The following is a 144,179-nucleotide window of genomic DNA, read 5'->3' on the forward strand; positions in this document are numbered from 1 at the left end:
CCTTTCCTACCATTTTCTAAGTCCTTTGCTAGTTTTCCGATGTCTTCTAAAGCCCAGAAATGTTTTGTGAATTCCATTTGCCATCACTAATTGCAAGTCTCATCCTGCAGCAGGAAGGCCAGAGCCAGACACTGTAATGCTCTGCCTCCCACAGAGGAGATTTTAATACCCTCTCCTCGTGTTCAGAAATTCTAGATTGGAGATGGAGTTATGGATACATTACCATCTACAGAGGATTAGTTGCCTATATAATAGAACAAGTATGCATTATTCTAATCTTCCTAAAACTTCCATTTTGCATAATAAATATGAATGAATAAGGAACCCGCATTACTTTAGTTTATGCAGATGTTCTCTTTCTGTCTCTGGCTTTAGATGGTAGGTTGTCATTTGTATGGTTCATTCTGAAAATTGGGTAACTTCATTCTTATTTTCTACATGTTGGTGCCATATAAAGTGATGATTTATGGAGATTCAGAGGTAAATATTTATCAACATCTAAATAATTGGGGAAGGCTTCCTTTACAAAAGGTAGAATTATTAAGACCTGTTTAATCACAGAAGGGATATCCTGTAAAGCTAGCCCATAAATAAAAAGTGGATCAGAAGAAAGCAGAGAGAGGAGAGAATTTGGAAGGAGCACGTGGAGGGACACCTACTGCCTATCCCTGTAAGTCAGGGGCAATCTGGAAGGGAAACCTTGTTAAAGGAGGCAGTAGTGTTTAGATGTAATGAGCTACTGGAAACCTCACAGTGTTCTGGTGAAGCAAGTGGTGTGCAATCAAGTCCGCAGCCCAGTTGAAGTTGTGGCTTCAGGCAGCAAGTGAGCAGGCCTTTCTGTCTGCCTTTATCTCCAGTGGGAGCGACTTGTCCTCCTTGAAGTCAGCCTCCAGACATCTTTTCCTGTCGCTACACATCTGTGCATCACTGAGAATTTCTGCGGTTGCTGCTTCATGGAGATGTTTGTCAGTTTTTGGTTTTATTTGTTTTGTTTTGTTTTTTACCGAGGTTCACTTGCTCACTTTTCTCTTCTCTTAAAAAAAATATATTTAATCTAGGGGTGCCTGGGTGGCTCAGTGGGTTAAAGCCTCTGCCTTCGGCTCGGCTTGAAGGCATGATCCCAGGGTCCTGGGATTGAGCCCCACATCAGGCTCTCTGTTCAGCAGGGAGCCTGCTTCCCTTCCTCTCTCTCTGCCTGCCTCTCTGCCTATTTGTGATCTCTGTCTGCCAAATAAATAAATAAAATCTTTTAAAAATATATGTGTTTAATCTAGGGGCACCTGGGTGGCTAAGTGGGTGGGTTAAGCCTGTTTCTTCAGCTCAGGTTATGATCTCAGGGTCCTGGGATTGAGTCCTGCATCAGCAGGGAGCCCTCTTCCTCCTCCTCTCTCTCTCTGCCTCTCTGCCTACTTTTGATCTCTCTCTGTCAAATAAATAAGTAAGTAAATAAATCTTTTAAAATATATATATATAATTTCTTCCAGGAAGAGATTATGCTGAGTGAAAAAAGTCAAGCAGAGAGAGTCAATTATCATATGCTTTCACTTATTTGTGGAGCATTACAAATAGCATGGTGGACAAGGGGAGATGGAGAGAAGGGAGTTGAGGGAAACTGGAAGGGGAGGTGAACCATGACAGACTATGGACTCTGAAAAATAATCTGAGGGTTTTGAAGGGGTAGGGGGTGGGAGGTTGGGGGAACCAGGTGGTGGGTATTAGAGAGGGCATGGATTGCATGGAGCACTGGGTGTTGTGCAAAAACAACGAATACTGTTACACTGAAAAAAATATATATATATATATTTCATCTCTTATTACCATGTATTTCAAATGGTAGTGAGGGATGATGGTGTGGGACCCCATGAAGTGAATTTACACTGCCATCTTGACCACAATATAAGTGTCGTACACAGCTGTCCTGTGTCCCCTTTCGTTCTGAAATGGATTCTCTCTTCCCAGCTGTTATCAATAGAAGACAGGGGTCTTTGTTCTTGTAGGTGACTTGTCCAAGATCGCACAACTTTCGAGGTTTAACCTTTGGTCTGATTGTAGGACCCATTTTCTTTAACTCAGTGCCATGCAACCTACCATGTAGGACTCTCAATACTCTCCTGCTTTTGAAGCTGTACTCCACAGGCCACGTCTACCAGTGCATATCTATTTTTGTCTAGTTCACTCATTTATTGCACACATTTACTGGATGCCAGCTATGTGTTTCAGGCACCTTTCTAGGTGCTGGAGATATGGCAGTGGGCAAGTCAAACACAACCCCCTGCCCTCATTGAGCATGTTCCATTTCCTACTACTGGAAGCATCCACCAGGAACAATGGACTTATGCCAGAAGTCCAGCAATGATATGAGTTCCAGAAATTTCTGAATGGTTCTTTGTGGAAGTGATGATTTGGCGGCAGCCCTCAAGGTAGCTACCTGCACAGGCAAAAAAAAAAAAAAAAAAAAAAAAAGGAGGGCTGGTGTAGAAATGCCTGATGAATGGGCTTCAAGGTCAAATAACTGAGCCAGGTCTTTAAGGTCTTATTTAGCTCGGAGATTTTTCAAGAACTTTCCATGATACATAAGCATATTATAGAAAAAACCCTATTCAAAGCACACTGTAAATTTGGAGGATGATTGTCTTTGCATTATTTTTGTGATTAAATGACAGTTGATGATACAGGCACTGTTGTAAGTCACTTATCCCTGTGCAAACACTTTGTGGTAAATTCTTTTATCATCCTTATTTTTCAGAGGTAGAGACTGATGCAAAGGGAGAAGTTTGGTGGTTCTCCACTGGCCACAGCTAAGCAAGCAAAAAGCAAAAAGCAGAGCCTGCATTGGAACCGGGCACTGTGGCTCCAGACCCCAACTCTTCACCCTTGGGCTTCTTGCAGCACGCCTGATTTCTTGTCACTAAGAACTTGGTGCAGGAGTTTAACGGTACCTTTAACTTCTAGTTTTTCTTTATCAGAACTGAATCTGCATTGCAGTGCATCTCTGCATAAACATGTGTTTAATTTTGTCACCTTTAGTTTTGTTTTTAGGTAAGATCTGAAGGAGTCAATCTGTTTCTTCTGTGGCTTCAAGCACTTCAGACAAACTTTGCAGAAGAGCAGGTGATGATTTTTGCTTGCCTCGTGCCTGGTTTCCCAGCGATCATGTCATCCTTAGGGACCTGCATGGTGGAGACACTCATCAGTCCTAGCCCTGGTGTGGCGGATGGTGAGGAACATTTTAGCCAGCCTTACAGGTTGAAATGACTCTGGAAGTTCTCTTGAGGGATTCCTCAGCTTGTCATGATCCTGAATAGAACCCTTTATTTCGTAGATGGGTTTGGAGGAGGAATTATCCCCTGCTCTTGTTCACAGTAATATCTTACAGACATTAGAATAGAAAGAATCAGACCCTTTTTTTTATGCAATGAGGATGGGAGACATTTACTGAAGTGGTGGAAACAGGAATGGAAGGGAGGACTCAGATGTTGGAAACAACAGGAAGTGGAGACACATCATGTATCTGGAGTGTTTTCTTGGCTGTGAATGAAATTTAAATCTGCCATCCAAAACTACTGTTTATTGTCCTCAGCATGATTGTTTCACGAGTGGACATTCATCTGCTCACCCAGCCCTGTATTTTCATGCCGCATTCATGGAAAGACAGTAGCTGCTTCCTGGGAAAGTCATGGCAACCATCTGTGTCCCATGAGTTTTTAAGGAACTTGCCAGTTAGGGCCAATGATTGATTAATGCACATCACTTTATTGCCCAAAGACAGGTATTTGATCCTTAGCCTGACCGAAGCAGAATTTGGCAGAGAGAAGAATAGTTTAGAGGGAGAGGTGGCTTCATGGGAGTTTGTACCGTATTTCCAACCCCTTGATGCTCGCTGGCCTGGAGTGTAGCGTGAGCAGGTTCCAAAGGAGGGGCAGATGTATTTTAATGAAGGCCATTTTTTAAAAACCCTTTGAACGTTGGTGAAAGAACTCCTTTTTTTCCCCACTCTGGAGCAAAGATATATCCACAAGAATCACTCCACTCTTGCCGGCCATATCAGGGGAAAGGATCGCTGAGGACCAAACATGCTTTTTCCTTCAAGTCCTATTGAACTGTATGGTTATTCAGGTAAAAGCAAAATCTTGGATAATTCAGGAATGGTCTTTCTCTTGATAGGAAAGAGGAAACATTGCTTATTTTCTCCCAGCTCATCCATATTTTGTATGTTTGCTTGCTTGTTTGTTTGTTTGTTTGTTTTTTGAGTTGACTCTTTATGATATTTCACTAGAACTTGAATATGTGCTATATCACATCAGCAAAGACCTGGCATACATAATATTTTGTGTGAGAGTGTATGTCAAGCAAACATTTCAGTTCTCCCATCGGCTTTTATATTACCATATTCACACAGAACACTTCACTTCTAACACTGTGGCTGAGGCTGTGGATTTTTCCCTCACCAGGCAACTCTGCAACACCAGCTGGGTGTCCTGTAGTTTTACTCAGCTTTGACACTGTCTGCCTTGATATGGCATCTGATCCCACAGGTTAAGGGCTCAGTCCTGTGAGACTGTTCCATCACATTCAGGTGCCAGTCATAACTAGGAGGAGCCCAGGTTACCCACAACTTCTCTACAACTTGGCTACAAATCAGAGGTTCCTTCAACTCCTCCTCCGGTTCAACTGAGTGGCTCGCAGAACTCTGGGAAACATTTGTTTTCATTTGCAGTTTATGAAAGATATGATAAAGGATACAGATGAACAGTCAGATGCAGAGACACAAAGGGCACAGTCTGGGAGGGTCCCAAGCACAGGAATGTCTATTCCTGTGGAGCTGGGTTTTATCCCCCTCCTGGTACTTGGATATGTTGACTTACCTGGAAGTTTCCTGAAACCCCTGCTATGAGGATTTTTTTTAAAAGATTTTATTTATTTATCAAAGAGAGAGAGGGGGAGAGAGCGAGCACAGGCAGACAGAACGGCAGGCAGAGGCAGAGGGAGAAGCAGGCTCCCTGCTGAGCAAGGAGCCTGATGTGGGACTCGATCCCAGGACGCTGGGATCATGACCTGAGCCGAAGGCAGCTGCTTAACCAACTGAGCCACCCAGGCGTCCCTGCTATGAGGATTTTTATGGAGGCTTCCTTACATAGATGTGCTCTGCTTTTAGCCCCCTCCCCTCTCTGGGGGAATGTAGGGGTTGGGGTGGGGGTGCCGAAGATTCTAAATTCTAATCATGGTATGGTCTTCCTGGTGATGTGTCCCCACTGAGGAGCCATCTCGGAGCCCACCCAGAGTTGTGTTATCAGAACAAAATATTAAACTCAAAATGGATGGAAGACCTCAATGTAAGATAGGAATTCTTGCCAGTTTTCTTAAGGTGATTCTTTCTCTCTGCTATCCCTCAAGATTCTGTCCTTGCCTCCCTTCCTGACTGCACTGTCCTATTGGGCAATCTTGCCTATTGGGCAGGTGGAATGGACCAGTAGGGTCAAAATGCACAGCTTCTAGAAGGCAAAGGGATACTCCAGTCTGCTCTCAGGACTTTGGAGTCTTTGTGTTTTTGGTGCTGGTGAAAGGAAATGAGAGAGGAGAGCAGACAAGAAAGAATGCTAAGTCATTAGAGAGAACTGGTAGGATAAAATACAGGCATGATGAGTTGAATGAGTTTAAAAACATGATACCATTGGGTGATTTTTTTAATACTCAGTAAGAATATTTTTAACAAAGTGAACCATTTAGTTTTGAAATATTCATTCTTAGCATAATTTGAGTTTTAAGATAGGATTACATTACATGATTGTCAACATTATTTGTCACCATGACTTTTTTTAATTTCGGATAGGAATTTTAATAAGATAGCATTTTATTTCAGTAGACATTTAAGTTAAAATTTAAATGTATATATGTTCTTTCCCACATATTATCCAAAGGCTACAAATTAGAGTGGAAGAATAAGGAGAATCAAGATACTTGTTTTAAAGTTCTTTTTACACTGTTTTGAAAATCTTGTCTTCCTCATTTATTTCCATCATTTACCATGTTAGCAAAATCTACAAACTTGTACTTGGTAAGTACTGATTGGGCTGGGTATAGAGGATGTCCACAGGGAAGCTGCCATTCTCTTTCAAAGTGACCTTTGTTTATTTTTAAGCAAAATAGTCACTTTATTCTTATATTTAATGGTAACTTTATTGTAAGAGGTTTAAAGTTTCCTAATAAATGATTTTACCTATTTGTACAAACTATTTATTTGTACCTCAGGAAGACTGTGGCTCCTAAAATAATTCAACATGTGTCATGATTCTTCTTGGTATAATTATATTTAAAATTAAGTTTTAAAATTTTAATTTTTAATTGAAACTGTTTCTTGAAGGCAGTGTTTATTTTCTCATGCAAAGATGTTGAAATAAACATTCTCGTTGAAGTCTTCTCTTAACAGTGTTGAGGTACGGTGACCCCAGACCCCAGACCTTGCCCAGTGGTGAGGCAGACCATCCCAGGCCATGCAACTGCCCAGAGTAGCCCTTCCTTATATCCTGGATCTTTCATCCACTATGTGCTACTTACAGCTTCTTATGGAGGGGCCAATATTTGGGCAACTGTGCAACCTAAGGTCAGTAAGCTCCAGAAAGGAAGGAAACATGAGGGAATTTCTAGTTTCACTGCTCAGGGTTTTTTGGGTTTTTGTTTGTTTGTTTGTTTGTTTTCCCCTATGAAAAATGAAGGCTCACAGGACATAAGTATCCCTTTGATTGGTGCTGGGGTGGGGAAGCAAATTTTCTTCTCCCTATTATTGGAAAGCAGGCAAAATTAGTTAAAGTGAATAATCAGAAACAATTTGGGAGGGAAAGAGATCACAACAGGCATTAATCCATGTGGTGAATGTGGACTACTAATTCAGTTGTCTTTGGGTGTTTACTTACATACACACAAATGTGCATGCTTGGATCAGGGGAAAGCAGCAAAAACTTGATGCCTTTTGAAATATGTAGAAGTACTAACCTTTAGAGGTACCGGGCTGTGTATTTGGTAGCTATCTGTATATGGGTATTTTTTTCAGAACTTGATTCTGATTTGATAAATAGTCTATATTCACTGTGGAAAACATAGTATACTTTAATATATTGAATTAAAGTTCTTTATTGAGAACTTGTCTGCCTCATGCAAGTGCCTCCAGGTATATAAAAGGTGGGAGGTCGGGGTACCAGGTGGTGGGTAATATAGAGGGCATGGATTGCATGGAGCACTGGGTGTGGTACAAAAACAATGAATACTGTTATGCTGAAAATAAAAAAAAAAAAGAAAGTAAGAGAGCTGGACATACAGCAAGTAGTAGCTCAAGTCCAATACCATGTAACTTTTTGTATTGATTATGAAATTTAAAGGAGAAAGGGACTTTTTTTTATTATTCTATTTCTTTTCAGTGTTCCAGAATTCATTGTTTATGCACCACACCCAGTGCTTCATGCAATATGTGCCCTCCATAATACCCATCACCAGGCTCACCCAACCCGCTACCTGCCTCCCTTCTAAAGCCCTCAGTTTGCTTCTCAGAGTCCACAGTCTCTCATGGTTTGTCTCCCCCACCAATTTCCCTCAACTCACTTCTCCCCTCCATCTCCCAATGTCCTCTGTGTTATTCCTTATGCTCCAGAAGTAAGAAACCATATGATAATTGACTCTGCTTGACTTATTTCACTCAGCATAATCTCTTCCAGACCAGTTCATGTTGATACAAAAGTTGGAGGCATAATAATCCATATTGTATATGGACCACATCTTTATCCATTCATCCATTGAAGGGCATCTTGGTTATTTCCACACTTTAGTGACTTTGGCCATTGCTGCTATGAACATTGGTGTACAGATGGCCCTTCTTTTCACTACATCTGTATCTTCTTGGTATATACCGAGTGCAGTTGCAGGGTCATAGGGCAGCTCCATTTTAATTTTTTTGAGGAATTTCCACACTGTTTCCCAATGTGGCTGCACCAAGAAAGGGACTTGTTATTAATTCTGTGGAGCTGGTCAAGTCAAAATTCAAAGATGAATTTTTTCAGACATAAAGTAGTTTATACTGATTCTATTCTTCAGATTCATCTACAAGGAAAAGGCTATAAAACTAAAGTCTCATGGATTTGATTAGGGTAGTATTGGATGTTAAAGTACCTGAAATAATGAAGAATGTCTGTACATTCTTCTAGATTTGTTTCAGTCCTAAAATATTAAATTAGTTATAATGTATGTGAAAATATCCTTACTATTAGAATTGCTTATCCTTTCTCAAATTTTCTAGTGGCTTAGTACTTAGTACTTCCACCGCTGTATGCCATAGCTATAATAAGCAAGCAGTAACAGGAGTCACCATCCCACCTTTGTCAGGTCACAAGGCAGAATCAGAAACAAGTCTACCAAAAAATGTCATCCCTAATAATTTCTGGTACTTTAATTTTAAAGTTTTAGTTGATAGTCATCCAATCAATTATATAGCTGAGGTATATGTTTGTGAGAAATTGAACTGTTTAGGGTGGTGGCTTACACTCACTCCCCTAATCATGTATTCTGTTTCCTTCCAGACATCCCCCATTTGAGACCAGCGCCAGTGTATGTACATTACTACAACTCAAGACAATGAAAACATTTATAGTATAAAAATTCCATACATGGCAATTCACATTGTTTTTATTAAATGGATTATAAATTTCTTTTTGGAAAAAAGTATCTAGCTATAATCCAAAACACTCAAAATCGAGTTGCTGTACTGCCCCAAATCATACAGGTATGTCATTCCTCTTTTTCTTATATTTTACATAGGTAAAAATACACTAACACATACCAAAGTAATTGACTCATAGGGGTTTTGGTTCCTAAAGGATGCTGGTTCTAGGGATTATGTTTATGGGTGGGCTCTCTCTCTGTTGCTGAGGTGTCAGAGGGACTTCTGAGATAGCACTTGCCATGCCCTGCTGACATTGCCATGACAAGGTGATCTTGGGGGCCAGGGAGATGTTCTGAAAACATGATGTTGTGTGCAGTCTCCTGGACCCTCTCATTTTCCTTCCTTTGCTCAAGAGCCAGTGACATCAGAGTATAAGACCAGGGGCCTGTGTTGCCTTCACCCATCCCCAGCACCAGGCAGGCCCTCAATAATCATGTAGGTGGGCTGTGGGAAGGACCTATTTGACTGCCAAGTGCCTCTTGGCATCTCAGAGGGAGCAGTGGAAGAGATCTCAGAATTTTGAGGTGCCATGATGGAATGCCTGGAAGAAAAGGCAGACTCTCTTTAGAAGGCTTTCAGTGAAGACCTCTTTCTGTGTGGGGCCCATGGTATACCTTCCCTCTCTTGTGGTTTTTGGTCATAGAGAAATGGGCTTTCCCAGCAGGTTGAGTTTCTTAGAGACTTTGTGCTGTGTAAGGAAGGACAACTTGGGGAGGTTTGAGAGGGGCTGCTTCATGGCAGGGGCCTGCTTTTATGCACAAAGCATGGTCCCCTTAGAGTAGCTTCGCTGATGCCCCAGAGTTCCCAAAAGTGTGACTAGGCCTGAGCTGCAAGAGTTCACACACCTGAGTGGCAGGTAGCATCTTGGTGGAGGAGCACCAAACAGAGGTCCAGAGCACGTGTCCTCATTGATTAAGAACTGACTACAGAGCTAGACAAACTTATTGTCAAGAAGTCTGAGGGGGATACAGTTACAGTAAAGAGCAGCAAAATACTTACTGAAGATTTTGAAAGGGAGCTTTGGGGTGCGTGGATGGCTCAGTTGGTTAAATGTCTGCCAGAGATCAAACCCTGTGGTGGGGGGTGGGGAGTCCCTGCTAAGTGAGGAGTCTGCTTCTCCCTCTCCCTTTCCCTCTGCCACTCTCCCTGTCTGTCCTCACTTTTTCTCTGTCTCTCTGTGTCAAATAAATTTTATAAATCTTTTAAAACATAAAAATACAAGAAAGATTTGAAACTTAAATTCACTAGTTGTAACATGTAATAGGAACCATGTAAACAGTAATGATCACTGCTGAGAACAAAATTGATTTTTTAAAGATTTTATTTATTTGGCAGAGAGAGATCCCAAGTAGGCAGAAAGGCAAGCAGAGAGAGAAGGAAGCAGGCTCCCCACCAAGCAGTGAGCCCAATGCAGGACTCGATCCCAGGACCCTGAGATCATGACCTGAGCTGAAGGCAGTGGCTTAACCCACTGAGCCACCCAGGTGCCCCACAAAATTGATTTTCCAAAGGAATATCCAGAACACTGAGGAAAATTTCAAAGAGATGGAAATGAGAAACGAATAAGTAAGATCTGAGGTCAGGTCCAAATCTACCTTGCAAGTACCCTGAGGACAAAAGGAGAAAATAAAAGAAGTTATAACTGAACTAATGCAGCATTTACTTGAGCTGAAAAACAGTCATGCCTTCAGTTCATAAAGCCTTCAAGTCCCAGGGAGAATTAGCTGAACAGACTCAAACCAAAACAGATGTAAACCTATTTGACTTTCAGGGACTAAGAAAAAATTGTCAGAGTTCCAAACAGAAACCACCAGTTCCTTCTAGAAAATGAGACAGAGTATCATTGAATATTGACTTTAAGCTCTATCCCTCAGAGCTGAAAGAACTCTCTTTCTTAGAACTCTTGCTTCCTATCACATATGTAAGCAGATGTCAGATTGATTAACCTTGTAAATTGGTTTAAGTTCTAACTCTACAAACAAAATGATAAAAAATTTGGAGACAATCTAGGGGCATGTAAAAATTTGGGAAGTGGTAGACTACCTTAGGTAGAAATAAGACCCACAGACCATAGAAGAAATGACTTGCCACTTTATTTTAAAAATTTGAAAAAGATTTGTATATCAAAAAAGAGTAAAGCTGCATGTGGGCAACAGGCTGTGAAAAGCATCTGTAACATCAGCTGTTCAAGGAGTTCATGTCTCTGACGTGCCTACAAATTGAGAAGAAGACAAACAGTCCGATTGAAAAACAGACCAAATGAGAGGAAGGAGAAGTTCATGGAAGAGGAAACAGAAATGACCCTGGATTTCATAGTGAGCCAGGGAACACCATTAGTTCTGGACCATGTTGAGACACCTTTATTCACTCACCCTGTAGACAAAAACTAAAATTCATCAGGTAGACAAAAATTTGCATGAAATCATATATAAGAAACTCAGCCCCACTCTTTGATAAATTTTACAGTCTATTTTGTGTGATTGTTAAGTCAATTCAAAACAATCTGTTTAGAGACTCTGACTGTTCCCTACTTGGTTACAAATTTTCAGGGAACCATCACTGTATTTATTGAGAATAATTTCCTCATTCTTGAAAAATACATTTGAGTGATGAAAAATAGCAAGAATAATGGAATAGCCACAAATTCAAGGTTCTAGTTTTCCCCCCGCCCTTAGTGGGAAAGGAAACTTTTCACACATGTGAGTCATCTACTTTTATTATCTGGATTTCTTAGTTTCCGTAAAGTCTGACCTCCTGAATCAGTTTGGATGGTTGTCTCATCCTAACTCAAACTGTCTTAAAGATTAAAAAAAAAAAAAAAAAAAAACCTTCAATCTCATGAAGAAGCAGCTCATGGCAGTGCTTGCAGAGAATGTGTTTTATTCACTCTGTCTCCATGATTTTCTCCATTTTTCCCTACTGTGCCCTTTCCCTCTGGCCAGTTTGTCTTCCACCCCCTGCTGACTGTGTGATGGCTGCCCGCAGTGGGGGCACTGCTTTTCTTCACATTCAGAGACAACCCAGATATTTCTGTAAAGCCCTTCCCGTTTGTGTGTGTGGGACAACCTAGGTTACTGTCTCTCATAGAACAGTAACAAGGCACTGACTGTCGTGCAGCTGGCTGTGTGAATGGCCCAGGAGGAACATGACTGGCTTCCATGACAGACCCCTTCCCTGTAGTGTGGATGGGGCCAGCTTCCTGTGAGTCACCTGGGCTGCAGTGGAGGAGGCACACAGTGCACTGGGGTTCAGGGAGGGGGAGGGAGGAAGGATGCTGGCAGTCAACTCTCCAGATCCAGTACTACCACACCCAGAAGATAGCCCTACCTAGAAATGGTCCCTGCCATTGTACAGACTCAATATGTCTCAGTGAGTTCTTCTAGTAGTTTTTAGTGCCACTGTAGCAAATGACAAATTCTCAGTGGCTTGAAACAACACAAATTGATTACCTTGCAGTTCTGGAGGTCAGAAGTTCAAAAATCAGTCTCAGTGTGGTAAAATCGGGGTGTTAGCAGCCTGTGTTCCTTCTGGAGGCTCTAGAGGAGAATCCACTTTCTTGCCTTGTCCTGCTTCTAAAGCTGCCTGCATTCCCTGACTTGTGGCCCTTCATTGCACCACCTTTTATCCCTCTGTTTCCAACTTCACATTGCCTTCTGATTCTGATCCTCCTGTCTCCTTATGGATCCTCATGATTACATTGGGACCACCGAGGTAATCCAGGATAATCTCTCCCCCCTCACACCTTAATTTAATCATGCTTGCTAAATCCCATTTGCCAGGTAAGGTAAAGTACTCAGAGCTTCTTGGGCTCAGGATATGGTCATCTTTGGGGCAGTCGCTATTCAGCTGGTCAGTTGCCTCCTGTGCTCCCTTTTATGCCTCACACCTCATCTCACATGTGTCTGCTGTGTTCCTCTCTTGATCTGCATTGCAAATGAGAAATGCAGCAATTTAAACCATTGAATATTAGATTTTGGAGATAGTTGCAGGAATAAAAGCACATATAATTTTATTTGTGTCCCAAAAGTTTTTGTTTGGAATTTTAAATTTTATCTAATTGTCCCTAGGTAAATTAAATATGATTCAATCAGTTGATCTGAAAAATCTTTTCAAAGAGTATACCGCTGTTGTAAAGGCCCTTCAAAACAGTATTTTGAGTGCTGTTTCCAAATGAAGTTTACACTTTCACCCTTATCACTGTATTAAAGGTCATGTTGGAGGGTTTTGTGTGTGTGTGCTTTTTTCCAAAGTGAACTTGCTTCTCTATCTAAAACTAATACCTCTAACAGTATTTTTCACCAGGGAGGAGAGGAATTAGTGTATCTTCTAGACTAAGTTTTCTTTCCACGTGAAGAATCTGTTAGGACTAATATTCATGGGAGAAGGAAAAGACAGTAGCTCTTACACCCCATATACTATGTTGACAACAACAGTATAAGCCTGACCAAAGCTGTACATCTTGGTGCATCATTTCAGCTGAAACGTGTTCAGTGAAGTATGATTTATTCCTTAGTAATTCATTTTTGTGTGAGATAAAAGTACATCAACAGAAATTAGGGAAAGCAGAGAAGCAGAGTGGTAATTTTAAAATTTCATCATTGACTGTTTTTTTTACCAGTTCTATAAGCACATTAATTGATATTAAAACCCATAAAAGCTCATTTGGGAATGAAAAAGAAAGTTTGAGGTGGTATTGATTTTTTAATGATATTTGTATTTATTTGTATGATTACGCTTAGTTACACTTTGATTGAGTCCGAATGTGCCCTTCAACAATAATCCATGGGCTCTGGGTTTCCTGAAGTTGTATGTCATGGGGTGAACAGTTAGAAAAAGTGAATCCCACCAATTGACAACCCTATGGGGGTTTATATATTACACAAACACATTTGTTTGTTGACTGCCACTCCAGTACTTTCTGTGTCCTAGAGCTCCACCCACGTGGTGCAGGCTGCCCCCATCTGTGCTGGAGAATCATGACGGGGCATTCAGTGGCCTTAGGCATCCCCAGAGAGCTGCAGTTGCATCCTCTCATTTCCCACCTAGTTTGTGGGCATCCCCCTTTAGCTTGACCCTGACAGTGGACAGGTCTCAGTATGAGCTGTCTGTGGGAAGAAACAAGATGTTGGGGGGGCAGCGGAAGCTGTTGATGGGAAGTTTTAAGTGTCAGGTTGTATCTTGCAATTTTCTGAACCCTGGCAGTGCAGGCCTGGGCCAACGGGTATGTCTGTTTCACCAACCAAATCTTCCTCATGTGTCCAAGAAGTGAAACCATATTTGCATTTGCCACCAGAATCAACTAATACTAAATAATAGTTGAGAATTCCAGCTTGATTATAGTGAGTGGAAAATGGACCTCTCTCTGGTTAATTCTTACATATGATTTTACTGTTCATCTTCATAAAAGGGCTAAGAAATGAGGAAACGTGGATTATCAGTTTGTTTTCACTCTCCTCACTCACTGCAGTTATAATTTTCAAAATACCAAGATGTTTTTCAAAAGTAGTTGTTTTTTTGTTTTTTGTTTTTTTGTTTTGTTTTGAAATTTTGTTTTTGTGGAGGGCGTAGGGACTAAGACTAAGGAAAGCATTGTTCTATCAAGAGAAGTCGTTTTCAATTTATGGTATGATGGGAAATCCATCTCGTATGTCCTATTTGGATAACAGAGCTCACTCTTAATTTTTTTAAACTTCCTTTGATTTTTTAATTGAATTATAGCTGACCCACAATGTTGCATTCGTTTCAGATATAAAACAACAAGATTTGACAAGTCTGTATGTTATGCTGTGCTCGCCGTACTGTACCACCAACCATATTCCCTATGCTGTGCCTTTCATCCTGCAACTTATTAATTTTGTAACTGGAAGCCTGTTATCTCCCACTGTATTTCACGCATTTTGCCTGTCCACCCGCTGCCTCCTCTTTGGAAACGATCAATTTGTTCTCTGTAGTTATGGGTCTCTTTCTGTTTTTCTGTGTGTTCAGAGAACTTTTTAAGATAACTTGGTGCCTTTAAACATATTCCTTGATTTCCATTAGTTTGGATACGTATTTGCCATGTTACCCAATTAGTTATGTAATGACTTCAAAATTTGGGGGCTTAAAACAACCCTTTTGTCATATTACATATGTTTTGGGGGTCAGAAATTAGGGCAGGATCTCATGGGGCAATTTTTATGCTTAATACGGCATTAACTGAGGTCAGTGGGTGGTGGCCTTCAGCAGGCGGCTGCTTGGTCTAGAGGATTCAGGATGACTTTATGCACATGCCTGTCACTTTGATGGGTACAGTTGGGAGATGAGGCTCAGATGGCCCTCCACTTCCGTGCAGTCTTTGTAACAAGGTTGTTGGACTTATTTCCTGTCCACTCAGAGCTCCAATAGCAAATGTTCCAAGAGAGGGGTTCCTTTTGGACTTGGGCCTGAAACTGACACGTTTATTTCACTGTTTAACACAGTCACATAGCCCATGTGAATCAAAGGGAATGGGGAGTCATAGGATTTGTGATCATTTTTTAACGTGCTACATATGTTCATATGTGCATTTTTTCCCATTTCTCTGACCTGTGGGAAAATGGAAGTTATTGATCAAAGAGTCACAGGTTATCAAGCGGTATGAGAGACTTCAGACTTAATCCAACCTCCATACTTTATAGATTAAAGAATATATATGTAGGTGCACATGTACATCTCCATATCAGTTATTATATATACACTTGTATATCACTAAAAATGGTATCTGTGGATTAGCCAATTCTTCTATCTTCATAGGAATGAAAAGGACTCGTCATTCCCCGGCAAATCTGAAGAAAGAAGCCAGAGCAAGAGTAAGGGAGAAAGAGAGAGAGAGGAGCATCTGATGGGATAGGATTTCTTACAAAAGGACTCCTGAAGTGACCAGAGAAAACAGACCAACAGAAAAGGGCAGACTTTGACCAAGCGGTGCTCAACGACATGAATATCCACATGGAACAGAAGAGGTTTTAACGCTATTCCCTACTGATGTAGCCTACATACTAAAGAGGACATCAGGAGTTTTCTGGAAGATACCATAGAAAACTATTTTGAGGACCTGGGGGCGGTGGCAGAGATGAGTGGAACAGAACACCAAAAACAGGAAGCCCAAGAAAGCTTGGGTGCCGCTTCCAGATGGCGACGAGAGAAGAATTGGGCACAAACCAGTCAGCTGGAAAAGACTGGGAGCAGGGGACAACAGTCGAAAAGGTCGTCTGCCAAGAGCAACTCGACAGTCTCACTTTTATTGGATAGAAAACAATAGCCAATAGAAGGATTGAGGAAGGTCAAATGTTAATCCCATCTTGCTGACCACAAGAAGGAGGATAAAGTTTATAGTTAAACAAGCACATTGAAAGAACTCTTCTAACTAACAGCAGGCACTTCTGGGAAGAGAAAGGCTCTATGGCGGATAAGGGAGGCAGGCGGTTTTCATTCCACCCTGAGCTAACCTGTCGTTCCCGGGTGCTCGGCTTTCCTGAAGCAGGCGGCATTCCGCCCTGGGCCGGCCGGGCTTCCAGCCAGCGCAGCTTCTGTGAGGGGGCTGCATTCCACCATGAGCAAGCAAGATATCCCCCGCTGCCCAGCTTCTGTGAAGGGGCGGTGTTCCGCCCTGAGCAAGCTGGGCATCCCCAACTATAAGTGCTACCATTTTACTTAAAACTGTGAAATTTGATCAGATTTAAATTTCAATTTATGTTAAAACATTCTGTAAACTGTGTTAAACTTTGACATTTGTTCCCTCTGTTCAGTGAATAACACTATATCATATTCTGAAAAATACGCTAATTTTCATTTTGAAAAATATCCCTTTTTCCTCTTATGGTAATTATTAATATGAATTAATAGTAGAATTTGATATGGTTCCATATGCCCATAAATACTTTATTGTATATTATCAAATTTAATAATGAATATAATGTACTTCTTTGGACAATTTTTAAAGACCAGACTACTCTTAAAACAAAAGAATGGAGACGCACTTCTTTAGTTCACACAAATTTCATTTTATTATATATAACCTCAGATAAATTTCAACAAATCATAATTTATTAAAATTATGTCTACTTAAAAATCTCATAGAAGAGTAAAACCATCAAAAATAATAATAAACACACACAACACACACACATCACCCATGTATTGGCAAATTACAATTGCTGTAACAATACATTAGGCATTCCACTGTTAAGGGCTATCAAAATTTCCATCAGTGACAAAAAGATTTGTATCCAAATGGACTGATTTTCCAGAATCCAAGAAAAAGTCTCCTAGGGTTTATTTAAAGATAAATATTTGAACAAATACTTCTTAAATTTAGGAAATTCAGAACATACGATTAAAGAATATTTGCAGTGCAGACTATATTCAATCCTTCCTTCAAAATGTGCCTTTGAGTACATAATTCTGTTTTCTCTATCTAAATTGAGCTGTCCTCCAAGGAAGTTTTCTAAAATGTGTGTCTCTGTGTGATAAATGTTCTAAGACCTAACATGCTTCATTGTATTTTTACTGTGCTCTCAAATTTAATCAATAATTTGGCTTGATGTATAATATCTAGTTTCAAATTTCTTTTCCATCTATACAAACCCCCAGCTGTCTCCTTTATATGCTATTACTATTGAGAATTCTGCTGTCAGTATTATTCTTGTACATTTTAGGTGATCTGTTCTTCTCTTGGGCATCATTTATGCTCTTCTATGTTTTTGATATTCTTAAAACTCACCATAATGTATATGAGTGGTTTTGTGTGTGTGTGGATTTTGTTTTGTTTTGTTTCTGATTTCTCATGTTTGGCATCATTTTAAGTCTGGTAATTTTTATCTTTCTTTAATTCTCCAAAATTTATCTCAGTACTTATTTAAATATTTTCTTTATTTTTTTTTTCTTTTCTGCTGCATTTGGGCAGAAGTCATTAATTTGTTTGTTTGTTTGTTTTTCCCAACTCATTTATTCATTTTACAGCTATATTCATCTTAGTCTCCACTTATTGTATTCTTTATTTCAACAATTTTCACTTAGTTTATATTCACAATATAGTATCTTTTCTTTGTATATGTATATCATTATTTTATCATATACTTTTAAGCTATTTTTAAAAATATTTTACTTATTTATTTGACAGTGAGAGATCACAAGTAGGCAGAGAGGCGAGCAGAGAGAGAGGAAGGGAAGCAGGCTACCTGCTGAGCAGAAAGTCCGATGTGGGGCTTGATTCCAGGACCCTGAGATCACGACCTGAACCGAAGGCAGCGGCTTAACCCACTGAGCCACCCAGGCGCCCCATTCAAGCTATTTTTTAAAAGTACAGTCATTCCATTTTTTTTTAAAGATTTTCTTTATTTATTTATTTGACAGAGAGAGATCACAAGTAGATGGAGGGCAGGCAGAGAGAGAGAGAGAGAGAGAGAGAGGGAAGCTGACTCCCTGCTGAGCAGAGAGCCTGATGCAGGACTTGATCCCAGGACCCTGAGATCATGACCTGAGCTGAAGGCAGTGGCTTAATCCACTGCGCCACCTAGGCGCCCCTAAGCTATTTTTTTAATTCATGTTCCAATAACACTTGGATTGCCATATAAAGTTAACCACATCATCTTTTTTAGGTAAGTAATTGTACTTTTTATATGCATAGTTATTTTGGTCCATGAGTTCAGCTCCTCTTCGGATCATCAAATCTCTGTAAAGTCTGGGTATGCTAGGATTTTCTAAGCAACAATAAAATACATTGAAACCTGGTAGCTTAATTATAATAATGTTTTCTTTCTCAATCATTCACAATAGTATTACATTCTGAGTAGCTTCCTTCTATTTTGCAGCTATAGTGTTTGGAAAAACTTGAATTGTGATATCACTGTGATAATGTGAATTAGTCAGGGTTTTTCAGAGAATCGGGAAGAGAAAAAAAGGAAGATATTCTCCAGGGCCAACTCTAGAAGTGACTATTAAAACATCTGTCCAATTCAATTGAACAAAACTCAGAAATGCCATCTCCAGTGAAATACAAAGAAGATTATATATAGTTCTGGGCACACACATCTCATTTGACCCAATGATGTACATCAATGAAAGACTGAAGGCCAATCACCACTCCATGGGAGAATTTAAAAATAAATTTACTAATGAGGCCAAGAATTCAGAATCACAAATACTTCAAAACTAATAATAACTGCCTTCACTTGATGTTATTCTATAAGATAAATCCTACGATCAAGTTTCAATTTTAAATTCTTACAATTTTAAATTCTTAAATCCTTATGAAGAAGCATCATTTGGAGGGAGCAGTTTTCATAATTTATCATCCATCAGCCTTTTTTTTAAAGATTTTATTTATTTATTGGACACAGAGAGAGATAAAGAGAGAGAGAGAGAGATCACAAGTAAGCAGAGAGGCAGGGAAGCAGGCTTCCTTTTGAGCAGAGCCCGATGTGGGGCTGGATCCCAGGACCCAGAGACCATGACTTGAGATGAAGGCAGAGGCTTAACCCACCACCCACGTGATGAGAGAGCCACTCAGGTGCCCCTCATCCATCAGTCTTAATTGATTGGAGGAAAACTTGTGGAGGAATAATGCCTTAGGGAGCTAATCTCTCTAAAGAATTTTCAAGTCTTTACCCCTTCAAGGTTTTTGTACAGTTCTGATAGCCTCTAAACATCCAGCTGATTTCTACAGTGACAGGCCTGTTAAAACCTGTCTTCAAACCAGGAATAGAGCTTGAAACATACCAGTCAAGAGCAACTTTGAGTCTTTTAAGGAATTTATCATCATTTCTTTGTTTTTGGTTCATATCTGAAATAGTTCCATATTACACTTGCATAATTTCTCCAGAGCTGACTTTGAAGGAGGCATTCAGTTCCAGCTAGTTCCATATTTTGGCAAGAACTATAATTCTATATATATATATATATATTTAAAAAAAAACATATTTTAGGGCGCCTGGGTGGCTCAGTGGGTTAAAATCTCTGCCTTTGGCTCAGGTCATGATTCCAGGTTCCTGGGATTGAGTCCCACAGTGGGCTCTCTTCTCAGCAGGGAGCCTGCTTCCATTCCTCTCTCTCTGGCTGCCTCTCTGCCTTCCTGGGATCTCTGTCAAGTAAATAAATAAAATTTTTTAAAAAACATATTTTATACCAGTTATTCATGTTTATTAACTAAGATATCACAATACAAATAATACAAACAGTTGCTCTTTATTAATACCTTCAACCAAGATCAAAAAATATGTCATATTTTCTCCAAAAATGTTATATCATCTGATAGGTCAGATATATATAAAATTACATTTAAAGTTTTAAAAATATCATCAAATATTTTCATTTAAATGCAAATTTGAAAAAAAATCTACTTTTCCAAACACGACTTTTTATCCTATTTTTTTTGAATGTTGTCGACAACTGATAAAATGTTTAGCGAGACTATAAATGTTAGATCGAAAAAAATGATTAATACATGTAGGTTCAAATTATTATGTTCCATTAAAAATGATTTAGTCTTTGATGAACATCTGTTTGGTAATATGTTGTATCCAGATATAGTAAATTAATGATATATATAAAATTATAGGGAAATGACACCTTCCGTTCCATTATGAGTAGAGCTTTTAAAATGCTATTTGTCACAACCTGTCATCTTGTCATTATGTAGCATTATGTAGCATTTAAAAAATGTATACTCTTCACTTCAAAGTCTTTTAGAAATCTAAAATATGACTTTCTATGGTTTGTGTTTCCATATTCCTTTATTGCCAGTTTGAACAAATCCACATGCTTGGATTCAAAAGTAATAAATTCCTCTTATTTGGAAAAATGATGTTTATTTTTGTTCTCTCACCCTTCGCAGGTGGTTTCATTTTAGCACACTTCAGAGTTATAATTTCATGCTTATTAAAAACATTTAATATGATCTACATAGATGAATGAAACTTTTATTTTATTAAATTATTTGACAAAAAATCTGTTATTTTTAAAAATGTATTTCCTTTGAAGGGTTAATTTAGAACGTTCAGAGAGGATCTAGGAGTGTGGTATTATGCAGTTTTTAAGTAGGTATGAAATGGTTATTTATATGATTGTTTCTTTAAGGCTTATGTATATTGTCCATTATATGCTATAAAATATTTTGAAAGTAAATTTAAGGTATGTTTTACATAGTTTATATTTTGGAAAAAATTATTGAAATGACTTATGAAATTCAGCATACTCTCAACATTAATTTATTCTGAAATTTACCAATTGTCTATTGAACCTATTATATGGCAGATATTACTTCAGACTACACTGGTAAATGAAATACTTGGCTGTGTAGAACTTTTATTTTCATGGGTGAGACAATTAAAAGCTATAAACCTTAATAAAAATTGCATAGTGCATTCAAAATTGATGAGTATAATGGGGAAAAAGAAAAAATCGATCAGGGTGAGAAAAATCAAGGTTGCTAGGCAGGGGATGGGGAGTTAAAATTTTTAATAGGAAGATCAGGGTAGTTACAATGAAGCTGACAATTGAACAAAGGTATGGAAAGGTGATGAATTTGCCCAGAGCTATCAGCAATAAGGTCACTCCAGACAAAGGAATGGGCTATCTTGAAGGCCATAAGGTTGGATCATGCCTGGCATATCTGAGGAATAGCAAGGAGGCCACTGTGAGTGACTGAAGAGTAGCAGGGAAAGAGGTCAAAGAGGTTAAATGAGTGGCTAGATCATGTAAAAGCTTAGAAATCATTGTAAAACTCTGACTTTTATATTTGGAATCTTACTGTGTGATAGAATTTCTGCTAATAACTGAGAGTTCAAATGTCCATAAAATTTCAAGGATTCTTATTCTAGTAAGACAGAATAAAGAAAAAGAGTTCATATTTTCACATGTTGTAACAAATGCTCGGAGATCCAAGTGTAGGAAGCTATGGGAGCACAGAAGAAGGCACTAAAATCTCACCAATATATTTGGTGACTGTGACTATATATAAATTTGTATTTTCTAGATTTTTTTATAGTCATGGAATCACACAGTATATACTATTCATTGCCTGGCTTTTCTTTTCTCAGCATCATTATTTTGAGAATCTCCAACTGTAAATAGTTCATTTTGATGTTGAATAGTAATCTCTTTAATGAATAGATCATAATTTGTCTTTGCTCTATTGATGGACATTGATGAACATTTCCATTGTTTTCAATTCTTAAAAATAAAGCTGCTATGAAATTCATATACAAGTCCTTGTACGAACATAGGGTTTGTTTCTCTTGGTTAAATGCCTAGAAGTAAAATGGCTATTTGTGTAACTGCAACATATTTTGCATTTAAAAAAATTTTCAGACTATTTTCCAAAGTGGTTGTATCATGATATATGCCAACAACAGTTTAGATTTTTTGTTGCTTCTCAATCTAGCTCAGACGAAGTACAATTAGCCTTTATAATTTTAGCCATTCTAATAGATATGTAAGCATGTCTCATTATGATTTTAATTTGTATTTCTTTAATGCCTAAATGTTGAGAAATTTGTCATGTGCTTATAAGCCATCCATATCCTTTTGGTGACATGTCTCTTCCATTATTTCCTTCACATGTAAAATTGGATACTCTGTTTGGTTATTAGTGAGGTTTTTTATTTTTATTCATTTTTTAATAATCAGAGCAGATGTCCATTATCAGATATATAATTTGCAAATCCCTTCTCCATCTTTACGGTTTCTCAATGGAGCTTTGATAGCTGTGTCTTTCAAGAAATATGCTACTTCTTTCCTGGTACACGGAGGTATGACTAGAACATTATCAATGTTGACCTTTGCAAAGAAAATCATGGCTTAAAATATATGTAGTCCAGGCCTCTTCCTGAAGAGTTAGCTCTGATCAGAACGTCACTTTCCTCGAAGACTTTGCAAAGTTAAGGGAAAACCAGGTAGACAGAGCCCTAATCCCTTAACCTTGTGTTTCAGAACTCTAGGAGATGAGGACAAAGGCAGTACCATATATCCATGCCCTCACCTTTTTCCTCAAAAAGGCACTTTCTGTCCGTTAGTCATCACTGACCCGTTGGGAAAAGACACTGACAATGGACTTGCTCACCCACAGGATGACAAACCCCATGGAGAGCTGTTGGTACCCAAGATGCCTCACTGTTTCTTGAGATCTACAAATTGTAGTGGAAATAGAACACCTTGCTGTCTCTGGAGAATTGTTGGCCTAAAGGAAGGTATAATGAACATGATTTTTTTCCTATTTATCTAGAAAGGGGAAATGGGACATTAACCCACAAGACAACCTGAGTTCCTGATCAGGCTCAGAGGGCTCTTGTTCTATCCTTCCCGGGGCTTCCTACCTAAAGCCATAGGATACCAAGGTCACGGGAGAGGGACAGCTGCTTCAGTGAAGCCAGCATCTGTGATGTCACAACACTTTGAGGTCATAGCAACCAATCCTCATAAACCCATGCCTGATCACTACACTTGGTTGGAGTATTCATGGGTGTGCCAATAGGACCCCTAGCCATCCCAAACCGCTGGAGCCGCCTAGGTCTCTCACCAAGGCAATTTGTGAAGCGAGTCGGTATCACCATCTCCATGGCCCGATTCGTAGTGTTTGGTCCTGACTGTCAGCACCAGCCCTCTGGATTTCGGAGAAAGGCAAGAATCCACCATTCCATCTTAGCCAGGAAAGGTCAAGTAACAATCAGGCCTCAAGCAAACCTCAGGGGAGGGAATCTGAGCCCTGCACAAGGGTTAGGCCCTCCCACCCATTCACCAATCTTCTGAACAGGAGAAGGGCCACCCAAGGAAAGCTCAAAGGGAACACCCCCAATCATGACATAGACATGTCTGGAGTCTTCCACAGTGCAGACACAAGTGTTAGGGTTTTTAATCAAAGGAGCAAGACTGATACAAAGCGAAGGTCAAGCAAAGCTTAATTTCATTCCAAACATCGAGAATCATACTGACTGGTCAGGGCCTTCTCTTCCAAATTCGACCCCCTCCAGCATCACAAACTAACATGTATAGATGTAGTTTAGCTGGGCTATACACAGGTGGCCTTGAGATTGCAATACACAGAGAAAACTGCACAGTGGTGCTAGGTCTGCCAGACATAGAAAAAAACTGCTAGTAACACACGGATGGACAATTGAATCTCAATTTACCTAGTAGATATAAGCTCCCCACTGACTGGATATCTTCATCTGCCCTGACCTGCCCTTATATCTAGGCTTTGAGAGTAAATACCTTTGGAAGGGGCAGTATCAATCTAAATTTACTGCATGAGGTCAATCTATGTATACTGCATAAACACAAAATGATTCCCTCTGGCCACCCAGGCTCTTACATTCCTCCCTATTCTTTGGAGATTAGTCCAATCTTTGACTTTTCATCCAGTTCTACATTCTCTGGTTATAAAGGGTTTATTGAGCATGTAATTCTAACATTTTTATCGCTCTCATTTTCTTTTGTACATGACACTAGTGTACAGTCGGCTGTATATTTACACTAGTGTAAATGACACTAGTGCACAGTCGGCTGATGACTTACCCATTTACCGCTTCATAGAACCCTTTCCATTTTTTTTTCTAATTTCCTTTATCTAATTAACTACCTATACTTTACATAAACAGGTAAAAATAGGAGCAACAACAAACTCATAGTCTTTTCAGTCTTAGATTTAGTCCACAGTGAACGGGATCTTTGGCTGTGGCTTCCACCTTTTGGGGTCATCTTCATCCTTGGCTCGTTTGATGTGACATGCGTGAATCCAGGCCCTGATGCATTCTACTTTTACTGCTGTGGTGTGGTCAGGGTAACAGTAAAAGGTCCCATCCAGCGAGGCTCCAAGCTCCCCACTTGATAATGTCATATCCAAACCAAGTGATTGGGTTGGAAAGGAAGTGGTTCCACCTCCGTCTCCATACCAGTGTGGGCAGTCTGGATCCCTGCATTTTTTTTTTAATACAGACTGTAATGCCTGCAGTGACTGGAGTACAGACTGATCAGTCATTTCTGCTAGGGCAACCTTTTGTAGCTGAAAACAGAGCGGGAGCAGGGGTTCTCCCAAACATTTCAAATGGGGTCACCCTGTTTAAATAGTGTGTACATCTTGCCCTGAGTAGGGTGAAAGGAAGCAGATCCACCCATCCACTGCCTGTCTCCAGGGTTAGTTTTGTCAAGGTCTCTTTAAGAGTCCGGTTCATTCTCTCTACATGCCCAGAACTCTAGGTCTGATAGGCACAATGTAGTTTCCAATTTGTGCCCAGGGCCTTGGCCAATTCCTGTGAGACTGAACTCAAAATGCAAGGCCATTGTCTGACTCAACCGTGAGAGGCAGCCCAGACCTAGGAATAATTTTTCTTGTAGCTTTCTGGCTATCACTCCTGCCGTCTCATGTTTCTCGGAAAAAGCCTCAACCTGGCCTGAAATGGTATCTACAAAAACTAACATATACTTGTCCCCATATTTTCTGGGTTTTATTTCTGTAATATCTATTTTCCAATAAATTCCTGGTACCCTACCTCTTTCTCTTTTCCCTCTTCCAATTCTAGTTCCTCCCACATTAACTGCCTGGCACTGAGCACATCTATCAACTATATCCTGAACCATACACCATAATTTAGAAGCCTGGAAGTTCCTTGAGTTTGAGTGACCCCAGGTGAGTACCCTGATGTATCTGGTCTACTAATTTCTTACCTAGTCTTCGAAGAAGAATTAAATTTCCTCTTTTAGTCTTAGCCCAGTCTCCTTTATAATATAATTTAGCCATTTTTGTAAATACTTTAAATCTTCCTCTGAATACTCCAGTTTATCTGGTAGGGATAGATCCAGGTGTGTAACCAGCTCTTGCATTGTTTCTCAGGCTGCTTGCTTTAAATCTCGATCTGATAATTGGTTTCCTTTTGAAATCAGATCAGTCCCCTTTTGGTGTCACAAGACATGCATAACAGCCACCTCTTTTGGGTCCCAATATTTCTCTTCTGTTTTAATTCCTTTTCCTTCTGCTGTTAATAGGCTCCTTACTTTGTAAGTAGCTCCATGTATATGGAGAGTAGCAAAGACATACCTGTGGTCCGTATTGATGTTGGTGGTTTTACCTTTAGCCATCTGCAGTGCCTTAGTGATTTCAATCAGTTCTGCTTGTTGTGCCGAAGTTTCATGTGGCAGGGTGCTGCCCAGAATTCCTGCTCAGGATAAACTACCACAGCCCTCACATACCTCACATACCTCTTTCCATGAACAGAGTCATGTCTGCATCTGGGAAGAGCATGTCTCTGAGATCCAGTCTTATTCCTGTGACTTGGTTTAGGACCTCCGCACAGTTCTGTGGATGTTCAGCCAGCTCCTCTGGGAGCAGTGTGGCTAGATTTAGCACCACTTGTGGCTGTGAGATCACTCTTGGTTTGTTGAGGAGGAGGGCCTGATACCCTGTCACTCGGGTGTTCACCATCCATCAGTCAGTTGGAGTCTACGAAGGTCCGCGATAGCGTGTGTGGTGGTCAAGATGAGATTTTGACCTAATGGTCTAGCATTATATCTCATTTGGTTAAGACCTACATGTCCAACGAATTTAATTCCATTTGTCATTCAAGCAACCCTTCACAGTTTCAGGTTACCAAAGACTTTGGAAGCCACTTTAACAATTACCCATTAAAACCTTGAGACAGACAAATAACTATCTCCACTTCAGATGCCATGCTCTCCCGCCAACAAGGGGGAGGGGCTAGGCAGTCCACATCAGGCCAGAGAAGGCAAAGAATTCCCCAAAACAAAGGGGGTTTCGGCAGCTGCTGGGGAATATTTTTTAAAGTCTTTGGCTCAAGGTCGGTTCATCCCACAGTGCCAGTTCTGCTTACCAAAAGTGGTCCATTAGGCACTCATATTCCATGCTCAGCTCCAATGAGCATCAGCATGGGCACCTTAACTCACTCTTAGACTAACCCCAGTTGGCTACAGTCATAGCCTTTAACACACGAAATGAGTGAGTGAGAAGCCTCACATCTATTATGAAGAACAGAGAGATGAAAGTCAGAGTTCCTTTACTCTCTGCTTGCCCCATTCCTTCAATCATAACAAACAATACAACAGACAACAAAAGGACCAGGCAAAGACAACCGTAGGCCCAACGATTCTTACCCATAACCTGCCACTGGTGGGGGCTTTCTTTATCCCCTGATCGCCTAGGAGGACTCGAACCCCCAAACCGCCCAGGGGGACTTGAACCCACTGAATGTCTAGGGGTACTCGAACCCCCCTGACTATCCAGGGGGACTCGAACCCCCTGGAGTTTACCTAGGGGTATTTGAACCCCCTCTAACCGCAAAGGGGAACTCGAGCCCCCTGACCATCTAGGGGGACTCGAACCCCCTGACCACCCAGGGGGACTTGAACCCCCATATGATCTACCAGCAGAGGATGGGGCATCTCCGCATCCACACCAGCTCTGGGGAGCATGGCTGCTGCCAACTTCTACCAGTGGGCCATAGCCTGCAGCTCCATGCAGGATCCCATGATCTTACCTCCAGAGGCTTTTCCAAAAATTCCAATGCTGTTTCAGTTCTCATCATTTGAATTCGGGTGGCCCTCCAAAGATAGGGTCCTTATTCAAAGGAGCGAGACTGATACAAAGTGAACGTTAATTTTGCACAAAGCATCGAGAATCATATTGACCAGTCAGTGCCTTCTCTTGCAAAGAGGCGACCACTCCAAGCCTCACAGACTAACATTTATAGCGGTAGTTTAGCCAGGCTATACAGAGTTGGCCAATGAGATAACAATACAGAAAAAACTGCACAGTCGTGCTAAGTCTGCTACACCACAAAAACAAAAATGCTAGGTAACACATGGGTGGACAATTGGATCTCAATTTACCCTAGTAGATATATGCGTGCCCCTCTAATGGGATGTCTTCTCCTGGCCTGATTCACCCTTGTATCTAGGCTTTGAGAGTAAGCTCCTCTGGGAGGAGTAGGGTCAATTTAGTTTACTGCATGGGTTCAATATAAGTTTACTGCTGAAACACAAAATGACTCCCTCTGGCCTAGCAGCCCTTATAACGAGTACTTGTAGCGTCTCTAGAAATCGAGCCAAAATGACTTCCAAATCTTCAAAACTGACGATGTACCAAAGGCAGATTCTACATCCTAGAACCTTAGGTCCAGAATGGACTCATGTACTTGGAGTCCACAGGAGCAAGCATGGAGCATGTTGGAAAAGACCCATAACCCAAGTGAAGCCATCTGAAAGATGTCCGTACCCGTTTCAGGAAGACAACTTGTATCTTCAAAAGGACACATTGAAGAGGATTCAAATGTCAAAGAACCTGGAGCATTCCCACAGGGTCCTGCAGATACCCTCTGGAGAAGTACATGTAGATGTGACAGCACAAGCCTGCCTTCACCCTCTCATGAACATCCCCCAAATGGTTTCATGGGATAAGCAAACAATGCCTCTTGTGGAAGATGGGCGTGTTCTAATGGAGGCAGCAGAAGATGAACAGTGGGACAACAAAGGGCCATTAGAGAGCCACAGACAGCGTATGCTACAGGTTGGTGAGGATATTCAAGAAGACAAGGAACTGGAGAATGAACATTGGAGCTCTGAGTGAAGGTCTGGCATTTGAGGATGGTGGGAGGTTCTCTGAACCTGGCTGCCTTCCATAGAGATCTAGGTCCAAATTAAAGAAAACATCCCCTGGCCACAGTCAATCCTTGTATCCCGGTTATGTTTTTGTCTTTTTGTCAAACAATGCACATGCACATATTTGACAGAGAGACAGAGAGATCACAATCAGGGTGTAGAGCTGGAGAGGGAAAAGCTGACTTACCCCTGAGCAGGGAACCTGAGAACAGAGTCGATGCCAAGACCCTGGGATCATGAGTTGAGCTGAAGGCCGCCTCTGAACTGATAGGCACAATCCATGACACAATCTTTGACTTCTGAATACGTCCTAGTTCTAGACGTGAACCACTGCTCTGTCATTGTTCACAAATGCAGGGGAAATGGATTTTGGCTTGGGCTGGTGTTGCTTGAGCTATCTGGCCTGCTTCGAGAGCTGGTATAGTTTGTCCTCTTGAGGTAAGTGACTTGGCTATGTACAAACTACACTCCCACACATATTTAGGTAAAGAGAATTCCTCCATTGATAGCTTTTGCAGAGGGAATGAAACTATGTCTTGTTGTTCTATGCCTCTGTGGATGGTGATGTGAGTCCTCCTTGCCTCTGAATCTGGATCTCTGTTTCTGCTCCCAGATGAGGGACAGTTTTAGCTCTGAATTCTCAAATCCATGTTCAGCCCTCTTTTTTTTCTCTCACTCCTACTTCTCCTACAATAAGCACCTCTTTCTATTCCTTGGAGTCAATGACTTTCCTAAGCTCATTGTCATGTTTCATCATTCTTCCTTCTTTCTTTGGATTTGTTTCCTTATTTACCAATCCTTTTCTGCCAGGTCAAAAATTTGGTCCTTTGCTTCTGCCAGCTTCTTGGACTTTTCCTTCAGTCTGCTACCAATCTTTTAATGATGATTCTAAATGTTATTTAGAGAGACATTCTGTTCTTAATATATTTCAAATATTCTACACAAGGCAAAGTGGATCCAAGTAATCTGTAGGCAAAATAAGATTTTAGAGAAGTATATATTTCCAACAGTATTTATAAAATATTACCTTTATGTAAGGCATCATCCTGGACTTTGTGGAAAACACACAAAGGAGTAAGAAGTGGCCCTTCAAGAAACATATACAATATCAAGGTTTAACATGAAGCAGCATGTCTTCTCTAAGTAAATAACATTGTACCAACTGACTTTACTGAAACTTTATATTTATTGCTCTCGTTTTAGGTCATAGTGTCCTTCTGCATGCAGGCTGCTATAACGGACATGATATAGACTGAATAGCTTATAAAGAACAGGAATTTATTTCTCACAGTTCTAGAACTGAGAAGTTCAAGATTAAGGAATGGGCAGATCCAGGGAGAGCCCACTTCCTCATAGATGGCTCTCTTCTCACTGTAAACGTACATGATGAATGAATCAAGAGAACTCTCTGGGGTCTCCTTTAAAAGGACTGTAATCCCACTTATAACCTAATCACCTCCCAAAGGCCCCTATGTTTTAATACTATCACTTCCAGAGTTAGATTTTGTAATATGATTTTGGGAGACATAAACATTCACACCCTAGTATATATAAACAAAAGAGACACAAAAACAACAAACAACAAAAATTATTTTAACTACCTATTATTTTCAACTACATAAAATTTTAATTTGTTTCTATATAATATTGAATAACTCATTTGAGTGATTCACTTATATCCAATGCATCTGAGTGCAATTAAATTTGCTTACCCAACATATCCAGCAGCATATTTCTTCAGACTATCCCATTCCCCACCTTACAGGATTTACCACAATTAGAAGACAGGGGATAGAGGATAGATAGATAGATGTATACATAAACACACTTGTACATACACATATGCATATTTTTTCCTGTTAATGATACTCATGCAAATAAAATTTAAGCTCAAAGAAACCTGTCTTGTGTGTTACTTAATATCCAGTTTTTAGTCAACATCCAAAAACAAATAATCCAATAAAAACATGGATAGAAGACATGAACAAGTGTTTCCCCAAAGAACACATTCAAATGTTCAGTAGATACATGAAAAGATGTCCATCATCATGTATCATCAGGAAATTGCAAAGCAAAACTAGAAAGAGATACCACCTCACACCTGTCAGAATGGCTAACATCAACACTACAAGAAACAAAAGGGGTTGGAGAGGATGTGAAAAAGTAACACTTGTGGGGGCTGCCTGGGTGGCTCAGTGGGTTAAGCCTCTGCCTTCAGCTCAGGTCATGATCTCAGGGTCCTGGGATCAAGTCCCACATTGGGCTCTCTGCCAGGCATGGAGCCTGCTCCCTCCTCTCTCTCTCTACTTGTGATCTCTCTCTGTCAAATGAATAAAATCTTAAAAAAATAAAAAAGTAACAATTGTGAACTGTTGGTGGTGATGCAAACTGATACAGCCATATTTGAAAACAGTATGGAATTTCCATAAAATTTAAAAATAGAAGTCCTTTGTGATCCAACAATCCTGTTGGTGTGTATTTACCCAATGAATTTAAGAAAACTTATTCAAAGGGATGCTAGCACCCCTATGTTTATAGCAGCATTATTTGTAAAGCTAAGATATGGAAAGAACCCAAGTATCCATCAATTGATGAATAAATAAAGAATAAGTGGTATGTATATACAATGGAATATTATTCTGCCATAAAAAAAGACTGAAATCTTGCCATTTGCAATAACATGGCTGGAACTAGACAGTATAATGCTAAAAGTGAAATAAGTCAGAGAAAGACAAATACCTTTACTCATATATGGAATAAAAGTAACAAAACAAACAAGCAAAGGGGAAAATAATAACACATAGAGAAACAAAGCTAGAAACAGACATTTCATAACGGAGAACAAACTGATGGTTACTTGAGAGGATCTGAAAGGAGTGATGGATTAAATAAGTGATGGGGGTTAATTAGAGCACTTGTCATGATGAGCACCGAGTGCTATATGTTATATTGTACACATGAAACTAATACAACCATATATGTTAACTAACTGGATTTCAAATGAAAATTTTTTAAAATCCCAGTTTTTAGCTCACATTCTGGCTTACAAAAGGGATTTAGTCAGGAATTTGGAGATTAGTTAATGAACAAATAAGGGGTGAACAGGCAGTTGTTAGATAAAATTACTATCCTTTCTGGCATGACTTATACCTTTTATCTAGAATTAATTTTAGCACTTTAGACTCTTCCTATTTTATTTTGAGTCATTAAACAAAAATTTCCTCAAAGGACCTTAGATTCCATCCAATTTGAGCAACAGTGTGAGAGAGGAAATGGTGTCCAGGAGGAAAAAAAAAAAGATAAAACTACTTTTGTTTACTAGTGAATGCATAGTTCTTCCACAGAAGAAGCTCTAAATGGTCATGGCTCCAGCTTTATATGTGTTCAGTCATATGTTCAGAAGTAGGTAACACTATCAAAAAATATAAAGCATCTGAGATTATTTTCCCTTATTTGAAAGCTGGTGTATGAGTCTGCCGTGGTTTCTTGGGTGTTGATAGAAGACGCAGACTCATGGTTCAGAAATAATATAGTTTATTATTCACAGCATTAGAGGTAGCCAGAATATTAACAGTATTTGTGTGTGTGTGTGTTTCTGTGTTTGTGTGTGTGTGTGTGTGTGTGTGTGTGTATGTGTAGGGGTGGGAGTTATATATCAGTTCTGAGCCTCAGTTCCCACAAGAAGAATCAAAACAGAGGCAGATAATATTTGCAAACACAACAGGTTAAGTTAAAAAAAAGATACTATTTCTGTCCTCCAAGTCTATTCAATACAACCATCTTCAAAGGATGGTCTAGAACAAATAATAAATGCAGAAATGTAAGCAACCAATTGAAAAGTGTCTCCCAAGAAACACACTTTGAGAGTCTTCCTTTGACAAAAATACTATAGGATATTACATGAATCAGGTGCATTGAATACTGGAAGGTTAAAATTACAAGGGACCAAATATTTTTAAGCAGACTGGCATCCAGTAGAGTTCAAATAGGTTTTATAAGATTGAGGAAAGAAGCCATCAAAACCTGAGCCCAGGGGCGCCTGGGTAGCTCAGTGGGTTAAGCCTCTGCCTTTGGCTCAGGCCATGATCTCAGGGTCCTGGGATCGAGCTCTGCATCAGGCTCTCTGTTCAGCAGGGAGCCTGCTTCCCCCTCTCTCTCTGCCTCTCTGCCTACTTGTGGTCTCTGTCTGTCAAATAAATAAATAAAATCTTAAAACAAAACAAAACAAAAAACCTGGGCCCAATTTTCCCAAAAGTATGATTCTGATTCTAGTCTCTATGATGTTATCCCTTGAAGACAATGTCTCTAATTGAGTTGAATTAGTTTACTAAAGAGCATACCCCCATTTGTTGTAGGAGATGAACAATATGCAAGAGGCAAAATGCCACATGGAAGCCACCTGGTCTTCAGTGGAATATAGAATCAGTTCCTTTGGGATGAATTTGTTCCACATTTGACTTCCCACTTAAGGGAAAATAAGAGTGCCTTCCAATAGATTTTAAATAGGAAATGACAACGGAAGCTTATACAAGATTATAAAATGGGAAATTTCATTTAGATAAGCAATAATTTCAAAGTCAGACTCTTCACATAATCATAATTTTATTTTGGTATTATATGGTAATTTCAAATATAGTAAATATAAAGAATTTACCTCTGTAATTATAGCGATTCTGGTCGTAGTTTAATGGGAACAAAACTTCAAGTTAGAAGTATGGTCTACCAATTATGAATACATTTGGAAATGGTGTGTCATCTTCACTCCACTTGTCTCACCATAACAGTGAGCCAAAAAAAGTAGGTCCAAGCTGTTTACTATGTTCAAAATGAGTTGCTTTTTCACTTGGTAAAGAAGCAGTCATATTTTGGAAGAAGAAACTGAGGCTATTAATATTTTCAACTTATTTTCAGAAAAGGAAAGAAAGGATAATCTAAGCTAAAGCCAAAATCTTACACAAGGTGGCAGAAGAATGGTCTTTTCCCAGATAAAGGGTTTTTCAATTTAGCCATGTTAGGAGGAAGAAGAGATGAGACATTGTGGACTTGACTAACGTTTGTACACTGTTCAAAAAGTTTTCAAAATAATGTGTATTATTTTTCTTCTTTTAGTTGAGACAAAAACAAACAAACAAACAAAAAACCACTAATGAGCTTACTCTTAAAAGGAGGTAAACAAGAAACTAGCAAAGATTGAGTGTTAGGTATTGTCCCCCTCCTTTTTTTAAAAATTATGTTATGTTAGTTACCATACAATACATCATTAGTTTTTGAAGTAGTGTTCCATGATTCATTGTTTGTGTAAAACACCCAGTGCCCCATGCAATATGTGCCCTCCTTAATACCCATCACCAGGCTCACACATCCCCACATCCTTCTCATCTTTAAAACCCTCAGTTTGTTTCTTGGAGTCCATAGTTTTTCATGTTTCATTTCCCCCTCCAATGCCCCCACTTCATTTTTCCTTTCCTTCTCCTAATGTCCTCCATGCTATTCCTTAGGTTCCACAAATAAGTGAAACCATATGATGATTGACTTTCTCTGCTTGACTTATTTCACTTAACATAATCTCCTCCAGTCCCATCCATGTTGATGCAAAAGTTGGGTATTCATCCTTTCTGATGGCTGAGTGATAGTCCATTGTATCCTTGGATCACATCTTCTTTATCCGTTTGTCTGTTGAAGGGGATCTTGGCTCTTTCAACAGAATGGCTATTGTGGACATTGCTGCTATGAACACTGGGGTGCATATGGCCCTTCTTTCCAGTAAAATAGAGCTAATAGTATTGACCTCAAAGATACAGATGTAGTGAAAAGAATTAGGTATTGTTAAAGCACAAATGCAGGGGATAGAAGTTATGGTACAGAAGAGGGAAGGGCAACCATATGGCAGAGTAGAATAAAGTAGCTCAGAAAGAAATTAGTCATATCCAGATATTGTAAGGCATGTGGGGTTGGCAGGGAGAGCATGAGAAATCATGAGAGAAGAGAGAGAAAATGGACCAGGCAGGAGGGTTTATAACATTTTAACATCTAAGGTAAGCATATGCAAATCAGAATAGGGAAAGAAATAAAAGCTTTTATAAGACTCAATACATAAGGAATAACGTGGAGGGCACTGGGAGATGGAGAGAAGTGTGCTGGGGGAAATCGGAGGGAGAGACAAACCATGAGAGACTGTGGACTCTGAGAAACAAACTGAGGGTTTTGAAGAGAAGGGTGGCAGGTGGTTGGGTGAGCCCAGTGGTGGGTATTAAGGAGGGAATTTATTACATAAAGCACTGGGTGTGGTGCATAAACAATGAATTTTGGATCACTGAAAATAAATTAAAAGAAAAAAAAAGACTAACTACAGACATGGACCTCAGTGTAACACAGATATGGAACTCACTGGAATACCAGCCACTTCCCACCGACACACACAGACTATGATAATAATAAATAATAATTCAATTAAGAAAATTGCCTGCCAAATAATTTTTCCTCATTTTTATTTTTATGATTATTATTTTTATTTTATTTTTAAAGTTTTTATTTAAATTCCAGTTAGTTAAAATAAGGTTAATATTAGTTTCAGGTGTACAATATAGTGATCAACACTGCCATACAACGGCTTAAATATAAAAATGAAAAAAAAATTTTATTAAAGATTTTATTTTTAAAAACCTCTACACCCAAGGTGGATTTCAAACGTACAACCCCAAGATCAAGAGTTACATATTTTACTGACTGATCCAGCCAGGCACCCCAACAAATAAAAATTTTATAAAATTGTTGAGTTTGTGGGAGTCTCATTTGCTCAGCCAGTTAAGTGTCTGCCTTTGGCTCAGATCATGATCTGAAGAGTCCTGGGATCAAGCCCCATATTGCTCATGCGCTCTCTCTCTCTCTCTCTCTCTCTCTGGCTTTTGCTCTTTAATAAATAAATAAAATATTTTTTTAAAAAATTGTTGAGTTTGTTTAACTAGTTTTAAACTAGTAGACAGAGATGAAGAAAAAGTATGATCTCATGGCAGGGAAAAATACAACTTACACGTTTTAAAAATAAAATGTGCAATGCAAGTTACATCACTTCTTTTATCACCACATAGGGACTTTCCCTACTGAGTTGTTGTAATGTAAAGACCTATTTTATATTTTTATATTTTAGCAAGAGGCTTCCATTGAGGTTAACCCTGAAACTGTCCTTGCTCTTCTTCCCCCAGGGGATTCACTTAAAAACAAGACCTGGAAATCAGCTCCAGGTAACAAAGCCCATATACAAGGGTGGGTCAGGCCAGGTGGAGACATCAATCAGCGGGAGGGGGGGGCGGTGTTTGCATATTGTCTCCCTAGATACTAAGGAGTATGCCCCACTCCTCTGCCCTTTGCGAACCATTTTGGCACCAGCGGGAGGGGGGGCGGTGTTTGCATATTGTCTCCCTAGATACTAAGGAGTATGCCCCCACTCCTCTGCCCTTTGGGAACCGTTTTGGCACCAATCCTAATCAAGGTGTAATAGGCTGGGTCAAATGTCTATACTAGGGTAAATTGAACCTCAATTGGTCACCTAGCCTCACTGTGGAGTTTCCTGTGTGTGTTAAAATCTCATTGGTCACCTGTGCGTGGCCAGGCCTGACTTCATGGCCTTTGCCCTTAAAAGCTAGACTGTGAAACAGTGAAGGGTTGCCTTCTCTCATAAGAGGTGTGGCTCTGAACGTTCGGTTAGATTCTTGATGTTTGGCATGAAATAAGGCTTTGCTTGACCTTCGCTTTACATCAGTCTCGCTCCTTTAATCATAGACCCATTATTGGGGCATAACAGTATTAATCTTATAGTTATAAGTCCACAATGCATCCATCATCCATTCTACCCCTTAACATTCCCCTTTGGACAGACCCATGATCTAGAACAAGCCTTATTTTATAGTGCCTTGTAGGAGATTTTTGCTGCTGCCTAAATTGCCTACTTTCCTCTCACCATTACCACAGAAATTGGGTCCACTGAAACAAAGGGGTAGTGTAAGAAATTAACAACTTCCATAAATCTCTTTAAATCATAAAGTATAAGATAGTGATACCTTTTTTTCTGCCACATAACCAATTCTTGCAAGAATAAGGTCATATAAGAGAATTTACAACACATGCTAGCATTATCCTACTGGACCCAGATCATTTGTATGTTTCTCTGTCTCTGAGAAATGTAGTTATTTACATGACTGAAACCTACAAATTGTTTGATATGACTACTAATATCACCTACATTATTTTAAAGCCTGTTTAAGGCTTCTGAAATACATAGGTTTTGTAAACACTTATTAAGCATCTTGTATATATCAAACACTTTAAAAATCTCTGCTTTAAAAACAGAACAAAAAAACTCTACCTCAACGGAACTTTGAGTCTGAAAAAGATACAGGCAATATACAAGGCAACAGATAGAATAATTACATATTTGATTATATACTCCGAGGATGTCACATTAAATTGATATGAAAATGATGAGAAGGATCTGGATTTCTTGTCAAAATTTTTTGCCTTAAAAAGAAATTGATATTTAGGGAAAGTTGTTACTGAAAGAGGTCCTGTGTCAACCAAAAATGTTAAACCATGATCTGAATAAATTTTCCAGTTGTGATCATTGCTTTGTTTAGCTGTCTTATATTAAGACTGAATTTAGTAATTCAGTCTCAGATTTCAGTAAGTCTTTTTTTTAATGATTTTATTTATTTATTAGAGAGAGATAGGGAGGGGCAGAGAGAGAGGAAGAACCAGACTCCTTGCTGAGCAGGCAGCTGATGCATGACTGGATCCTAGTACCCTGGCATCATGGCCTAAGCTGAAGGAAGACACTTAACCAACTGAGCCACCCAGGCACTCTAGACTGTAAACTTCTTAAAGGTAAAAAAGTTTATTCTTCTAGAAGTTCCACAGACATTTCTAACATCCATAAGAAAGCATGTACTGATGTAAAATGCCAGCAAATCAAATTATTTAGAAAAGAAAGAAAGAAAGAAAAGATATATCTGGATAAAGAGAAAAACAGAAAATCTAATAATACATTGAATTATTAGAGCAAAGAGTGGAGGAAGAAAAAATAAATATGAAATAGAGATTTCCACTAAAAGAAAAAAATTGAATAAGGCAGGAGATTTAGAAAATTATTATGACAGACTTGAGAAAAAATAAAATAGGAGTTTTTAGAAAATAGCAATGAATTAAAAGGTAAATTGTTCCTACCTCTATAATATTAGCTGTTTGTTGTTGTTGTTGCTAATTTACCTATTTAAGCTAATAAACAAAGAAAGGTTTCATTTAGGGATAAGGTTTCTATATATATATATTATTTTCCATTTAGGGATAAGGTATATATATATATATATATATATATATATATATATATATATATTTTTCATTGTTAGAAAATGTGTCACAGAAAGTGTTTAAACTTTAAGATACAGATGCAACATGTAAAAAACTACATTGTTTGAACGTCTAATTTGTAAATGCTGTTAGAGGAAACTTGGTGGAAATGTCCTTATGTGGTTGTGTTTCTGGAACTAAGTATATTTATTAATAAGGAATAGTTTAAAATTATGAAATGACCAGGAGTGGACAATTTTCCTAATCCTATCAGCTCTTTGCAGCTCTTTTATTAGCCCCCTTCAGGAATACCAGCTTTATTTATCTAATTAAATTTTATATTAATATGCTTTTGACTTTTGGCCTTTCTCTTCATTCTGTTCTTTTTTTTCCCCGTAAATTACATGTTTCTGCTTAACAGCTACTATCAATTCTTTGATATGAATTCTCAGCATCAATTTACTAACTCCAGAGATGAAGCAGAATCAATATTTAGAAGCGAAGAATACAAAGCCTTGGGCATCTGGATGGCTCAGTCAGTTAAGCATCTGCCTTTGACTCAGGTGGTGATCCCAGGGTCGTGGGATGGAACCCCAGTTTGAACTTTCTGCTCAGCTGGGAGCCTACTTCTCCCTCTCCCTCTGCCTGCAGCTCCCTTTGCTTGCGTTCTCCCTCTCTTTGTCAACTAAATAAAATAAAGTAAAATAAAATAATGTAAATAATACATTTATTTATTTATTAAAATGCAATTATTACACAATACATAATGTATTGCATAATTATAATAATGATTAAATAATTTATTAAATATTTATATTAAATATATCGATTTAATTAAAAAACTATTTTTTAGAATTTAAAATATTTCAAATTTAGATTGTTAAATATTAAATCATTAATTTAATAAATAAATATCTAAACATAATTAAATAAAATAATTTATTTATTAAAATAAATAAAATAATGTTGTCATCTGAGCATGTATTTTTTTTTTATTTTTTATAAACATATATTTTTATCCCCAGGGGTACAGGTCTGTGAATCACCAGGTTTACACACTTCACAGCACTCACCAAAGCACATACCCTCCCCAATGTCTATAATCCCACCCTCTTCTCCCAACCCCCCCCCCAGCAACCCTCAGTTTGTTTTGTGAGATTAAGAGTCACTTATGGTTTGTCTCCCTCCCAATCCCATCTTGTTTCTTTTATTCTTCTCCTACCCACTTAAGCCTCCATGTTGCATCACCACTTCCTCATATCAGGGAGATCATATGATAGTTGTCTTTCTCTGCTTGACTTATTTCGCTAAGCATGATACGCTCTAGTTCCATCCATGTTGTCGCAAATGGCAAGATTTCATTTCTTTTGGTGGCTGCATAGTATTCCATTGTGTATATATACCACATCTTCTTGATCCATTCATCTGTGGATGGACATCTAGGTTCTTTCCATAGTTTGGCTATTGTGGACATTGCTGCTATAAACATTCGGGTGCATGTGCCCCTTTGGATCACTACGTTTGTATCTTTAGGGTAAATACCCAATAGTGCAATTGCTGGGTCATAGGGCAGTTCTATTTTCAACATTCTGAGGAACCTCCATGCTGTTTTCCAGAGTGGCTGCACCAGCTTGCATTCCCACCAACAGTGTAGGAGGGTTCCCCTTTCTCCACATCCTCGCCAGCATCTGTCATTTCCTGACTTGTTGATTTTAGCCATTCTGACTGGTGTGAGGTGATATCTCATTGTGGTTTTGATTTGTATTTCCCTGATGCCGAGTGATATGGAGCACTTTTTCATGTGTCTGTTGGCCATCTGGATGTCTTCTTTGCAGAAATGTCTGTTCATGTCCTCTGCCCATTTCTTGATTGGATTATTTGTTCTTTGGGTGTTGAGTTTGCTAAGTTCTTTATAGATTCTGGACACTAGTCCTTTATCTGATATGTCGTTTGCAAATATCTTCTCCCATTCTGTCAGTTGTCTTTTGATTTTGTTAACTGTTTCCTTTGCTGTGCAAAAGCTTTTGATCTTGATGAAATCCCAATAGTTCATTTTTGCCCTTGCTTCCCTTGCCTTTTGCGTTGTTCCTAGGAAGATGTTGCTGTGGCAGAGGTCGAAGAGGTTGCTGCCTGTGTTCTCCTCAAGGATTTTGATGGATTCCTTTCGCACATTGAGGTCCTTCATCCATTTTGAGTCTATTTTTGTGTGTGGTGTAAGGAAATGGTCCAATTTCATTTTTCTGCATGTGGCTGTCCAATTTTCCCAGCACAATTTATTGAAGAGGCTGTCTTTTTTCCATTGGACATTCTTTCCTGCTTTGTCGAAGATTAGTTGACCATAGATTTGAGGGTCTATTTCTGGGCTCTCTATTCTGTTCCATTGATCTATGTGTCTGTTTTTGTGCCAGTACCATGCTGTCTTGATGATGACAGCTTTGTAATAGAGCTTGAAGTCCGGAATTGTGATGCCACCAACGTTGGCTTTCTTTTTCAATATCCCTTTGGCTATTTGAGGTCTTTTCTGGTTCCATATAAATTTTAGCATTATTTGTTCCATTTCTTTGAAAAAGATGGATGGTACTTTGATAGGAATTGCATTAAATGTGTAGATTGCTTTAGGTAACATAGACATTTTCACAATATTTATTCTTCCAATCCAGGAGCATGGAACATTTTTCCATTTCTTTGTGTCTTCCTCAATTTCTTTCATGAGTACTTTATAGTTTTCTGAGTATAGATTCTGTGTCTCTTTGGTTAGGTTTATTCCTAGGTATCTTATGGTTTTGGATGCAATTGTAAATGGGATTGACTCCTTAATTTCTCTTTCTTCTGTCTTGCTGTTGGTGTAGAGAAATGCAACTGATTTCTGTGCATTGATTTTATATCCTGACACTTTACTGAATTCCTGTATAAGTTCTAGCAGTTTTGGAGTGGAGTCTTTTGGATTTTCCACATATAGTATCATATCATCTGCGAAGAGTGATAATTTGACTTCTTCTTTGCCGATTTGGATGCCTTTAATTTCCTTTTGTTGTCTGATTGCTGAGGCTAGGACCTCTAGTACTATATTGAATAGCAGTGGTGATAATGGACATCCCTGCCATGTTCCTGACCTTAGTGGAAAAGCTTTCAGTTTTTCTCCATTGAGAATGATATTTGCGGTGGGTTTTTCATAAATGGCTTTGATGATATTGAGGTATGTGCCCTCTATCCCTACACTTTGAAGAGTTTTGATCAGGAAGGGATGCTGTACTTTGTCAAATGCTTTTTCAGCATCTATTGAGAGTATCATATGGTTCTTGTTCTTTCTTTTATTGATGTGTTGTATCACATTGACTGATTTGCGGATGTTGAACCAACCTTGCAGCCCTGGAATAAATCCCACTTGGTCGTGGTGAATAATCTTTTTAATGTACTGTTGAATCCTATTGGCTAGTATTTTGTTGAGTATTTTCGCATCTGTGTTCATCAAGGATATCGGTCTATAGCTCTCTTTTTTGATGGGATCCTTGTCTGGTTTAGGGATCAAGGTGATGCTGGCCTCATAAAATGAGTTTGGAAGTTTTCCTTCCATTTCTATTTTTTGGAACAGTTTCAGGAGAATAGGAATTAGTTCTTCTTTAAATGTTTGGTAGAATTCCCCCGGGAAGCCATCTGGCCCTGGGCTTTTGTTTGTTTGGAGATTTTTAATGACTGTTTCAATCTCCTTACTGGTTATGGGTCTGTTCAGGCTTTCTATTTCTTCCTGGTTCAGTTGTGGTAGTTTATATGTTTCTAGGAATGCATCCATTTCTTCCAGATTGTCAAATTTATTGCCGTAGAGTTGCTCATAGTATGTTCTTATAATAGTTTGTATTTCTTTGGTGTTAGTTGTGATCTCTCCTCTTTCATTCATGATTTTATTTATTTGGGTCCTTTCTCTTTTCTTTTTGATAAGTCGGGCCAGGGGTTTATCAATTTTATTAATTCTTTCAAAGAACCAGCTCCTACTTTCGTTGATTTGTTCTATTGTTTTTTTGGTTTCTATTTCATTGATTTCTGCTCTGATCTTTATGATTTCTCTTCTCCTGCTGGGCTTAGGGTTTCTTTCTTGTTCTTTCTCCAACTCCTTTAGGTGTAGTGTTAGGTTGTGTACCTGAGACCTTTCTTGTTTCTTGAGAAAGGCTTGTACCGCTATATATTTTCCTCTCAGGACTGCCTTTGTTGTGTCCCACAGATTTTGAACCGTTGTATTTTCATTATCATTTGTTTCCATGATTTTTTTCAATTCTTCTTTAATTTCCCGGTTGACCCATTCATTCTTTAGAAGGATGCTGTTTAGTCTCCATGTATTTGGGTTCTTTCCAAACTTCCTTTTGTGGTTGAGTTCTAGCTTTAGAGCATTGTGGTCTGAAAATATGCAGGGAATGATCCCAATCTTTTGATACCGGTTGAGTCCTGATTTAGGACCGAGGATGTGATCTATTCTGGAGAATGTTCCATGTGCACTAGAGAAGAATGTGTATTCGGTTGCTTTGGGATGAAATGTTCTGAATATATCTGTGATGTCCATCTGGTCCAGTGTGTCGTTTAAGGCCTTTATTTCCTTGCTGATCTTTTGCTTGGATGATCTGTCCATTTCAGTGAGGGGAGTGTTAAAGTCCCCTACTATTATTGTATTATTGTTGATGTGTTTCTTTGATTTTGTTATTAATTGGTTTATATAGTTGGCTGCTCCCACGTTGGGGGCATAGATATTTAAAATTGTTAAATCTTCTTGTTGGACAGACCCTTTGAGTATGATATAGTGTCCTTCCTCATCTCTTATTATAGTCTTTGGCTTAAAATCTAATTGATCTGATATAAGGATTGCCACTCCTGCTTTCTTCTGATGTCCATTAGCATGGTAAATTCTTTTCCACCCCCTCACTTTAAATCTGGAGGTGTCTTCGGGCTTAAAATGAGTTTCTTGGAGGCAACATATAGATGGGTTTTGTTTTTTTATCCATTCTTATACCCTGTGTCTTTTGACAGGGGCATTTAGCCCATTCACATTCAGGGTAACTATTGAGAGATATGAATTTAGTGCCATTGTATTGCCTGTAAGGTGACTGTTACTGTATATGTTCTCTGTTCCTTTCTGATCTACCACTTGTAGGCTCTCTCTTTGCTTAGAAGACCCCTTTCAATATTTCCTGTAGAGCTGGTTTGGTATTTGCAAATTCTTTCAGTTGTTGTTTGTCCTGGAAGCTTTTAATCTCTCCTTCTATTTTCAATGATAGCCTAGCTGGATATAGTATTCTGGGCTGCATGTTTTTCTCGTTTAGTGCTCTAAAAATATCATGCCAGCTCTTTCTGGCCTGCCAGGTCTCTGTGGATAAGTCAGCTGCCAATCTAATATTTTTACCATTGTATGTTACAGACTTCTTTTCCCGGGCTGCTTTCAGGATTTTCTCTTTGTCACTGAGACTTGTAAATTTTACTATTAGGTGACGGGGTGTGGGCCTATTCTTATTGATTTTGAGGGGCATTCTCTGAACCTCCTGAATTTTGATGCTCGTTCCCTTTGCCATATTGGGGAAATTCTCCCCAATAATTCTCTCCAGTATACCTTCTGCTCCCCTCTCTCTTTATTCTTCTTCTGGAATCCCAATTATTCTAATGTTGTTTCGTCTTATGGTGTCACTTATCTCTCGAATTCTCCCCTCGTGGTCCAGTAGCTGTTTGTCCCTCTTTTGCTCAGCTTCTTTATTCTCTGTCATTTGGTCTTCTATATTACTAATTCTTTCTTCTGCCTCATTTATCCTAGCAGTTAGAGCCTCCATTTTTGATTGCACCTCATTAATAGCTTTTTTGATTTCAACTTGGTTAGATTTTAGTTCTTTTATTTCTCCAGAAAGAGCTTTTATATCTCTCGAGAGGGTTTCTCTAATATCTTCCATGCCTTTTTCGAGCCCGGCTAGAGCCTTGAGAATTGTCATTCTGAACTCTAGATCTGACATATTACCAATGTCTGTATTGATTAGTTCCCTAGCCTTCGGTACTGCCTCTTGTTCTTTTTTTTTGTGTTGAATTTTTACGTCTTGTCATTTTGGCCAGATAAGAGTAAATGAAAGGGCAAGTAAAATACTAAAAGAGTGGCAACAACCCCAGGAAAATATGCTTTAACCAAATTAGAAGAGATCCAAAATCGTGAGTGGGGAGAAAGGGGATAAAAAAAGGTTCAAAAAGGAAGAAAGGGGAAAAAAAAGAACAAAGAAAAGAAAAAAAAATTTTTTTAAAAAAAGAAAACACCTGAGAAAAATGTAAAAAAGAAAAATATTAGATAAACTAGTAAAAAATCGTTAAAAAAGAAAAAGGTAACAGTTAAAAAAAAAATTTACCCAAAGGCGAGAAGAAAAAAAAAAAAACAGAAAAAAAACAAAACAAAAAATGAAAACGAAAAAATTAAATTAACTGCAAGACTAAAAAAAATCACAGGAAAAAAGCCATGAGTTCCGTGCTTGGCTTTCTCCTCCTCTGGAATTCTGCTGCTCTCCTTGGTATTGAAACCGCACTCCTTGGTAGGTGAACTTGGTCTCGGCTGGATTTCTTGTTGATCTTCTGGGGGAGGGGCCTGTTGTAGTGATTCTCAAGTGTCTTTGCCCCAGGCGGAATTACACCGCCCTTACCCGTGGCCGGGTTGAGTAATCCGCTCGGGTTTGCTTTCAGGAGCTTTTGTTCCCTGAGCGCTTTCCGTAGAGTTCCGGAGGACGGGAATACAAATGGCGGCCTCCTGGTCTCCGGCCCAAGAGCCCAGGGCCCCACTCCTCAGTGCGCCCTCAGAGAACAGCGCCCAGTCACTCCCGTCTGCCCGACCTCCGGCCGCGCTCCGAGCTCACCGAGCCTGCGACCGGTTCAAGGTAACACCGAGCTGTGAGCTTACTGTCGGCTCTGTCTCTGCAGCCGGCTTTCCCATTCCAATACCCGCAAGCTCTGTGACACTCAGACACCCCCGATCCTTCTGTGACCCTGCGGGACCTGAGGCCACGCTAATCCCGCGTGGGCTTCGCCCCTGTTTAGCCTCTGGAGCGATGTCCCTCAGTGGAACAAACTTTTAAAAGTCCTGATTTTGTGCGCGGTTGCTCTGCTGCTTGCCGGGAGCCGGCCCCTCCCCCCCGGGGTCTATCTTCCCGTCGCTTTGGATTCACTTCTCCGCCGGTCCTACCTTTCAGAAAGTGGTTGTTTTTCTGTTTCCAGAATTGCTGTTCTTCTTCTCTTCGATCTGCCGATGGATTTTCAGGTGTTTGCAATCTTTAGATAAGCTATCTAGCTGATCTCCGGCTAGCTGAAGCCGTCTCAGCTTGCTACTTCTCCGCCATCTTGACTCCTCTGAGCATGTATTTTTAAATAGTCTAGAAACAACCATCTAATAAAGTCTAAATACATTGAGATCAGATATTTATACAAGTTAACCCAGACACTCAACCCACAGACAGTTTCAAAACATTTGTTTTTTTTAAAGATTTTATTTTTTTATTTGACAGAGAGAGATCACAAGTAGGCAGAGAGGCAGGCAGAGAGAGAGAGGAGGAAGCAGGCTCCCTGTGGAGCAGAGAGCCTGATGCGGGACTCGATCCCAGGACCCTGAGATCATGACCTGAGCCGAAGGCAGTGGCTTAACCCACTGAGCCACCCAGGCGCCCCTCAAAACATTTGTTTTTATCTACTACTCAAAATACGATTGTAATGTATTTATTTATAACTTTGATGTAGCAAGGAAACTTGGAGGAACAGGAGACATTTGCTTTTAATATTTGAAAATTATTTTGTTGATTTAAAATAAATAAAAACCTTAACACATGAGCATTTCTTCTTAAATAACACTGTGAAGTTTCTGAGTCGCATTTTATTAAAAGTGCTGATAAAATGGCCTCAGTTACTCATTTAAATTATCAGCTGAATGGGTAACAAATGAAGTAGAGAGCTTTTTAATTATTTATGAATGTATTGCTTGTGGATGGAGTGCCACATAGAGTCACCTCTCTTTTTGGCTTTGTTTTGTGAGCAGCAGTGGAATCTATGAATGAGATTAAACATAAGGACATTCACAGAAATTCTTAATGAACTTCTGGGGAAGGGCAATAAGTGCAAGGAAAAACTGCAGCAAGACTAATTACAAATTTCAAGTGGTCATTGCTTAATTATAGAAGCTTTTAAGTTCAAGTAATATATCTTTTTTATGAGCCTATCATATTGTATTAATTACCACAAACTGCACTCTTGAACACTTATCTTTTCACATATTTCTTATTCTTAGTACTTAAAATTACCCTTATGATTGATAAGTAAATGGATTTTACTGACAATGCATTTATTTACATAAATAAATAATGCTGTTTATATATATAAAAACAATTGAATATGTGTATGTGTTCAATGAAATTTTTTTTTCAAATTAACATCTTAATTCTACCACATTGGTTACAAGTAGATATAGACTTTATAGATTCATCAAATATTTTATTCTCAAATTTATATCTCCTTTGTGAAGTAAATGAAACTGTATATATTAAATATAATCCTATCACATGTAACAGTTACTAGTGCATCCCAGGACATACATAGGTCAGGTCCTACTCAAGGCATCACGGATAACTGGATTTAACTTTCTATCCTGGGAGTCTTCTGTATATTTCTGTGGCTTTTATACTACAATCAGGAGGAAGAATTCTTTTGCTAAAAGCTTCCAAATCACTATGTGAGTAGATTATTTGTAGACTAGTGATATAATATTATAGTTTAATATGTAAAGCATGATAAAATAAAATGCTATTGCCATATTTAATTTATTCAGAAAAGCATTCATTTAGTTGTCAAGCATTCATTTGCTTTTTTTAAAGATTTTATTTATTTATTTGACAGACAGCACAAGTAGACAGAGAGGCAGGCAGAGAGAAAGGAAGGGAAGCAGGGTCCCTGCTGAGCAGAGAGCCTGATGTGGGGCTCTATCCCAGGACTCTGGGATCATGACCTGAGCAGAAGGCAGAGGCTTTAACGCACTGAGCCACCCAAGAGCCCCAAGCATTCATTTTCTTTATACAGAAGAGATAGAACAATATTATATAGTAGAAAATACAGTAAATAATCTAGAAACCTTGATCATTGTGTTTTGGCAATTTTAGAACATAAAATTAGCTAAAGCTCAAGTGCAAGTTATATTTGTATCCTAGGAGGAAAAGTTAATTAAAAGTTTGTTTATTACCATAGTTTAACACTTCAACAAAATGATAATGAGTCAAAAATTAATGAATATATGAAGTATACAATAAAAACAATAATCTTGAGTGTATGTGACTCACTGTAGGTATTGATAGGCTAGAAATCAAAGGGAAAGTATCTATAGGGTTTGTTCAGTTCCATGCTCATCAGATTAATAGGCTTTCTCATATTGCTTCCCTCATTACATTAATTTGTCTAATGAAGTTTTCAAGAGTTAAAGACAGTGATAGGTTCATGGCTGGAGGGAAGGTACAGAATCTAAGATAGTTCAGCAGTGCTTATTATTTAAGAGAAAGACAGCATGGGAGGTGAGGGGTGGAAGGAAAGGGATAAGAAGAGAGAATCTTAAGCAACCTCCTTGCCCAGCACAGAGCCTAAAGGGGCTTCATCTCATCGCCCTGAGATAACAACCTGAGCTGAAATCAAGAGTCAGATGCTTATCTAATTGAGTCACCCAAGTGCACCATTTTTTTCCCTGTATCTTTATTTTCATCTCTTTCTGTAACTGAGTTTCCCTTCAAAATCAGGACTTGCATACACAACCTAAATAATTATTTTGGGATTTGATCACGTGGAAGAGGAGAGAATGAGAAGAGCTAAGTGGTCCAGGAGAAACATATATGAGTTCAGACTGAGTGGATTATGATTGTGGACAACTGAGCATCAATCCTAATGCACAGAATACATCTCAGAATTATTTTCCTGAAACAAGAAAGAATCTGTTTAACCCAATGGCTTCTGCATCCTATCCACAGTGGTTAAAATTCATCCCAGAAGTAATTAATGTCCCTGACTTTTCTATTACTGGGCATGAGAGAGGAGCTGAGTGGGCTTGGTCAGTGTCCCACCTAATGAAAGGCAGAACAGATTCAGGCAAAAAAATATATATATATTAGTTCTTTCCAAATTAGATTTAATGGGATTCTGTTTTTCATTCATGAATTCATTTTACATTTTATATTTTATCGATTTTTCTAAGCTTTGGCCAATATTCACTGCATTTTTGAATAGCTTTTATCTATTATTGTAAATCATTTTTCTGCTACATTTGTTTAGTCATGGTTATCCATTTCTTCTTCCAAGTTTTTCAGATATGTGATATCAATTTCCAAATAAATTATTTAAAATGTTTATTTTTTATACTAAACTTCTATGAAAAACATTGATATATGTATTATGGCATATTGTTCCCCTTTCAACTTATTTTTTAAAATGTGAATGTGCCTTGGCAAATATATATGGTTTTATTTTATGTTTATGTAGATTCTTCATAATTTTCCCAAGTTCATTGGCTTATGGTTTATATTTTTTTAATAATTTTCCTACTGCCAATTAATAGATTTTTATCCATTACCTTGTCTAAGTTGCTATTGCCATTATAAGTAAAAAGCATCTGGAAATCTATATCCCTGTCCAGTTTCCTCAAATCACTCATTATTTTTAAGATCTAGTTGGATTTTCTTACAGGTTTCAGGTGGACAAGCTTTTGAACTGGTGCTAATTATTATTTGTTTGTTTCTGGCTTCCTGCATTTACCAGCTTAGGGATTATTTTTAACAATTATGATGAAATGAGGCATCATATTCTTATTCTCAACTTCCTTAATAATGATATTAGTGTAACATGTCCTACAAGATAATAATAGATACATGTAAAATAATTTCATTGACCAAAAAAGTGGTGGAAAATGTAAATAAAACACAGTGGCAGCCAACTAGTCATTTCAAGTTGAGCTATTTTTTCCCCCTTTATCTCCCTGTCTCTTTAATTTCCTGTAGCACATTCCTACAAAGTATTTTAAGGTGTTTTATATGCACATACATAGAGATCATCATGGAGTCTAAATCTAATAATTCCTTGTCAGTTTTAAATATTTTAAGTATTGTTCATTCCTATGTCAGTTGTCTATTAACTTTTTTTCCACACTGCACTTAATTGCAAGGAAATATTTAATTTTAATATAAATTAATTAATCACTTTAATAAATATTTTTACCTTATGGATTAATCTTTGATGCTTATTTCTTAATTTTTTTAACTTTTAAAATTTTATTTATTGAGAGAGAGAGTGAGAGAGAGAGAGAGAGAACAAGCACAAGCAGGGGAAGCTGCAGAGGGAGAGGGAAAAGAAGAAGCAGGTTTCCCACCAAGCAGGGAGTCAAGCTCAGTCTCAGGGCCTTGGGATCATGATCTGAGGTGAAGGCAGAGGCTTAGCTGACTGAGCCACTGAGTCTAATTGTTATCTTTGATATTTAAGGAAATACTTTATCATCTCTAATTGATCCCCTATGTCACAAATACAGTTTTCTCTATGGTGCTATTAATTTTATTGTCTTCAAATGAGACTCTTTTTCTAGAAGCATTTTTAATCAGTCTCTTAGGTCTATAATTTAGCTTTTATACATTTCATTTAGTATTTTATTTTATCTTCATCATCTCTGAGTATTCCTGACCAGTACTCATTGGTCAAATCTTTCTTATTAATCTATTCCAAAAATTTGCTTGTTTCTATAATATTTTGTTATGACTGCTGTCGTTCTTAGGTTTTGCCTTTATATTCTTTTTGTTTTGTTTTGTTGTTTTATGCTTTGGTGTTTTTGTTGTATTGTTTTGTTTTTCTTTTGAATAATACAATTAAACCTTTAGATTTCTTTCATACCTTTAATTATTGTCACTTATTTTCACAGTACAGTACAGTACAGTACAGTAATTCTAAATATTTCTGAATTAGCTGTATTTCTTTTTAGGTATAAAGTTAACTTCCAGTTACATGGACTTAATATTTTGGTCATTCTATTCTAGTTTTATTGCCTTATCATTGGAAAATATAGCCTGATACTTAACTCTAGGGAATGATGTGGGAGAGCTAGGTTCTTGTCTCTTGGAGTCAAAGAAGGAATCTCGTGGGCAATGGAGAGTGAGGAAGTGACAGAAGTTTATCAAGTGAATATATAGAAAAAGCTCTCACAACTAAGAGGGGTCCCCACACAGTTAACAATGAGTGCCTTCAGGGTTTATTTTTTATAAAAAGGTAACCAGGCAACTTTAATCCTTTTAACATCTCTATCAATAACTCCTGCAATGGCTTACCTCCTTTTGAGGGTCTGATTATTCTTTTTTGGTTACAGGTGTTTATCATAGAGACACCCACCCCACATGACCCACTCCATACACCTAGGGCAGGGTGGTCCTCCATCCCACATGCCTAGATCAGGGTGCTCTTCCCTGGGATTGGGTGGTCCAATTTATCTCTTTACTCTGGTTTTCCCACACCACATTTTGGGGATTTCTGAGAGCCTGTTCACAAAGTTCCCTATGGATCTCTTCCTCCCTAGCCCCACCTGTCCGTTACTCATTTTGAGAGTTGATATTACCAAAGTACTGTAATTCTAAATATTTCTGAATTAGCTGTATTATTTCTTTTTAGGTATGAAGTTAACTTCCAATTATATGAATTTAATATTTTGGTCATTGTTTTCTAATTTTATTGCCTTATTCTTGGAAAATATAGCCTGATATTTAACTCTAGGAATTTATTGGCATATACTTCTGGCCTAAATAATGGCCTGTTTGTGTAAATGTTCAACTTATGCTTATATACTTACTGAAGACTATTGTTTTGGGGTCAGGATGGCTACATTTATTAATAGATCAGGACTATTAGATTCTCTAAATTTTGATGTCTCTTAATTTAATCTAATTAAATTATCAGTTAATGAAAGAAGTTAAATTTTTTTATGTACCACTGCATCTAAACTTATCAAAGTCTTTTGCTATTATTAGACAAGTATGTCATCCTGTTTTTATACCAAGTCTTACATTTAAAAAAATCATACTATATGAAATATTACTTATTATTATTATTATTATTATTTTTAAAGATTGTATTCATTGGGGTACCTGAGTGGCTCAGTCAGTTAAGTGTCTACCTATAGCTCAGGTCATAATACCCGGGTCCTGGGATAGAGCCCCGCAGGGGGTTCCCTGCTCAGTGGGGTGCTTCTCCCTCTCCCTCTGTTATTCGCCCTCCTGTGTGCATGTTTTTCTTTTCTCACTCTCTCTCAAATAAATAAGTAAAATTTAAAGATTATATCTCTCAAATAAATAAGTCAAATTATTTTTCTCAATGGGAGGGAGAAGCAGACTCTCCACTGAGCAGGGAGCCTGATGCAGGGCTCAATACCAGGACCCTGAGATCATCACCTGAGCTGAAGGCAGACAACTTGAACCGACTAAGTCACCCAGGCACTCCAGTTGTTTATTTATTTATTTATTTTTATTATGCATATGTTTTATCTCTCTTTTCTTCAAGTCTTTTTTTCGATCTTTTTACTTTTTTACTTTTTTCATAAAACTGAATTATTTCAAAATGACTTGGTCATCCTCCTTTACCCCACCCCATAGGTCATTGAGTACATTTTAACTGTTAAAATATTAGTATTTAAGTGCTGCCTACACAAATTAAGGCAAATTATCTGTGGTCTGTATTCCTGAAAATATTTTTTTTATTATGCCTTCCTATTCCAATGACATTTTATAAGGATCTAAATATTTACATTTGTGATTATTTTTTTTCAAAATAATAAAGCTATTACTTCATTCTTTTTTATATCTGATGTTATTTAAAAAATTTCTGTCCGTCGGATTCTTGTTTCTTTATTAATGAATTATTTTTTTTTCTCTCTAACACTTATGATTTTTTTTTTGTCTTTGGTATGTATGCCCTAGTTTGGGATTCATAGAGTCAACTATAGTTATGAATATTTTCTTTCTTTTTTTGTATGTAAGTTTTAATCCAGTGTCTTGACTATTTTATGCTTGAGAAATAGATGTACATTAATATTCAAATATTTCTTTCCTTTTTCTTCTTTCATTAAAAAAAAAGTCATTTATTTTATTTTATTTAAAAAAATATTTATTCATTTATTTGGAGTAGAGAGAGAGGGTCATGAAGAGTGGCTGATTATATACTTTCAATTTGGGAAGAGGTTAGGGATAGCACAAGCCTCCAAGGTATTTTATAAACAAGGTTTCCAGGACCTTGAGGGGGCTAGCTATTGTTAGGGAAAGGTCATTTATTACTACTTAGTAAAAACTCAGGGAAGAGACTCTTCTGATGTGTATCAGTGGGTATATGCTTGGGAGATGATTGCCAATGTATATCTTGAGGGCAGGGGTGGGGAATAGAGATAAAGAAGTTTCCAAAGTAATTTTTACATGTGAAAGTATATTTTCAGTATCCTGGGGGTGTGGACTAAGAATGCTTTTTGCTCTAAGTAGATGTGTCCACATGGAAGCAGCTGCGTCCCCAGAGGAACTTCAAGGACTTGTCAACAGGCTATGAGTAGTAAGGAAATCTAATTTTTTCTCTAGCTTTTGTTCCACACGTATCACCTACATCTTACACCTCTTTTATATTGATAATTTTAATGCTTTGCTGGTATCCAGATGACTATATCCTTAAGTGACTTCTTATCTCTATTGAATCCATTACGTATTCTATCCATTGTATTCTTAATTCAACTAGATTACATATATTTAATCTATTAGTACCACTAGGTTCTTATTCTTGTTTTTATTTCAAAATCTTTCCTTAATTCCTTACATTATTTATTGGGTATATTTTAAATCCCTGATATACTCACTTATTATATATAAGCTGTCAACCTTATTCTTATTTTGAGGTAGCTATATCTTTTTGGGTTTTAGGACATCATACCAACAATGCCAAATAATTTTCAGACAACAGCAGGATATCCAAGAATTCAACTAAATTCTGACACTATCTACCTGAACATAGTGTAAGATTTCATCAGTTAAGGGATCAGTCCTCCAAGACTATCTCCAACCCCATCTCAGATGCCAGTCTCACTGTAGGCCCCAGGTTATTACCTGTGCTTGTGACTGAGCAACTACAGGTTGGAGGTCCCAATGGCCTACTTCTTACGTTCTTTTAATTTGCTACAGGGACTCACAAAACTCAGAAAAATACTTACTTTATGTTTGCCAGCTTATTAAAAGATATAATAGAAGATTTAAATCAATAGATAGATAAAGAAGTGCACAGGGCAAGGTATGGAGAATGGGCACAGAGCTTCTATTACCTTCTGTAAGACTGCCACTCTTCCTGCCTTTTCATACATTTAACAAACTAAAAGCTTCCTGAACCCAGTCCTTTCAGGTTTTCTGTGGAGGCTTCATGACATAGTCATGACTGACTAAATCATTGTCATTTGCTGATCTAATCTCCAGCTCCTCTTCCCTCCCCAGATAATCCTGAATTGGGAGGAAGGGGAGGCATGTTGGGCAAAAAGTTATGAAGGCTTTCACCAAGTGGTTGGTCCTTCAGGCAAACAGCTCTTGCCTTGAGTGAGGTCTGAAGGTCACTTCATTAACATAACAAAACACACCTCTCTCACCCTTATCACAAGAAATTCCAAGAGTTTTAGGAGCTGTGAGTCAGTAGCCATGGTTGAAAACCAAATATTCAGATGACCAAAATATATTTCTTGTAAACCACTATATTACCCTACATGCTTAAGTATTTAATTATGTGATCTTTTAAACTAATATTTTTCTAAGGGTCTAAACTGTTCTGTCAGTAATCTGGATTGGGGAGTGATGTATTGCCAAATTTCTGTCGTTTCAGTCCAGGAACTCAAAGAGAAACAACAGGAGAGCCCCTTAGGGCAGGAAGTTCAAAGTAACAATGTTGACTACTACTCCCTTTTCTTGAGTTTTTTTAAAACAAGCAAAGCATCTCTTCAGAGTTGCAGTTTAAAGCCAAGAACATGCGGAATTGGGAGAAAAAAATAGTTAAATTTGGAGACTTGCAGAGGTAGAATCAGAGTAGTGAAAGCCATTACAGTAACGGAACTAACTGAGGTCAGTCTTTGGTGAATCACAGAAACAGGTGGAGTTGTCAAACAAAGGAATCTTTGTTTACAACATACAAGGAGATCACAGGGAATAAGTTCCAAAGCCTTGACTGTTTGAACAGGAGAGAGATTTTTATTTAGTATTTAAGATGAATACTCAGAAAGGAGAGTTTTATTATCCCGTGTATGGTTGGTCATAAGGTTGTGGATGCATGCACATCCACATATGTATTTGTGCAATATGTATTGCATGTTCACCTGAATGAAGCTTGTATTCCACCGAGGGCAGAAACTTCAACGTTAGAATAAAGCAGAGGTAACTGTTGGACAAGGGAAAGGGACTCTGCAGGCTTCAAGAGCAGATATAAACTAGATGGGGTCTTGGGCTCATTTTCTGGGACAAGGAATGCAAGGCCTTGATTACTTTTGAAATAGCACTAGGAGTTTTACCACTGATTTATTGTCTCAATAGCTTAGGCTATTTCCTGGTCTGGTGGTGACTGTTAGTTTTCCCATTGCCTTGTTCCCTCAAAATCCTTAACTAGTGAGGTTTTTGCATTTCTTTGTAAGAGCCTCCCAGGAAATTTTGGAAGAAGTGTGCTTGGGCAAGTACACAGGTGAGGTATAGATCATTGAAAATAGCTGGGGACAAAAAATGACTTTTCTTATGTCAGGAAAACTATATCTCATCTTTAACTTTCTGGGAACCTCTAACTCTTTCTGCTGATGTTACCAGCAGGCATCTGAGATATTACTGATTGTTCTCTTGAACCTAAGGAAAAGGAAATGTAGAAAGCAAAAGACAAAACTTTAAAATCTATCCTGCAACTCATAATTCACTGCAGCCACCTCTCTGTCTTTCCCTTTCTCTTTTTCTCTCTTTCTATTTCTCTCTCACTTTCTCTCTCACATACGCACAACATACACAAATCAACTTAAAACAATTTTTAATTTTCCCTATTCCATTTTAATATACTTGAGGCATGATCATTTTCTTAGTAAATACAAGAAAAAAAATCTAGGATTCCATCATTCTGTGTGATTAAAGTATTGAGGAATTTACTTCCAATAGCACTTATAAAAACATATTTTATTTAAGTAATATTTTATAATCAGGTGCCTGCATTTTTCTTATTCTCCAACTAGTGTTATTTGGCAATTAATATTTTGTCAATCAATATTCCCCTATATCTGAATGTGTGGGCAGTGAGAGATGAGTTAGAGGCAAGGATGGTGAACACTCCCAACAACTGCAGACTACATATATCTTAAGCCATGATTTTCTTTGCAAAGGTCAACATTGATAATGTTCTAGTCATACCTCCGTGTACCAGGAAAGAAGTAGCATATTTCTTGAAAGACACAGCTATCAAAGCTCCATTGAGAAACCGTAAAGATGGAGAAGGGATTTGCAAATTATATATCTGATAATTGACATCTACTCTGATTATTAAAAAATAAATAAAAATAAAAAACCTTACTAATAACCAAACAGAGTATCCAATTTTACATGTGAAGGAAATAATGGAAGAGACATGTCACCAAAAGGATATGGATGGCTTATAAGCACATGACAAATTTCTCAACATTTAGACATTAAAGAAATACAAATTAAAATCATAATGAGACATGCTTACATATCGATTAGAATGGCTAAAATTATAAAGGCTAATTGTACTTTGTCTGGGATACATTGAGAAGCAACAAAAAATCTAAACTGTTGTTGGCATATATCATGATACAACCACTTTGGAAAATAGTCTGAAAATTTTTTTAAATGCAAAATATGTTGCAGTTACACAAATAGCCATTTTACTTCTAGGCATTTAACCAAGAGAAACAAACCCTATGTTCATACAAGGACTTGTATATAAATTTCATAGCAGCTTTATTTTTAAGAATTGAAAACAATGGAAATGTTCATCAATGTCCATCAATAGAGCAAAGACAAATTATGATCTATTCATTAAAGAGATTACTATTCAACATCAAAATGAACTATTTACAGTTGGAGATTCTCAAAATAATGATGCTGAGAAAAGAAAAGCCAGGCAATGAATAGTATATACTGTGTGATTCCATGACTATAAAAAAATCTAGAAAATACAAATTTATATATAGTCACAGTCACCAAATATATTGGTGAGATTTTAGTGCCTTCTTCTGTGCTCCCATAGCTTCCTACACTTGGATCTCCGAGAATTTGTTACACCATGTGAAAATATGAACTCTTTTTCTTTATTCTGTCTTACTAGAATAAGAATCCTTGAAATTTTATGGACATTTGAACTCTCAGTTATTAGCAGAAATTCTATCACACAGTAAGATTCCAAATATAAAAGCCAGAGTTTTACAATGACTTCTAAGCTTTTACATGATCTAGCCACTCATTTAACCTCTGTGACCTCTTTCCCTGCTACTCTTCAGTCACTCACAGTGGCCTCCTTGCTATTCCTCAGATATGCCAGGCATGATCCAACCTTATGGCCTTCAAGATAGCCAATTCCTTTGTCTGGAGTGACCTTATTGCTGATAGTTCTGGGCAAATTCATCACCTTTCCATACCTTTGTTCAATTGTCAGCTTCATTGTAACTACACTGATCTTCCTATTAAAAATTTTAACTCCCCATTCCCTGCCTAGCAACCTTGATTTTTCTCACCCTGATCGATTTTTTCTTTTTCCCCATTATACTCATCAATTTTGAATGCACTATGCAATTTTTATTAAGGTTTATAGCTTTTAATTGTCTCACCCATGAAAATAAAAGTTCTACAAAGCCAAGTATTTCATTTACCAGTGTAGTCTGAAGTAATATCTGCCATATAATAGGTTCAATAGACAATTGGTAAATTTCAGAATAAATTAATGTTGAGAGTATACTGAATTTCATAAGTCATTTCAATAATTTTTTCCAAAATATAAACTATGTAAAACATACCTTAAATTTACTTTCAAAATATTTTATAGCATATAATGGACAATATACATAAGCCTTAAAGAAACAATCATATAAATAACCATTTCATACCTACTTAAAAACTGCATAATACCACACTCCTAGATCCTCTCTGAACGTTCTAAATTAACCCTTCAAAGGAAATACATTTTTAAAAATAACAGATTTTTTGTCAAATAATTTAATAAAATAAAAGTTTCATTCATCTATGTAGATCATAATAAATGTTTTTAATAAGCATGAAATTATAACTCTGAAGTGTGCTAAAATGAAACCACCTGCGAAGGGTGAGAGAACAAAAATAAACATCATTTTTCCAAATAAGAGGAATTTATTACTTTTGAATCCAAGCATGTGGATTTGTTCAAACTGGCAATAAAGGAATATGGAAACACAAACCATAGAAAGTCATATTTTAGATTTCTAAAAGACTTTGAAGTGAAGAGTATACATTTTTTAAATGCTACATAATGCTACATAATGACAAGATGACAGGTTGTGACAAATAGCATTTTAAAAGCTCTACTCATAATGGAACGGAAGGTGTCATTTCCCTATAATTTTATATATATCATTAATTTACTATATCTGGATACAACATATTACCAAACAGATGTTCATCAAAGACTAAATCATTTTTAATGGAACATAATAATTTGAACCTACATGTATTAATCATTTTTTTCGATCTAACATTTATAGTCTCGCTAAACATTTTATCAGTTGTCGACAAAATTCAAAAAAAAATAGGATAAAAAGTCGTGTTTGGAAAAGTAGATTTTTTTTCAAATTTGCATTTAAATGAAAATATTTGATGATATTTTTAAAACTTTAAATGTAATTTTATATATATCTGACCTATCAGATGATATAGAATTTTTGGAGAAAATATGACATATTTTTTGATCTTGGTTGAAGGTATTAATAAAGAGCAACTGTTTGTATTATTTGTATTGTGATATCTTAGTTAATAAACATGAATAACTGGTATAAAATATGTTTTTTAAAAAATTTTATTTATTTACTTGACAGAGATCCCAGGAAGGCAGAGAGGCAGCCAGAGAGAGAGGAATGGAGGCAGGCTCCCTGCTGAGAAGAGAGCCCACTGTGGGACTCAATCCCAGGAACCTGGAATCATGACCTGAGCTGAAGGCAGAGATTTTAACCCACTGAGCCACCCAGGCGCCCTAAAATATGTTTTTTTTTTAATATATATATATCGAATTATAGTTCTTGCCAAAATATGGAACTAGCTGGAACTGAATGCCTCCTTCAAAGTCAGCTCTGGAGAAATTATGCAAGTGTAATATGGAACTATTTCAGATATAAACCAAAAACAAAGAAATGATGATAAATTCCTTAAAAGACTCAAAGTTGCTCTTGACTGGTATGTTTCAAGCTCTATTCCTGGTTTGAAGACAGGTTTTAACAGGCCTGTCACTGTAGAAATCAGCTGGATGTTTAGAGGCTATCAGAACTGTACAAAAACCTTGAAGGGGTAAAGACTTGAAAATTCTTTAGAGAGATTAGCTCCCTAAGGCATTATTCCTCCACACGTTTTCCTCCAATCAATTAAGACTGATGGATGAGGGGCACCTGAGTGGCTCTCTCATCACGTGGGTGGTGGGTTAAGCCTCTGCCTTCATCTCAAGTCATGGTCTCTGGGTCCTGGGATCCAGCCCCACATCGGGCTCTGCTCGAAAGGAAGCCTGCTTCCCTCCCTGCTTACTTGTGATCTCTCTCTCTCTCTCTTTATCTCTCTCTGTGTCCAATAAATAAATAAAATCTTTAAAAAAAGGCTGATGGATGATAAATTATGAAAACTGCTCCCTCAAAATGATACTTCTTCATAAGGATTTAAGAATTTAAAATTGTAAGAATTTAAAATTGAAACTTGATCGTAGGATTTATCTTATAGAATAACATCAAGTGAAGGCAGTTATTATTAGTTTTGAAGTATTTGTGATTCTGAATTCTTGGCCTCATTAGTAAATTTATTTTTAAATTCTCCTATGGAGTGGTGATTGGCATTCAGTCTTTCATTGATGTACATCATTGGGTCAAATGAGATGTGTGTGCCCAGAACTATATATAATCTTCTTTGTATTTCGCTGGAGATGGCATTTCTGAGTTTTGTTCAATTGAATTTGGACAGATGTTTTAATAGTCACTTCTAGAGTTGGCCCTGGAGAATATCTTCCTTTTTTTCTCTTCCCGATTCTCTGAAAAACCCTGATTAATTCACATTATCACAGTGATATCACAATTCAAGTTTTTCCAAACACTATAGCTGCAAAATAGAAGGAAGCTACTCAGAATGTAATACTATTGTGAATGATTGAGAAAGAAAACATTATTATAATTAAGCTACCAGGTTTCAATGTATTTTATTGTTGCTTAGAAAATCCTAGCATACCCAGATTTTACAGAGATTTGATGATCCGAAGAGGAGCTGAACTCATGGACCAAAATAACTATGCATATAAAAAGTACAATTACTTACCTAAAAAAGATGATGTGGTTAACTTTATATGGCAATCCAAGTGTTATTGGAACAGGAATTAAAAAAAAAACTTAGGGGCGCCTAGGTGGCACAGTGGATTAAGCCACTGCCTTCAGCTCAGGTCATGAACTCAGGGTCCTGGGATCAAGTCCTGCATCAGGCTCTCTGCTCAGCAGGGAGTCAGCTTCCCTCTCTCCCTCTCTCTCTCTGCCTGCCCTCCATCTACTTGTGATCTCTCTCTGTCAAATAAATAAATAAAGAAAATCTTAAAAAAAAATGGAATAAACCTAACCAAAGAGACACAGAATCTATACTCAGAAAACTATAAAGTACTCATGAAAGAAATTGAGGAAGACACAAAGAAATGGAAAAATGTTCCATGCTCCTGGATTGGAAGAATAAATATTGTGAAAATGTCTATGCTACCTAAAGCAATCTACACATTTAATGCAATTCCTATCAAAGTACCATCCACCTTTTTCAAAGAAATGGAACAAATAATGCTAAAATTTATATGGAACCAGAAAAGACCTCGAATAGCCAAAGGGATATTGAAAAAGAAAGCCAACGTTGGTGGCATCACAATTCCGGACTTCAAGCTCTATTACAAAGCTGTCATCATCAAGACAGCATGGTACTGGCACAAAAACAGACACATAGATCAATGGAACAGAATAAAGAGCCCAGAAATAGACCCTCAAATCTATGGTCAACTCATCTTCGACAAAGCAGGAAAGAATGTCCAATGGAAAAAAGACAGCCTCTTCAATAAATGGTGCTGGGAAAATTGGACAGCCACATGCAGAAAAATGAAATTGGACCATTTCCTTACACCACACACAAAAATAGACTCAAAATGGATGAAGGACCTCAATGTGCGAAAGGAATCCATCAAATCCTTGAGGAGAACACAGGCAGCAACCTCTTCGACCTCTGCCGCAGCAACATCTTCCTAGGAACAACGCAAAAGGCAAGGGAAGCAAGGGAAAAAATGAACTATTGGGATTTCATCAAGATCAAAAGCTTTTGCACAGCAAAGGAAACAGTTAACAAAAACAAAAGACAACTGACAGAATGGGAGAAGATATTTGCAAACGACATATCAGATAAAGGACTAGTGTCCAGAATCTATAAAGAACTTAGCAAACTCAACACCCAAAGAACAAATAATCCAATCAAGAAATGGGCAGAGGACATGAACAGACATTTCTGCAAAGAAGACATCCAGATGGCCAACAAACACATGAAAAAGTGCTCCATATCACTCAGCATCAGGGAAATACAAATCAAAACCACAATGCGATATCACCTCACACCAGTCAGAATGGCTAAAATCAACAAGTCAGGAAATGACAGATGCTGGCGAGGATGTGGAGAAAGGGGAACCCTCCTACACTGTTGGTGGGAATGCAAGCTGGTGCAGCCACTCTGGAAAACAGCATGGAGGTTCCTCAGAATGTTGAAAATAGAACTGCCCTATGACCCAGCAATTGCACTATTGGGTATTTACCCTAAAGATACAAATGTAGTGATCCAAAGGGGCACATGCACCCGAATGTTTATAGCAGCAATGTCCACAATAGCCAAACTATGGAAAGAACCTAGATGTCCATCCACAGATGAATGGATCAAGAAGATGTGGTATATATACACAATGGAATACTATGCAGCCATCAAAAGAAATGAAATCTTGCCATTTGCGACAACATGGATGGAACTAGAGCGTATCATACTTAGCGAAATAAGTCAAGCAGAGAAAGACAACTATCATATGATCTCCCTGATATGAGGAAGTGGTGATGCAACATGGAGGCTTAAGTGGGTAGGAGAAGAATAAATGAAACAAGATGGGATTGGGAGGGAGACAAACCATAAGTGACTCTTAATCTCACAAAACAAACTGAGGGTTGCTGGGGGGAGGGGGTTTGGGAGAAGGGGGTGGGATTATGGACATTGGGGAGGGTATGTGCTTTGGTGAGTGCTGTGAAGTGTGTAAACCTGGTGATTCACAGACCTGTACCCCTGGGGATAAAAATATATGTTTATAAAAAATAAAAAGTTAAAAAAAATAAAAAATTAAAAAAAAAATAAAAAATTAAAAAAAAAATTTAAAAAAAAATCATCTTCCTTAATAAGCTAAAATCCAAAGCCTCCAAAGCTGGCATGGAGATGGGGGAATCTTGCTCTCATGAGAAGGCATGCAGACCCATACCCTTCACAGTCATGCTCCTGGGCCTTCCCGTTTCTTTAGAAAACTCTTGATTCCATTTCCTCATCCCCACTGGCTTGAGTGGAATTAAGCAGTGCATCAAGGTTTGCACACTTGCTTTCCATTCTCCAAACATGTAATTACTACTGCATGTTGCTTCAAGGAAGCCAGTCCCTCTTGTAAGATACACCATTATAATAACAGAGAAAATACTCAAGTCCTCCTTTGAAAAGAGAATCATTTACTTAAATTGTGAAGATAGTGTTGGAGACTGTGCTTTTAAATCAAAGGTGTATGCAATTTGTGAATACTTCATAAATTACTGGTATCCTCACTTAAACCCAATAGTAAACATTTTTGACAGAAGTGTAAATATGATCTCAGTGAGAACATAAACTATTTTTGGTTTAAAATTTGTAGCTCCAAAATTTAGTCTAACATATATCCCCTAATTTAAGTACACTTAACTTTTAATCTAATTTACAAAATAAATTGAGTCATATTATAAGATTTAAAAATGAGTTTTAAATTTTAAAGTGAAAATAATTTGGCAGAACATACTTTTAAAAAATTTCCCTGGTCATTTAAATATTTAATGTAGATACAAGTTTTTCGTAGTCTATTGGTTACTCTAGAATACTATACTAAAGGGATTATAATAAGCCCCTTGAAATCATGTGCAGAAATTTACATGTCTGCATATTAAATTTTTGAGGAAAAATAAAATTGCTTACTTCAGAAACATAAAAAAAAAAATGGAATGACTGTACTTTTAAAAAATATCTTAAAAGGGGCGCCTGGGTGGCTCAGTGGGTTAAGCCGCTGCCTTCGGTTCAGGTCGTGATCTCAGGGTCCTGGAATCAAGCCCCACATCGGGCTTTCTGCTCAGCAGGTAGCCTGCTTCCCTTCCTCTCTTTCTGCTCGCCTCTCTGCCTACTTGTGATCTCTCACTGTCAAATAAATAAGTAAAATATTTTTAAAAATAGCTTAAAAGTATATGATAAAATAATGATATACATATACAAAGAAAAGATACTATACTGTGAATATAAATTAAGTGAAAATTGTTGAAATAAAGAATACAATAAATGGAGACTAAGATGAATATAGCTGTAAAATGAATAAATGAGTTGGGAAAAACAAACAAACAAACAAACAAATTAATGACTTCTGCCCAAATGCAGCAGAAAAGAAAAAAAATAAAGAAAATATTTAAATAAGTACTGAGATAAATTTTGGAGAATGAAAGAAAGATAAAAATTACCAGACTTAAAATGATGCCAAACATGAGAAATCAGAAACAAAACAAAACAAAATCCACACACACACAAAACCACTCATATACATTATGGTGAGTTTTAAGAATATCAAAAACATAGAAGAGCATAAATGATGCCCAAGAGAAGAACAGATCACCTAAAATGTACAAGAATAATACTGACAGCAGAATTCTCAATAGTAATAGCATATAATGGAGACAGCTGGGGGTTTGTATAGATGGAAAAGATATTTGAAACTAGATATTATACATCAAGCCAAATTATTGATTAAATTTGAGAGCACAGTAAAAATAAAATGAAGCATGTTAGGTCTTAGAACATTTATCACACAGAGACACACATTTTAGAAAACTTCCTTGGAGGACAGCTCAATTTAGATAGAGAAAACAGAATTATGTACTCAAAGGCACATTTTGAAGGAAGGATTGAATATAGTCTGCACTGCAAACATTCTTTAATCGTATGTTCTGAATTTCCTAAATTTAAGAAGTATTTGTTCAAATATTTATCTTTAAATAAACCCTAGGAGACTTTTTCTTGGATTCTGGAAAATCAGTCCATTTGGATACAAATCTTTTTGTCACTGATGGAAATTTTGATAGCCCTTAACAGTGGAATGCCTAATGTATTGTTACAGCAATTGTAATTTGCCAATACATGGGTGATGTGTGTGTGTTGTGTGTGTTTATTATTATTTTTGATGGTTTTACTCTTCTATGAGATTTTTAAGTAGACATAATTTTAATAAATTATGATTTGTTGAAATTTATCTGAGGTTATATATAATAAAATGAAATTTGTGTGAACTAAAGAAGTGCATCTCCATTTTTTTGTTTTAAGAGTAGACTGGTCTTTAAAAATTGTCCAAAGAAGTACATTATATTCATTATTAAATTTGATAATATACAATAAAGTATTTATGGGCATATGGAACCATATCAAATTCTACTATTAATTCATATTAATAATTACCATAAGAGGAAAAAGGGATATTTTTCAAAATGAAAATTAGCGTATTTTTCAGAATATGATATAGTGTTATTCACTGAACAGAGGGATCAAATGTCAAAGTTTAACACAGTTTACAGAATGTTTTAACATAAATTGAAATTTAAATCTGACCAAATTTCACAGTTTTAAGTAAAATGGTAGCACTTATAGTTGGGGATGCCCAGCTTGCTCAGGGCGGAACACCGCCCCTTCACAGAAGCTGGGCAGCGGGGGATACCTCGCTTGCTCATGGCGGAATGCAGCCCCCTCACAGAAGCTGCGCTGGCTGGAAGCCCGGCCGGCCCAGGGGGGAATGCCGCCTGCTTCAGGAAAGCGGAGCACCCGGGAAGGACAGGTTAGCTCAGGGTGGAATGAAAACCGCCTGCCTCCCTTATCCGCCATAGAGCCTTTCTCTTCCCAGAAGTGCCTGTTGTTAGTTAGAAGAGTTCTTTCAATGTGCTTGTTTAACTATAAACTTTATCCTCCTTCTTGCTGGTCAGCAAGATGGGATTCACATTTGACCTTCCTCAATCCTTCTATTGGCTATTGTTTTCTATCCAATAAAAGTGAGACTGTCGAGTTGCTCTTGGCAGACGACCTTTTCGACTGTTGTCCCCTGCTCCCAGTCTTTTCCAGCTGACTGGTTTGTGCCTAATTCTTCTCTCGTCGCCATCTGGAAGCGGCACCCAAGCTTTCTTGGGCTTCCTGTTTTTGGTGTTCTGTTCCACTCATCTCTGCCACCGCCCCCAGGTCCTCAAAATGGTTTTCTATGGTATCTTCCAGAAAACTTCTGATGTCCTCTTTAGTATGTAGGCTACATCAGTAGGGAATAGCGTTAAAACCTCTTCTGTTCCATGTGGATATTCACGTCGTTGAGCACCGCTTGGTCAAAGTCTGCCCTTTTCTGTTGGTCTGTCTTCTCTGGTCACTTCAGGAGTCCTTTTGTAAGAAATCCTATCCCATCAGATGCTCCTCTCACTCTCTTTCTCCCTTACTCTTGCTCTGGCTTCTTTCTTCAGATTTGCCGGGGAATGACGAGTCCTTTTCATTCCTATGAAGATAGAAGAATTGGCTAATCCACAGATACCATTTTTAGTGATATACAAGTGTATATATAATAACTGATATGGAGATGTACATGTGCACCTACATATATATTCTTTAATCTATAAAGTATGGAGGTTGGATTAAGTCTGAAGTCTCTCATACCGCTTGATAACCTGTGACTCTTTGATCAATAACTTCCATTTTCCCACAGGTCAGAGAAATGGGAAAAAATGCACATATGAACATATGTAGCACGTTAAAAAATGATCACAAATCCTATGACTCCCCATTCCCTTTGATTCACATGGGCTATGTGACTGTGTTAAACAGTGAAATAAACGTGTCAGTTTCAGGCCCAAGTCCAAAAGGAACCCCTCTCTTGGAACATTTGCTATTGGAGCTCTGAGTGGACAGGAAATAAGTCCAACAACCTTGTTACAAAGACTGCACGGAAGTGGAGGGCCATCTGAGCCTCATCTCCCAATTGTACCCATCAAAGTGACAGGCATGTGCATAAAGTCATCCTGAATCCTCTAGACCAAGCAGCCGCCTGCTGAAGGCCACCACCCACTGACCTCAGTTAATGCCGTATTAAGCATAAAAATTGCCCCATGAGATCCTGCCCTAATTTCTGACCCCCAAAACATATGTAATATGACAAAAGGGTTGTTTTAAGCCCCCAAATTTTGAAGTCATTACATAACTAATTGGGTCACATGGCAAATACGTATCCAAACTAATGGAAATCAAGGAATATGTTTAAAGGCACCAAGTTATCTTAAAAAGTTCTCTGAACACACAGAAAAACAGAAAGAGACCCATAACTACAGAGAACAAATTGATCGTTTCCAAAGAGGAGGCAGCGGGTGGACAGGCAAAATGCGTGAAATACAGTGGGAGATAACAGGCTTCCAGTTACAAAATTAATAAGTTGCAGGACGAAAGGCACAGCATAGGGAATATGGTTGGTGGTACAGTACGGCAAGCACAGCATAACATACAGACTTGTCAAATCTTGTTGTTTTATATCTGAAACGAATGCAACATTGTGGGTCAGCTATAATTCAATTAAAAAATCAAAGGAAGTTTAAAAAAATTAAGAGTGAGCTCTGTTATCCAAATAGGACATACGAGATGGATTTCCCATCATACCATAAATTGAAAACGACTTCTCTTGATAGAACAATGCTTTCCTTAGTCTTAGTCCCTACTCCCTCCACAAAAACAAAATTTCAAAACAAAACAAAAAAACAAAAAACAAAAAAACAATTACTTTTGAAAAACATCTTGGTATTTTGAAAATTATAACTGCAGTGAGTGATGAGAGTGAAAACAAACTGATAATCCACGTTTCCTCATTTCTTAGCCCTTTTATAAAAATGAACAGTAAAATCATATGTAAGAATTAACCAGAGAGAGGTCCATTTTCCACTCACTATAATCAAGCTGGAATTCTCAACTATTATTTAGTATTAGTTGATTCTGGTGGCAAATGCAAATATGGTTTCACTTATTGGGCACATGAGGAAGATTTGGTTGGTGAAACAGACATACCAGGTTGGCCCAGGCCTGCACTGCCAGGGTTCAGAAAATTGCAAGATACAACCTGACACTTAAAACTTCCCATCAACAGCTACCGCTGCCCCCCCAACATCTTGTTTCTTCCCACAGACAGCTCATACTGAGACCTGTCCACTGTCAGGGTCAAGCTAAAGGGGGATGCCCACAAACTATGTGGGAAATGAGAGGATGCAACTGCAGCTCTCTGGGGATGCCTAAAGCCACTGAATGCCCGGTCATGATTCTCCAGCACAGTTGGGGGCAGCCTGCACCATGTGGGTGGAGCTCTAGGACACAGAAAGTACTGGAGTGGCAGTCAACAAACAAATGTGTTTGTGTAATATATAAACCCCCATAGGGTTGTCAATTGGTGGGATTCACTTTTTCTAACTGTTCACCCCATGACATACAACTTCAGGAAACCCAGAGCCCATGGATTATTGTTGAAGGGCACATTCGGACTCAATCAAAGTGTAACTAAGCGTAATCATACAAATAAATACAAATATCATTAAAAAATCATTACCACCTCAAACTTTCTTTTTCATTCCCAAATGAGCTTTTATGGGTTTTAATATCAATCAATGTGCTTATAGAACTGGTAAAAAAAACAGTCAATGATGAAATTTTAAAATTACCACTCTGCTTTCCCTAATTTCTGTTGATGTACTTTTATCTCACACAAAAATGAATTACTAAGGAATAAATCATACTTCACTGAACACGTTTCAGCTGAAATGATGCACCAAGATGTACAGCTTTGGTCAGGCTTATACTGTTGTTGTCAACATAGTATATGGGGTGTAAGAGCTACTGTCTTTTCCTTCTCCCATGAATATTAGTCCTAACAGATTCTTCACGTGGAAAGAAAACTTAGTCTAGAAGATACACTAATTCCTCTCCTCCCTGGTGAAAAATACTGTTAGAGGTATTAGTTTTAGATAGAGAAGCAAGTTCACTTTGGAAAAAAGCACACACACACAAAACCCTCCAACATGACCTTTAATACAGTGATAAGGGTGAAAGTGTAAACTTCATTTGGAAACAGCACTCAAAATACTGTTTTGAAGGGCCTTTACAACAGCGGTATACTCTTTGAAAAGATTTTTCAGATCAACTGATTGAATCATATTTAATTTACCTAGGGACAATTAGATAAAATTTAAAATTCCAAACAAAAACTTTTAGGACACAAATAAAATTATATGTGCTTTTATTCCTGCACTATCTCCAAAATCTAATATTCAATGGTTTAAATTGCTGCATTTCTCATTTGCAATGCAGATGAAGAGAGGAACACAGCAGACACATGTGAGATGAGGTGTGAGGCATAAAAGGGAGCACAGGAGGCAACTGACCAGCTGAATAGTGACTGTCCCAAAGATGACCATATCCTGAGCCCAAGAACCTCTGAGTACTTTACCTAACCTGGCAAATGGGATTTAGCAAGCATGATTAAATTAAGGTGTGAGGGGGGAGAGATTATCCTGGATTACCTCGGTGGTCCCAATGTAATCATGAGGATCCATAAGGAGACAGGAGGATCAGAATCAGAAGGCAATGTGAAGTTGGAAACAGAGGGATAAAAGGTGGTGCAATGAAGGGCCACAAGTCAGGGAATGCAGGCAGCTTTAGAAGCAGGACAAGGCAAGAAAGTGGATTCTCCTCTAGAGCCTCCAGAAGGAACACAGGCTGCTAACACCCCGATTTTACCACACTGAGACTGATTTTTGAACTTCTGACCTCCAGAACTGCAAGGTAATCAATTTGTGTTGTTTCAAGCCACTGAGAATTTGTCATTTGCTACAGTGGCACTAAAAACTACTAGAAGAACTCACTGAGACATATTGAGTCTGTACAATGGCAGGGACCATTTCTAGGTAGGACTATCTTCAGGGTGTGGTAGTACTGGATCTGGAGAGTTGACTGCCAGCATCCTTCCTCCCTCCCCCTCCCTGAACCCCAGTGCACTGTGTGCCTCCTCCACTGCAGCCCAGGTGACTCACAGGAAGCTGGCCCCATCCACACTACAGGGAAGGGGTCTGTCATGGAAGCCAGTCATGTTCCTCCTGGGCCATTCACACAGCCAGCTGCACGACAGTCAGTGCCTTGTCACTGTTCTATGAGAGACAGTAACCTAGGTTGTCCCACACACACAAACGGGAAGGGCTTTACAGAAATATCTGGGTTGTCTCTGAATGTGAACAAGAAAAGCAGTGCCCCCACTGCGGGCAGCCATCACACAGTAGCAGGGGGTGGAAGACAAACTGGCCAGAGGGAAAGGGCACAGTAGGGAAAAATGGAGAAAATCATGGAGACAGTGTGAATAAAACACATTCTCTGCAAGCACTGCCATGAGCTGCTTCTTCATGAAATTGAAGGTTTTTTGTTTTTTTTTTTAATCTTTAAGACAGTTTGAGTTAGGATGAGACAACCATCCAAACTGATTCAGGAGGTCAGACTTTACGGAAACTAAGAAATCCAGATAATAAAAGTAGATGACTCACATGTGTGAAAAGTTTCCTTTCCCACTAAGGGCGGGGGGAAAACTAGAACCTTGAATTTGTGGCTATTCCATTATTCTTGCTATTTTTCATCACTCAAATGTATTTTTCAAGAATGAGGAAATTATTCTCAATAAATACAGTGATGGTTCACTGAAAATTTGTAACCAAGTAGGGAACAGTCAGAGTCTCTAAACAGATTGTTTTGAATTGACTTAACAATCACACAAAATAGACTGTAAAATTTATCAAAGAGTGGGGCTGAGTTTCTTTTATATGATTTCATGCAAATTTTTGTCTACCTGATGATTTTTAGTTTTTGTCTACAGGGTGAGTGAATAAAGGTGTCTCAACATGGTCCAGAACTAATGGTGTTCCCTGGCTCACTATGAAATCCAGGGTCATTTCTGTTTCCTTTTCCATGAACTTCTCCTTCCTCTCATTTGGTCTGTTTTTCAATCGGACTGTTTGTCTTCTTCTCAATTTGTAGGCACGTCAGAGACATGAACTCCTTGAACAGCTGATGTTACAGATGCTTTTTTCACAGCCTGTTGCCCACATGCAGCTTTACTCTTTTGATATACAAATCTTTTTCAAATTTTTAAAATAAAGTGGCATGTCATTTCTTCTATGGTCTGTGGGTCTTATCTCTACCTAAGGTAGTCTACCACTTCCCAAATTTTTACATGCCCCTAGATTGTCTCCAAATTCTTTATCATTTTGTTTGTAGAGTTAGAACTTAAACCAATTTACAAGGTTAATCAATCTGACATCTGCTTACCTATGTGATAGGAAGCAAGAGTTCTAAGAAAGAGAGTTCTTTCAGCTCTGAGGGATAGAGCTTAAAGTCAATATTCAATGATACTCTGTCTCATTTTCTAGAAGGAACTGGTGGTTTCTGTTTGGAACTCTGACAATTTTTTCTTAGTCCCTGAAAGTCAAATAGGTTTACGTCTGTTTTGGTTTGAGTCTGTTCAGCTAATTCTCCCTGGGACTTGAAGGCTTTATGAACTGAAGGCATGACTTTTTTTCAGCTCAAGTAAATGCTGCATTAGTTCAGTTATAACTTCTGTTATTTTCTCCTTTTGTCCTCAGGGTACTTGCAAGGTAGATTTGGACCTGACCTCAGATCTTACTTATTCGTTTCTCATTTCCATCTCTTTGAAATTTTCCTCAGTGTTCTGGGATATTCCTTTGGAAAATCAATTTTGTGGGGCACCTGGGTGGCTCAGTGGGTTAAGCCACTGCCTTCAGCTCAGGTCATGATCACAGGGTCCTGGGATCGAGTCCTGCATTGGGCTCACTGCTCGGTGGGGAGCCTGCTTCCTCCTCTCTCTCTGCTTGCCTTTCTGCCTACTTGGGATCTCTCTCTGCCAAATAAATAAAATCTTTAAAAAAATCAATTTTGTTCTCAGCAGTGATCATTACTGTTTACAGGGTTCCTATTACATGGTACAACTAGTGAATTTAAGTTTCAAATCTTTCTTGTATTTTTATGTTTTAAAAGACTTATAAAATTTATTTGACACCGAGAGACAGAGAGAAAGTGAGCACAGACAGGGAGAGTGGCAGAGGGAAAGGGAGAGGGAGAAGCAGACTCCTCACTTAGCAGGGACTCCCCACCCCCCACCACAGGGTTTGATCTCTGGCAGACATTTAACCAACTGAGCCATCCACGCACCCCAAAGCTCTCTTTCAAAATCTTCAGTAAGTATTTTGCTGCTCTTTACTGTAACTGTATCCCCCTCAGACTTCTTGACAATAAGTTTGTCTAGCTCTGTAGTCAGTTCTTAATCAATGAGGACACGTGCTCTGGACCTCAGTTTGGTGCTCCTCCACCAAGATGCTACCTGCCACTCAGGTGTGTGAACTCTTGCAGCTCAGGCCTAGTCACACTTTTGGGAACTCTGGGGCATCAGCGAAGCTACTCTAAGGGGACCATGCTTTGTGCATAAAAGCAGGCCCCTGCCATGAAGCAGCCCCTCTCAAACCTCCCCAAGTTGTCCTTCCTTACACAGCACAAAGTCTCTAAGAAACTCAACCTGCTGGGAAAGCCCATTTCTCTATGACCAAGGACCTCAAGAGAGGGAAGGTATACCATGGGCCCCACACAGAAAGAGGTCTTCACTGAAAGCCTTCTAAAGAGAGTCTGCCTTTTCTTCCAGGCATTCCATCATGGCACCTCAAAATCCTGAGATCTCTTCCACTGCTCCCTCTGAGATGCCAAGAGGCACTTGGCAGTCAAATAGGTCCTTCCCACAGCCCACCTACATGATTATTGAGGGCCTGCCTGGTGCTGGAAATGGGTGAAGGCAACACAGGCCCCTGGTCTTATGCTCTGATGTCACTGGCTCTTGAGCAAAGGAAGGAAAATGAGAGGGTCCAGGAGACTGCACACAACATCATGTTTTCAGAACATCTCCCTGGCCCCCAAGATCACCTTGTCATGGCAATGTCAGCAGGGCATGGCAAGTGCTATCTCAGAAGTCCCTCTGACACCTCAGCAACAGAGAGAGAGCCCACCCATAAACATAATCCCTAGAACCAGCATCCTTTAGGAACCAAAACCCCTATGAGTCAATTACTTTGGTATGTGTTAGTGTATTTTTACCTATGTAAAATATAAGAAAAAGAGGAATGACATACCTGTATGATTTGGGGCAGTACAGCAACTCGATTTTGAGTGTTTTGGATTATAGCTAGATACTTTTTTCCAAAAAGAAATTTATAATCCATTTAATAAAAACAATGTGAATTGCCATGTATGGAATTTTTATACTATAAATGTTTTCATTGTCTTGAGTTGTAGTAATGTACATACACTGGCGCTGGTCTCAAATGGGGGATGTCTGGAAGGAAACAGAATACATGATTAGGGGAGTGAGTGTAAGCCACCACCCTAAACAGTTCAAATTCTCACAAACATATACCTCAGCTATATAATTGATTGGATGAATATCAACTAAAACTTTAAAATTAAAGTACCAGAAATTATTAGGGATGACATTTTTTGGTAGACTTGTTTCTGATTCTGCCTTGTGACCTGACAAAGGTGGGATGGTGACTCCTGTTACTGCTTGCTTATTATAGCTATGGCATACAGCGGTGGAAGTACTAAGTACTAAGCCACTAGAAAATTTGAGAAAGGATAAGCAATTCTAATAGTAAGGATATTTTCACATACATTATAACTAATTTAATATTTTAGGACTGAAACAAATCTAGAAGAATGTACAGACATTCTTCATCATTTCAGGTACTTTAACATCCAATACTACCCTAATCAAATCCATGAGACTTTAGTTTTATAGCCTTTTCCTTGTAGATGAATCTGAAGAATAGAATCAGTATAAACTACTTTATGTCTGAAAAAATTCATCTTTGAATTTTGACTTGACCAGCTCCACAGAATTAATAACAAGTCCCTTTCTTGGTGCAGCCACATTGGGAAACAGTGTGGAAATTCCTCAAAAAAATTAAAATGGAGCTGCCCTATGACCCTGCAACTGCACTCGGTATATACCAAGAAGATACAGATGTAGTGAAAAGAAGGGCCATCTGTACACCAATGTTCATAGCAGCAATGGCCAAAGTCACTAAAGTGTGGAAATAACCAAGATGCCCTTCAATGGATGAATGGATAAAGATGTGGTCCATATACAATATGGATTATTATGCCTCCATCAGAAGGAATGAATACCCAACTTTTGTATCAACATGAACTGGTCTGGAAGAGATTATGCTGAGTGAAATAAGTCAAGCAGAGTCAATTATCATATGGTTTCTTACTTCTGGAGCATAAGGAATAACACAGACGACATTGGGAGATGGAGGGGAGAAGTGAGTTGAGGGAAATTGGTGGGGGAGACAAACCGTGAGAGACTGTGGACACTGAGAAGCAAACTGAGGGCTTTAGAAGGGAGGCAGGTAGGGGGTTGGGTGAGCCTGGTGATGGGTATTATGGAGGGCACATATTACATGAAGCACTGGATGTGGTGCATAAACAATGAATTCTGGAACACTGAAAAGAAATAGAATAATAAAAAAAAGTCCCTTTCTCCTTTAAATTTCATAATTAATACAAAAAGTTACATGGTATTGGACTTGAGCTACTACTTGCTGTATGTCCAGCTCTCTTACTTTCTTTTTTTTTTTTTGTTATTTTCAGCATAACAGTATTCATTGTTTTTGTACCACACCCAGGGCTCCATGCAATCCATGCCCTCTATATTACCCACCACCTGGTACCCCGACCTCCCACCTTTTATATACCTGGAGGCACTTGCATGAGGCAGACAAGTTCTCAATAAAGAACTTTAATTCAATATATTAAAGTATACTATGTTTTCCACAGTGAATATAGACTATTTATCAAATCAGAATCAAGTTCTGAAAAAAATACCCATATACAGATAGCTACCAAATACACAGCCCGGTACCTCTAAAGGTTAGTACTTCTACATATTTCAAAAGGCATCAAGTTTTTGCTGCTTTCCCCTGATCCAAGCATGCACATTTGTGTGTATGTAAGTAAACACCCAAAGACAACTGAATTAGTAGTCCACATTCACCACATGGATTAATGCCTGTTGTGATCTCTTTCCCTCCCAAATTGTTTCTGATTATTCACTTTAACTAATTTTGCCTGCTTTCCAATAATAGGGAGAAGAAAATTTGCTTCCCCACCCCAGCACCAATCAAAGGGATACTTATGTCCTGTGAGCCTTCATTTTTCATAGGGGAAAACAAACAAACAAACAAACAAAAACCCAAAAAACCCTGAGCAGTGAAACTAGAAATTCCCTCATGTTTCCTTCCTTTCTGGAGCTTACTGCCCTTAGGTTGCACAGTTGCCCAAATATTGGCCCCTCCATAAGAAGCTGTAAGTAGCACATAGTGGATGAAAGATCCAGGATATAAGGAAGGGCTACTCTGGGCAGTTGCATGGCCTGGGATGGTCTGCCTCACCACTGGGCAAGGTCTGGGGTCTGGGGTCACCGTACCTCAACACCGTTAAGAGAAGACTTCAACGAGAATGTTTATTTCAACATCTTTGCATGAGAAAATAAACACTGCCTTCAAGAAACAGTTTCAATTAAAAATTAAAATTTTAAAACTTAATTTTAAATATAATTATACCAAGAAGAATCATGACACATGTTGAATTATTTTAGGAGCCACAGTCTTCCTGAGGTACAAATAAATAGTTTGTACAAATAGGTAAAATCATTTATTAGGAAACTTTAAACCTCTTACAATAAAGTTACCATTAAATATAAGAATAAAGTGACTATTTTGCTTAAAAATAAACAAAGGTCACTTTGAAAGAGAATGGCAGCTTCCCTGTGGACATCCTCTATACCCAGCCCAATCAGTACTTACCAAGTACAAGTTTGTAGATTTTGCTAACATGGTAAATGATGGAAATAAATGAGGAAGACAATATTTTCAAAACAGTGTAAAAAGAACTTTAAAACAAGTATCTTGATTCTCCTTATTCTTCCACTCTAATTTGTAGCCTTTGGATAATATGTGGGAAAGAACATATATACATTTAAATTTTAACTTAAATGTCTACTGAAATAAAATGCTATCTTATTAAAATTCCTATCCGAAATTAAAAAAAAAGTCATGGTGACAAATAATGTTGACAATCATGTAATGTAATCCTATCTTAAAACTCAAATTATGCTAAGAATGAATATTTCAAAACTAAATGGTTCACTTTGTTAAAAATATTCTTACTGAGTATTAAAAAAATCACCCAATGGTATCATGTTTTTAAACTCATTCTACTCATCATGCCTGTATTTTATCCTACCAGTTCTCTCTAATGACTTAGCATTCTTTCTTGTCTGCTCTCCTCTCTCATTTCCTTTCACCAGCACCAAAAACACAAAGACTCCAAAGTCCTGAGAGCAGACTGGAGTATCCCTTTGCCTTCTAGAAGCTGTGCATTTTGACCCTACTGGTCCATTCCACCTGCCCAATAGGCAAGATTGCCCAATAGGACAGTGCAGTCAGGAAGGGAGGCAAGGACAGAATCTTGAGGGATAGCAGAGAGAAAGAATCACCTTAAGAAAACTGGCAAGAATTCCCATCTTACATTGAGGTCTTCCATCCATTTTGAGTTTAATATTTTGTTCTGATAACACAACTCTGGGTGGGCTCCGAGATGGCTCCTCAGTGGGGACACATCACCAGGAAGACCACACCATGATTAGAATTTAGAATCTTCGGCACCCCCACCCCAACCCCTACATTCCCCCAGAGAGGGGAGGGGGCTAAAAGCAGAGCACATCTATGTAAGGAAGCCTCCACAAAAATCCTCATAGCAGGGACGCCTGGGTGGCTCAGTTGGTTAAGCAGCTGCCTTCGGCTCAGGTCATGATCCCAGCGTCCTGGGATCAAGTCCCACATCGGGCTCCTTGCTCAGCAGGGAGCCTGCTTCTCCCTCTGCCTCTGCCTGCCATTCTGTCTGCCTGTGCTCGCTCTCTCCCCCTCTCTCTCTTTGATAAATAAATAAAATCTTTTAAAAAAAATCCTCATAGCAGGGGTTTCAGGAAACTTCCAGGTAAGTCAACATATCCAGGTACCAGGAGGGGGATAAAACCCAGCTCCACAGGAATAGACATTCCTGTGCTTGGGACCCTCCCAGACTGTGCCCTTTGTGTCTCTGCATCTGACTGTTCATCTGTATCCTTTATCATATCTTTCATAAATTGCAAATGAAAACAAATGTTTCCCAGAGTTCTGCGAGCCACTCAGTTGAACCAGAGGAGGAGTTGAAGGAACCTCTGATTTGTAGCCAAGTTGTAGAGAAGTTGTGGGTAACCTGGGCTCCTCCTAGTTATGACTGTCACCTGAATGTGATGGAACAGTCTCACAGGACTGAGCCCTTAACCTGTGGGATCAGATGCCATATCAAGGCAGACAGTGTCAAAGCTGAGTAAAACTACAGGACACCCAGCTGGTGTTGCAGAGTTGCCTGGTGAGGGAAAAATCCACAGCCTCAGCCACAGTGTTAGAAGTGAAGTGTTCTGTGTGAATATGGTAATATAAAAGCCGATGGGAGAACTGAAATGTTTGCTTGACATACACTCTCACACAAAATATTATGTATGCCAGGTCTTTGCTGATGTGATATAGCACATATTCAAGTTCTAGTGAAATATCATAAAGAGTCAACTCAAAAAACAAACAAACAAACAAGCAAGCAAACATACAAAATATGGATGAGCTGGGAGAAAATAAGCAATGTTTCCTCTTTCCTATCAAGAGAAAGACCATTCCTGAATTATCCAAGATTTTGCTTTTACCTGAATAACCATACAGTTCAATAGGACTTGAAGGAAAAAGCATGTTTGGTCCTCAGTGATCCTTTCCCCTGATATGGCCGGCAAGAGTGGAGTGATTCTTGTGGATATATCTTTGCTCCAGAGTGGGGAAAAAAAGGAGTTCTTTCACCAACGTTCAAAGGGTTTTTAAAAAATGGCCTTCATTAAAATACATCTGCCCTCCTTTGGAACCTGCTCACGCTACACTCCAGGCCAGCGAGCATCAAGGTGTTGGAAATACGGTACAAACTCCCATGAAGCCACCTCTCCCTCTAAACTATTCTTCTCTCTGCCAAATTCTGCTTTGGTCAGCCTAAGGATTAAATACCTGTCTTTGGGCAATAAAGTGATGTGCATTAATCAATCATTGGCCCTAACTGGCAAGTTCCTTAAAAATTCATGGGACACAGATGGTTGCCATGACTTTCCCAGGAAGCAGCTACTGTCTTTCCATGAATGCAGCATGAAAATACAGGGCTGGGTGAGCAGATGAATGTCCACTCGTGAAACAATCATGCTGAGGACAATAAACAGTAGTTTTGGATGGCAGATTTAAATTTCATTCACAGCCAAGAAAACACTCCAGATACATGATGTGTCTCCACTTCCTGTTGTTTCCAACATCTGAGTCCTCCCTTCCATTCCTGTTTCCACCACTTCAGTAAATGTCTCCCATCCTCATTGCATATAAAAAAGGCTCTGATTCTTTCTATTCTAATGTCTGTAAGACATTACTGTGAACAAGAGCAGGGGATAATTCCTCCTCCAAACCCATCTACGAAATAAAGGGTTCTATTCAGGATCTTGACAAGCTGAGGAATCCCTCAAGAGAACTTCCAGAGTCATTTCAACCTGTAAAGCTGGCTAAAATGTTCCTCACCATCCGCCACACCAGGGCTAGGACTGATGAGTGTCTCCACCATGCAGGTCCCTAAGGATGACATGATCGCTGGGAAACCAGGCACGAGGCAAGCAAAAATCAGCACCTGCTCTTCTGCAAAGTTTGTCTGAAGTGCTTGAAGCCACAGAAGAAACAGATTGACTCCTTCAGATCTTACCTAAAAACAAAATTAAAGGTGACAAAATTAAACACATGTTTATGCAGAGATGCACTGCAATGCAGATTCAGTTCTGAGAAAGAAAAACTAGAAGTTAAAGGTACCGTTAAACTCCTGCACCAAGTTCTTAGTGACAAGAAATCAGGCGTGCTGCAAGAAGCCCAAGGGTGAAGAGTTGGGGTCTGGAGCCACAGTGCCTGGTTCCAATGCAGGCTCTGCTTTTTGCTTTTTGCTTGCTTAGCTGTGGCCAGTGGAGAACCACCAAACTTCTCCCTTTGCATCAGTCTCTACCTCTGAAAAATAAGGATGATAAAAGAATTTATCACAAAGTGTTTGCACAGGGATAAGTGACTTACAACAGTGCCTGTATCATCATCTGTAATTTAGTCACAAAAATAATGCAAAGACAATCATCCTCCAAATTTACAGTGTGCTTTGAATAGGGTTTTTTCTATAATATGCTTATGTATCATGGAAAGTTCTTGAAAAATCTCAGAGCTAAATAAGACCTGAAAGACCTGGCTCAGTTATTTGACCTTGAAGCCCATTCATCAGGCATTTCTACACCAGCCCTCCTTTTTTTTTTTTTTTTTTTTTTTTTTGCCTGTGCAGGTAGCTACCTTGAGGGCTGCCGCCAAATCATCACTTCCACAAAGAACCATTCAGAAATTTCTGGAACTCATATCATTGCTGGACTTCTGGCATAAGTCCATTGTTCCTGGTGGATGCTTCCAGTAGTAGGAAATGGAACATGCTCAATGAGGGCAGGGGGTTGTGTTTGACTTGCCCACTGCCATATCTCCAGCACCTAGAAAGGTGCCTGAAACACATAGCTGGCATCCAGTAAATGTGTGCAATAAATGAGTGAACTAGACAAAAATAGATATGCACTGGTAGACGTGGCCTGTGGAGTACAGCTTCAAAAGCAGGAGAGTATTGAGAGTCCTACATGGTAGGTTGCATGGCACTGAGTTAAAGAAAATGGGTCCTACAATCAGACCAAAGGTTAAACCTCGAAAGTTGTGCGATCTTGGACAAGTCACCTACAAGAACAAAGACCCCTGTCTTCTATTGATAACAGCTGGGAAGTGAGAACCCATTTCAGAACGAAAGGGGACACAGGACGGCTGTGTACGACACTTATATTGTGGTCAAGATGGCAGTGTAAATTCACTTCATGGGGTCCCACACCATCCTCCCTCACTACCATTTGAAATACATGGTAATAAGAGAGGAAATATATATATATATATTTTTTTTTTCAGTGTAACAGTATTCGTTGTTTTTGCACCACACCCAGTGCTCCATGCAATCCGTGCCCTCTCTAATACCCACCACCTGGTTCCCCCAACCTCCCACCCCCTACCCCTTCAAAACCCTCAGATTATTTTTCAGAGACCATACTCTGTCATGGTTCACCTCCCCTTCCAGTTTCCCTCAACTCCCTTCTCTCCATCTCCCCTTGTCCACCATGCTATTTGTAATGCTCCACAAAAAAGTGAAACCATATGATAATTGACTCTCTCTGCTTGACTTTTTTCACTCAGCATAATCTCTTCCTGGAAGAGATTATATATATATATATTTTTAAAAGATTTATTTACTTACTTATTTATTTGACAGAGAGAGATCAAAAGTAGGCAGAGAGGCAGAGAGAGAGAGGAGGAGGAAGAGGGCTCTCTGCTGATGCAGGACTCAATCCCAGGACCCTGAGATCATAACCTGAGCTGAAGAAACAGGCTTAACCCACCCACTTAGCCACCCAGGTGCCCCTAGATTAAACACATATATTTTTTAAAGATTTTATTTATTTATTTGGCAGACAGAGATAACAAATAGGCAGAGAGGCAGGCAGAGAGAGAGGAAGGGAAGCAGGCTCCCTGCTGAACAGAGAGCCTGATGTGGGGCTCAATCCCAGGACCCTGGGATCATGCCTTCAAGCCGAGCCGAAGGCAGAGGCTTTAACCCACTGAGCCACCCAGGCACCCCTAGTTTAAATATATTTTTTTTAAGAGAAGAGAAAAGTTAGCAAGTGAACCTCGGTAAAAAACAAAACAAAACAAACAAAACCCCAAACTGACAAACATCTCCATGAAGCAGCAACCGCAGAAATTCTCAGTGATGCACAGATGTGTAGCAACAGGAAAAGATGTCTGGAGGTTGACTTCAAGGAGGACAAGTCGCTCCCACTGGAGATAAAGGCAGACAGAAAGGCCTGCTCGCTTGCTGCCTGAAGCCACAACTTCAACTGGGCTGCGGGCTTGATTGCACACCACTTGCTTCACCAGAACACTGTGAGGTTTCCAGTAGCTCATTACATCTAAACACTACTGCCTCCTTTAACAAGGTTTCCCTTCCAGATTGCCCCTGACTTACAGGGATAGGCAGTAGGTGTCCCTCCACGTGCTCCTTCCAAATTCTCTCCTCTCTCTGCTTTCTTCTGATCCACTTTTTATTTATGGGCTAGCTTTACAGGATATCCCTTCTGTGATTAAACAGGTCTTAATAATTCTACCTTTTGTAAAGGAAGCCTTCCCCAATTATTTAGATGTTGATAAATATTTACCTCTGAATCTCCATAAATCATCACTTTATATGGCACCAACATGTAGAAAATAAGAATGAAGTTACCCAATTTTCAGAATGAACCATACAAATGACAACCTACCATCTAAAGCCAGAGACAGAAAGAGAACATCTGCATAAACTAAAGTAATGCGGGTTCCTTATTCATTCATATTTATTATGCAAAATGGAAGTTTTAGGAAGATTAGAATAATGCATACTTGTTCTATTATATAGCCAACTAATCCTCTGTAGATGGTAATGTATCCATAACTCCATCTCCAATCTAGAATTTCTGAACACGAGGAGAGGGTATTAAAATCTCCTCTGTGGGAGGCAGAGCATTACAGTGTCTGGCTCTGGCCTTCCTGCTGCAGGATGAGACTTGCAATTAGTGATGGCAAATGGAATTCACAAAACATTTCTGGGCTTTAGAAGACATCGGAAAACTAGCAAAGGACTTAGAAAATGGTAGGAAAGGAAGCAGGAAGAGGGAGGTGGCAGAAACAAGTGAGCCAAAACCTGATCTGTAAGCAACAAGCTCAAGAGAAACAAATCAGGGTGCCAGAGAACAAATGCCATTTTCACTGCAGGATCTCTACAGGCCTGTGCCCTCCAGACCCCGTTCCCACCACACGGTAAGTTGGGGGAACTGAACCTGAGATTTCCTTAATAAACCAGGACCCTCAAATGGAACCAAAGTGATCCCAACCAAGAACACTCCCAGCCTCCTGGCAAAGGAAAGACAAACCCTCCAGGAAAAAACAGACAGACAAACAAACAAACAAACAAACAAAAAAACACCAAAAAACAGAATTAAAAGAGATTACATCTATGTTCCATTAAATCTGGTCTCAAAATCCCTTCACAGAGCATGCAAGAAATGAGGCCACTGTGAGAGACAGAAGACTGAGGGAAAATGAAGACTTTAGACACTGGAATGATCAGATACAGAATAGAAAATATTACATGTTAATTGTTTAAGAACACAAAAGAGGTTTAAAAATGAAGAAGTATCAAGAGCCTATCAAAAGCAACAGGCCAAGTGTGAACATGGAACTGAAAGGAAGTTAAACAGGGACCAAAAATCACTGAGACGTAAAACATACAGAAAACACACCAGAATGGTGGGGCAGTAGATGAGCCCCGAATGAAGGACTTCACAACACTGCACCAAGAAGTGAAGACATTCCCCAGAATGCAACACAAGGAGGCAGGAGAAGAGGATGAACGCCAGCTTGAGAGACACCGAACAACAGACGGGAGGTTTAAATAAGAATCCTGGGAAGTACAGCAGAAGGACAGAGTCAAAATTTCAGAAGAAAACAGCTGAGGATATTACAGAAATGATAAATCCAGAAATACAGGAAATGCACAGATACCAAGCAAGATGAGAAATCTTCAATTAAACATTTTGTGGTAAAGCTATAGAACACCAAAAACTAAGAAAAGACTTTAAGGAAAAGGCATTTAAAGGAATGAACAGGGTGGAAACAGGGTTTAAAGCTGCTACAGTGGTAAGGAGATGCTAGTCAAATGGTACCTGTAAAGGGTGACAGGAGTATTTTTACAGCCACTACTGCTAATACTGTGTCTAATGCACATAACAACTGAAGACTGCGAAGGTTAAGCTGGAGCAGAAAAAAATTAAACGAATTATGACCCTCAAAAGAAGGATCATGTCAGGGCGCTTGGGTGGCTCAGTGGGTTAAGCCTCTGCCCTCAGCTCAGGTCATGATCCCAGGGTCCTGGGATCGAGCCCCGCATCGGGCTTTCTGCTCTTCAGGGAGCCTGCTTTCTCCTCTCTCTGCCTGCCTCTCTGCCTACTTGTGATCTCTGTCTGTCAAATAAATAAATAAAATCATTTAAAAAAAAAAAGAAGGAACATGCCAATGAATTTCACAACTCTGGTGATCACTTTAAAAGCATCTCTTCTTTTTATCATAGCATTTGTATCATGTCCAGGATGAGATATTACAGCACACATGATAGAATATTTTAAAACAATAGTCCATTTTGCTCAAACTCCATGTTGAAAGCAAACGACTCTGTCAAACACTTTGAAGAAGGTAAAAGTAGTGGAACCATGTTTTGTCAAGAAAGCTCAGGGAGAAAAGCAGGTAGTAAAACCAAGTAGCAGTATCGAGGAAGGGCAGCCTCAGGAAGAAAATGAACACCGTTTTCTTCTGCTTTGTTCTCTTTTTTGTTTTCTTGTTGTTGGTATCTTTTTTTTTTTTTTTTTTGGTCTTTCCCAGAAATCACTTCATATATATACATTTATCTGTTCAACTTCAGTGAAAGTTGGGAGGAAAAGGTGCCAGAACTTTTGAATGGTTGTCTTCAGCTGAGTGCTTATTTTCTTCCTTCAGTTTCTCTGGGGTTTCCCACTATTCTTAAATAAACATGTGTTGCTTTCTGGCAGGGTAAAGCCAAATGCATTTTTAAAAGAAGTAATGGCAGGTCATCCGTCCATCCAGATCAGGAGAGAGCCCATACCAGAAAAGGCAGAGAGGGTAGTAGACTCCCCTCTGTGAGTTCCTGCCCTCTTGGTCTTTCCTCAGCCCTTGCTCTCTGCTATGTCTCTCCAGTCACACCCCAAACCCAGAGAAACAAAAGGACTCTTCAAAACTTAAACCCTATGAGAAGGGCCACGCGAAGGCAAGGAGAGCCCTGTAAGACTCTGAGCCATGTGGTCTGTATCTGAGACTGCACATCTCCTTGAGCCACGTTCCATTCCCTCCATGCCTAATGTTGGCCTTGTGTTCTACAGAAGCAGTCAGGGCATCCATACACTCCTCTCTGTGTGCTTTTCTGTATACCTGATCCCATCTCAACCCACAACATCCAGCAGCATGCACGATCTGTCATCTCCCTTCAGTCAACCTGCAAATAGGTAAACACAGCCTGTAAAACCCACCCTTGTCCAAGCTATGTCTGGAGTTATGATCGTCTGTGTCTTTACCATCAAACTTTCTAAAAGGCTATTCTTGTGTGTGACCTCCATGGTATCACGCCCAGTCACTCTATCTCTATGTCTGGCTTAGGACTCCACTACTTACCTCCCATTTTCTTTCAGTACTCAGTGACAACCTCCTCGATCTACCCCCACCCCCTAATCAAGCTGCTTTGCAACTTTTCACATCATCGAACATTGCTGACATTTCATTCCTTGAAATCTCTCTTCTCTAGACATCTGTGCAAAAATGCCTTCCTGGCATCAAAGCCACGTCCCTCCCCTTCCATCCAATACTCCTTTATTCTTCCCCTTTATCTGCCCAAGAAAAGAAGGAATTACCCTAAATCCTTAACTGTCACTCTCTCTACAAGGAATATATCCCTTGGCAACAGCATGATTGCATCTCTCTTCCCCCAAGCACCCATTCCTACATTTTGACTGTCCAACCAGAACCTACACCTGCACGTCCAACAGACACCTCAACTCAGATTGCCTAAAGCGGCACTCCTCCTCTTACCTCCTGCACCTGGCTCCCTTCCTGAGTTGCCACGACTGTTGTGGCAGTTGACACATCAGACTCAACATTCTCAAAGCACAGAGGCACCCCTAAGCCTACTGCAGCATTTTTTTTTCCATAGCCGAGATATGGAAGCAGCCCAAGTGTCCAGCAACAGAAGACAAAGTGGTACATACACACAATGGTATATTACTCAGCCATCAAAAAGGATGAGATCCTGATATTTACAACTGTATGGATGTACCTAGAGGGTATTGTGCTAAGCAAAATAAGTCAGACAGAGAAAAACAAATACTGTATCTCCAGGGATGAATCCTTAAAAAATGCCCTACATATTCAAGTTTTAAGGCAGGACCAGAAGCAACAGTTTTAGCATATATCACCACGATATAAAATAAAATCTTTAAAAAAAAAAAAGGAAATAATAGGACAACAGCAATTAGGGTAAAAAGACTTAACAACTGTCTTGCTCAACATCACCAGCACCACACCAGCTACACGTCTGACCCCCAGACCAGCATAGCAGGTGTGAGGACAGGTCCAAGCAGAGAAAGTGTTACTTGTCACATTTTTTGAAAAATGATAAACAGAAGGGATGCCTGGGTGACTAGGATGGTTGAGCAGCCAACTCTTGATCTCAGCTCGGATCTTGATCTCACGGTGGTGAGTTTGAGTTCCACACTGGGCTCTGCACTGGGTGTGGAGCCTGCTTTAAACTAAACTAAACTAAACTAAAATAACACCTCTTTCAAAAGTACGTGAATTTACAACTTACATGTAAGTCAAGTTCTACTTGTTCTAAGACAGCATGAAAACCAAGATGTCGTTATCAAGACAGGAAGCAAGATAAATTGTGTATTCCATGTGCCGTGAGATGACTCCAACTGCATCCAAGTCAGCCATGGCCCTCCACACATCTGCAAGAGAGGGTATATTATCCACATTAGCACAGAGGAAACCAAGGCTCAGAGAGGTTAAAAAAAAAAAAAAAAGAGTCCAAGATCATAGCATCATTTAGCAGCATAGCCAGAATGTATAGGAATTACCTCAAAACAGGCCACACTAGTGGAAGAATACCTTAGTGTGGAGTTATGAAAACCCAGGTAGAACGCTGCCTCAGAAAGGCAGATAATCAATAAAGGAAAAATAAAGAGGCGCCTGGGTGGCTCAGTCGGTTAAGCATCTGCATTGGGCTCAGGTCATAAATAATCCTGGGATCTTGCCCTATGTCAGACTTCCTGCTCAGCAGGGAGTCTGCTTCTCCCTCTGCCTCTGCTCCCCATTCATTCTCATAAACAAACAAATCAATAAAATCTTACCCCAAAAAAAGAAAAAAATAAAGATTATAAGCTTACAATAAAGATATGAATGATGAGTCAAAGCTTTCAGTGACACACCCACACCTGCCTACAGTTCTCTGGCTAAAACATGGGTGGGATTGATGGGGTTAGAAGAACAGGAGGCACATAGGCCCGGACAGCACAGCCCCAGCAGATGCAGAATCCTGGTGTAGGTTTAGCTAGCTTTCATTGTCCTTTAAAATGTCAAAGCTAAAGAAATCTGGTAGGGTTATTGAAGTCTGATCCTGGGGGATGCCTGGTTGGCTCAGTCTGTTAGGCAGCAGCCTAACATGACTCAGGTCATGATCACAGGGTCCTGGGATCAAGTCCGACATCAGACCCCTTACCCAACCAGAAGCCTGCCTCTCTCTCTGCCTGTTGCTCCCCCTGCTTGTGCTCTCTCACTGACAAATAAATAATCTTTAAAAAGAAAGAAGAAAGAAAAAAAAAAGAAAAGAAAAATAAAATCTGATCCACAGTATAGAACAACACAAAGGATGGTACTTTCTTGGGCTGATTTCTGTTTGTTTGATTTTAAGTAGGTTCCACAGCCAGCACGGACACTAGTGCAGGGTTTGATCTCAGGACCCTAAGACCATGAACTGAGCCAAAGGCAGACAATCGATTAAGCCACCCAGGCCCCCCACTTTCTTGGGTTCTAATGGGACTTTTCCTAGGTTCTAATCCTAGCTGTACTGGCTGCCAGGGGGAATAAAGTCCAGCACCACAAGAAAAGCATCCCAAGGCAGCAGTCCTCTGCAGAAGATTTGCTGGTGGCTGCCATCATCAAAGAGTCAGTGGGTGAAGTTGTTGAAGCACAGTGGGAACAATGATAGCCACTGCCTTTTGGGTGTCACTGAATCATCCTACTCATCTTCAGGAAGCCTGGCCCTTCTCCAGTCAACGCAGCAAAAGCAAACTTGTTAGAAGAACAGGGGAGGGGGTCATCTCCCTCCCTCCCAGAAACTGAAGCAACCAGCCAAACAGTGCAGCACTGGAGTAAAAATAAAAATATGAAGGAATGTGGCTGCACCTGGGTAGACTGAGGTCTGTTAAGCATCTGCCTTTGGGTCAGGTCCTGATCTCAGAGACCTGGGATCTGAGACCCACATCAGGCTCCATGCTCAGTGAGGAGTCTCCCTTTCCTTCTCCCTCTGCCCCTGCTCCTAGCTCATTCTCTCTCTCTCTCAAATAAATAAAATCTTTAAAATAAGAAATTTAAAAATGAAGGAATGAATCAAAATGCAGAATTCAGAAACAGAACTACAGATATAAAAACTACATATAAAAACCTGAAATATGACCCGGTGAGTGAGGAAGGATTATTAAATCATGATACTGTATGAATTGATTGCCAATTTTTTCTTAGAACATAGAGCACACTACACTACACGAAAACGAAAACACAAAATTAGGATTGAATACAAAAACAAAATTATCAGTGTTATTCCATCAAGTGTTTCTCTAACCTACTGATCAAAACCTCAGTTCATCCTCCAAAAGAATCTGGGCACCACCTCAGCACACATGAACACATTTTCAGGCCACAGTTCACACTGCTCCAGTCCTCACTCTAAGTCCTGAGCCATGGGCTCCTCCAGGCAAAGCCACCACCAACTAGGCCCCTGCCCTAGAAATCCTCAAACCCAACCACTTCACAACAGGGAGACTCAGGGAGATTCAAATGGGCAGAAACGTGGGACTTTGACTTTTTTTTTTAATTAAAAGAAAAATACAACACCACAAAATTCATATCTGGTCGGGGATTACGTGAAAGGAGAATGCTCAGTGAGAGCCCCGCTACACCGCCCGTCCAGCCACAGTCTGCGCCCAGTGAATGGGAATTTCCTCTACTGCAGCCACACGAAGAGCTGAAGGATCTGCACAGGATGCCTGTTTATTTACCAGTCACAAAACCACGTTCTGCCATAAACAGAGAGGGCAAGAGACCCCAAGAGATGGGAATATCCCTCACCCTTGCCTGGACCAGGCTTTCAAGACAAGTTGGAAAGCCCACAGCAGCTCTGCCACTGACTCTGAATGAGCCTTTGGAAGACAACACCATCCCAAACAACAGTTTAATTTACTTCTCTTTAAAAAGCAGTGAGACAAGGTCTTGGCCACATCTTCATAAATTAACAGCTTAGGAGGCTAAACCCTAATGATTTAGTTATGTCCCCAGCAGACACACCTCCACTCGTGGGCAGTTTCAGGGAGAAAGGGTGCCTCCCCATCCATGAGGACACCCTCTGACATTCATCTGAAGATGCTTCCTACCCATGGGCATTTACTCCCTGGAACCCCCCCCCCATCTAAGTTCCTCTCTGGATGCTGCACGAGGCAACTTCCTCACACCCCCATCACCACTGGTGACACCGCAGCTACCCCCGAGCCTTCAATCAGGGTGCACCTGTCTTTGCTGCCAAGCGTCCCATCAACCCAGCTCCATCACTGATTTCTGTACCCATAATTAATTAACTTATGCATGTATGTATTTATTTATTTTTACAGCTTCATTTATTTTAGGGAGAGATAGACAGAGAGAGAGATACAGAGAGAGCACACACACACAAATACAGGGAGATAGAACCTCCAGCAGATTCTACACTGAGAGCAGAGCACACCTCAGGGCTCAATCCCACCACCCTGAGATCATGACCTTAGCTGAAACCAAGAGTTGGATGCCTCAACGACTGAGCCACCAGGCACCCCTCTGTACCCTTAATCTTAAGAAAAGACAGACACCACTTCTTTCTGTCAGCCACGGCCTCATAAGCCATCTGTCACACAGCCAAAGTTTCCAGAGGGTAGGACCAGGTCTGCAACACCAGTGATGCCAGAGTATCTCCATAAAACTACAATCTAGTGATTACCAGGCTCTGCTCTAAGCTCCTAATATGGCCTTCTATTTTGTACCCCTCACAGACCTACATGCTAGGTATTATCCACAGTGCACAGAGGAGGACACTGAGGTCCATGGCTTACCCAAGCGATCTACTTTGATGTGGCAGCAGCAGGGGCCTGAACCCAAGTCTGTGACTCCAAGGCCCCTCCGTCAACTCTGTTACTCATGCAGCCCCAACACAGTCATCAAATACCTCCCTAAACCCTCATCCCTCCTGTGAAAAAGCATGGTCTTCTGCCATTTCCCAGATGGGAAGAAAGTCGACGTGAGCCAGATATAGTGTCCTGCCCATGATGGTACAGGCGATGTCCCCTCTGTTCTCCCCCCAACACCCATGTCATTCTGCACGAGGCCCCATGGGGTCCTTCATGCTTCCAGTGGAAAACTCTGGTGAGACCACCAGTCTCCTGGCAGGCCTTCAACTTGACCCTGGAGGACAGGACCAGTTAGGAGAAACCGGCTAGTTAAGCCTCTGAAATGGGGTCCTACCACCCAGGAAAACCCCCTTATCTCAAGGGCATCGCCCGTGTGAATTAGCTGGATTTGTAGAGGGCTCCACAAGCACCAGCCTTGCTGAGTCACTTTCTCTAAGGTGGTGGCTGAGACAAAAAGGACCCAGGAAAGAAAGGCATAGGCTGTTGTGGAACTCCAGTGCCTTGGCATCAACAATTAATGTGAGCAGCTGCCTCTGCTCACCAGATCTGCATTTTATGTGGGTCACACTGTTCAAAGTTTACACCCCCCATCTCTGTAACCTTCACGACAACCCCTGGAGCTCCCTGCACCATCATTACCACCTCACAGACAAGGAGACAAGGCATGAGGGGTGTGTAGAATGATGCTGCTCTGTGCTGGGGCCAACCGGGGGAGGACTCCCACAGGCTTGCTCTTCCCACTGCTGCAGAAGCAGCTGAAAACAACGAGTTTTTCAGTTTGCATTATGTAGAGTGGAAAAGTCAACCATAAAGGTCATTCAATTTTTAAATGGGTTATTCCTCAGGATAAAAACAGTTCCAAAAATTAATTTCCGAGAAGTTCAACATATTCCTCCTTCCAGGTGCCTGGAATGTGATGAAATGTTGTTAAAATAAGTTCTGGCCCATCAGTATGCCAGACAGAAACTGTTGCAGGTCCCCAAAGGCTCCGTCACAACCCTAAGGAGAAGACATAGAACTTTCACTGTCCCAAAGTGGTTATGTTTAAAAAAAAAAAAAGGCACAGGTGGAACATTTTAAATTACAGACTTTCAATGCAGGGCCAGTGGGGGCGGGTGGGGGGTGTCCCCCAACTACCCCCAAATGTTTCAGCTATATATAGTGACTTACCAAAGTGACTCATCACAAGTACCTACAAGGCGACTGACAGGCAACTGACCGATGAGGAAGGTATTCGGACTGCTTAACAAAACCAACACAACTTAGAATTTTCATTATTAAGAAGAGAAAACCATTTATTAAACACTCGCCAGGCACCAAACCCGCTAGGCACTGTCACACGCTCTACTCATCACAAGGCTGCCAAACTCAGTGCAGAAACTGAGGCTGAGTAAGTCACCTAAGATCATGCAGCACCAGAAACTGGATTCCAACCAGTTCTGACATCAAAGCCCAACCCAGCTTGCTGCAATGCTTCAGAACCTAAGCTTTGTGATGATCAATAAACTACATGCTTAACAATGTTTACACATCTCTGTTAGAATTCAGGGAAAGGTTTTTAAAAATGACATACACAAGGGGAAAAAATAATACAGTTTCTGGAGGCAGGCTGCCCAGGGTTCAAATCTTGGCTCCTCCACTTGCAAGCTGTGTGACCTTGGACTCCTTTAGCTCCCCTGTGCCCATATTTTCATGCATTAAAATGGTAGCCATAACAGACCCTATCTCCTAAGGCAAATAAAGCATTTTGTTGTTGTTGTTCTTGTTTTAAGATTTTATTATTTATTTGACAGAGAGAGAGAGACAGGGTGAGAGGGAACACACACAGGGGGAGTGTGAAAGGGAGAAGCAGGCTTCCCACTGAGCAGGAAGCCTGGTGAGGATTAGATCCCTGCACCCTGGGAGCATAACCTCAGCTGAACAACTGAGCCACCCAGGTGCCCACAAATAAAACATTGAGAATCATTCCTGGCATGAGTTAAACCTCAGAAGGTGTGGGCTGGTGCTACTTCTTGCTGGCCACTAGATAGTGTTAGCAGCCTCAGGCCCACTGTTTTAGCAACTCATTTGCATAAACAAAGCCCAGGCTCAGCCACTTTGTGCTTACCCTATGATTTCTTCCTGTCACTAACATCTCTCCTCACTCCTGCTCTGTGGCACTAAGCTCTGGGCCTCAACTTCCCATCTGTCAAATGAGGTGAGGAGCCCAGCTGATCTATCTGAGGTCCTTCCATCTGGGCAACCTAGGGTTCTTGGTAACTCAGGGCCCAGAAATTTCAGAACCATCCTAACACAAACATTACCAGATGACACTCACTCAATTTCCTCAAATCTTCTCTTCCGTGTTATGTATAAATGCTTATTTTCATGGCAAATCTTCTCCAAGATCCCAGAGCTCCACGAGCACCCAGAATAGGCTGGGCAGGCATCCCCAGTGCTGAGGCTGGGGACATGATGGTCAGAAGCTCTGACCTCCAGGGGATATGGATTCCAAATCAAGCTGCTCTGATAAGCAGGTCTTCCCTGTTAGAGAGGATTTCAACAGAGCACAGTTAAGAGGAAGTGCAGGTAAGAAACTCAGAACTTGGCCCACCGGACAGAGGGCAGTAGGACAGTGGGCCGGAGGGGTGACAGAGGGATTGAGAGGAATGGCACGATCAACAGAGGCCAGCCAAGGCAGCACTGATGCTCAATGTGAGAGGGTGGGCTGGGGATACACTGTGAAAATGGCTTCAAAGGCAGGAAGCAAGCCCAGCTCAGCACAAAGCAAAGTCCTGAGCAGGAACCTTCTGGGACCAGGTTGGACACTAAGGTGAGCTGAAAATGGCTGTGGCACCCAGTGCAGTCTGAATCTCACCCATGCCTCTCACAGGCTGGGTGACCCCGGACCAGTTATGCTATGTCCTTTAATGTTTCCTAAAGGGTATATTCACTCCATAACCCTGAGCCATGTTCTCATTTCGGTGAGTGTGGGAGGCCGCAATAAGGCTTGAGACGAGAACCAAACCAGACCCTGACTTGTGCCTCCTTTAAAGTCCAAATAACCTAACAAAAGGTTTAGGACGGGAAAAGTTCAGTAGCACTGGGCAAGAGTCTGTGCTATGTGTTGTGCGCTCGCCTACGTGACTTCCCACACGCTTACTAAACAAATGAGAACAATTCGGTTGGGCTAAAAAGTTCGTTGCTGGTCCTTGCTGCCTTAGTACAACCCATAATTTACTTTCAGGTTTGCTGTATTTGTACTGGCATCAGCCATTTGGCGTCATGAGGAACCATAGTTGCTTAACTAAACACAGATGTAATGTCACTATATATATGGCCTTAAGGCTTTGAATAAACTTAGCACTGTTGGACATCCTCCTCAGTGCTCCTCCTGTCCCCCATCTCTGCTTCTCGAGTTCTTTTCTTCATCCTCTTACCCTCATGTTCCTGGTTGATTTGTTGCGCCGGCCACGACAGGTGAGGATCTGATGGTGCCCACTATCTACAGAGATCCAATATATACAACTAGGACAGCCTGGAGGGGGGTGGGCAACCCAGGCTGGACAGGGAGTTAATAAGGAGTCAGGAAGGGCGCCTGGGTGGCTCAGTGGGTTAAGCCGCTGCCTTCGGCTCAGGTCATGATCTCAGGGTCCTGGGATCGAGTCCCGCATCAGGCTCTCTGCTCAGCAGCGAGCCTGCTTCCTCCTCTCTCTCTCTCCGCCTGCCTCTCTGCCTACTTGTGATCTCTCTCTGTCAAATAAATAAAATAAAATAAAAAATCTTAAAAAAAAAAAAGGAGTCAGGAAGAAGTCATTCCCACACTTGAGGCATGGGTTGGTACTGACCAGAGACACTGGGCAAGAGACAGTGTCCTAGGACTGCTGTAAGACTAGCCGGGTCCAGGCAAAGCGCCTAACAGTGTGTAGATGTAACCCATCTGTAAAAGGTGGACGGGGCGTGGTGGTTGCAGCTGGTTGAGCATCTGACTCTTTGTTTTGGCACAGGTCCATTCACCTGGCCCATTCACCTGTGCCTGCATGTGTTCTGTGGTGTGCTCTTTATCTCTCTCTCTCTCTCTCTCTCTCTCAAATAAATAAATCAAAAAAAAAAAGAAAAAAAAAGGAAGTCAGGAAGGATCAGGAGACCTGCTGTTAAGGTCCCAAAGACTCCATCCTCCTCAACTAGCCTCCGGAAATAAAGTAAGTGGATGCCCAGGAGCCTCCTGGACACAAAACTTTCCAAAGCAAAGCTTTCAATTTCATACTGGAGAAAAGGTTGCTGTGCAAATTCAAGACAAAAAAGCCGGCCATGGTGGGGTGGGTTTGGACAGGGTTGTTCCTGTAGGGCGCTGGCCACTAAATGCCCACTGCCCAAGCCAGGAGCCTGGAGTCTGTGCAGCCAGTGCTTCCTGAGGCTTCCACATCATAGCCTCACTCTGAAGTTTCCTCCTGGAAGCTCCTTACCCAGGGAGGCCACCTGTGAGCACCCCCTCACACACACACACCAGCGTCTGCCCCTCCATCCAGCTGGAGTGAAGGATCCCCAAGCCTGCTCTCTCTGGTCTCTCCTGCACAGAGAGGAGTATGTGCCCCGGAAAGGAGGGTCCCTGAGGATACCTGAGTCCTTGGCCCAAAGACAGCTGGCTTGAGAATGTGGGGTTTCGGTGCTCTAGGCACAGCAGTTCCTAGCAGAAACAGGGTAGGGAGCTCCAAGGTGGAGGGGAGTCCCGGGAGTCTGGGATCACAGATGCCAGTGGCCCCCAAGTGGAAGGGTTTCAGTAACTCCAGAGGTGAGAGGGGCCAGGGGTCAGGCCTGGAGGTGGTCAAGGACCACCAACAAGGGGTAGGGGGCCGGAGATGGAAGTGATCCCAGGGTGGTTGCAGGCCCAAAGTAGAGGTGTGGGGGTGGGGGTGGGGGAAAGGGGTCCATGGGCCAGAAAAAAATGGTATCCTGGGGCTCCTGGGTAAAAGGCACTTGAGGTGGAGGGGGCCAAGTGGGGCCCAGGCTGCGCGGGCAGAGCCAGCGCCTCTCAGGCTGGGGAGCCCGGTGATTCTGAGGGACAAAATTTTCCATCAAGTTCTGGAAAAGAAGCCTGTAAGCACAGGTGTCTCTCCGGGGTCCAGACGAGCCCAGTGGTGCTGGACCCCTTGATGTCAGTAGGGCCCCACGGGTTCCCTGGATACCGAGAAGTTGAGCGAGGGCTGTGGGGCAAGGGCTATGGGGCGTAGGAGCACCAGGCCGCCAGGAACCTGTCTGCCAGGCCCCCCTCCCGCTTCCTTGGACGAAGCAGCAGGTGGCAGTGGGCAGCAGGGCCCCAGTCTCCCTCTCTGCCTAGCGCCCCTACCCCTCCCCAGCCCCTCAGTACCTGAGTCAGCAGGGCACCGATGCACTCCCCTGCGCCTTGCCCAGCCAGCCCAGAACCCCTGCCTTCCCGGGAGGCGCTACTTGCGCAGTGAGTTTGCTGGGTCCACAGAAGGCGGTGGGCGGAGCAGGCAGGTGCGGGCGAGCTGTGGCGGGTGGGGGGCGGCAAACAGCAGTGCAGGCCTCTCTGCAGGCCCGCGCGCCCTTGCCCAGCCCTGTTCTGTCCTGTCCGGTGAGGGGGCTGGCTGCGCCCCCTGCTGGTTCCCGCTGCTCTTCTGCTGACTCCAGGACCCCAGGCCCTGCCCAGTCCAGGCCTCCCTGCCACTCCCTGCCGCTGCTTGAGCTCCAGGCTAGGCCCACTGCTGCTCCTGGTTGGCCGAGCTGCGGCCCCGGTGCGGTGTGGCTGGCCCTTTTCTCTCCCCAGGGCACAGTGGAGCCGCGAGGGAAGGCCTGAGGGGATCTTCCATCTGCTCAGTGCCAGTGGACACTCTCCAGGGGCCTCTCTACCTGGTGGGCTCCACCCATGGCCATCTTGGAACCCCTGGAATCCGCTTCAGAGACCAGGTGAAGCCCTCCTTGGGGAATCCAGGCTCCTGGGACCAAGGCGAGTTGACCTTGTGTACTGCTGTGTTTGTTCCCTGGCCTGGCATGGATTGACAGTTGCTGAATTGATCTATTCTGGGGTCATCAAGGGCAGAGCAAAGAGTTCAGGGCTGGGATCCCCAGGCCTGGGGTCCACACAGGCTTGGAGCCCTCTTGGCTGTCCCTGACAGAATGACCAAAGAGGAACCCTCAGAAACATGGATCTGCCTTGAACTGGCAGAGCATTCAGGGACAGGAAGGGGAATGTCTCCTTCGCAGAGTATCTGGAAGCCTGAAGTGGAAGATGGATTTGTCTGAGCCATGGTCATTAGTGTTGGGCCAAGGAACCCCTGGCTTGCTTCTCCTACCTGCATCCTAGGTCTAAAAGGGTGTCTGGGTGGCTCCCTCAGTGCAGCATCTGTCCAGGGTCCTGGGATCCAGCCCTGCATCTGGCTCCCTGCTCAGTGCAGATCCTGCTTCTCTTTCATCCTCTCCCTCTACTTGTGCTGTCAAAAAAAAAAAAAGTTAAGAGGGGGACAAAATGGCGCGGAAGTAGAAGGCGTCTTTTCAACTTGTACCCCAAAATGAGCTGATTACCTATCAATCACCCATGAACTCCAATCACCCATGAAATCAGCCTGAGATCAGAATTATACACGTGTGGATCTCTACAGGGGGAGAAGAAGCCAGTGGGCAGGTAAAGCAGAGTGGGATCTGTGAACTGATATCAGAAGATAAACAAAAGGGGGAGGGAGCTACGAGAGGCAACCAGTTGGAAAGTAATACCCCAATACAAGCGAGAGTGCCCTGCGTCTGGGGACCAGCATTAACTCGGAGACTGGTTGAAAGCACTCCAAAAGAGCAAAGCATCTCTGGGGAAATTGTGGGAATCGGGGCGGCTAGGGACAGGGGCTTAAGTCCCTGGTCCCAGGACAGCCTCCCTTGGCACTGAGTCACAGAGAGTGCGGCAGAGAAACCAGCTCTTGGTCCCTAAGCTGCCAGTGCAAGGAGAATGCATGGGGTCCGTTTCCTGTGAGGGGATGGGAGCCACACCAGGCGGCAGAATGCAAGAGTCCTGCTATAGAGCCTGAGATACTCCCCTGAGAGAGGTATAAAGGCCCAGCCGGTGCCCTTTGATAAACGCCCTTGTTTCAGAGCCTGCACCAAACTCTCGCCCCAGAGAGGTGCGCGAAGGCCCAGCCTGGTGCTCTCGGACCTGTGCCCCATTCTCAGAGCCTGAGACCCGTGCGCGAACCTCTGCCTTCCCTGAAATTGGTGCATGTAAGGTGGGCGCTCTTAGACCCAGAAAGACCGGGCACTCCCAGCCTGGGCCAGCGGGAAAATCTCAGTGTGCGATTGCTGCTTGGAACCTCTCTAGCGGTCTAGAGGTGCCCAAAGCTGCTGCTGCCGTGCTTTTGGGTACAAGCAAAAGATCCTCCATCCCCAGGGACAGCAACTTGGAACCTGCTCTGCCAGCGGCCAAGGGGGAACTTATTTGGGCTCTGCAGCCAGACTGAGGCTTCTCTCTGAGAGGGAGATCAGGGTGCGGTTTGTTTTCCTCTAAAACTACAAAAACCATCAAAAGCGGTCAAAGTGAGAAAAAAAAAGTGAACAAACAAAAAACCGCCAGAGAACAAAAGCCTGAAAAAAAAAAAAAAGTTTCCTCAGAGCCCACCCCCTTGAGGGGGTCGGTAGGACTTAAGTCAGGGAACATCATTGACTGAAAACCCACATGGCAGGCCCCTTCCCCAGAAAACAAACCAAGAAAGAAAAAAAAGAGAGAGAGAGAGAGAGAGAGAGAGAAAAAGTACTACAAGAGAACTACCACTACTACATAGGAAACTTTTATCTTTCATTAATTCCCACTATTCTGGTCCTTTTTTTTAATATATATAGGTAATTTTTTAATCCCAGCAGGATGGTGGAAGGGGTACATGGCTGAGTGCCTCCCGGGTCTGACCCTGTGTGACGCCACCCCGTGCCTGCAGCTGCCCTCTGGAAGGTGTTGCTTTAGTGGCAGAGCCGGAGGGCACCAAGCATGTGTGTGTCTCCAAAGTCCTGGGCACCACATCACAATGCCTTCCTGAGAAGCAGAATCAATGACAGTTGCTGATCTTCATTCCTTCCTACCAAAGGTATCTTATACACCATCTTTGGAAGTTGGAGCCAGGGAGCGCCTGGGTGGCTCAGTTGGTTAAGTGTCTTTCTTCAGCTCAGGTCATGATCCCAGGCTCCTGGGATGGAGTCCCACACATTTGCCTCCCTGCTCAGCTCGCGTGAGCCTGCTTCTCCTTCTCCCTCTGCCATTCCCGAACTTGTGCTTTCTGGCTCTCTGTGTGTCAAATAAGTGAATAAAATCTTTTTAAAAAGTTTGGGCCAGGGGGCGCCTGGGTGGCTCAGTGGGTTAAGCTGCTGCCTTCAGCTCAGTTCATGATCTCAGGGTCCTGGGATCGAGTCCCGCATCGGGCTCTCTGCTAGGCAGGGAGCCTGCTTCCCTCTCTCTCTCTCTGACTGCCTCTCCATCTACTTGTGATTTTTCTCTGTCAAATAAATAAATAAAATCTTTAAAAAAAAAAAAAAGTTTGGGCCAGGGATGCCTGGGTGGCTCAGTTGGTTAAGCCGCTGCCTTCGGCTCGGGTCATGATTCCAAGGTCCTGGGATCGAGTTCCACATCGGGCTCCTTGCTCGGCGGAAAGCCTGCTTCTCTCGCTGCCTCTGCCTGCCTCTCTGCCTGCTTGTGTGTACTCTCTCTCTCTATCTCTGGCAAATAAATAAAATCTTTAAAAAAAAAAAGTGTGGGCCATACTCTTTAGCCATTCTACTTTCCCTGGGGTAATTTGCCACCTCCCTGAATTTACCTGCATCTTTCCCAAAATCTATTTATCTTCCTGCCTTCGTGACCATAATGAGTCTATAAATTTTCAATAGACAGTGTGAACTTACACTTGCTAATATTTGCATAACATGCACTTCTTTCGATCTCAAAGAAAAGCTTCACACCACAATGGTCTCTAATCTCCAATTAGTTTCTATTCTGGGATCCCACTGGAATTCTATGTGCCTGTCCCCTAAGATCCCATAAATTGTGGTCCAGTTTCCCAGCCAGCCAAGGAAAGCACATAGGAAATCTTGCTGAAGTATGAGTAAGATCCAACGAAAGGGAACATATTTATCTGCCTCGAATGCTGGGACCTGAGGAAAGCAAGTTTCATTACAGACAAATCAGGAAGGAGGTGCAGATTGCTTTTTATGTCACTCTGGAGTGGAGGTCTGCTCACTCACACAAGCTCAAAATCTTTACAAAGGACAATGCCCCCCACCCCCAAAGTCAGCTGGGGATTCTCAGGAAAACTTTAATTGAAAGTATTACGGATTCTCCAACTTTCCAAAATGCAGGAGGAACATCTACAAGCAAGACTGTCACCACTTTTAGGCAATTACACTTATTTACCTTTTTTCTTCCTAGAAAATCATCCTCTCTCCCAATCCATGATCTTCTTTTTGTAACAGTTTCCTAAAGAAGGAAACAGGTGTCTTCCCATTCCAGTTCCATCCAAAATAATAAAATAAAAATCTTTAAAATTAAAAAAAAAAATTGTGATTTGTTGAGACAGAGCACATATGCAGAGGGACAAGCAGACTCTCCCACTGAGCAGGAAGCCCGATTTGGGGCTCGATCCCAGGACCCTGAGACCATGACCTGAACGAAGGCAGATGCTTAACCAACTGAGGCACCCAGGAAGCCCCAAAATAATTCAATTTTTAATCACTTTGCCATAGACACTTTTGGGTGGCTTTGAAACACCAGAATCTCATTGACTTATCAGTGTCCTCTTCACCATCTCAGAAAAGGACTGGGTGCCTCTCAGAGGCCTCTCTCCCCTCCTGACCCAGGTCCCAGCCAAAGGTCCTTCACATTAGAGTATGAGGAACTGAGCGGGATGGGGTGTGGAAGCACCCTGGGGTGGGGTGGGGGGCTCTGGGGCCCTCCCACTCCCAACTTCAAAGACAGCGCCTACTTTCCCCTGCCTCATATAGGTACCCTGGGTTTGCCCTCTTTAAGGTTCCTGGTTGCTGCAAAGGTCTGAAAATCTCCTAAGTAGCACAAAAGCCATCATGTGCATTTTGGCCGCACGGGATAGAGGGAGTTTAAAGGAAGAAAGATAAAGCTCCCCAGAATGAGCCAGCAGCTCTGGGCTTCCCCGCACATCTTTCCTTACCTTCAGAACCCTGGGAAGGAGCCCCTTGGTGCAAAGTCACAGGGGGAGCCCACGCACAGCCCAGGCCTCCTGCCCCAGGTCCTCTCCAGCCATAAACTGACCCCCTAGCCCCTTCCAAACCGTCTACAGCCTCAAACCACTGACGTGCGGTTCAGCACCCATCTCCAGAGCGCAGGATGCACGTGGCTTCCCGGCACCCTTCCGTGGCCGCTCCCAAAATCACCGTGGGAATGTCGCAGCAAGGAGACAGGGAATCGATTTTTATCCTCTGGGTTGTCTTCCCTCGTAGCCCCTCAGGAGTCCCCATGCAGCAATGCCGCATGGGCCCTACTGCTCTGAATCCACTTCCCCGGAGGAATCCGCTTTTCTTCAGCGTCTGTGTCTGCAAACCCGGCTCCTCTAACACCCCCCACCAAACGTACCAAGAACCAACGGGGGAAGAAGTTCATTTCTGGCGGAAAAGCCTTTAATCCCTGAGAGCTGTGGCTGATGCAGGAGCAGCTTTTCTCCAAATGGTGATTTCGATATGAGGTCGTTTTGCCTGCCAGCCCCCAATATCCCTGACGTGTGGCTCCCAGGGGCCTCCCCGCGGCCAGGCCTGAGAGTGGAGCCCACCCTTGGGCTCATTTTCCACCGCGCTGAATCCAGGCAGCGGCCCCGTCTCACTACAAAGGGTGCTGAGTAATGAGGTGCCGCCACCAGGAAGAGAGGCAGCAGGTCAGACAGATCTGGAGAATGACACTGGCCTTCAAGGGCCCCTCACAAGGGAAATACAATTAAGTAGCAGATCTGAACAGATATACTGTGTTCCACATTCACGCCGTAAGGATGGGGTTTCCTCGAGCCCTAATCAAAGGAACTCTTTCACCTGAGATCACTTGACCAATCGGTGACTCAGTTTCCTTATACTAAAAATGAGGATAACAATACATCACAAGATTGTTTTGAGGAGCACACACGTTACAAAGTGTTTAGAGGCACCTGGGTGGCTCAGTGGGTAAGCATCTGACTTCAGCTTAGGTCATGATCTCATGGTCCTGGGAGAGGGCCGTGTCAGGCTCCTTGCTCAGCGAGGAGTCTGCATGTCCCTCTCCCTCCCTCTTCACTTCCTGCCCTCTCTCTCTCTCTCTCAAATATATAAATAAAATCTTTAAAAAAAACAAAGTTCTTAGAACACTATATGCACATAGTACAGGACACACAAGCACTTGTTAAACAGATAAAAGGGTACAAGAGGCTGGCTTCCCTTCAGATTTCTAATAGGCTCCTGCCTGGGTGTCTCTAGCTCTTAGGAAATGGGGAGGCCGCAGAAGCCCAAGATTGTAGAGTTCCTCCGAGGCCAAGTTCAGTTTTCTATGCAGGACAGAAAACCTGTAAAACACATCCCAGACTTGCTTCGCTGCCTTCCTAGTAGGGAATCCGTTCCCTCAAGAGTGGTCCAACCTCTCTTCCACTATTTGGGATGTAGAAAACGTTTAGACATTTCTCCATTGGTGCTGATTCCATCCTCATTTTTAACAATCTAGCTGTGTGTTCATCTGGTCTTCTGTTAGTTCCTTTATTCAACACACATAGAGGACTCACCATGTCCTAACTGTGACCAAGACATCCAGCATCTCATCCCACAAAGGAAACATATTAGCAAATGTGGCAGCAAAGAGGGATGGGGTAAGGCAGTGACATCTGAATCAAGATCAAACTAACAAGCAGAGCCTGCCATGAAGAACATTCCAGGTACGGGCCCCATAGGCATGAAGGCGGAAATGAATAGATTATGTGCAGACAGCAGGACAGGGGACTAAGGGGACACTGGAAAGGAAGGCTGCGGAGCAGCTGTCGGCATTGGAGGCCTTGCGAAGGACTCTGGAATTCCCTTTGGTTTCAGCCAGAAGCTACATGAAGGTTTAAGCAGGGAATCATCAGATTAGCTTATATTTGTAAAAGATCGCTCCTCTTCCACAGAAGAAATGGGGATGGGGTGGGGGTGTCCACGAGCCTAGAAGCTGGAAATGGAAGCAGATGAAGTTTCCAATATCCTGGCCAAGGAGTGAGTCTGTCGCAGTGAGAGTGTCAAGATTTGCAGTTCTAAACTTTTTAGTAAAGTGGCTTATTAAACACACAGCTAACTATTGCCTGGGGTTCCTACTTTTGTAATAAGTTTTTTCTGAAACTCAAAAAGGGGAGAGGGGCTCTCTGCACCACGTGCCAGTCAGGGCGGAACATCATCGTCACATTACAGGGTGTTTTCAGAGCCTGTTATCCTTTTAGTACGACATCCCTCCCACACCGAGACAACACCGTGCCTCTTTCCGCCAACAGAAGTTGAGTTTTTCCCTTTCCCTCTTCCTTCTTTCGAGGGCAGAGCTCAGGGCTTCTCCAGAGATTCCATCCTAAGTTCATAGATCTCACCGAGCCGACCACATTCCCCTCCCTGTGGGCACCAGGAAACGCCGGAAACATCTGTATCTGCACCTGAACATGGGACCTTGGATCCCAGCTACAGTTACTTGTGCTGTGGTAACAAGGACATCATGTCGCGTTTCAGGACATTTTCGTATATAAGGCCTCGGGTCGGGATGCTCAGGGTAGGAAAAGGGTGGGTTCGCCCCTGGGCAGAGTGGCATACCTTCTCTCTCCTCCTGGCCTTTGCCCGAGTTGGAGATGCCCTGTTCCTTCCTTTTCACCTAAGTAATCATTATCTCTGCTTCCAGAAGCAGCTCAGGGGGCCACCTCCATCCGAGGGGCCACCTCCTCCCCAACCCCGCTGGACCAGGTGACCCTCCCCAGAATTCCAAATAAATCCCTGTTAACGTTGATCCCACTGATTCCCAGAGGCTCTTTCTCCTTGTCTTTACTTTGTCTCTCCTGCTGGACCCCAGGAGACAGGTCTCACTCATCATTTTATCCCAGCAGGGTTCAGTATGTTGCTGAATTAACACATGGCATGTCCCGCACATCGCTGGCAGCTGGATGAACTGGAACACAGTGTGGCAGCATGTACTGAAGCAGGGGTTCTCATACCACCAGGGGATTCAGTCTGTGAAGCATCTGCCTTCGGCTCAGGTCATGATCCTAAGGTCCTGGGATCCAGGCCTGCACCGGGATCCCTACTCAACAGGGAGTTGGCTTCTCCCTCTCCCTCTGCTTCTCCCCTCCCTCTCAAATAAATGCATAAAATGTTTTCAAAAAATAAATTTAAAATAAATTTTTAAAAAATTAAGCAGTTGTTCTCAGCTTCAGGTGATTTGGCTCCCCAGGGGACATATGGCAATGCCTGGAGAAACGTTTGGTTGATGTAATTGGAGGAAAGGGCGCCACTGGGCATTTGGTGGGGAGAGGCCAAATTGGAGGTGGACAACATCTTGCCATGCACAAGACAGGCCTCAGCAAAACATCACCCAGTCCAAGGGAAATGTATCTGTCCATCAAAACCACAAGAATGTCTAAAGCAGCTTATCCTCGGAAGCCCCAAACTGGATGCCATGTAAAAGACCATTAACAGGAGAACAGATAACCGACTACAGTACCTACGTGATGGAAGACAACAGACGATAACGAAATTTAAGATGCCACATACGCGACAACAAGAAGGAATCCACAGATGTCCTGAGGAACCGAACCACCAGAGCAAGGTAACAGGCAAACTTGATCGCTGGTGATGGAAGAGAAGCAGGGGGCAGGGAGTGACTGACTGGGAAGGAGCAGGAGCGAACCTCTGGTGTGCTCAGAATGTTCCTGATCCTCATCTGGGTAGTAGTTACACACAGCATGCCGCATGCTAGGACTCATGTGCTGTGTGTGTGTATTACACCTCAGCAAGCTTTACCAAAGGCAAAGGTCCTCCAAGAGCCCTGGCGGGCAGGAATCACACACTGGAGCAGGTCCTCCGAGCATGACTTTCTAAGGATTTCGGTGCACAGCCGGCAGGAGCATTGTAGATATGTTTATGGAGACCTATTTCACCACAGACACCAAAAACCTTACAGTGGGTCCTTGATTCAATTCTGCTTCGGTCATTTTCTGCTAAGGATTGTGCTACAGATGTGCACACAGACTTAGGTTTCAAGAATATTTATCACAGCAGAACAAACACAAGAGGGAGGCAGCAACAACACGGACCCAGAGGAAACTGTGTGATACCGCGGACTCATTCAAATCGACATTTAAAAATGTAAATGGAAAACGACTACAATAGATTAATTACAATTATAGAGCAGGTCACCCAACAAGCTGACACCTCAGATATATGAAGAATATACTCAATATGATTAACTATGATTAGCTAAGGTCATGAGGGGTTATGGGATTTCTTAAAATTTTATCATTTTTCCCTAAAATGTACATATATTACTTATTAATAAGAAAAAATACACAATCACACTTCTTAAAAATAAAGGTGAGTTTTCAACTCTAAAACTGAGTACCAGGGGCGCCTGGGTGGTTCAGTGGGTTAAAGCCTCTGCCTTTGGCTCAGGTCATGATCTCAGGGTCCTGGGATCGAGCCCCGCATCGGGCTCTCTGCTCAGCAGGGAGTCTGCTTCCTTTTCCCTCTCTCTGCCTGCCTCTCTGCCTACTTGTGATCTCTATCTGTCAAATAAAATAAATAAAATCTTTAAATAAATAAAATAAAACTGAGTACCAGACCCCACACAACTCCCAGATTCCCCATGGATTCAGAGCCCTGCTGCCTGCAGAAGCGCTCTATCGACGCTCATCACAGTGGCTGAGACAGATTAAATAAAGAGAGAACATTGCAGATTTCCTGTCTCTTATCCGACTGTGCAGATTGGTTACACAAATCCAAATCCATACATGCATTAGATCTCACTGAACTGCGTACGCCCTGAGAAAAAGACCCTGTAAAGCAATTCCCTGTAAAAATACAAAAGTATTTCTGACAGCAAAAGTTTTCAGATGCTGTAAAGAAAAAAAAAAAAACTAAAAAGGCACGACCTTCCCTGATTAATCAAGTCTCCCTCGAGAGAAGGCTACCACTTCCCCAGGTAATCTCATCGCCTCAGATGAAACCATGTTTCTCTGTGAAGTGGAGGTGATCGCAGCTCTCTCGGAGTACTCGCAAAGGTTTGGCGTGATTATGAAATGGAACACTATGACCGACCGGGGCCCGCTGGTTGTGGTCACCGTCATGCCCACAGCCTGAACACCACCTCCCTCCAGGAAGCTCCCTTCTCTGAATTCTGTGTGGTAGGGGCACGTGGCTGACTATTAGGGAGCACTGCATAAGGCGTACCCTGTCGCTTGCCCAGACACCCAGCTCCTCCCAGAGCCACCGAATGCCATACAGAGCTAAAGCTGGGAGCAGTGGCTCACAGAGGACACCAATGATGAGGGCTCAGGTACCTCAGTTCACAAACCCATTACAAGCATATACATTTAACTCGTGCTTTAAGATGTTTCTCCTCTTACTTCTCAGTCAAAAAAGACTTTAAGCCGAGTAAACCAACAACAAACCCTAAGATAAAACATTTAACCGTGTTAATTTCCTAAGGCCTACGGTTGTCTTCAGCTTCTCAAGGTCACACCTCCCTGCTGAATGTTTACCGAGGGTTGCTGACACGGTACACAGAAAAAAAAAAAAAAAACTCTTAGGATGTCCAGCCTCTAAGAGAAAAAGCAAACAGCTCAGAATGCAGCCAGCCATGGCAAAGGAACCACCGACAAAGCCAAACACAGAGGGGCCCCTGAGCATCTGGGAATCTGCCTGTTCCTTTGCCTCCTCAGAGGAAACGAGTCACAAGACTGCTCAGAATGGGAAATGAGAAGGGCAGAAGCCCGGAAACCAGCGCGTCCTGAATTTCGTGCTGCTTCCAAGGAGTGAGCCCGCCTGCTGTGCTGCTGTGTCAGTTATTTACACAGTGGGCAGGTGAGGCTGACAGCTTGAAGGGGTTATTTTAGAGGGAGAGCTGTAAGTCTGATCAGGAGAAGGTTCTGGACCCTGGGGTCCCAGCACGCATCTCCAGCTTCCAAGCTGACCCTCCCTTCAGACAGGGTTTAAGAGGCAGCAGGGCAAGCATGGTCTTTGTATTTAAATCACCTCAAGGGGGCCCATATCTCCAGGCACAACCAGAAGCCAGGGAGGAGAGGGAAGGGGGAGAGGGAGAGGGTACCTCCACTCCTATCTGCTGGCTGCACTTCTGGAGCGCCTGATCCAGGAAGCTAAATGTGTGGACAGAACAGAAGGAAGAATCTGGGAAGACTGGAAGACTAGAAGAGCTGTTCGTGGACTAGTCTCAACCTGAACCACAGAAACACCTCTGCCTCCCTGCCCTCCTCCCCTCGGCTGGGCACCAGGTGCCTCCCTACTGCACTCTAGATGCAGATCCAAGCTCAGGGGTGCCCAGTGCTGATGCCTCTCTCCGGCGCAGGGACTCTAGGGCATCAGCGGGACTCCTAGACAGCACCTGTGATCTCTAATTTAAAACCAAAACCAAAATCCCCAACCAGCCCAATCCAGCACAAGCAATACATATTTATGTGTAAGACACCTATGCACACATACACATTCACTTAACTACACACACACGCACACACACACACACACACACGCTTTTGCAGCAGAAGGCAGGCATGAAACCTGTTCCCTAAGTCCTTTGCTTTCCTCATCTGCTTCTAGCAGCAACAGCCATTTCTGCTACGGATTTTCCTATTCGAGGGTTGATCACAGATCCAAATGCCACCATCCTGTTTGCCACCCTTTCCTACCCCACCGGCCCGCTGACGTCTGTCAGTGAACCAGGGAACAAAGATGGAAGACAGGCCCAAGCTGCCTTCCTTAAGTGGGGTTATATTTGACACTTTAATAAACCTCAGAGCCTGAGCCTCTCTGCTCTCAGACTGGCCAGGGTGCAGCTCTCACTCTTACCAAACCCGTCCACCTCTCCTCCCCCGACCGCGGGGCACAAGGGTTTTCTCTGCCCAACATCTATTTCCAGGCCCCATAAATCATATCCCATTGTTCCAGGCCATCTGAACTCATGCTTAATAAACCATCCACCTCACCCTTCCGTCACCACCCAGAATTTCCCACAGGGAAAGACTGTTTCAAGAAGAAAAGGAAATTCTTCATTAGGGCTGGATTTTAAAAGCAAGCTTCCACAAAAAACCAGAAAACAAAATTGGGTATAAATACCATCCAATAACCACTAAATGTCTTTGGTTAAAGCACATGCCTGCCTGTGATTCTCAGGTCCAGATGTGAGCTCAGTGCACATCCAAAGGAAACAGAATTTGAACCTGATGCCAAATGACAAATGATCCTGAACTTCATGACCATTTAAGTGCCACAGTGGCTAGACTAAATTGCTCTGATGCAGAATTTCTCCCAAGTATAGGTTACTGAGAAACATAATATTGCTTGAAAATGTATTTAGGTGCGCTCATCCTTCTCAGACCAACACTCATGGGCTCTTAGTCATAACCAGGCTTAAGCTAACACGATTCCCCTATTTTCCCCAGAGAGGGAGGGAAACAAGAGGACATGTCTCTCATGTTCCAAGATCAAAAACTGGATCACAGCACTCACAGCATCAAGTCTGCCAAACCAGAGCTTTGGGTATGTACAATTCTTAAAGAGCTAATTGAATGGAAAACAGCCATCTGGGGCTGGAAACCCTTATGACATTCTGGGAAATGTATGGGCTTTAAAAGGATTATGCAGGGTGATGTGACTTTCAAAATTCCCAAACTCTGAACTGAAGCCTAAATGAGAATATGTTAAATTCACCCATTCCAAAACACAGCACAGTTGACTCGGACCCTAGAGCCCAGCTGTAGCTCAGGGTGTCCACACTGCAGCCTGTCTGTGGGAGGTCTGCAGACCACTCCCTGCTGAGAGAGTCCAGCCAACCCAATCAGCCTACCAGCAGGCTGTGGCACAAGGTCCAGATCCTAGCCCAGGCACCAGCCAGGGTTCCCTTTGGCCTGCCCTCTTATGGTTGAACAACAATCATGGAGAGCCACAGGGAGAGCGGCATTGGGTCCAGTATGGCCACTCCCTGGTCCTCCACAACACTGGTTGCACACTCTTCAACACAAGAAAATGGTGTGCAGAAACAAGGGCCTGCCACAGTAGGCTGTCGAGCAAGGAACAGAAAGCATCAGGGGACAGGTGGGACTGCTGGCTGGTCTCCACCTCTCACAGAGGGCAGAGGCCGCAGAGCTTCTGCAGGCTAAGCAGAGACGTGTCAGAATTACCTTCCCAAAAAGTAGGCAGTAAAGGAGGATTTCAAGCAGCCACAACCACCAGCAGGCCTGCGACCTCCAGATATCAGGGGCTTGACCATGACCGAGTCGGTAAGCAGAACACACAAGTGCCTTCTGGAGCGAGAGAAGACAGCTTAACGCTGATAACTGGTCCTCTCACTCTTCTCTGGTCTCAGCAAGTGATCCTGAAAGGGATGGACAAAGTTGGTCAGATTCACTGGAGAAAACACGAGCCAGTGAAGACGTCCCGGCTCTCACTAGGCCTCCCTCCAAAGGCTGGCTGCCCCACCCCTGGCACCTGGGTAACGCTGCTCTGGGGCCATCCACACAAAACGATTTACGTACCCCCCACCCGCAACAAACACACACACACACACAGACACACACACACACAAGCTGCATCGGGCTTTAGGAAACTAACTCAAACGCACCCCTAACAACAACCCCACAGGTGTGACTGGGTTGGACACTCCCAGCAAGGGAGGGAAGTCCCCCCCCTTGGGTCCTTGCCAGCGGCAGGGTGCCACCTGGGCCTCCGCCTCATCCTCTCCATCCGCGGGGAAGTCGGAGCGGCCCCCACCAACCACCACCACGCAACCAGATTGATTCTCGCACTTCAAATCCCCGCTGCCAGGGCCCCATCTATGTGCTTACCGAAAAGCCGCCCTCAAGCAGCCGCCCCCAGAGCGTCTGGAGTTCTCCCAGCCCCGCGCTCACGCCTCCCCAGGCAGCCCCCGCACCCGCGGGCCGCGCCTTACCGCCAGTGTCCACGAAGCGCGGGGGCGGGCGGTCCCGCAGCGTGGCACTCCAACCCGCGCTGGCCTCGTCCTCGTCGGACTCCTGCCCTTCGGGGGCGTCGGGAGGCAGCGGGGGGCCGGGGCGCTCGTGTTGGGCGTCCGAGGAGGCGGCGGAGGAGGAGCGCGAGGCGGCGGAGGTGCTGTAGAAGGCGTTCCCGCCGCTGTCCGGGCCGGACTCGCCGAACACTTCGTCCCAGATGTGCAGGCTCTCGTGGCGCGCGAGGGCGGCCTCGAGCAGCGCCGGCGGCCTCCTCCGCGCGCTCCCGCCGACCTGGGCCATGGCCCCGGCCGCCGCCCGCGCGCCCGCCCCCCAGAGCGCCTCCCAGCTGCACGCGCCGGGCACCAGGCCCGCGCCGCGGCCCGCCGCCCCCCACCAGCGCAGCCCGCAGCACAGCGCCTGCCGCCCCACGCCCGGCCGGCCCGCCATCTTGGCCGCCTCGGGCCCAGCGCCCTCGGAAGCGCCCTAGGAGCTCGGGCGCCGCAGGCTGCAGGCCGCGGAGGGACGCAGGGCGCGAGGGCGGGAGGCAGGGGCTGCGGCCGGGCCCAGGTGCCGCCGCTACCGCCGCCGCTGCGTCTCCTCGGCGCCAGCTGCGTCCCCGCGCGCCCTCCCGCCGCACCCCGCGCTCCCTGGCCGACCTTCCCGGGCGCGAGCCGCCAGAGACGGACCCGCCTCCTCGCACCTGAGGCCCGCCCTCCGGCCAATGGGGAGCAGTCCGGGGCGGGGCCCGCGCGGGGCACGCCCCACACCCCTCGGCGGAGCGGGGCGAGGAGAGCAGCTGCGGCGGCGGTGGCGGCAGGGGGGAGGGCGGCCGGTGGCTTCCTCGCCTGCGGGACGTGTGGCCCGGGTCGGCCACCCACAGGCCCCGCGCGGCCCCGCAGGGGGAAGGGAGGAACCCAGTGGGTGTCGGGGGTTGGGGGGGACGCAGCCGGTCTTCCAGCCGCCCCAGCCGGCTCACGGAGCGTGAAGCCGGCGCTCTCGGTCCCCTTCCGCAGTCGGCGCCGGCGGCGGCGGGGAGCTGTCCGTCCCGGTGGTTCTGAACCAGGCGCTGCGGAAATTCCTGGTAGGCGCCGGGCCTGAGGGTCACGATTCCCGTGGCTGCTATGGCTGCTGCTGCTTCGGTGCTCCACAGCCGGCTGTACCTTGAGCTCTTGCAAGCACAAGGGCTATCTGGCTTCCGGGAGCCTTGCTCTAATAAGGAGCCCTCCTCGCTGGTTCATTCCTGGGGTCAGGTGGTGACTCAGTCTCGCTTCAATACCCCTGTAATTTCAGGGGGTCAACATCCGATCTTAGTCATTCCTTCCGTCTTTGACCTTTGACATCTTTAAACTCAAAATATTCATTACCTTCCAAATATTAATTACTCTAACACCACCACTGCAACATCTTCACCCATACATTTGACACACTTGTCTGTTAAAGTACGGCACAATCACCCAGGCTTCAGTGTTCTGATAAACAATAGATCAGAAAGGTTTCATCCATCCCTCTGCCTTGGCCAGGAGTGCGTGGCACTCATTCCATTGATGACGATACACGTGATCAGGCGTTTCTTGCTCCTCTCTCCCTCCCACAATAATGCAATAAGTCACAATGATGGTAATTGGGCCATAAAGTCACTTGCACTCTGAAATAAAATAAATCCACAGAGATGTGAAGGGCTTGCAAATCCTACTGGGTATTAACTAAATAAGGATTACACGAAAGGGAAAGGCATATTGCTATTTCATGCATAAAGGATGCAGATGCATAAAGGGTGAAGATGTTGGTACCACCAGCTAAGGTCGTTCTAACAGCAGGTGAGCAGCTTCTGCTCTCGCCCTCCCCTCGCAAGCCCCTGTTTCCTCCTCCCAAACCAGAGTCTCTGTACCAGCATGAATTCCTGATCATCACTGAAAGATGATATATAAAAAGGAAAGGATTCACATGACATTGCTTTGTATATGAATTGGCTGATATACGTGAAATTGTTTGCAAAGCATTTCAACTCCGTTGGAAGAATTGTGTCACAGAAAAGAACTGGTTTCCAGCACTTCTCTATACTGTGTTAACCAGGGAAAGATTCTGAAGAGAGTTCATACAGGTAATCAGACTTTAAAAGGTCATTGACACATAGATTAAAGACGAAAAGTAAGATTGCGTAGCTCAAGTTCAAATTCTGCAATTAGGAATTCTGTAATACTCCTGTAAAATTTAATGACATATATTTTAAAAAATAATTGAAAGGGATCAAAACACTGAAATACATAGGCAAGAACTCCTTCTCTTCTCCAGGCAGCCAATGAAAAAGTCAGCAGCTAAAGTAAGTATTTTAAAAACAGTGGCTAGCTTTGCTACCCAGAGGAAGCAGGAAGTAGAGCAGTAACAGTTACAAGGATGGAATCAGTCTTCCATTGTGCCAAATCTGCATTTGTATGGTGCTAATCCCAAAGAAACCTTAGAGTCTTTGTGCTTATGAGCTCTCAAGTGCTTGTAGCTCACAGAGCATGCAACACTGGGAGAGGATTATATGGTCACAAAAGAAACAGACTGGGAAATCAAATTGTTATCCAAACCCTGGCCCAACAAAAATGAGATGGCTATGTCCATTTAGAATCAAGGGTTTAGCAACCAAGTGCTACTTTGTTTAAACAAATGTTTCCAACCAAGAACAGTAAAAATACTTCAGCCTTTAAAAACAGGTGGCTGATTCTCCTTGTGAAAGGAGGGGAGGAAAGGGAAGAAAACAACTGGAAAACAAAAACCAAAAAACTTTCCCATCTGCTTGGCAACCTCCTACTCGATGCTATGATTATGGTTCTACATCATTAAGTTTTACAAGTAATGTTTTCTGGGAGGATAATTATAGAACCAGCATTATACTGAGATCTTTTAACTTTGAGTCATTTAAACACATCTTCCAAATAATACAACTTTGTAATATAATTAATTTTAAGATTAATTATAATTAATATTGAGCTTTTGGTTCATAGTCTGCACAAAAGGCTCCAGGGTAGTAAGAACAACCCATTTCTGTAGTAGATTCCTTAGGCTTTGTTAAGCCAGAGAGGTTCATGCTCTTGTGAAACTGGGGATAATAGCCATATTTCATTGAGTCTTGGCCTCCTTTCCTGGTATAGTTTAATAAGAAACAAAAATGCTACCATTCAAACTATTATACAATGTTTTATTTTCATTAATATTTTAATTTTAATGTATTCAAAAAGCTCTTTGGTAAGTATTTAGACAGATTTTTATTACATATGGCCTTAATGCATACATAAAATAAAAGTTAAAATTTTTGGTTAACGTTTTTCCAAACCTCACATTAAGAATCTCACTACTTTTATTTACTTTCTAACTGAGAGATTTCAGTGCCCAGATTTTTCTCACAATATGTTCCTCTGAGCAACCCAGAGCTTTTGTCATGCTGCACTTAAAAAATTATTATTAGACATATAGCTGACATCCAATGTTAAATTAGTTTCAGTTGTACAACATAGTAATTTGACAATTCTATACATTACTCAGTGATCACCACAGTAAGTATATCATCACGTCACCATATAAACTTATTATAATATCATTGGCTGTATTCCCAATGCTGTACTTTTCATCTCCAGATGAGAACAGGAAATTATTTTATTTATTTTATAACAGGAAATTTGTACCTCTTAATCCCCTTCACCTATTTCACCCATCCCCCCTCCACCTTCCCTCCCATAACCACCAGTTTGTTCTTTGTATTTAAGAGTCTATTTTTGTTTTTGTTTTTTTGTCTGTTCACTTGTTTCTTTTTTTATATTCCATATAGACGTGAAATTACAGGGGCCCCTGGGTGGCTTAGTGGGTTAAAGCCTCTGCCTTTGGCTCAGGTCATGATACCACGTTCCTGGAATCGAGCCCCGAGTCGGGCTCTCTGCTCGGTGGGGACCCTGCTTCACCTGCCTCTCTGCCTGTCTCTCTGCCTACTTGTGATCTCTCTCTCTTTCAAATAAATAAATAAAATCTTAAAAAGAAAAAAAAAGGAAGTGAAATCATATGGTATTTGCCTTTCTCGGTCTGACTTATTTCTCTTAACCTAATACCTTCTAGATCCAGCCATATTGTCACAAATAGCAAGATCTCATTCTTTTTTATAGCTGGATAATATTCCATTATATATCTATATACACCATATCTTTACCCATTCATCTACTGATAAACACCTGAACTGCTTCCATATACTGGCTATTATAAATAGTGCTGCAGAAAACCTAGGAGGGCATATATCTTTTTGAATCAAGTGTTTTTATTTCCTTTGGGTAAATATCAAGTACTAGAATTACTAAAGCATATAGTAAATCTATTTTTAATTTTTTGAGGAACCTCCATACTGTTTTCCACAGTTGTTGCACCAATTTATATTCCCACTAAAAATGTACAGAGGTTCCTTTTTCTCCACATCCTGGCCAACACTTGTTCTTTCTTGTCTTTTTAATAGTAGCCATTCTGACAAGTATAAGGTGATAGATCTTCCTGTGGTTTTGATTTTATTTTCCTGATGATGAGTGATATTGAGCATCTTTTCACATGTCTATTGGGAAAAATAGTATTTTTTGGAAAAATGTCTATTAAGTCCTCTGCCCATTTTTCAATTGGATTATATGTTGGGGTTTGGGTTTTTGGGGGGTTTGGTGTGTGTGTGTGTGTGTGTGTGTGTGTTCTTTACATATTTTGGTTATTAATTCTTTATTTTATTTATCATTCACCACTGTATTCTCCCATTCTGTAGGTTCCCTTTTGGTTTTGTTGCGGGTTTCCCTTACTGTGCAAAAGCTTTTTATTTTGTTGTAGTCTTAATAATTTATTTTTGTTCTTGTTCCCTTGCCTAAGCAGACATACCCACAAATAATGTTGCTAAAACCAATCTCCAAGTGATTACTGCTTATTGTCTTTTAGGAGTTTTATGGTTTCAGGGCTCTCATTTATTCATTTAATTTTTTTTTTTAAGTAAGCTTTACACTGAATGTGGGACCTAAACTCACAGCTTCAAGAATAAGAGTCACATGCTGTAAAGGCTGAGCAAGACAGGCACACCTCACACTTCACATTTAGATCTTTGATCCATTTTGAGTTTCTTTACGTGTATGGTAAAAGAATGTGGTCTAGTTTCATTCTTTTGCAAATGGCTCTCCAGTTTTCCCAACACTGTTTTTAAGAAGCCTTTCTTCTGTTACATATACTTGCCTCCTTTGTCAAAGATTAATTGACCATATAATTGTGGATTTATTTCTGGGCTCTCTATCCAGTTTCCGTTGATTTATGCGTATATTTTCTCCCAGTACCCTACTGTTTTGATTACTATAACTTTGTAGTATATCTTGAAATCCAAGAAACTGATACCTCCAGCTTTGTTCTCCTTTCTCAAGATTGTTTTGCATGCTACACTTCTTATAAAAGTATTCTGAGGTCATCCATTCTGCTTGGTTTGATGCTGGTAGGGTTTCTCTTTTTCTTTTTTCTTTTTTTTTTTTCCTTATCTGAGATTTTCATATAATAACCAGTTTATTTTCTTTCTTTAAATGGTCCTCAAAAGGCCTGTGGCTTGGCATGCCAAGGGATGTAGATGATCAGTTGTGCCCTAGGAGCAGTAACCACATGGCACAGGGTCAAGCTGTGGTAACTTTATAGGGACTTTCACCTGCTCAGCCCCAACTATAAGACAATTCCTGACATTGGAGATGTGAAAGAAAATGGGAGGGGAGGGGCATCTTAAAATCCATAAAATATGGCATATTGTCTCCTGTTTGTACTTTTACAATTTCTGATTTTGCAAATGGCCAAGCTGCCACAGGGAACAAAAATGAGGTCCTAAGGTGGCAGAGACTGACCTGGCCAGCCCTGTACTGCACAGGCTATGCGTTACTGGATCAGTAGGAATGGAGAAAGCAGGGGTGAGTCAGGGAAGCTGCTGCTTCTCCCTACATTGCCTTCATCACCCACAGGGAGGGGGCCCAAAGCCAAGGAGGACCTCCTGGAACTGAGACAGGGGAGGGGAAAAGAAAGCTGAACGATGCCACAGCTGCTGAACCATGACCAAAATATGGGGGAGAAGGCTGGAGGCAAATGTGCATGGTACACCGTGACATTTGGAGTCCTAGGTGACATAGAAGCTTAAGGATCCAACCTTGCTCAAACTGATTTTACATGATGATTTTATCTACTAATCAACCCAGAGATGCAGAGGATGAAATAGGGCAATACTATAGAAAATGCTTGAGAGAAATCTCTCTTATGATTGAGATAAACTGATATTTCCATTGATTCATTCATTCATTCATTCATTCGTTCAACAATTATGTACTGAGTATTATGTATCAAATCCTCTTCTGAACACAGAATAAATAAGGAAAAAACCCACAAATACCATTTTTATAGCACATGCATTCAAATAGAAGAGAGAGAACAGAGAGTAAATAAATAAATATATAATATGTCAGCTGTTGATAAGAAGTCAAAAGTAGAGAGGGACAGAAACTATGTTGATTGTGATGGTGCTGGTGCTGGCTGTGTGTGCAGTTAGGGGAGATTACTCTGATAAGAAGACATTGGCAGATCCTTGAGTGGATTTAGAGAACAAGACGGGTACATTTAAGAAGAGGAAACAAGTGCAACGCCCCAAGAAAGGCACGCACTTGCTGTACTCTGTTAAACACTAAGGAGGCTGGTGAGCGGAGGCAAAGACAGCTGAGTGAAGAGGTAGGAGATGAATTGAGAAGGAAGTTGAGTGTTAAATTTTGTGAGACTGAATTTTGTATTGAGTGAAGTGGGGAGCCATTGGAGATCTTAGAGGAGAGAAATAACAAGGTCTGACTTTTGTCTTAAACGGATTGCTTTAACTGCTGAGTGGAAAATAAACTAGAACAGAGCAAAGATGGAATCCAGATGACCAGATAGGAGACTATTACAATAACTCATAGAAGACGGTGTTTTGGACCACATTGGGAGTAACTGAAATGTGGAGAACTGGTCAGATTTAGAATATATATTGAAGATAGAATCCACAGCTTCTACCAAAGAATTAAACGTGGGCAGTGAAAGAAAGAGATGAATCAAGAATGACTCTACAGTTTCCTGTTTGAGCTATTGCAAGACCAGCAGAGCTCGAGAAGAATAAGAGCTTGGTTTTGAACATGTTGGGTTTAACTCATCTAGGTAGATCTGGAAAGCAGGCAGTGGAAGAAAGCTCAAAATCCAGGTCTGGACTGGAGGTGGAGATGTGGAGTCATCAGGAGATAGATGATAGAAGAGGGACAGTCACCAAGGACTCAGTGCAGACAGAGGAGAAGTCTGAGGTTGGGTCCTGGAGCACATTCATACTCAGAGATCAGGGAAATGAGAAGAAACCCCAAGTGGAGGGGCTTGTCCTCACTCAGAAGGGATTGGAGTAAGGGTTCCACCCAGGTAAACTTAGTGGGATTCTGTGGGTCTTCTTTCCTTACCGATTTTTCTTTTCAAATTTATTTGAGAGAGAGAGAGAGAGAGAGCAGGAGCACACACATGCAGGGGGAAGAGACAGAAGGAGAGGGAGAGAATCTCAATCAGATTCCCCGCTGAGCATGGAGCCTGATGTGGGGCTCGACTCCATAACCCTGAGCTCATGACCTGAGCCAAGATTCACACGCTTAACCACTTAGCCACCTAGACACCCACCCACAGAGAGAAAGAGAGAGAGAGAGATCACAAGTAGGCAGAGAGGAAGGCAGAGGGAGAGGGAGAAGCAGGTTTCCTGCTGAGCAGAGAACCTGATGCGAGAGCCCGAGACCCTGAGACCAGGATCTGAGCTGAAGCCACCCAGGTGCCCTCAATTTACTTTTCTCAGTGAAGTCATCAGAATGGTCGGTCATCAGCTGTATCTGATGGAAGGTGTTCAATTCTCACTCTGAACAAAATGGCTGTACATTAAAATCACTGGGAGAATTTTAAAAGCACACTTATATCCAGACCCTAATTGGATATTAATCTAATTGGTTCTACACCAATTAGATCAGGTCCTTTGGAGGTGGGCACTCCTGTGTTTTAAAGTCTTCCAGGTGATTCAAAAGTGTGGCCAGTGTTGAGAAGCCCTGGCTTAAGGTTGGAGGAAAGAAGATGTGAAATAGTCAAAATATTTCACGAGAAGAATGGAGATTCTGTCGGTCAGAGAAACATACTTGGATTTGTGGCTGATAATTTAATGTGAAAGGGGCACCTGGTAGGCTCAGTGGGTTAAGCCGCTGCCTTCGGCTCAGGTCACGATCTCAGGGTCCTGGGATCGAGTCCCACATTGGGCTCTCTGCTCAGCAGGGGGCCTGCTTCCCTTCCTCTTTCTGTGATCTCTTCCCTTCCTCTCTCCTACTGTGATCTCTCTCTGTCAAATAAATAAATAAAGTCTAAAAAAAAAAAAAGAATTTAATGTGAAAGCTTCCAGCATTGTTGCTTTTCTCACCAACGACCTTCAGCTGCCAGGGGCAGACATAGGGTGGACAGAAGGTTAGGTTTTTACCAGGGTGGGGTTTTATCAGGTATGTATGATGTATGATGGAGGTGAGAGTATGGGACAGGGATTATAGTTATGGGAGTGGACTCTGTGCCAGCTGCGGAGGCCTGTGAGAATTTGGGGTAAGGATCAAGAACCACAGAAAATGAAATAGGGGGACGCATGGATGGCTCAGTTGGTTAAGCAGCTGCCTTCGGCTCAGGCCATGATCCCAGCGTCCTGGGATCAAGTCCCATATCAGGCTCCTTGCTCGGCAGGGAGCCTGCTTCTCCCTCAGTCTCTGCCTGCCACTCTGTCTGCCTGTGCTCGCTCTTGCTCCCTCTCTCTCTCTGACAAATAAATAAAATCTTAAAAAAAAAGATTCTCTTCAAAAAAAGAAAATGAAATAGGTAAATGAATTCTTCTGAGTGACTTAGATAATTAATACTTCTTGAAATAATTTAGTGCAGCCAGACCCCTGCAAAGCAGCACAAACAACTCTGATGAGTGCTTCAATCTACCACTTCTTCCCAGGGCTTCAATCAATTGCTTTCAACAAGTAAACATTGAGATATTTAGAGCAAAGTAAAAAAAATAAATATTGGAAGTTCGCATTTTTTTTAAGATTTTATTTATTTATTTGACAGAGACACAATGAGATAGGGAATACAAGCAGTGGGAGAGGGAGAAGCAGGTTTTTCCTCTGAGAAGGGAGCCCGATGCGGGGCTGGATTCTCAGGCCCCTGGGATCATGACCTGAGCCAAAGAGCAGATGCTTAACAATTGAGCTACCCAGGCTCCCCTGGAAGTTAGCTTTTTACATTCTTGGAAAATGGGATTTTGTACATTTATGTCCTTTTTCTGTCCCCTTGTGGATATTTTCCCTCTTGAAGCACACCCAACCCCTGCTCCACAGTTGTCCAGTAAAAGAAAGGGATCTGAGTGCCATCCCCAAAGTTCACTTGCGTTTAAAGGAGAAACAATCCTGGGAAGCTGTTTTACACAAAAGAGTAGATTGCTCAGTTGTAGAAACTCAGGTATTATAAGAAAACGGGAGAGATATTCGTTACTAGAAGGGGGACTTGCTCAGCGTTTCTAAATTCACATTGGTAGATTGTTGAACTGTTGTAGGCTGAGTGTTAAAATCACATCTTTCCCTCCGTTTTCTTACAGAGACAATGATGGTTCTTCCAAGATTGTCTGTGAAAGGCTAGGCACCTGCAAAACCACACATTTGACCTGAGCCATCACCCAAGTAGAATGTAATCCGCTCTCAGATCGTAGGAGAAAAAAGAGAGAGAGAGAATCCCAAGAAGAAACACTCACGTCAGGATTTTCATTAAATTTAGTGCACGTCTCACCATTTATCTTCATTTGCGGTAATTTCTTAAATAAACACTAATGTCGAATTGCCCTGCGTTACAACGAGCAACTCAATTATCAGGAAATCACGAGTCTCCAACGTTTGTTCTAATTACTAAAGCAGAAGAGTGGACAGAGTTTAGAAAATTTTCAACAAGGCTTAAACAAGAGAGATTTTCCACTTTTTTCTAATCAGGTCAACATAGATACCACTTTCCCTACAACCTTGTAGGCAGTTGGTATTTTTCAGAGATATCATTTGGTTCTTTATAGAAGGCTTAAAGTTGGAGGTCCATAAAAACGATAATCAACTTTTATGTGTGCCTTCTATAGGCCAGGAACAGTATCTAATTTAATCCTAAATGAACAGTATCTAATTTAATCCTCCTAACAAGCCCTGTGAAGTCAATACTACTGACTATTCTCACTCCAAGGGGGGGGTGGCAAAGCAGATGCTTCGAGAGTTGAACTCGGTTTTCCAAGTTCATACAGCTCGTATATGATGGAATCAGGACTTGAGCTCAGTTTAATGCCAGGTTGGACCCTCAGTGGCAGCTACTGTAGTTTTTTTGACCGTCACCTGCTTCCCTCCCCCACCCCCACCCCCATCTCATTCCCATTTAGGGATAATCAGCCATACCTAAATGACAGTGGCCAGGCAGGAAGGGTGGCTACTGGGTTTAATTATTTATATCCAGGGGGAAGAGCCGCCTCGCCCCATACGTTCTGCTTCAGCTCTTGCCCTGCCAGGGGAGTAGCCATCCTTCAAACCATCAGTGTTAATTGCTGGTGAGGGATGAATTAGGCGGCAGGGGTCACACCCAATTTACTAGTCATGCATATTTCTTTCAGAATACCTAAGTACCATTCCCTTGGAGATGAGAAGAAATGATGGGAGGGATGTTAAAAGGGACTCCCAGAAATATTTCTGGACCAGTCATGATCACTAGCCCTTATGATACTCTTGGAGTCATTTTACTGGTTCTTGAAATGAGTGCACTTGCCCTAGGATGGCTTGGCCCCTCCCAGTAATCAGAAGCTCCCAGAATGGGTCAAAGATTACTTTATTTGCTATAATTCTGCAAGTTGAATGTATCTCTCAGCCATTTCCTGTGAATGCTATTATGGGGCAGGCACAGGGGGATGACTATGGGACAGAAACATATCAGGTGAGAGGGATCCTATGCTTTTGTATGAAGAAGAAGCCCATTCTCCTTGGTGATGGGAGTTTTCCTTCTGCTCTGACTCCTGCCCAGCCGGGATCAGTGGGGAGCCTCCTCCTTTGGGCGACAGGTCTCTTTCTTTCTAAATCTTCTTTTTTTGGGACAAAAAGCAAGACTACCCTTCTTTTCATCTTTCAGCTTTTTCATCCTGGCCAACGACACTCAAACACCCTCGCCCCTAATTTGGGCTGCTAGACTATGCCAAGAGGCCACATACTGGATATATTACCTCAGGCCCAGTGTTTGGACTTCACTGAACCTTAATTGTAACATCTGAGAAGGGTTGAGGAGGCGGATGTTGTGAGGATGCATTAAGACAATGTTAAATTTTTATCACGGAGTCAAGAAAGATCTCTTGTTAGGAATGTGTTCAATCTTACCAGGATAGAGGGCAAAATAGCATTTTACATATATTTTTTTAATAAAGTATTTCTTTTTAAAAAATTATTTATTTGACAGAGAGACAGAGCAGGAATACAAGCAGGGGAGTGGGAGAGGGAGAAGTCTTCCTGCTGAGCAGGGAGCCCAATGTGGGCCTCCATCCCAAGACCCTAAGATTATGATCTGAGTGGAAAAACGACGCTTTAAGGACTGAGCCACCCAGGTTCCCTGCAAAACAGCATTTTTTAAAAAGATTTTATTTATTAATTTGACCGACAGAGATCACAAGTAGGCAGAGAAGCAGGCAGAGAGAGAGAGAGAAGCAGGCTCCCCACTGAGCAGAGAGCCCGATGAGGGGCTCCATCCCAGGACCCTGGGATCATGACCTGAGCTGAAGGCAGAGGCTTTAACCCACTGAGCCACCAGGCACCCCGGAAAACAGCCTTTAAAACAATATTTTTATTTTTATTTTATACATATATATGTAAACAGAGAATTGAATGTATACATATAAATATAACTTGTAAACACATTTGATATATATTTATGTTTATCCTAGGATGCAACACTGCCCTCCTGAGCAGCGCAAGAGGGTGGGTTTTTACAAACAGCTTGACCCAACTGAACGGCCTGCCTTGTGATGCTGCTTAAGAGAAAGCCTTGAGTTGGGAAAGGTTTGACAAATACTGAGAAAAACCAGTCAATTAATATGTTAAAAACACTACCCAACCACAGTATGAACCATTTAGACATATGGCTTTAATTTTGACTTTAGTCTCCAAAGCCTAGGGGTCCCTGGGGAAAGGGGGCAGAGGGAGAGAAAGGACCAGATTCTCTGTGGGCCAGGTTTCTGGGGTTGCTCCCAGCCCTGCCCCCAGAGGGAATGCCCCCACCCAGGGCTTTGCTCCCAGAAGGGCCCCTCCCCCAGAAAGCCCCTTCCCAAATGGCCCTGACCTTTGGCCACACCCTCAGAGGTCCCATTATCCACCCCCAACCCCCTCACACCCCCCTACCCTGCCAAGCACCGCCCTCAGAAAAGTTCTAAGGTGAAGTCAGTGTACTTCTCTCTCAATGTCTAGGAATTACTCAGTTTTATTTTTGACTTTGTGTTTTTTGAGGGAAGTGGGTGGTGTAAGGACCTACTTTATATTTTTATATTTTAGCCAGAGGCTTCCATTGAGGTTACACAATAACCTTGTTGTTTAACCCTTAAGCTGTCCCTGCTCCCCTTCTCCCAGGGGACTTACTTAAAAACAAGTCCCGGAAATCAACCTCAGGTAACAAAGCCCAAATACAAGGGTGGGTCAGGCCAGGTAAGACATCTGATCAGTGGAGGGCTGCATACTGTCTCCCTAGCTACCAAGGAGTATGGGTCCTGCCCTTTGTGAGTCTTTTGGGCGAAAATCCTAACCAAGGTGATAGGCTAGGTCAAATATCTACTAAAAGGTAAGTTGTAATTCAATTGGTCACCTAGCATCACTGTGCAGCTTTCTCTGTGTGTTACAATTTCATTGACCACCTGTGCATGACCAGGCCCAACCGCATGGCCTATGTCCTTAAAAGCTAGTCTGTAAAGGAGAGAGGGGTTGACTTCTCTGTAAGAAAAGCGGCCCTGGCTGGTCAGTTTGATTCTTGATGCTTGGTGCAAAATAAAGCTTTGTTTGACCTTCGCTTTGTATCAGTCTCGCTCTTTTAATCATGGACCCATTATTGGGGCATAACAGGTGGGATAGTGGAGCACGTACATAGTGGAGGGGACAGCCCACTGTGGGTATCCACCATTCCTTGCCTGTACTGCTCATTTGCATGTACTGCTCGCCCTGCCCGGTGAGCACAGCATGGAAATGGACACCTCGTGAGTGGTGGTCAACGAGACTCACTGACCACGTGATGTCTATGACCGAGTCAACCGGAGCTCGCCTTCCCTACAGACCAGAGCTTGCTCTGAGCACCGGCAGGAGGCGGTGGCCTCTTGTGAGCAGCCCAGAACCCTGTCTTGTCCTTTCTCACTCATGTCACCTCCCTGTGTTAGCCAAGCCTTGGAAGTGGTGACTTAGGAGGGAAGGGAAAGAAAGGCAGCCCCTGGCTCCTAATCCTGTCAAGTTCTGTACTCATCAGGAAGCTGAGGGCAGCAGGGTTGGTGGAACAGGTGTGAGTCCCCAGGTGAGGTAAAGATGGCAGAGCTGGTCTTGTGCAGGATTTCTACGGTTCTGATAAGAAGAGGGCACGTGGGTGTGCCCCAGCTGTGGAATCCCTGCGTGAATTATTTAACACTGACATTGCACCCTGCGAAGATGAATGGCATAAATCATGCCCATAATCACATTATAAAATTTTTATTTGCTTGGAATGACATTAAATGCAAATAGAAAACAGCAGCCATGCCCCTTCAGAAGACAGATGATGGAGGAAATGAGCTTTCTATTTTAGTACCTTTAACAAACACTTCCTCCCTGTTTTTGCCCAAAGGGCCCTATATCTTCATTTTGCATGGGGCTTGTAAATTATGTAGCCAGCCCTGGGGACAGCTGTGCAGTGTCTCAATGACCCAGTGCAGGGAATGGCAGGAGCCTCCCTCCTTGATACAGTAGTATTACACAAGCCCCTGAAGCTGAAACAGAACTTCAGGATAAAGTCTGGGGGGGAGGTCCTCAAATTTCTGAGTCATGGGCTGTCGTAAACAAAATAACAGCCGGGTGGCTTAGGCAACATACAATTTTCTCATAGTTCTGGGCTCTGGAAGTCCAAGATCAAGGTGGCAGTAGGGTTCGATTCTTCAAACGTCTCTCCTTGGCTTGCAGATAGCTGTGTTCTCCACTCTGTCTTCAAAGGATTGTCCTTCAGTCTGTACTGTCTGTGTCCTAATCTCTTCTTCCTGTAAGCACACCAGTCCTGTTGGCTTGGTGCCCACCCCCAGTGAGCTCGTTTTCCCTTTATCACCTCTTTAAAAATCCTGTCTCTGAATACTGCCACATTCTGAGATGCTGGGTGTTAGGACGTCAATGTAGGAGTCTGGGGGCATCCAACTAAGCCCATAACAATAGTCAAAACTGGATCCGAAACTGAAATTTAGACACATTTTAAAATGCTAAAAGTGTATATATATAATTTTTGTGGTAGGCCTGAGATGGTTGGTAGGCTGAGATGTATTTGTAACCTTTGAGGGAAACATCCTTTGGAATGATCAAAGAGAGCTTCTATGTAATTCCATACATCCACAATTAAACCCCAGAGCTTTTTAATTTGGAATTTGGCTGTTTTGTGCTTGGTGGTAACCAAAACCAGCCTAGGGCTTTTCTTTTGTTTTGGCAGAAAAGTAGGAGGCCGAGGACTTGAGCATTTAGACATCTTGCTGCTCTTTGGTTTAATCATACTCTACTGAGTTGCCCGAAACTAATTAAGCTCTTGGCTCTGTAGAGGAGAGATGATGTTCATTACATGTCATTGGCCACAATGTTCCTTTTTTAAATTGTTGTTAACATTTGTGTTATTTTTCAGTATAAGAGACAAGCTTTATCTTAGTTTGGGCTGATGTAACAAGAGCACCATAAACTAGGTGCTTTAAAGACATACTTATTTCTCTCAGTTCTGGAAGCTGGGAAGTCTACGATCAAGACCCTGGAAGATTCCGTGTCTGTTCAAGTGCCCACTTCCTGGGTCACAGATGACCATCTTCTCCCTATAACCTCCAAGGTGGAGGAGGCGAGGGATCTCTGTGGGGTCTCTCTTATGGAGACACTAATATCGCCCATGAGGACTCCACCCTCATTACCTAAACATCCCCCAAGGACCCCATCTCCTAGTTATGTCCCTTTGGACATTGAGTTTTCAACTTATGAATCCTGGAGGGATACACTGTCTACAGTGAGCTTCGTCAAACATCTTTTATGTTCTAGGCACTGTTTTTTGGCAAAATTAATCATTTCCTACACATCCGTTGAAGCAAGAGTATTTCTGCACTTTGCCTTCCTTTAGAACCTTTCTCTAGAGAGGATCCTAAAAAGTTCAGAAAAGATGCAGAAGAAACCTGCTGGTTAGCTCGTTTTTCACAGTAGAGCAGAATTCATTTTGAAGTAGGTTAATCTTAGAAATCCAGGCGAAGACACTTCGCTTGAAAATCATCTCAAATGATCAGTTAGTTTTGTTATTAGGAGTAATAGTAACTATAAGATCAATAGAACAACTTTTTGTTCTACTGTGGGCCTACTGTGTGCTGGGTACCTCGGAGCACCTGAGTCGAACCATCTCGTGATCCTTTCAACAGCCCACTGAGGGTCACACTGTCTTCTCCTCCACGTTATGGATGAGCCTTAAGTCTGGGCCAGAAATGACACAACTTTCCCAAAGCCATATTGCTACTGAGGGGCCAGTTGGGATCTACGCCCACTCTGGTGCCAGAGCCTGTGATTGCAAATGTAGGCTGCACTAGCTGTTCAGAACAAAGGACTGTTCATGGAGGTGACACAGCTAACCCGTGAGACCCACCACCCTTTTCCCTAAGGTCATCCCGGTACAGCCTGCAGTGATGGCCCGAGTTAAGCATTTGAACTTGGTGCTGCAGAGGGCGTGTTTTAGGGACAAGATTGGTGTTAAGGGGGTCTAATGAAGCCCAGAGGGAATGGAAGGAAACAGGACTTGGGGAAATATCTGGGTCCCTGGAGCTGTGATCTCCTTCTATTACTGTGCACCTCTCTTTCACAAAAATAAATACATACATACATACATACATACATACATACATACATACATACAAAAAATATTTGCGGACATAGCACAAATTTAAGCAAATTTTTGATAAATTATAAACTCTACTACTCTACTAAATTATTATAAAAGGCATGCAAAAGCTAAACAGTTAAATGGATGACATGAAATATGAATAAAACTTATAATATTTTCTTCCAGCCCCTTACTGGACTATTTGTCAAACTCCCTTTGGAGAAGACTTTTTAAAGATTTGTTTATTTATTTATTGAGAGAGAGAGAGAAGACGTGTGTGCACATGTGAATAGGGGGGGTGGGGCAAATGGAAAAGGAGAGAAGCAGACTCCCCATTGAGCACAGAGGCCTCACTAAGGGCTCAATCCCATGACCCTGAGATCATGACTTGAGCCAAAATTTTGAGTCAGACATTTAATCAACTGAGACACCCAGGTGCCCTGGAGAAGACTTTTTAAGAAAGAGATAGGACACTGGATTTTTAGCAATAATTCCTAGAATTAATCTTTAAAAGTGGGAAGATAGAAATGGTTTTTTTAAACTTTTTTAAAGATTTTTTTTATTTATTCATAAGAGATGGGAGGCAGAGGCAGAAGCAGGCTTCCCGCAGAGCAGGAAGTCCAGAGTGGGACTTGATCCCAGGACCTGGGATCATGACCCTAGCTGGAGATAGACGCTGGAGATACTGATAAACCAAACTTTAGGGAAAAATACTGAACTTTACTGGGAAGATGAAGCAGAACAACAGCATATGGCAGCAACATGAGTTTTAGATAGTTGTTGGTCACCCAGAAGGCTTAAGGTGGAAAGAAAAACAAAAGGCTGTAGTGACCCAAAATTGTCCGAGTTGTGTAATTTGACCCAGGAACTTCCGGGTGACATAAAGATTTGTTTATTTATTACACGGACAGCGCCGTGTGGGGACAGAGCGAGGGGGAATGAGAATTCCATACAAACGTGTGAGTGGCTTTTCTCCCATCTCCAGGGGGGAAGGAAGAGATTGGGTTTACTCCAGTAAGCATGGTGATGAGTTGGTGAGGTAGGTTGACTAGATGTCTGGACACCTGAAAAAGCCAGCTAAGGGGGCTTCCTGGCCATCTTGTCAGTGTCTTATTGAAAGCTTGTCATGTGCAAGACTTCCTTTTAACAGGTTGCCAGGTGAATTGATGTACAAATCAGACTACCGGCCGCCATGTGTCATTGCTCAGGTGGTCCATGACACAGTGCCCTGCAACTAAGGGGATGCCCTTAGCATTACAGACATCGTTCTGTCTTTGTCATTTTGAAATTTAGAAAATATCTTATTAATTTGTTCACCCCAAAGAGGCAATTTATTGCTTACTATGACAGTCTTTTGGTAGAGGACACAAAACTGCTTTCTTTGTTATGAAAATCAATGTGTTACACCAATTTTCTGAAAGATAGAAATGAATTGCCTCCTTCCAGCTGGGTCAGGACATAAGTGTACCCTATGTATTGGTTTTTCAATAGATTCCATTTACAGATTGTACATGTCTCTCAATACAGAAGACATTTGCTCACATTTATGTGTAGAACATTCCCGAACCTGGTCCAGGTTGCGGATGAAACCGTCCCTCTGACAGGCAAGGCATAACGAAGAAGAGTTTTCCTGTAAACAATATGTGGTCATGGAAGGAATCAGCACTGCAATTCGTGGCTGATTCCAAAGGCTCTAAGAGGTGGTAGATGCACAGGCAAAGTGGTGACTTTTGCAGAGGAAGCAGGCTGGGGAGAGATATTAAAGTTTGAGAGGTCCCTTTAATCTCCTCCGTGGGATTATTGGCCATTGAGCTTGAGAAAGGCTATGGTGAAAACTTGAAAGAGCATCAGATCAAACCCTTGGCCACTGGAGGTTGAAACTGACATGAGCAGCACTATCTCTATTCTTGACCCAAGGCCACAGGATGACAAGCTTTGCTTTTTCAATGTGGTCTCAAGTCTCTATACTGCCCTATAAAGAAAATAATACAAATAAATGCTGAGAGTGTAAAGTGTAAGCAGAGCTCCCCTTGGCCATTTCCTAAGTTTTGTCCACTCCGAAGTGAGTATCACTTTGGTGAGTGCATTGCAGGAAATGGCCTTAATGATCAATGGCTGACCTCCACTCCAGAGTGACATAAAAAGCAATCTGCACCTCCTTCCTGATTTGTCTGTAATGAAACTTGCTTTCCTCAGGTCCCAGCATTCGAGGCAGATAAATATGTTCCCTTTCGTTGGCTCTTACTCATACTTCAGCAAGATTTCCCATGTGCTTTCCTTGGCTGGCTGGGAAACTGGACCACAATTTATGGGATCTTAGGGGACAGGCGTGTAGAATTCCAGTGGGATCCCGGAACAGAACCTAATTGGAGATTAGAGACCATTGCGGTGCAAAGCTTTTCTTTGAGATCGAAAGAGGTGCATGTTATGCAAATATTAGCAAGTGTAAGTTCACACTGTCTATTGAAGATTTATAGACTCATTATGGTCAAGAAGGCTGGAAGATAAGTAGATTTTGGGAAAGATTCAGGTAAATTCAGGGAGGTGGCAAATTACTCCAGGGAAAGTAGAATGGCTAAAGAGTATGGCCCAAACTTTTTAAAATAATTGTATTCACTTATTTGACACCCAGAGAGCCAGAAAGCACAAGTGGGGGGAATGGCAGAGGGAGAAGGGGAAGCAGGCTCCCCGCTGAGCAGGGAGGCAAATGTGTGGAACTCCATCCCAGGACCCTGGGATCATGACCTGAGCTGAAGGCAGACACTTAACCGACTGAGCCACCCAGGCACCCCCTGGCTCCAACTTCCAAAGATGGTGTATGAGATACCTTTGGTGGGAAGGAATGAAGATCAGCAACTGTCCTTGATTCTGCTTCTCAGGAAGGCATTGTGATGTGGTGCCCAGGACTTTGGAGACAGACACATGCTTGGTGCCCTCCGGCTCTGCCGCAAAAGCAACACCTTCCAGAGGGCAGCTGCAGGCACCGGGTGGCGTCACACAGGGTCAGACCCAGGAGGCACTCAGCCACGTACCCATTCCACCATCCTGCTGGGTTTGGAAGAGCGCTATCTAAGTCCCTGCTGCCGAAGGACCATCCAGAGTGACATGTCCCATGGGGCATGCCGGCATTCCTTTACCCCTTCAGGTTATTGGCAGCAAGGCTGGAAATTTTTTTAATTGCCTGGGAAAATGATAGCAAACAGCTCCAAAAAGGAGTTTCAGAACGCAGACTTCATACTATGTTTTGAGTACATTTCATTCATTTGGCAGGTACTGACAGGGTGCTTAAGTGCCAGGTGCTGCTGCATTAGAAACGGACTTGAGAAGTTAACAGGAGGGGGCTCCAGCCCTCAACCAGCACAAAGTTGATCAATGGATGCATGTGACAGACAGAGCACTGTGACGGGGAGTACTAGGTGCTGTCATAAGAAGGGTATGCCTGGAGTTAAAGGAATACTCGGGGGGAGCCAGCACCAACACTCGGGGAGAGCTGTGGGAAATATGATGGATGCAGATGGCTCCAGGGGAAAACCAGAGAACTGCTCAGATCCCTGCTTCTTAACAGCTCCAAGTGCCCGCCGCTTCAGAGTGGGGGCTGGGCAGGCAGGGAGCTGGGGTGGGCGCAGCGATGCCTAAGTTCCGACCTCAAGCCCCTGCGCTGTTTCACCTGTCCCTTTAGGAGTACAATGACATAGGATGTCACCAACGGAGGATCTACCCCTGCATCCTGGTACTGGGAAAGCACGCGAGGGCTGCGGAGCTGAAAGCAAGAGTTGGTAGTTCCAGTAATGTGTGCAGGGTTTTAAAAAACTATATACCGGAAAATATCCGGTCTTATTTGCATGTGTTTGTATCATGCACAATTTTTAACTGCAATCCTCCTTTTACCTTCTTCCCTGTTGTTAAGACTCTCCTCTCCTCACCGCTGCCTTTGTCCCTATAATACCTGTTGACAGCCTGGTGCTCATCCATGAGCTCATTCGCCTCTATCCACGCACGCATGGGGCTCTGTCACTGTTTAACAAATATGGGCTCATTTTATCTACCTCTTGATCTAGTGCTTCCCAGTTAATAATCCCTCCTGCATAACGTCCTTCTGTTTTTATCTTCATTTTTATAAAGAATGGCTGCTCACCTTTTATCAGGTACCTTTATTTTTTTTTATCAAATGCATTTGTTGCTATGGTCTTAAGAGTTTTTTCACAGTTAATTTAGTGATGAGGTAAATCTTATTGATTTTCTGGTCTTGAGCTCCCTTTATTTTCCTGGAATGAATCCAAGTTGGTCTCAGGATATAATCCTTTGATAGATGCCTGACTTCTGTTATTTGCTAACATTAGTTCATTTTCTGTTAACTAATCTGTCCTAAGCCAGATTTGTTAATAGCTTCCCCGTTCCTCCCTCTCAGGTTTGGGTATTAAAATTGTGCTCAGCTTCATCAAGTGAATTGACTTATTATTGTTTAATTGCCTGTTGCCATTTAACAGTAGAATGACAGTTATCCAGCTGCAAACCTGTCTGATCTTGGAACTCATCTTCTTAATTTTCCATTCTTGAATCATTTGGATGATTTTGTTTTCCTAGGAAATCATCGTTTCTTCTAGGTTATCAAATTGATTAGTATAAAGTGCCTTGCAGTTTAGTGATTCTTTTATATTATGCATTTGCTTTTATATCTCTGTTCCCAATCCTTATCTGTTTTTCAACTCTCTCCCTCTCTCTGTCCCCTTCTCCCTGAAACCCCCCTTTCCCCATTCCCCTTCCCTCTCCCCACCTCCTCCCACACCCCATCTTCCCCCTCTCTTATCCTTAATAGGGCATGTGAATTTTTTTTATTATTATTATTTCATTAGTCTTTCATAGAAACAACTTTGAGTTTATTTGCCCCTGATATTTTTTATTAGTTTAAAAATTTATCTTTAATATAACTACTTCCTTTCTTTGGATTGAGCTGCCCTTTTCTGATGGGTTTAAATGAGTACTTTCTTTTATTAAAAAAAAAATGTTTGAAATTGAAGACATTTGACACTAAAGTCTCCTTAGAGTATAACTTCTGGTGTCTTCTGTAAGTTTTGATATGAAATAGTCTCCTTTCCATTGCTTTCAAGATTTTCTTCAGTCGTCTTATGATTTCTTCTTTGACTGAAGACTGTATTTCTTAACTTGTAGGTAGTTTCAATTTTTTGTTACCAGGTTATCTAATTCTGATTCTACCGGATTGTGATCAAAGAACTGTTCTTTAAATCTTTAATTTGGAAGGCTTGTAAAGGTTTCCTTTGTTGCCTAGTATGCAATTAATCTTTACAAATATGGCTTTCCTTAGGTGTAAGAAAGAAATGTTTTCCAAGGGAAATAAGGATGTCTATTTTCTTTTTTTTTTTTAAAGATTTTATTTATTTATTTGACAGACAGAGATCACAAGTAGGCAGAGAGGCAGGCAGAGAGTGAGAGAGAGGAGGAAGCAGGCTCCCCGCGGAGCAGAGAGACCGATGTGGGGCTCGATCCTATGACCCTGAGATCATGACCTGAGCCGAAGGCAGAGGCTTTAACCCACTGAGCCACCCAGGCGCCCCAGGATGTCTATTTTCTGTGTGTCCTTGTTTTTCCCTCCTTCTAGTAGATACTCCCATTTGAAAAGCTAAAATTTTACCTTGTTATTGCATTTTTAGAGTCTTCAGGTATTATGTTGTTAGATGTATACCTGCTTATACCTTTTACATCTTCTTTCCAAACTCTGCCTTTAAAGATGTCCCTCTTCATCTTAGTACCCATAACTTTAGACCCAACTTGTCTGCGATGAATTTTGCCATTCCGGCTTTCTCTTTTGCATGGTATCTCCTCACCTGATACATTCTCAATCCCTTTTGCATTTTAAGTATGTTTATTGAACAGCATGGATCTGTAACCTCCTGATAGGCGCTTTAATAGAAAAAGTCAGTCTGTACACATTTAAATTAATGATAAACAGTCATAATTTTATTCCTCCCATCTTATTTTGTTTTTATTTTCCCCATTTTTGATGTTTTTAATCAATTTCATTCTTTTTGTACTTGATAAGTAGAGAAGTTCTTTGCATTTTTTGATGACAGCTTAATTGAGATTTAATTCACAGGCCATACCACTCACCATCTAATGTGGACAATTTAATGGCTTTCACTATATTTAACTATACTATACTGAACTACCTACACATTTTCATCATCCTCAAAAGAAAACTTGAGCCATCACCACCAGTCTTAGGCAACCGCTAATCTACTTTCGGTCTCTGTAGATTTAGCTATTCTGGAAATTCCATATAAATCAAATTATGCAATACGTGGTCTTCTGTGACTGACTTCTCTCAATCAGCAGAATGTTTTCAAGGCTCCTCTGTGTCGTGGCACATATCAAAATTCTATTCCTTTTCAAGGCTGAATAATATTCCACAGGCTGGATGGATCACATTTTATTTATCTCTTCATCAGTTGATGAACATCAGGGTTGTTCTCACCTTTTCGCTATTACGAATAAACCCTAAACCTTCATGCACAAGGTTTTGTGTGGGCACAGTTTTTTTCTTGGCTCTATACACAGGAGTGATATTGGTGTGTCATATGGCAACTCTGTGTTCTGCATTTTGAGGAGCTACTAAACCATTTCTAATGTGGCTGTGCCATTTTCCAAGCCCACCAGCAATTTACAGGTTCCAGCTCTTCACATCCTTCCAACACCTGCTTTTGGGGTTTTTGATAGTAGCCATCCACGTGGGTGGGAGGTGGTATCTCACCATGGTTTTGATTTGCACTTCCCGAATGATTAGTGATGTTGAGCATATTTTCACGTGCTTATCATCCCATATAATTTATATATACCTTATATGTATCTTTAAATATATATTATATATTTCATATTTTATTTATATTTAAATACATATTTAAGAATGTAAATATATTTACATAAATATGTTTATATAAATATATGATCATGTAAAATATATTTATATATACATTTATATATTAATGTATACATTTGAATATTAGAGAAATGTATATTCAAGTTCTTTGCTCATTTTTTAAGAGATTTTATTTATTTATTTGAGAGAGATTTATTGAGAGAGATCACAAGCAGGCAGAGAGGCAGGCAGAGAGAGAGGAAGAAGCAGGCTCCCTGCTGAGCAGAAAGCATGGGGCTCGATCCCAGGACTCTGAGTTCAAGACCTGAGCGGAAGGCAGCAGCTTAACCCACTGAGCCACCCAGGCGCCCCTCTTTGCTCATTTCTTAACTTGGTTGTCTTTTTATTTGAGTTGTAAGAATTCTTCACACAGTCTGAAAGCATGTTCCTTATATATGACCTGCAAATATTTTCTCCCATTTAGTGGCTTGTCTTTTGACTTTGTCAATGGGGTCCTTGGAAGCACAAAACTGGGATATTTTGGATGAGTCCCATTTATTTGTTTATTATTTTTTTTAAGTTGCTTGTACTTTGGTGTTTGGCTGAGGAGCCGTTGTTAGATTCAAGACCACTAACATTTACCTTTGTGTTTTCTTCTGAAAACTTTATTATTTTACTTTATTTTTATTTTTTAAAAGATTTTATTTATATGAGAAAGAGACAATGAGAGAGAGCATGAGAGAGGAGAAGGTCAGAGGGAGAAGCAAGCTCTGTGGAGCTTGGAGCCTGATGCAGGACTCAATCTGGGAACTCCGGGATCATGACCTGAGCAGAAGGCAGCCGTCCAACCTACTGAGCTACCCAGGCATCCCGAACTTTATCATTTTAATGCTTACACTTATGTCTTTGATGCATTTGGGGTTATTTTCTCTGTATGGTGTGAGGCAGGACTCCTGTTTTATTATTTGCATGTGGCTGCTTGGGAGTAAAATACTGTTCTTACCCCCATTGAATTGTTTGGCAGTCTTGTCAAACATTAGTTGACTGTAATTTATTTTCCTTTTTTTTTTTTTTCCCCATTGAGGCATTTCACGTGCCATGTATATTATATTTCTAGGAAAAAGGAATCCCAGGATTTTCCCTCCTGCCTGGATTCTTCCTTCTTCATGGTGCATGATGCCAGAAGAATTTTTCCATGCAGTGAAACCAAACTGAGGGGATGGAAATATTCTGCCACTTTTCTAGATCTTTCAGTTATACAAGTCTAGAGCTGGTCATGCCACACTTGTTTAACTTGCCTGTGAGGTTCACAGCAGTTTTCCCAGCTCTGTGGTCATCAATAATTTCAAATTTGCCAATGTACTCATGCTTCGTCATCACAGTGAGGAAACGGGACGATGACTTTGGTGCAGGGCCTCCTAAGAACCTGGCCTTCGCCCCCCCTTTCAGCAGTGTTAATGTTCTTGAGGGCATCTGTGGGACATTTGTTCACACTGTTACTGCGGCACGGAAAGATGGCAGAAAAAGCTTTTTTCCCTTTTATTAATATTTGGTCTTGTTTTCTTTCCCTTTCTCATAACCGAATGCATATTTCCCCTTCGTCATTTGAAAACTGCATACTGTTCTCCAGCTGTTTTCCCCAGACGAGACCTTGTGTATCAAGAATCCTTATTTCACGGTTATTATACACAATCTTAAAGATTTATGACTGTCCACTTATTTTACACATGCATACACACGAAGCACTAAATACGGACTTTATCTGAATGGCTAAATGTTGGCCAAGACAGAAGCCAGTTGTAGTGGGAACTGATAGGATAAAGATATAGTCTGAAGTTTTTGTTTTTTAAAAAAAGCCTTCATGGGGCGCCTGGGTGGCTCAGTGGGTTAAGCCGCTGCCTTCGGCTCAGGTCATGATCTCAGGGTCCTGGGATCAAGTCCCATGTCGGGCTCTCTGCTCAGCGGGGAGCCTGCTTCCTCCTCTCTCTCTCTCTGCCTGCCTCTCTGCCTACTTGTGATCTCTCTGTCAAATAAATAGGTAAAATCTTTAAAAAAAAAAAAAAAGCCTTCATGGGGCGCCTGGGTGGCTCAGTGGGCTAAAGCCTCTTGCCTTCAGCCCAGGTCATGATCCCAGGGTCCTGGGATCAAGTCCTGCATCGGATTCTCTGTTCAGTGGGGAGCCTGCTTCCCCCTCTCTGCCTGCCTCTCTGCCTACTTGTGATCTCTGTCTTTCAAATAAATAAAATCTTAAAAAAAAAGGCCTTCATATTTTATTAAAAATTTTAGGTGTCCGAATTCAAAAGGTTAACAATATAGTACAATAATAATAATAATAATATATCATCAAATAATAAAATAATAATAATTTCTCCTGCATAGTCACTGCTGCACACTAGTAAAATGAGATGTTTCTTTCCTTTTCTTTTTTAAAGATTTTATTTATTTTATTTATTTGACAGACAGAGATCACAAGTAGGCAGAGAGGCAGGCAGAGAGAGAAGGAGGGAAGTGGGCTCCCCGCTGAGCAAAGAGCCCGACGTGGGGCTCGATCCCAGCCAAAGGCAGAAGCTTAAACCACCCAGGCGCCCCGAGATGTTTATTTTCATTTGGGATTATGGGGAGGCAAGGTGTTTTTGGCTCTCCTGCTGAAGTAGGGACTCAGTCAGTATTGTCTACACCTTTTTCCCTAATAGTAGCTCTGGAAGATGAAGACGTCCCTCCATCTCCCAGACATGAGGGTTTGACCAGGACATGGGATGTTATAAGCTCATTGACAGTCTCATGAACTAAGCCCTGGTTTATTGGTCACAGTCATTCTCCAAGTATTTTCAGGAATAAACTTCAGGTGTTGCCCTTACTCTAATTTTTCTTTCTGAGATTTCTGACTGCAATCGCTACTTCCTGCAGTCACTCAAGGAGAAGCGAGGCATGTGGCAGCACAACAGTGTGTTTTTCTTTCAAGATGACAGAATCACTCTTGATTTCTGTACGCATCTCGGATTTTCATATATGAACATGGATTTTGGTGTCTACCCTGAGGAGATAATACATATGGTGTGAGCTACACATGTATTCTCATGACACGTCACCTGGGTTACCCAGAACTTTCTGGGCCCGGCAGAAAGGCAGAAACCCAGGTGAATTCCTCATTGTTCCAGCAGGCTGTCAGCCCTCAAAGGCCTTCTGGATGTGTTTGTGCATCGCAGTGTCTGCTGTGTAAGATACAGAAAGAGCACAGTAGTTCAGGGGGAAAGTATTTAGGAACACATTTTCCAGGAGGAACCAGGATTCAGTTTGGGTGACTCTTGACCATTTTTCATCTTCTGACGACTGAAAGTGGTAGTTAATCTACAGTCATGGTTTTAACATGCATTTCGAATGTAATGTGAGTTTCTATCAACATAAAACTATAAGAACTGTCTTCCTAAAGGGCATTCATGTAAGGCCCGTTATTTTCCAGCTTGATTAATGAAAACAAAATTTTTCTGTAATGCTTTCTTCCTACTCTGTATTAGTTTTCAGGACTGGATTGAAAGTGATTTATTGTGGATAGGGTTATACCTACTCGTGGAATTGTTTTCTGTTCCTGGGTTTTTAAAGGTGGCAGAGTTGACTTTCTGATTTTAATTCATCTTCACTAGATGAAGAATTCACAAATAGGACTTTTTCTTGAAATAACCATAGCCTGGGGGCGCTTGGGTGGCTCAGGTCATGATCTCAGGGTCCTGGGATTGAGTCCCACATCGGGCTCCCTGCTCAGTGGGGAGCCTGCTTCACTCTTTGCCTCCCCCTCTGCTTATGCTTTCTCTAATAAGTAAATAAATAAATAACCTAAAAAAAAAGAAGTTGTATTTGACTGGAGCTTCATGTGGAGTGACAGATCAACAGAAAGACAAAGGAATAAGAGACAGGAAGCAATGAAGGAAAACACAGAGGCGCACAGTATAGACAGATGTTCCTCGGCTTATGACGGCCTCGGCTTCTAATAAACCCATTGTTCAGCTGGAAATCTCTTTAGTTGAAAATGCATGGAAAACACCTAAGCGACTGAACATCAGAGCTTAGCCCCGCCAAACTTAAATGTCTTGAGAACACTTACAGTATTGCACAGTTGGGCAAAATCCTCTAACACAAAGCCTATTTCACAATAAAGTGTCTGGTATCTCATGTAACTTACTGAACACTGCACTGAAAGCCAGAACAGGACGGTTCAAGTGTGTTGGTTGCTGACCCTCGTGATCACGTGGTTTGCCTGGGGGCTGTGCTCGCTGCCCCTGCCCAGCATTACAAAAGAGGACCTTACTGTAGATCGCCAGCCTGGGAAAAGATCCAAACTAAATGCATATCACTTCTGCACTATTATAAAAAGTCAAAAAACCATAAACTGAACCAAGGTGAAGTCAGGGATCTTCTGTACCAGGTGTGTTAGGGAAGGTCAAGTGCTCCTGTCTGGCCAGGAACCATAGTGGTATGGGGGAAAGTTCCACAGTAGAAAGTTCTACAGCGGAGAACCACTAGGACTCAAGCACCAACGGTCACAGGTTACACCAGGAAGACTGGAACTGGATGCTCTTCTGTGGGCAATGAGAAGCCACGAGCGATTCAGGAAGGCTGAAGAGCTCTGGGCAGGTGGGACAGCTGAGGGCTGCAATAAAGAGGGACAGGTGGAGCTGGGAGACCAGGTGGGGAGAGCCCGCTACCCTCGAACAAAAGGCAACAAAGGTCTGGACTGGGATGATGGAGATGGTGGAAGGTAATGGGATATTCATGAAACAGAACTGGAAAGCCATGGAAATGAAATAAGAGAGGGAAGGAAAACCGTTCATGACTTTAATTGCCATCAGTATAAAACATGTTGAATTAAAATGAATTGGTATTTCTAGACTGATGATGACATCACAATAATGGAAGGAAACCAATTTTGATTTTGAGCCTGGTTAAGGAGACAGTATAGACAAGAGAAAAGCAGAGGCTCTGGAGTCACACAAATGTCACCATTGAGATTCGTCCCCACTCTTCATTCCCTTCCCTGTAAACCCAGGCAAGTGACACCTGCCTCACAGCTCTGGTAACAAATAGGGAAGAGCACACATTCCCACGTTCCCGGGTCAGACAGGACAGCCAGGGATCAGCGGCACATGAGGAGGTGACAGGTGGTCACTAAACTGAGCTCAGGTGCATACACAGCATTTTACGTCACCTTGAGATGGCTCCTCTTGTGACCTCTCGAAGAAGGTGGCAGTGGTGAGGAACAAACTCCAGGAGCTTATTAGCATACAGGATCTTCAGGCCGTCTGGATGAGACTCAACGATCTGCTCTACAATCACCTAGCAGAAGGAAGAGCGTTTTATTTTTATTTATTTATTTGTTTGTTTGTTTGTGTTTTTGTTTGTTTTTAAAGCACCTAAAAGAGAAGTATGAACTATACACTACAGAGAAAAGAATCGTGTAAACCTTAAAAATGCACTTCGTCCTTCCTCCTCCCCACTCAGTATGCTTTCTAAACAGGAGGTAAGTAACAATGGCATGAAAAACTAGGTCCCGGGATTTGGGAATACTGCTCCAACCCTGGGGGACACAGAGGCTGAGGGACAGAGACTGGCCTGAAGCTAAAACATCACACACACTCATCTGCTTCCCTTCTGAGCTTAAAAGCAAAATACTGTATCTGCAGACAACAGCTCTGTATCATCTTCACCCTGGCCTTATCCTCTACCGACTCCAGAACAGGGAAAGGGCTGAGATGGAAAGTGATGGAAGAAAACACATCTTATTTTGCTTTAGTATTTAATTTTTTTTTTGGTGAGGCTGAGTTGCAGGAGGTGAATGACAAGCATACAAACTTAAAATACAAACGTGGCCACAGTTCATTTAATGACATGGAAACGTAAAGTACTTCCCTAATTTAGCATATTGGATTCAGTTCAATGAAAAGGGCATAAATTAAATAACTAAAATATTTTCATTTAGTGACAAAGAATAATGTGATCTTTTTCACCCCCACAGAGAGAGCTATGAACTATAATAGGATACATACAAAGAACTGACAGATCATTTACTTTTAGTAGTCTTAATGAAGCTGAGAAGATTACTGAAATTAATCCTTCAATTTCACTTCTATCACTGGGATACTGTCTCGTTTTAAAACTGGAAGCCTTTCATCCTGAAGTCATGGTGGGTAGCTTTATACTTACCAGACAGAAAGAACACTTGCACTGGCAGGTGACTGGAAGAAAGCCCTCAAACACTGAGACTGGCTTCATGACTTCTGTCAGCTTGAACTAGATGAAACCGACGCTCTCTAAGTTGGAAGCTGCTGATTGCTGGCGGCCTCACATGGTGCAGCCCATACTCCAGCCGCTCAGAGGCAGGATACACTGACTCCCTGTATTTTACTGTATCCTTATAGGTCAAGAACACTGGGTAACCAAGTTCTGGACTTAAGGTACTACCCCGCTCACTCGCCCTTCAAAGCCCTTTATCTTTGAATATTCCCTCCCTCCCACCTTCCTAGCCTGGCAAACTCCCCCATGGTCTTCAAGACTTAGGCCACATCAATTCTGCGAAGACGCTTCCCCTCACAGACTTTCCCTGCGCACAGAGCTGTCTTCCAGCTCCTCCAGTGGGCACGGGCGCCTTGGTGGGGTCACGCTTTTCGGCAACTTCATTAACGTATAACTTATGGAAATGGAAATTGACCTGAAAATGTTCTGATCCGTACCTTCTTCCTAGGCAAGTCCCTCACCCCTACTAAATTAAGATGATCCCTGAGTTATGGCATCACTGTAAGAGACCAGAGCGCATGCCTGATTTCTGCCATGCTGATGGGCACCAAGCGGGACCAACCTTTTCTTACAACCAGAAGAGCAGGAACTAAGAGCATCTTCAAGGAAGAGCCCTGAGCTCTCTCGCACCCAGTCAAGAAATGAAGCCAGATTAGATGCTCTGTGTTTGTGGAATGAGGTGCATGGGGGCACAAACCTCATCCATGTATGGTTTCACCAGTACTTGACCGACTAACGCCTCTGCATCCCGTGTCTTGTCAATTGTAGCGTAAGTCTGGAGGCAGTGCCGTATGATGTCCACATTGGAAGTCTGAAGCCCTTCTAGCAGCAGGCCTCCCAGGGACTGCTGCAGCATGGCCGTAATGTGGGCTATACGCTGCAAGAACAGAGAGACCAGGAAAGAAGGTCCAGGTACCACAGTCTCTAAAAGCTCAAATATATGTGTATAATTTATATACATATGTGTTATATATATAAAGCGAGCTTCTAATTCTACCAGAATATATGTAAGATTAAAATCCCAACATTTCCTAGAGAATAACAATGAATCTCTTATCCCCATGATTGCTTTCTTTCTTTTTTTTTTAAAGGTTTTTATTTATTTATTTGTCGAGAGAGAGCACAAGCACACAAGGAGACACAGGCAGAAAGAGAAGCAGGCTTCCTGCCAAGCAAGGAGCCCAAGGTGGGACTCAATCCCAGGACCCTGAGATCATGACCTAAGCCAGAGGCAGTGGCTTAACTGACTGAGCCACTGAGGTGTCCCCTCCCTATGATTTCTTTGAAAGTAAGTCGGCTTCATCATAGTGAATTTCAGACAATTACGGAATGACAAAAAGTTATTTGCTCTTAAGCTACGGAGTAAATCTGACAAACGTCCATTTAAACCCAGTCAAGGGCTTTGGATAAATGAACTCTGACTACATCATATGATGTGTCAAGTTACATGAAATTCAGAATTAATTTTACTTGCATAGTTTGGAGACTATGCTTGTGTCTTTACACAAAATCTATCTAGTGTGACATAATGGAAGCAGGGTCCCAAGCAGGAGACACTGAAAAAAAAAGAATTCAAAACTAGCTTCAAAATCCTGTAGAGTAGCAATTATCAGGGGCAATGCTAGGTCAAACCAAAATCATCCAGGAAATTCGCAAACAGCAATTTGAAAATCGAAACCAACACTTGCTGGTCTTACTTTGTCCAGAAGAGGCATGCCTTTGCTCTGAACAGCATGAAAGTGTAACTGGTTAAATTCTGTGGCAATTCTCTCCAAAATCTGTCTAGTCCAGAGAGGGCTAGTAGAGACAATTAGAGAAATGTAATTCCCAAAGTTAAAAACCTGCCACCCCCACCGCCCCCCATGCCTTACAGCGCTCAGGCACCTGCACCTGAACGCCATCAATTTTCATGACAAACTGTCTGTGCAGCAGGCCCCAGTGCAAGGGGTGAGGAGCGGGGAGGTCGTAGAAGCCACCGACGCAGCCTGGCCCGGGCCACAGGGCCCAGGCAAGGGGATGGAGCTATTTTAGGTCAGTGTGGGTACAACTGCATGATTCCTCCATGTTCCTCGGGCTCTCCCATTCGTGCCCTTCTTCTCCCTTCTTCTCCCATTCTCTAACCCCCTCCTCTCTCTTGCCCTGTCCTACCGTTCATACCCGAAGCCCCCTCTTCTTCTCTGCCTGCCTCATTCTCCCTCCCAAGTACCTCCCCAGTACCAACTACTGCTGTCTCCTCAATCAGCTAAAACTGACCGCCTAGCAGCAACCTGGGAAATCGCTCAGAGCAGCGGACTCCAAGTTTAAATTTACCCAACGGCAGAAAGAGCAAGCTCGGTGCTCCGGGAGCTGGTGAGAAATCACTCACAGTGCATCTGCCATCAAGTGGACTGGATACACTTCCCTCTTGCCCCCCACATTAGAAAGTGTCAACCCCATTCAAAAAGAAGTCGAACAGTGAAAGAAAAAAAAACACACAACAAAGTCCCCAAAGCCCCTGCTGGGCTCTATGAGGCATCCCACATCTGAGGATGGGCAGTCAGGTAGTAAGGAAACACACTGTAAGAAAACCCAAAATCGCTGGAGACCTGCCATGGTGTGCCCCGTCCCAGAGCATCAGAACTGGTGTGGAGGGAAGGCAAGCGCTTGGCACGACCAATGCAGAAGCCTAATCCCAACCTCTACTGACTGATCCCATGTGCATTTCCTATTTATCCTTTTCTCGGCATTTCTGGGCCTGGCAGAGCATGATGGATTTACTGTGCGCTGACGCTGCTCTGGCTTTCCTGACTCTAGAGCTCAGAGCTGCTCTTCTGGAGAAAAAAGTCCTCCAAGGTAATTCTGAGCAAGAAAGTGCACAATGTCTGTTTATCAAGGACAGTGTTGCAAAGGGACAGGATTGTAGACACAGAGCTCACTGAGGTGTTTCTATCCGATGATTACAGCAGCAACAGCAAAGACGGGAAGAACACTGGAGGGCCAGCTCCCCAGGGGCCGAACGTGGACATGGCTGGAGGGGCTGCAGGCGCTGCCAAGGGCTGCAGTGAAGCAGAGCCCCTGGAGACACACGGGCTGCAGAAGGGCCGCGTGCAGACTGTCTGCTAAGTGTGGACGAACGGGGCAGAAGCACGAGTGCAACGGGCTAGAGACACAAGCACAGTGGAGGCTGACCACTTAGTTGAATGCCTTGATGTGAAAGGGGACAGAGACCTAGGACCAGAGAATCGCTTCCTTTGGGATGTGTCCGTTCTTAATCTCCATCATGAGACATGCGGAGCATATGGTCTCTCAAGTTTCTTCCAAATCTAAAACCTTAATTCCTAAAATTTAGAAACCTAACTCCGCCTGCAAGGGGAGGGACTGTTAGCGTCACACAACAGAGCACTCAGGGCACCAGGCGACCTTGACACAGGCAGCCCAGCTGGTATGTGTAGGACCAGCCCCGGCTACTCCCACGGCACCACTGTGCATCTCACAGTGCTGACAGGACCTAACTACTCATTTTCTGAGTCACTCATCTACCCTGGCTGATTGAAAATTCACACCAGGAAGGGAACAAGACAATCACAGTATAACAAAGAGAGCCATCATCTTTTTCATATTTCATAAGTTTTTCCTTTCCTGTTTGTAAATTTCAACTGGATATGTCCTATACTGTTTCATAATAATATAATGCTGGTGCAAAATACATCAATGGTAATACTCTGGGCATGTCTAGGAAAAAAAATGAGATGGAGAAAAACCAAGATGAATGGTAGGTATGCCTTAAAGATCAACAGGACTTTGCTAGTCCTCAGGAAAGGTGATTCCAAATATACTTTTACACTGCAAGCATAATGACGTGTTGGAACTGTGGTCTATAACCAAAGCGTTTATAGGAATGTGTTATAGATTTCACCATTTCATGCTCTCCACTCTTCTGGAGCTACATTCTAGCCACAAACCTGGATTTTCTTCTTGTTCAGAAATGAATTCTAACTAAGCCGTCCCCGCCTAATTAGATTGGATGTGAAGTATTAATTTATGTGCTACTTAGTTAAAAAAAAAATGCTTACCTGCTTGCTTCTAGTGCAGAGGTTTCTTTCGAACTTTGTGAATTTAAGATTTTTTCAATCTTTTCAACTGATCAAATAACTTGTATAAGCCTCAACACACACATCTATAAAAATAAAAATTAAGCAAACAAAAAACGTCACCATCTTTACTCTTAATCATCTTTATTTCCAATGCTAAATGCAGGAAAATATAAGACCAAAAGTTAACTTCAAATATATAGGGCATGCTATATTTTGAATATTTCTATGAAACACAGAATTCTCAAGAATGCAAATCTTAGCTCTAGAATAAGCATACTTCCATATTCTATTGCAAGTTTATAGAGGAAAAAAAAACCTAGACTTTGCTTTCTCATATTCTATACTCTTATTTCTTTTTTTCCCCATCCTGAATCTTTCTATAGGCATTTATTTCCTATTTTTTAAAAAAAGATTTGTTTATTTGAGAGAGAGAGAGACTGCATGTGCGCGTGCAGGGGAGGGGCAGAGGGAGAGAGAGAATCTCGAGCAGACATCCTGCTGAGCACAGAGCTCAATGCGGGGCTCAATCTCATGATCCTGAGATCATGACCTGAGCCAAAATCAAGAGTCGGACGTTTAACCAACTGAGCCACCAGGCGCCCCTCCATTTGTTTTCTTATGGCCCTTTATTCATGTTTTAACTTTGGCTTCCGATTGTACTGGCCCTCTCAGTTTACATGTGCATATACCTATATGCCCAAGCACCAAATCATTAAAGACCTTTTACACTACAAATATTATCAAAGAGGTTGAGGGACATTATGAAAACTCTCATCCTTAAAGAACAAAAAAATACAAAGTCATCCATTCAATAAATAATAATAATAATGAACACCCCTGGGAGCTCGATATTCATTCCGACGGGGGGTGGGGAGGTACGAGAAAATAAAGCAAGAAATACACCCTGCTCTCACAAAGCTTACTGTTTTGTCTGGAAGCGCACGACAAGCATTCTTTGGACAAAAGCTGTGAGGCGATCCAGAGGCGAATTAAACAGAAGGTCCCTCAAACAGGCTTCTCCCCACTGAGATTTTAACAAATATGCTAATAATACACATAGAAAACATTGTACAAAGCAGCAGGCGAGAGTCAGAAGCCCAGACTCCCAATGCCCGCTGTGACCCTACATCGTTATGTTCATGAATGATATCAGGGACACTTGGAACTGGAGATAGCACTAAGGGGCACACTCCCGGGGTGAGCCCTCAGATGTACAGAGCCGTTGCCTGTCTCACACACCTGAAACTAAGCCAACACCACATGCTAACTACTGGGAATTGAAAAAATTAAAGTGAACACCAGAACATAAAGAACACAGGATCAGAAAATAACAGCAAACCTACGGCAGAATCCTGAGTTTGCTTTGGAAAGCCCACTTCTCCCCTAGTCTCTCATATAGGCCTATTTTCTTTACAGGGCCGCTGACAATTTATACAGTCGTTAACTGTCAAGCGCTGCACCAACAACAGTTATCACTGTTTCTTGTTCTGGAAAAAGTGGGTGATCTTGGGATCGTGTGGGTACCTCTGAAATTCTGTCTTCTTATTTCAGGTAGATAACGTGACATAATGCATAAAATGCACATGCGTGAGAGCTTTGAAAAAAAGCTAAATTAAAAAAAAAAAGAAAAAAAGCTGATTAGTGCTGACAAGTTCGTGGAGACAAGAGGAGAGGGCTTCAACTGGCATGCAGCATAAGAAATCTACTGGAGGGTACCTTTTTCTTCCTTATGTCCTCTTGTTTACACATTCGTTCATCAACTGCCCGAATTCCTTCACTGACTGATGACCTGAGACTCTTTAAAAGAATAATAAAGAAAATGTATTACAGACATTGTTTTGTCACATTATCAATTTCCTACATCTCATTCAATTCCACAGAAATTAATACCTGTGCACCAGTACTATGCAGATATTGACAAAAAAAAAAAAAACATGATATACCAGACACAGTTACTGTTGAGGGGACTCATGACCTGGGGGCATAATGACACGAAGGCAGGGTCGCATGGCTAGAAGAAGAATGACATATACAGTGAAAGTTATGGGGATGAGGGGGCTTAGAATGGAGAACAGATAATATGAAGCAAAGTACAGGAGAGTCTGGAAATGCGACGGGGCTCGAATCGGACTCTGAAAGCCATGTGTACACAGCTGCCGAGGTGGGGAGGGGATGGGGAGCAGATGTAAGTGCACACACACTCAGGGGCAGGGTCAGACAGGCACACAGCCATGTGCACTGCAGGCTCTCTTCTGGAGAGAAGCAGAAATAGAAATGGAGGGCCAACTTCACTGAGATGAAGTCTTTAGATTCTGCATATTTTGGAGAACGAAAGAATGTCAAAGCCCTGATGCATGATGATAAAATGTGGGTATGGAAATACCAGGAATCAAGAATGAAGAACAGAAGACCAGAAAAAGGCAGAGCACAGAGGTAGAGAAACATGTCCAGAAGCTAATGAATAAAGAGATAATTAGGAATTAGGGCCAAAACAAAGGTTAACAGAAACAACTAGAATGAAGTAGGCAGATCACAAAAATTACACAGGAAGGTGAATTAATTCACTCCATCAACATTATGAAACACCTCCTGGACGTCAGTATTGTGGCAGCCTACAGGGATGCAATGAAGACAGATATAGTCGTATCCCTCAGTGATATGAGAATCTCACAGAACATCTTCAGAGTTGGGACCAGAAAGGCAGGTCAGGCCTGTGGCTGAGCAGGACCAAAGTGGCCATAAAAACAGGCCATGGAAAAGGGAGGGTATATGGTGATGGCAGGGGGTGAGGTGGGACGGGAGCCTGTGTGAGTAGAGAAAATCTGCCTCCAGGGAGGGGGTTCGAGACAAGAGTGGGAGGCCAAAGGAAGGCTAGGCTTGGGAAACAACACCACTATGAGGCCCCGGGAGGAAGAGGCACACCAAGGAGGCAGTGGGAGAGCCCCACAGCGGCTGGTGTGGAATCCAACAGCGGATCATGAAAATCCCTTCCATTCCAAGGAAAAGTATCTTTAACAAGATTTTGTAAAATTCAAATGAGACATAAACCATGGAAAGTATTGGCTACCTCAAGGCACAACTCAAGATTTTTACCTGTTTCACAAACTCTTTCCTGCCTGCCCCTCCCCTAGGCTTCTCAGCACTGATATTTCCATTACTTCGCATTTTTCTTGGTTCTAACCATGTACGGTGTCTTCCCTTAAATTATGTTCTCCTTATATTCTCTCTAGGATGCAGGCACTGTCTTAGGGGAGGGACGCAAGAGGCCACTCAAGCTAGAGGAGACACACAAGGAAGGATGGTGTCGTTTATGACAAGTTTACGATAGGGCATCAGAATGGACAGAGGCCGTAAGTCAGGGCACCAGACACAGACGAGGGGGGGGGCGGGAGGGGAGACAGGGCAGCACAGTTTTCTGTTAGAAGTGATGCCACAACTGCCCCTCCACTGTTCACCCAGGTGGAGTTCCTATTCCCAATGGCTTAGAGGTGGGGAGTCCCATTCCCACAACAGAGATTTTTCTGAGAGAACATGCAAATGTAACATTTATTAAGTATTACATTTTATTTATATTATCCTTCAGTTCCATTAGGGATTACACAGTTTTTGTAGATCAGCCCAGGAACCTAACCACACGTAGCTTACATGGGGTGGGGGGGGGATCTTTACAAGATTACAAACTGTTAAAATACAAGTCATTCGTAAATTAGAAACCACTTACATATGACCAAAGTGGCATTAATAAGTTGAATTTGGAAATATGCTTCCTCTCCCCTGACATTTTAAGATTGTCTACTCTGAGAATAGGTCTTCTTCAAATCGAACATGTTTTTTTAGGTTTTTAGCATATGCAAAAACAAAATCATTTACAACACTTCTGAAGGTGAATATTATAATCATGAACCGTTAAAATACAACCACCAGTACCACCAAACTAACAGATGAAAAGAATTCTT

This window comes from Mustela nivalis, assembly GCF_964662115.1.
Source record: "Mustela nivalis genome assembly, contig: HAP1_SCAFFOLD_958, whole genome shotgun sequence".
NCBI classification, from domain to species: domain Eukaryota; kingdom Metazoa; phylum Chordata; class Mammalia; order Carnivora; family Mustelidae; genus Mustela; species Mustela nivalis.